Below are 144,179 nucleotides of genomic sequence, written 5' to 3' on the forward strand. Positions count from 1 at the left end.
AGTATTTGCCTTTTATATTACCTATCTGATCCCCATGTTTCTATATGAAGGGGCTGCCATATTTGTGCTGCAGGAGGCCGTTAGTATTAGAAGCTATATAACTGACAGGCAGGTTGGCAAAACAGTGAGGTTTATGAATTATAAGTAACAGTTTTTTAGAAAAACAGCCCTAACAGCGAAAACAATCAATGTGACCTATAGGTAGCTTATAATGTACATTAATATTTTGAAGAGTAGTTTTTTAGTGTCAGTATCACTTTAAAGCCTGGTGAGTGACCTGTTTCCCCTTCATAAGAGAAACACATATTAAATATATTTATCTAAGGTCAATAATTGCATTTATGTATTTATTATGCTTTAAGGTGGCCTTACATATTAGTTTTTTCTCTCCCTAATGACTAATTTCAGTGTGATCCAACAAATCTGTCAAATTATTGGGCATCAAAGATTGCACATAAAGTGATTCTTCATCTGACATCGGTCAGAAAATTGATCAGGCAGTTTGAGCATTTTTGTCATTAGCAATAAAATTTGCCCATTGTCCAGTGTTTGCAGGACCAAGCAGATAGCTTTCCTAGCTTCAGCTAGACCAGTGCTGTCCAACTTCTGTGGTACCGAGGGCCGGAATTTTTCCAACCTACGTGGTGGAGGGCTGATAATGGAAGCCAGTTTTGACCACTCCCCTTTTTGAAACTGCACCCACTTGAAACCACACCCCTGTTATCACATGACCATACCCATATTAATGGTTGTAGTACAGCAAAACCTTCCATACTCTGCCTGCCCTACCCTGCCTGTGTGGGCCATACTCTGCCTGCCCTGCCTGTTTGTGCCATTCTCTGCCTGCCCTATTCTGCCTGTGTGTGCCATACTCTGCCTTCCCTACCCTGCCTGTGTGTGCCATACTCTGCCTGCCCTGCCTGTTTGTGCCATACTCTGCCTGCCCTATTCTGCCTGTGTGTGCCATACTCTGCCTGCCCTACCCTGCCTGTGTGTGCCATACTCTGCCTGCCCTATGCTGCCTGTAGCCTGCTCCTACAGTCTGTACAATAACTATATATTAAAAAACTTTTTAATTGCAGTACTACCTCAGTATATGTTCTTTTTGCAGTGTGCAGGGATTATTTGTGGGTTTCTACTGCTCTGAGGTGTGAACAGGGGAACAATGTGGGTGATTACAGCCTGAGCCTGAGGTGTGAACACTGCAGGGGGTGAACAATGCAGAGATTAAAAGGTGTGAACAACACAGGGGATTACATATTTAAACAATACAGTCTGATTACAGCCTGAATCTGAGGTGAGAACCATGCAGGGGGGGCAGTTAATCACAGTACTGATACAATTTAAAGCTTACACAAGAGTAAGCCATCAAAGCAGCCAGACAGGTGGGGGGCCACACAGAGGGGGGTCGCGGGCCGCCAGTTGGACAGCACTGAGCTAGACTATACTTGAAATGGTCATTTTTGTTGATGGACAAATCATACTTTTAAACAATTGTTTCAGGATAAGCTTGGTCCTATGATAACGAAAATATCTTTTAAAAATCTGAATGTGTATGGCCAGCTTTATTTAGATAGCAAATTGTTCACCATTCATGTCAATCCCAGCCCTGGTGAAGTTACAATCTAAGTTTAGGCTTCATCGCTATCCAATCAGCTGATTTTGGAGTGTGGGGAGTGCCTGCATGAAGCCCCCACACACACTGGGACAACATACCAACTGTACTTACAATAGGTCAAACTCAAGATCCCAGCACTGCAAGATATCATTGTTAGCAATTGAGCCACCATGCTGTGCTGATAATATATTGTATTAGAATAATATGTATTATAATATATTACACATTATAAAAATATATTTTTATTGATACATTAATAGGAATCTAACAAACTAATTGAGTTACCGTTATGTGTTAGGACACTTTCAATTTTCATCTGTATTCTGTTGTGTCTAAATGTTGACTTTTATGACATTAGTATGTTGTTGTTGATGCCTATAACAGTAACTTGGCCTAACAGTCAGGTACTGTTTATTCCAAATGCATATTCTGGATCAAGCACTTAAACTGGGGTTGTGCTCCAAAATGTAGTCAATGCTGTAGACATGTAGCTACAGGCAGAGGTATTCTTGAGAGTATCCCTGAAACTCAGTTCTTCGACTGGCTGTCTATTCAGTCTATTCATTTTTCTCCTCTCATATTGTTATAGGTCAACTTTACTACAAATGTATCAGCTACAGCTATTTGTTAGCTAAATGACCAAATACAATATATACAATGACCAAATGACAAATATACAGTAGGTGCTAACTTGTTTAAGGACAGTTGCCAAAACGCTTGCCGAGAATACGCGCCATATGCTCCTACCTGTGCCTGCACCCAAATGGATTACACTCAGGTGCAGGCACATGTAACCGATATCCACATAAAAATGTGAAAAAATGCAGTCTGACGTTTTTACGTGGATTTAGGCTACATGTGCTGCACCCGAGTGTATTCCATTCATTCGGGTGCAGGCACAAGTAGGAGCATATGGCGCATATTCTCGGCATCGCGAGCATTTTTCAACTTGCCGAAAATATACGTCATATACAACGTGTGGCATGAGCCTTAAAGCTGCTGGGAGCAACTGGCCTGTAGCAAGCTGCGGTGAGATGCTGTAGGCAAGGCATGCTTGCTGTTAAGTACACGGGCAGTGGAATCTGTAGCATTATTTGATACATTGTAGAACAAGATTGCTTTGCCAAGGTATTTTCCTTGCTGACTCTTTACCAGTATAAAGCTATTGACTTTTTATATAATATATAATGTTCTCAGCACTGTTGGCTGAAACTCTTTTATTTGTCTCAATCACATCTAACCTGTAGTCAGGGAATACAAGTTTCGGATAGCATTTCTGTTGCCTCGCTTGCAGGAAGGTTTTTAATGAAACATCAGTTTGCAGGCAAATCACAGTGTGCTTACAAATTCATTACACCTGTTTCAAGCACTTACAAAGTTGATCCCACTGTGATACTGCCTTTCTTTCATGACGAGAGCTCTTTACCCCTCTAGCAAAAGTCATTTTGCAGGGGATATACATCTGTCACAGTACTGTGTTTTTTTTTCATCTTTGACTTGTTCCTTATAAAAGCACTACTCTTCCACATGGTTTGAAATCCTGCACTGAACGGTAAGGTAAACAAGTCTACATCACACTTGGTCTTTTTATCTCCCTGAGGCTCATTTACTAACACTGGACAAATTTGCTCCTGGGCAGTAACCCATGACAACCACATTTTAACTTTCATTACTTTTCCTGCAGCAGGTTGAGCAAATCTAATCACTAGCTGCTATGGGTTACTGCACACGTGCAAATATGTCCATTGTCAGTAAATAAGCCTGGGGCTCTGTGTTTCGATAACAGGTAAGATTCTTTTAGTTTTAATTTTCCAATATACAGATGTATGTAAAATGTATGATATTCATCTTTGTTGGTTTTGTCCAGGGACAGTAATAATCCTGACTTTTACAGTTCATCATACATTTCACATACTGACTCCAGAGACTAATTCAGATATACTGAATGCACTTCCAATTAACTTTATTTAGTGTGTCTAAACAAGTTCTTCAGTTTCATTTTGCTTTGATGAACTGGCTCATCAAATCTGGCACATTTTCATGCTATGCACTTTAATAAAGATCTACAGAGTTTATATATTAAAGAGCAAACTGGCAATTTATCTTTTAAGCTTATTTATTAAGCTGTAAAGAAATAATTTTGGCAAAGAAATGCTGGTGTCTTCTATTTATTTAAAAGAAAGTTTTGCAGTGGGGAATAATGCTCTTAGGAGACCCACCCTGTATTGAGGGGTGGGGGGAAAGATACTGGAAGGGCAAAGTACACCCTCACACCCTTCAACCTTACCATGTGCAGGTAGTACCATGCGGGGTAGTAAATAGAGTAAATAGAGTCTGGGGTTTATATGTAACCCCGAGATATTCTTAGGAGTCCTGTATAGTGTATTGCTGCTAGACATTCCTTTTGGCATCCACACTCTACTCTTCCCAGTTTCCACCATCACCATATAATACCTACACAGCAAATTATTAAGCAGGAATTAACTGCCTAATACAGAAATGCTTAATCTATAGGTCAGGAACTAATAATTGGTCTTCATTCTCTTGCCGATGAATATTTTGTTACTAGATATTCCACAACTAATTTGTTTTTCCAGACACTGATATGGAAATAAAAATGTATGTATGTATATATGTTGATATGGTGCCAAATTGTCTCTTTTTCTGTTGTTTTTTTAGTAGGTAACTGAGAAAAAGCCAACCTTTGCTGTTTAATTAGTGTTAAATAGATTTGTATAAAGCAGGGTTTCAAGTTACATTTATTGTCACAACAATCACAATCCACAGAAACCTTTCACAACAAATTCATTACACAGCACAACACAAAAAAAAACCTTTACATTTGCACCTTTGTTAGGTCATACAAAAACATGGACTTGGAGGCATGGTTTATGCTAGCTTTAGTTCATCCAGTGACAGCCTCATTTTTAGAGCTTGATGAGACTATCCATAATGAATCATTTAATGAGTACAGATGTTCATGTTTAGTATTTGCTGTCAACAAATTAGTTTGATTTGCGTCTCTTTTAATAATGTGAGAGAAATTAATCATGTTCATGTTTTAGATTACAAACAATATTCTGCATGGCAGGCACTGGCATTGTGCTTGTCCATTTAATTAGAAATAGTTTTGAAACTTATACACTGCATATCATGTTTTGCTTATCTGCCGAAATACTATTCTCTTTTACACATCAAACATATTTTATGGCAAATACAGATGCCCAAATAAGAATCAGTTAACTCAGTTAAATAATACAGTTTATACAAATTAACAAAATTATACAGTATGGCAGTGCTTCTTAAATTAAAACAACCCCCACTTGTTGTTCAGCTTTAAGCCCCATCAGTGACAGCCAATCCCCATGTATGTCTTACTTGCTGTTCTGCTGGAATTGATAGTTTAAAGAGACACTGACACCAGAAATTAAACCTGTTTTTACATCTATCATAACATTATCTTTGCATGCTATTTTTAATTTTGCCTTAAAAGTATTTGTCTGATGCTTTTACATTACCTAAATTTGCAGCAGGAGGCCGTTAGCATTAGAAGCTATAACTGACTGAGAAGGGACAGTCAGGTTGGCAAACCAGTTAGGTTTGGGAACTTCAAGTAACAATTACTTACAAATAGCGATGAGCCAATTTTTTTTGCCAGGCAGGGATTTGCAGTGAATTTCTGCATTTCACCATTGGCAAATTGTTTTGCAAAACTTCAGTGAAAATCCGGCACAAAAAAATCATCAAAAAAGTCATGGTAAAGCATTCTATTTTCTTCATTTCTTATCTTTTTGAAGGACAAACTGTCGAAGTGACTATTGTTGTACAACCTATATTTAAATAATTTGTCTTTATTCATCCTACATGTTTAAAAAAAAAAAAAAGTCATGGTCACGTTAAAATGGGTGTGATCACAACAAAAAAAACATGACAAATGCATTTTGCAGATTTTCCGAGCATTTCTCAAATTTTTCAGCAAAGTGAAGCAGTACAGATTCACTCATCACTACTTACAAAAGCAGCCCGATCAGCAAAATCAACATGACCTATAGGTAATGTACTTTAATATTTTGACGAGTTGTTTTTTAGTGTCAGTATCACTTTAAGATCTGATATCCATATGTGGGACATATGTGGGTAATATGATGGTTTTTTTTTTACTTTCATTTGTATCTTGAAGGATCTTGTAATGAAATGCATTTTAACTCTGAGGGACTCATTTAGCAGCCATTCTCAAAAGGCTGATCACCATCAGTTAAGCATACTTCTGCTCTTTCTGTTTCTCAGGTTAATTAACCTTTTCCCCTTTGCTGAAATATTACAAGACACAAGGCTATTAATTCACAATAAAATGTACTAGAACAGGTCAGGACACATGAAATTGTCTTGAAAGTCTCATAATAAAAATAGCAAGACATCCTACTATTTCAAGATCATTTATATATAATTCAGCACTCTATAAGAAGACTGATGGTCTTTTATGAGATTATCAGAAGTTTTTGAGATATTACAGATTGTAGAGCATTACCGTGACATCAGCCTTATGGTTAAGGTGCATGACTGCAGAAATAATTTATAATAATGATTTCAACATTGCCATTAAAACAGTGTTCTAATATGCGTAGTAGATACTATCCATCTTGTTCTTAACAAAACTAAGGGACTAAAAGCCTTCTTAGTACAAAATTGTGGACAGGTAATATAATTTAGATACTATGTACATCTCCTTGGCAACGTAACATGAATATTATAAGTTAGAATAAACATCCTCAGTACATTTTATTTCTTGTAATCAGAAAATATGCTTAATGGAGACAAATCTATAGGGGAAGCTATAAATCTGTATGTTGGTGTGTCCTCTTCTTGCTTCTTGCCTGTAAAAGATGACAATTGAAATTCAAATTAGTATTAGATTTGCTCTTTTTTTTTTTGTAAATGCATTAGTAAAAGTGTCACTATAAATACTGTAATGATAATATGATGTGGTGTAGCAATGACTGTATAAAAAAGCTGAAAACTGGATTGGCCTGAAAATTTTCTTTTTACAGTTCTTTAAAATAAAATGTTAAAAAGAAATTGTAAGTTAGTTAAATAGATACTACATTTTAATGGCCTTTGAAATACAGTAAATCATGGGCGTGTAGCTGGCTATTCAAGCTACACTTCCCATCATGGTCAGTTAGCATTCTGTGTAATTGCAACTTTAGGGTAATTAATTTGACATCACCAAAACAGACTATTGTATATTGTTCTTAGTGCATGTTTATGCTTATGATCAGTGTCTGACTGGGGTGTCTGGCGGCCACCCACCCCAGTCACAAGTGCCTCCACACCCATCAGCATTTTACCCATGGCTTCCCCCCCCCCGCCATGCATGCTGATTTCTGTTCTTTTTACTTGCACCCACAATAGGGGGTGGGGCACCCAAGTTCCTGGCATTTTCATTTTGCAGAGATAAGCTGAGGAGTTGTACAATTGCAGATGGACAGCAATCGGTGTATTATTAGTGCTTTATTGAATATCGTCCACCTATATTGTGTTCTGTTATGGTATGAAGGTGTGTATAGTGACTGTATCTTTCCTTTATAGAAGGAAACCTTTGTTCTGATTTGGAAGGGTTTTAATATAGGCGGTTTTATTTAGCATTAAAGCAAGAGAAATGAGTGATCTGATTTTCAAAATCAAAAAGATTCCATATCCTGGCATCTGAAATAAAAGCAGCTGAATTGTATCATAAAAACACAAAAGTTCTTTTTCTCAAGAGCTGAACAAAAGTAAAAGCCACTTGTCGTTTTGAAAATACATTCTAGCTTTTATACAGCACAAAAGACCAAATATAATACAAACAGAGAATGGCATCAAAATCCACTGTAGATATTTAGACATACAGTATATCCTGAGCAGAGGACTTTCTGCTGCTAAAAAATGTCCACATACCTACAGATATGGCTCCTCCGGTGTTCATCATTTATATTTCTCTTTGTAACATCAGATTATGATTAATCACAGTGTCAGAATAATCTTGAATTGCATATGAGAGCATGCACTGTACCTTTAGATGTTACCTGCCAATGACAGCAGGAGCAATTTCTCTCTTTCCAGGTTCACTTTTGCTAGCAGCCCTATTCTGCCTTTTTACTGACTATATTTTACATACCATAGAATAAATAAACCTTTTTATTGAAATTCAGAGTTCTAGTGAATCACAGTAAATTTTATTAAGTACAGGTATGGGATCCGTTATCCGGAAACCCATTATCCAGAAAGCTCCGAATTACGGAAAGCCCGTCTCCCATAGACTCCATTTTTATCAAATAATTCAGATTTTTAAAATGGATTTCCTTTTTCTCTGTAATAATAAAACAGTATCTTGTATTTGATCCCAACTAAGATATAATGAATCCTTATTGGATGCAAAATAATCCTTCTGGGTTTAATTAATGTTTTATTGTTTTTTTAGTAGACCACTTACGCCATAGGCCAGGAGAAGTAAAATAGGAGGAATGTGTTCCCATCTTTAAAGTGAGTATGGGTACAATTAAAGGTGAATTCTTATTTGGTTTGAAGGAATTGTAGCCATAGCCTATCCAAGCGTTGGGACATAAAAAGGCATCTTGAACCCAGTAAACCACTGCCTGGCTGTTGTCTGTTCTGCAATGCTATTGGTTGCTTATTGTGCCATAAAACTTGCATTGCACACCAAGACTTGTGAAACTAACATTTTGACCACTAATATGACTGTACGATAGTTTAATTAGATTTATTGGATTTCTGTTTAATTATATGGATTTCTGTTTAATTTGGCAAAAAGCAATTATTAAGAATAAGGAATTAAATGTAATTACATTTAATTCCTTATTCTTAATAATTGCTTTTTGACAAAAAAAAAGTGTGCAGTATTTTAATTTTGATGCAACATAATTTTGAAATTTTGCCTATTAGGTATCAAAATGTTAGAAAACCCCTTTGTGTTCATATTACAATTTTTTCTACAGCATCTAAGTACAAGCTCGAAGCAATGTTCCATTTAGTTTGGAGGTGACAGACATGCTTGCTTATTTGTATTCATCTGAATTTGTACTGTCCACAAATAGTATATATGGATTTATGGGGTTGGCTTACTTATGGACATTCAGACATGAAACTTTGTATGCACTGCTTTTATTTTAAGGTCTCTAAATGCAGCATATTGTTAATCCTATGTGTACTCGCACCAGACCTTTGACATTTACATTTATATTGGTTTATCTGTGTGGCTAAGGACATGCAAGAGATGAGATGCCATAAAATGTAAGCTTTGAGGAGATTTTCAGACATTATAGGCCCCCATACACGGGCCGATAGAAGCTGCCGATATCGGTCCCTTGGACCGATTCGGCAGCTAATTTGCCCGTGTATGGGCAGAAACGAGCGGCCTGGCCGACCGATATCTGGCCTGAAATTGGCCAGATATCGATCGGTCAGGTTAGAAGTCGGCTCGTTGATGCGGTCCCCGAACCGACTGGCCCATAGCCGCAAATGTAATCCGATCGTTTGGCCCCAGGGCCAAACGATCGGATTATTTTTTTTAAAGCCACTTGCTACCCAATATTGCCCACCCGTAGGTGGGGATATCGGGTAAAGATCCGCTCGCTTGGTGACATCGCCAAGCGAGCGGATCTTATAGTGTATGGGGACCTTTACAGTTCAGAAGTTTGGAATGTAAAGTCACATTTACTCATTATAATATATGGTTTTCTGGGGTCAAAATGTTTTGTGGGACTTTTCATCACACATAAAGAGCATAGTCACTGTTCTTATTTTACACTTTCTTCACGTCACAGACTTGGCACAGGTAATCCAGTGTAAAACTGCCAATCATATTAGGGATGTCTTATTTTAGTACTTTAGGGATGGGTGGGAAATAAGATGCTGTAATATGCAAGGTATGAGAACTTTCATAAAAAGCAATACATTTTAATAAACTTTTGAGTTTGGTATTTTGGAGTAGAACAACATATTTATCCATTTAGGAATCATAAGAAAGTTTATTGGGGTCAACTCACTCTTGCAGCGGCCTAAATGTCAGCTGCAAAAATGATTGTTTTCCTATGTGAATTTAAATTCCCCAAGAAATGTCCCTTAAGGGAGAAAGCACAAAATATTTTACAAAAGGCTGAACCCAAATGCAAATTAAATGCCTCTTCTCCAGAGTAAAGAGTCCCTTCTCTAGCAGCTTATTTATAACTGAGATTCATGACCTTTACTAGATTTGTCATTCATTTATAGGATTTCTGTCTGAACAAATGGCTCATTTGAGAACTAGAAACCAACAGTGCACTGAAATTCATAAACTTTTTTTTAATTTTAGAATGACATCAGTTTTTCTTCAGTACAAAATTCTATACCAAATTAGATGATCTCAGTATACTACATATTTTGTTTACCTGGAGGTTCTTAAAGGGATACTGTCATGATTTTTATAGTGTACAGGTATAGGACCAGAATGCTCAGGAGCAATGGCATTCTGGATAAGGAGTCTTTCCGTAATTTGGATCTCCATACCGCTTAAGTCAACTAAAAAATCAATAAAACATTAGAGCTGGGCGGTATGACCAAAAATTTATATCACAGTATTTTTCAAAATTATATCGGTATCACGGTATTTGACGGTATATAAAAAATAAATAAATAATAAATATTGGTGGCCTGGATAACAGGTTTCCAGATAATGGATCCCATTCATGTACTTTTTATTTCTTAATTACACTATTTATATAGCAAATAATTCACTGTATTCTACTCACTCTACTCTTGAACCAACAAATGTATTTTAGCTGTAATAATGGTGTGTAGTGCATTGTGCCTGAGCCTGTGCTTTCAGAAAGAGCCAGTGCAACACATTAGAAATGCTTTCGGATAACCTATTATTTCTCCTACTTTCATCTATCTGGAGGAGTCCCAAGCCAGACTCTTTCTTACTATTGAGCCCTATTGTCATATCTACCACTTTTAGCAATACAGGTGTCAGGGAGCTGGTATCTTGCTCCCTTCCCATTGCTCTGCTTATCGGCTGCTGGCAGGGAAGGGAGGTGGGTGACATCACTTCAACTTGCAGCGCAGCAGTAAAGTGTGACTCAGGTCACATGGCTGTGGCACTCTGGGAAAGGAAGAATATTGCTAGCCCCATGTGAAATTTCAACATTAAATATAGTTCAATCCTCTTTTTGGTGAACTTACTGTATTCTGGAAAAAAATAGCACTGCACTTGCATTGTACTCATTCACCAAATAGCATCTCACCATTCTATTCAGTTGTAAAGATATTTTTCTGCTAGAATGGTCTTTTGGCCTTTTCATGCACAGGCCCAAATCAGGTCATCCTACTGTTTGTTTTCCTTTCTTTTTTGTGCTGCAAATATATTCATTTTTCAAGTCTTATGTGCTGTATTTAGGAATCATGATGCATTTTATTGTTCTATTTCAGTGATTGAAATAGTGATTGAACTCTTTAGTGGGTTTTTTCAGGCAGTGTTAGATATAATAATATGAAATATTTCGGTCCATTTCACACATACAGTTTGAGAGACATTATTTGAAGCAATCATCTCTCAGCCTATTCTCACTTCTGGAAGCATTGTCACATTTACACACAGCATTACATTGTAGGAGGTATGTTATAAAATCACTCTGATTCCCATTTTTATCTCCTGACACCTGTTATGACAGGTGTGACTGATTATCGGTGGCAGTACACTCCATTTTACTACTTATTTATTACTATATTAGTATACACATGGACTACATTTCTGAGCAATATCATAAGCATAAAGGAAATGTTGAAACACTTCCACGCAGCATTATATCTATAGAACCAGGGACAGTCATTGGTTAACACTAAAACACTGTTCATGGTGGGAACAAGCCAGACACAATATGGGGCAATTATTTATAAGGTGCAAAGGGCAATTTTTGGATGCAAATTGCCACAATGCAGCATGCTTTCTCAGCATTCCAGTGTTTTTTGGCTGCACCTACCACTATTGCACACAGAACTTAAAAACTAACACCATTTGTGTGCATAATAGTTATCTAAAGTGTCATAACAAAGGTTCCTATGCTGATAAATATAAGGTAAATAGATGGCTAAAGCTGCCCTTTTTAATTGAAGGCAAATGTAAGCAAAGGCAGTTATCAAATTATCTTTAAAAGGAAACTCCACCCAAAATATATTTTTGCATGATGACAGAAAATTTATTCTAAGCAACTTTCCAACATGCATTACTTTGTAAATTCATATTACATTAATTGTAAATGTAATTGCTAATAAAAATGGGATCTATTATCCAGAAGGCTTGGAACCTGGGGATATCTGAATAAGGGAGCTCTCTGCAATTTGGATCATCATACCTTAAGTCTGCTAAAAACCATTTAGGGGTCAGGCACACAGGGAGATTAGTCGCTTGCGACAAATCTCCCTTTTTGTAGGCGACTAATCTCCCCCAATTGCCATCCCACCGGCGAGAATGTAAATCGCTGGTGGGATGGCATACGCGGCACCGCGATTTCAACGAAAAGTTGCCTTGAGAGGAAATTTCTGAGATTTCGTTGAAATTGTGGTGCCACGTATGCCATCCCACCGGCGATTTACAATCTCCCCGTGTGCCAGAGCCCTTAAACATTAAATAAGCCCAATTGGACTGTTTTGCCACTGATATGGATTCATGCAGTTTAGTTACTATCAAGTACAAGGTACTGCGTTATTATTACAAAGAAAATGGTAAAAAGGGAAAAAATGCAAACTTATTTGCTTAAAATGGATTCTATGGTAGAGGTAATTCCCATAATTTACAGCTCTCTGGGTATCAGATTTCCAGATAAGGAATCCCATACCTGCATTTTTCTGTTCCTTTTTATTTTCTTGAAATAACTTTGGTAACAGTATTATATTTTCTTAAATTATGCAAAAAACAGAGATATATTCAGTTCTTTTTCACAGATTATATTTATATAAATATAGAATATCTGAGAAATTGTTTATTTGCCTATTTTCTTAGCCCACTATTTTGCCCACTACAAAAACCCCAGACATGATGTCAATAGTGCCTTGCAGATTGCTGACTCGTGCTGATATCAGCCAATCAGAACAGGTGAAATCTGTCAGAAATACACAACATGACTGTGTTGCAATGGGAGAAAATGTTGAGGATTGTATGTCTTTAAATGTTTAAACAGCTGTAAGAAAAAAATAAAGTCATTTTTTAAACATAAACTGTAGTGGATTTGGGCCCCCTTTGAATACACCCATGAAGCCACCCATGTTTTCATTCACAAAAAAATAAACCTATATTTGGTAATATGCAGTATAATACACATTTCATTCAAGGTTGGTCGGGTACTTTCAAAAATTGGACACTGTCTGTTTTAGATATTCACGTTAACATAGCAAAGTGCCGCCTGCCAAGTAATATGTTATTAATCTTTTGATTTAAAATCTGAACTTTTAGCTCTAAACTGCTGGCTCAGGCCCAGTAAATAATATGTTCACAGTTTGAGACTTTCATGCTAACTGTAGAAAGTGTAAATGGAGTTGTCTGGCCAGAGCTGAGAAAATTGACAAGGACCAACTTTGCATAGATGATATCTGCAGGGAATACACAGCCCAGTTTCCATGAATGGTTTCGAAAGGGGGCTTACCTTAGAGCCTTTTACAGACAGCAGACATGTATAATGTTATTGTTGTATCCAGGCAGATCTTGCTCTTTGCACCTTGTGCCAGATTTTAAGTTGCAGATCATAGTGCCTGTAGAGGTCACATTTGCAGCCTGTGCCTACCAGTGCTCCCTGGATGGGACCTAAATGCCACCCCTGTCTACCTCTTATTTATACAGTATTGCTTAATGCAGAGATAGCATATTCATTGGGGTACCACAAGCTGTTGCACTCCATTTTAAAGCTCGAGGACCTGTACTTTTGTGCATTCAATAATGAAACTGTGTGCAAAGTGTGAAAAACATGCTTCTTTTTGTATTTTATTGCACTTTGCACCCTGCTTTAAGCACAATAAATGATCTCTTGTATCCCTTGCACAGAACCTTTAGAGTAACAGCCAAAGTCTCCAAATGCTCCAGCTTCAAAACTTAACATATGATTTCAACATTGTAACAACATGGATACAAATATTATGTTATTAGTCATCATTAACAGCCATTCTTCCTATTTCCCATGAAAATCCCTTCTTCTATTATACTTTGCCTTACCCCATTGCATTTTCTACAAAAGCAGTGCAAAGAAAATCTTCTTAAACCTTTAATTTAGAATTCTATTCAAACCATAAGACACAAAATCATTTTCAGGAAGCCTTGTGTGACCTTAAATTTCCCATTAGGTCGAATCCATTATTCTTTTGTCTCCATACCAGGTAGCTGATGCATATGTCATCCCTCGAGTTACCCCAGGTGGCAAAAAACTGCTCCTCGTAACTTCAAGAGCAAAAATTTTCATTTTTAAATCATAATTTCAGCTCTTCTAGTGCAAAGAGCACCATGCAGCCCCTCCTCAACCCCCTCTGATGCTAAAAAACCAAAGGAATGGGAAAAAACCAGGAAATCTAACAAAACCAAAAGGAATGGGAGGAGGCGCGGCACCCCCTAGGTTTTGGCAGTTGGTGCCAAAACATCCCTGGTCAACACAGATGCAGAAGACACTGATAGAATGATTGGAACAATTATAGCACTATAGAAAGTTTAAATAAGAACATAATGTAAAGCTAAAAATTTAGAGGTACAATGATAACAGATAGTGATGGGCGAAATAATGTGGCCGTCATGGTGGTGAATTTCTGCGTTTCGCTGTTGGCAGATTGTTTCGTGAAATGGGTGGATTGTTTCACAGCAGAAAAATTTGTAACACGACAAACAATTTTCACCTGGGTAAAAAAAATTGGCTCACGTAAAAAAAATGGCACATGTAAAAAAATTGTCACGCGCGCTTGTTTTTTTATGCGCATGTCAAAAAAATGACACACGGAACAATTTTTTTTGACACGTAACATTTTTGCCACTTCGCAAACCTGTTTGCAAGATTCGCAAATTCTGAGGCCAAGCAACACGGGGTTGATTTGACCATCACTAGTAATAGACAAAGAATCCATATCTCAAATTATCCAGTTTCTTTTCAAGCTAAAAGGACATTGATCCACTTTAGGATTTTTGGAACAGTGACTTTAGTGTCATAATTAGAGCACCAGTGCACAGATAAACCCCCTCATAATGGACTTCTGTTTATCTGTGCACTGGAAAGCTAATCTAGAGATATCTACCTTTCGAGAACCACACATGGAGCAGCTTTAGTATCCCTGTTTAGCTAAAGAAATAGCAACCATAGATTTTTTTTTTTGTGTGATTCAAGCAATAGGCAAAAGTATGTTCAGCACAGGCCTTATTCCTTACACTTATGTTAAACAAAGCTGCCCCTTTAAACTTAACAAGGGTATTGGTAATAGGAACTAAACTAAAATTATTAGTATACTTAAAATGTATATGTGAACCTTAAATTGTAGCAGATTAAAAGTTGTTTTATTAAACAGTTTTATTATTTATTGTTTATTGATATTAATACTTAGTTAATACGGACTGACCATCATAAATGCATTTTTTCATTCTATGTTTTATAGTCATACGGTTGTATTCCACAAATCCATACAACAGGCTAATTTTACTCTGATCACTGCAGTTAAAGAGATAGTATACACTCATTTTTAACAATGAATAGGGCTTGTGCTGAACATGCATTTTGCCTGTTCTTTAAACTAAGAAATATAAATGATTCTGCGTTATGGCACTAAACATAAATATGAAGCCAGTTTCACTTTCTGTCACTTCCTGTCCCACAGAACCTCAGATGAGCTAATAGAGATAATTCCAGTCCACTGAGAAGCCCCTGATAATGTGCTGCTCAAAGGCTGCTGCTTAGAAAAGGAGTGGTTTGTATGTTAGATAGGTTAGATAGGGAGTGCTGAACAAATTGCCCTGTTTATAAAAGAAGATGGGTAATGTTTAATGAAAGTAGACCAACTTTCAAATTAGTGCTTTATAATGGAAAAAAATAGGAAAATATGGATTTTTAAGATTAATACTATAGGCAGAATGTAATCTATTGTGCTTATTTTTGCAAATGTGTTTTAGGTGTACATGAAATAGAGGAACGTCATACATCATCTGAGGCAAATGTCCAGTTAAATTAAGTCTATCTGTATGAGTGATGAATTTGTATCACATTTTGTTTAAAACACATAAGGCCTGACATGGTTGATGGTTTTGGTTATTCAAGCTATGATTGTTATCCTGTGGATCTCACAAGGTTTTATAAACACTCTTTGTTTGTGGTGTGCAATTTCAAGAAGGCCACAGACCCGCTCTAAGTCAATAACTTACAGTATGTATACACCCAAAGCCCAAGGGTTTGGAGAAAATGGTTTACTTTCATAACTTCAACAATACAAACCCACATGAGATGACAGATTCTGCCGGAAGCAAGAAAGTCCTTTTACTTGTATGAAAGTGTTATTAAATTGTTTATGTAGGCAAGCTAGCTTTCAATTGCCTACGCTTTAAACTTTTTAATCTATGAAAATGTTTCGATCCAACAAGTGAAAATGTCAGAAAAGACAGTAATTAAGAGATGTTCAATGCAGACATCAACAGATTTAGACATTATCTAATTGAATCCTATATTTATACATAGATGTTGAAAGTATTTCTGTTTTTACCAACTACAAGCAGTTTGTCAATTGATTATGTCTGTGCTTAATGAACACAGAGAAAAAATTTACATCAACTAAATATTTGATTTGGTATTCATACAGGCTGTAATCAGCGTCTTTATTTTCTGACATTCTAAGAACAAAAATAGTATATGTGTAACAAAAATATTTCTGCAGGATTAGTGAAAAAAACAAATTCCTTGTACAAAAAAAGCTACAAACACCCTTGCACTTCCTACAATGAAGGATACCTTATACCTAAACTATTTACACCACCTAAATTAAGCCGACCTATGCCCTCCAACTATAGCTCCAAAATGAATATACCCTAGTAAGGCCCCTCAGTTAGCATTGGGGAGGATTTTGCAACCTATAGCCCTAATATGAAATATTGCAATCATGGATTTTTTTTTCTGTGGGAAGTTAATAAAAGATTCCTTGGTGTTTTATAAAGTGCTAGGTGCAAGTGCTGCTGCGCTAATGGGCACAAGTTTTGGATATCGGTTTACCATAAACACTGCACCTGCTCATACCCCTGATTTAGCTGTCTGCTGTCTTTTACAAGTGCTTCCTCTAGAATTCTTGAGTGCCATTCACTGTCATGCACCATACTGTATACTGAAGGACAAATATATGGATATATGGAGAGAAATGCATATGATTTTGGCTTCTCACACTTTTACCTCCTTTTTAGCAAATAAGCCCAGAAGATTACTATTACTACTGTTACCCTAATGGAAACCATCAAAGCTATACATTTACAAGTTTAATACAAAAGGGGATTCAAAGTTATATCCATGTAAAGGAGTCCATGTATAGAAATAAAAAGGTGATGGAGGACAGAAGATCCGTTGGCACATTTTTATTAACTACTGATGACGATAAAAAAATCCAAAAATTAATAAAACACACACAGGAAGATTTATCAGCTATCATTAACTCTTTACCTTAAAAGAATTTATAATAGATTATGTTTTCACAATTATTAAACTGATTTGCATCAGAGATGAATTGTTTGTAGCTATGGCACCTATAGGAAATGCAGGTGTTTACAGCAGTTTGGATGAACTGGTTTTAATATGTGTGTCAACGTGTTTAACAGTTTCCTAATAGTCAATAAATTGTCCCTGACAGTCTGGAAAGGCTTGATAAATCCTAAAACAAATCAAACTGCTGGTAATCCTCTTGAATCTTTAATAAATCAGCCCCACAGCTCATATAGATATTCCTTAGATATTAAGACTGACGACTTGTCAACAAGTTACTGCTTCTTTATAATTACAGATTGCACATATTATAGTGCCCTTCTTAGTCCTAGCTCCATAGCGTAACTCTATTCTTTCACTGATCTGAATCAGATAATATAGTTTTGAAGCATTGTACATTCAGGATTCATTTTTCATAATGATTGTATTTGAGCGAATGATTGGCAGTTTAATTAAATTGCTCCAAATATATTTCAACTTGATGAACATTTGGAAATGGAATCTTTTTAATTTATGTGCATTTTTTTACCTTTTATTTAGGGAAAGCTTTTGTACAGGGTATTATCTTAGCGAAAGAAAATATGCACAAAATTACATTGACTGGTTGATGATTAATATTTAAAACCATCACACTCTTTTTTCGCTGTCAGTGCTGCTATTATATTGCTTTCCATTAATTTAAGAATATTTTTTATTCCATTTGAGTTCAGACAGCTGTACAATCTCACGCGGTTCAGTAGAAAAACTGATGCTATTCTTAAACTTCATGTTGTTTCCTTTAATGTCAAATGCACTCTTGCTTTTTATTTGTGATAGCAGTTGCTCCTGCTGTTTGCATAAAAAACAGGATGTGAGTGCTTGAAGCACCTTCTTGCATTTAAATTGTGCATTCATTCTCTGGTACTAAGTAGCACTCTATTAATGCATGTCAATTCCCCAGACATCAGCCCTCTATCTGCCCCCTCCCATCCCTGATGAAAGGTCTTTGGCCATTTACTTATCATGAAACATAAGGGTAGCCCCCTTACTCTCTCTCACCTTCAGCAACAAGGCTTCTGTGGTGAGCTGGGGGAAATTATTTCAAAAGCCTTTTTGTTTTTCTGTATAGGCACCTGAGGGCCCACCATGTCAAGTTGCACAAGCCTATGTTGTCTTTTTAGAATATACAGCCATGGGATGGGTAAGTTGCAAATAACTCACTCAGTTGCTTCTTTTGTTTTGTTTTTTTGTAATACATGAATATTTAAAAAAGATTGTAGGGCTTCTGAGTCCAGAATAAGAAGATAAAGATTACACATGTTGCCATACTAGTACTGGATAATATCCTGGAGGGCCACAGTCCTGGTGTTTGCACAAGGTATTGAAGGGCTTATTCACTATCACAAGTGCAGTGTGCAAAGTGCAATTTACCATGTTTTTTACCAATAATGTAGCACTTTTTCCCCAATCCCAGGTTCACTATGTTCTCAAGCAGCACTAATTTCTCCCAAATGCCCTGATGCACCAAAACTAACACAACTGTATGCTTTTTTTATTGATTGGACTCAATGGTTGCATTCAAAGTTTGTCAGACAAAAATATATGTTTTGGTTCTTTACCCTGTGTGCTTATATGGATAAAGTCCATTGCTTAAAGAGCACTTATGTCATAATTTTGTTTCCCCCACTGGAGGTGCAGGTTACCAGAGGCCTCATTCCAGATGGGGAACACAGTGGGGCAGATTCACTAAGATACAAATCCGATTCTCGAAATCCCATAATTTCTGATGATCGCAAATGTCACGAAAATTATTTCCGTTTGAATAAGAAAATTTCGTATTTACAATCCTAAATTTTCATATTGAAACGATTGTTTGCGATCGTATCCGAACGATCGTAAACAGCGGGAAAACCTTTCTGACTTTGAACCTTCTGTGCATGATATTGGAAGCCTTCCATAGGACTCAATGGCACTGTGCAGCTCCAACCTGGCCAAAGGAAAGTCATGATACCGAAGCTTGATACTCGTTGCGACAAATACGATTTTGTTGCACAAATTGACGCAAAGTACAAAAAAGTTGCAAAAAACTGATATGATTTTTTTGTTTCAGTGGGACCAAAACTAAAAATAGTCATGTACTGGAAGGGACTATATTCCCTCCTATGTTTGTGCCATGTCCCTTGTCAATTACATTCCACTAGTTTTTTAGCAACACATTTGGTTGATAACAAGATTTCCATTTGCATATTCATTACACTAGGGTTTTGAGTGATGATGATGTCATTATGATGTAATATTGGCGCCAAAATTTAAATGTTACACTGGGTATTTAGGATCAGGTGTATTGGGTGTATTTCATCTTGATAAAGGTCTAAGAACAGACCGAAACCAAATCAAATACATTTTGGATACTTTTTGGAAAAACCTGTGAGTGCTGGATATTTTTTAGTTGTTGTTGAACAATTAAAGGTACTAATATTTTTGGAGAGTTCCCTTTTTGACTTTTGACTTATATACTTTTGACTATATATATACTGTATATACACAAAGGATGGCACACCGCTACATAACATACCTCGGGTGCTCGGTAAAGGGTTCCAATAGTATAAAAAAGACCAGCAACTCCGGGATTTCTTGTGAAAAATCAAAACATATATTCAAAGTAGCATAAACAGCCGACGTAACGTTTCGGTCCCCATCGGGACCTTTCTCAGGGCATCCATGCCTTCCTGATGGGGACCGAAATGTTACGTCGGCTGTTTATGCTACTTTGAATATATGTTTTGATTTTTCACAAGAAATCCCAGAGTTGCTGGTCTTTTTTATACTATATATATATATATATATATAGCAAACCCAGGGTGGCACTCTGCTTCAGCTCTTAGCTCGGGTGCAAGGTAAATTATTTAAATATCCAAAAAGACCAGCAACACCGAGTTATATTCCAAAAACAAGCAATTGTGTATTAAAAACGCATGAACAGCCAACGTTACGTTTCGGTCCCCATCCTTAGAAAGCACTCACGCCATAAACATCTCGGAATTGAGTTCTTTATTCAAACATACACATACCACAAGAACTCCTAATTAAAGTAATAATTATACATAAAAATACACACCAGTGTATTTATACAGAGTAGTAAAGAATAACCACTGTGTGGTTAATAATACTTTAAAACATCATGTTATATTACCAACGTAACTTAGATATTGATCATTAAAAGGTCAAGTACAAATGATAACTCCCGGTGGGCATGGGGGCACTAAAATCCACCCTTCACATGAACAGTACTCATATATACTGTATATATACTATATGTATGTAACTTCGGGAAAATTCAGCGCAAAAAAAATTGGGGTGTGCCAAAATAGGTGCTGTCACATCAAATTAGGTGTGGTCACGACAAAAAAGTTGTGTGACAAGTGTGTTTCGCGAATTTTTCGCCATTTCCGGAATTTTACTGTCGTTTTGATAATTTTTGGCCGAAATGGGACAGATTCACTCATCACTACAATTCAATTGATTTAATTTCAAATCAAAATTATCCATAAGCATTCAGGTATTCAATATCACAAATATCGATGTCACATTGAGTAGAAGGCAATGGGGGAAAATAATTTGTTGCGGTTTTTTTTCTTATATTGACCAGTACTGATCAAGATGACATGTGAATGCACCTTCCTAGGAAATCAATTTCATTAGATTAGTTTGTTGTGAACCTATTTAAGTCAATTAGATGCATTAAATAGTTTGATAATTCAAAAATCAATAAGGAATGATCGTAATTAAATCAGTCCTTTTGACTGCTAAAGAATCTGATTAATAATTTCAATCTTCATTAGAGACCTGTTGGACATCATTATTATACATAATTGATGTTCTACAGTTTTATTATGTGAAAAATTGGGTTTTCTTTATGGAATATAACTTTGCCATTGCTCTTTATGGCTAAACTCCATGGGAGATTTTGTACGATGGTGATGGATCAACTAGTCGGATGTAGATTTGTTATCCAACATGACACGTCTAGAGGAAGGCAACGCTGCATGCTGCACCTGCATCCAACAAGATAAACTCTGATGGTGACTGACAGACTTTTTTCTCATTGAAATACATTTACTGTAGGAAAAAAAACACTCCATCCAAAACACTGATCCAACTTAACATTACAGTCTATGTAGATCCGATTTAGTAGCATTCTACACAATCTTGTGCTGTTGCGTGGTGTTGCAATGGTGCTGCATGGTGTTGCTTGACCATACAGGTACTCGAAGGCCTGTGCCATGGGTGCAACCCTTGGATGCTTTAATGGTATATAAACTTTCCAAAAAAAAACCCATCCCCTGCTGACAGATATTTTCCTATAAAATCCAGCAGCAGAGGTGGGGGTAGGCGGTTCCTTCATGACTCTTGACCAGAAGTGACATCATGCGCATTGAACAGTGACGTCACTTCCAGTGATGTCATTGCCTGCTCGCCAATGGATGCTTACTGGTCCTATGCCCAGGGCACCATAGGACCAGAATACGCTCCTGCATGAAAAGATCAGAAATTATCAGATTAAATCTGATGCACAAAGTCTGATGAAAATCCCCTGAGGGGTTAATCTCTTAGACTACTTTTCTTTTCTGTTATAAATAATGTTGATACAAATAACTAAAGTTATTTAGAATCTCTGAGAGAATAAAAAAAAGTTTTTCACATTGTATAATATCAAAATCAATTACCTTGCTCAAAAGGTGTAAAAGGAAACCTTGTTTGCAAGAGCCTTAATTGGACTTTGAAAAAAGCAAAACATCAAAGCAATTATAGGTAGTGATAAAAAAATCTATGCAATCTTATCATTTGCATTCTTGTTTACTCTAGCTATTTTAATGTTTTTGTTACAATAGTTGTAAAAGCAGTGGGATGGAAAGAAAGGGATGCTAAATTCTGAATGTTTCAGAAAGGCAGCTCTCCAAATCTGTGTCCAAAATCCACAGCAAACAGAATACACATGCAATGATAACACAACAGTTCCACCTATAAATTAAAGAGCTGGAATCTCAGATACTCCTGTCACATGGTGGAATCTCTTTCTTAGTATCGTATCAAAGGGGCAGGTTTATCAAAATGTGAAATTAGAGCTCACCTCAGTAAAAACCCCCCCACTCATTCCTATGGGATTTTTAAAGGCATATTTATCAAATGGTGACGAATACAACTCTAAAAACCCCATAGAAAAGAAAAGAGAGTGGGAATTTTACCAGGTTGAGCTCTAATTTTGCACTTTAATTAATTTGTTTCAAAACGTCAAGGTGTGCTTCAGACATATATGTTGTTGCTGTTATTATTAAAAATGACAAATGACAGCTACAGACTGGACTGTCAGCATCATAGGGGATTAATATTCATAAAAGACATTGACTTTTTTGTTATCAATGATCAAAATATGTCACTTTGTCATATCTATTCATTCATTTTTTAAATTAAATAGCTAGATCTGTTAACCCAGGGAGACTTGCTTGTGTCATATTTCTAGTAAATAGAATATGCGTGTATTTTATATATACATTGTAACTTGTGTATTTAAGGATGTTGAGTAATTTACATATTAGATACAATCAGGTTACAATAGATGCCAGCTTCAAACACATCCTATCTAGCACACAGTCACTTAGTCTCCTCCCCTATGACCAAGGGTTGTTGGAAATTCAATCCCCTTTGTCTCCAACTGCATTTTCCCAACTTCCATTGTCCAACCTGCCTATGGCCAACTCCCTCAGTTAACTTAATGGTCATTGACCAATCAGAACTTGCCACATCAACTATGACCGATCTCTAGGTTAATAGCATGGGTTAAGTTTTAGTAGTGTGTTCCTGGAGTTTCTGGAGTGAGGACATAGATGCCTGACTCAATGGAAGGATGAGTATAAGGGAGGCAATGGGATTCTACGTAACATATCCACCTTTATAATTATCTACAGTATATAAGTAGCATTTCAATACTGTGTTTAGATTTAGTGTTGTTTTGTATTTTGTATGTTTGTTATTTCTGTAGATATGTGCCAAGAACTTTTGTTAATAAATGTATATTTTTGATTGAACCATCTCTTTTATTAAAGAACCTTTATAACCAGTAATATTCATGTACATGTGTATATAAGAATAAATATACATATTTACATAAATATATCCTTGGGCAACAAGTTCTTTTCCCTGCAGATTAAACAAGAAAGACCACTGTTCCTTTTTCTACTGGGGACGTCTGTCTATTAAACAGATCAGCAATTGACTTGGTTAAATGGCTTGATTTGCTTTCAACTAACATATTCAACATACGTTTTTATGACTGTAAAACATGACTGGGTTATTATTGTAATTAGCTGCATTAGATCTCTATGCTAGAGCACAACATTCAAAATAAAGTGAAAGAATCTTTCAAGCACTGCCCATTTTAACTGTTTTACAAATTAGCCCTCAATCTCAAATTGTAGATTTATTGAATGGCTGACTAGAATAAAATGCACAAGCAAAAGTTGTAGAAATAAAGTATATTTTGTAATGCCTTTGTTCGGGTCTTTATTTGGTTTGTGTTCATGTTACAATCACATTGATGGCGTGTGTATGACCATCTTTACTCAATAACCTTGAACTACTTTTAGCTTTCAGAACATATTTATAGTTTTGATAAATAAAGTTATCACCTAAAGAACTTATTTAATAGAGCATGAAAACAGCTTTTAGCACCATAGTTAATCACCTCTTCTGCCACTGTCTGAAGATCTATCATTTCTCATGCAATGCATCACAAACTGACCTAAGTGCATATATTTATACTTTAATTGTTTTGTTGGCCTTATTTCTAATGTCAAATTCCATGGTACTAATGGAATACAATTACTTGGATCAGCTTTGTTTTAAATAAATCATTCCTGTGATGTACAACTGACACCAAAATTAATGAATGCAAAAAGAAGAAATAATATTTTATCTGTGTATTTAAATACATGGTCCCTTTAGATTACTTAAGGGGAAAGAAAAAACACTGCTTGAGTCATCTAGGTTGTTGAGGTTTAATTAATCCAAGAACCTCTAGATGCTAATTTGATTGATACTTATTACCTTGTGCAAAGTGCTTGTAAATGTATTTCAGCATTGTTCATACTTGTCATATAATGTGCAGATCTCCATGTAAACAGCTGCAAAGATCAGATTATGGCAGGACAAGCCTGATATTGTCTATATGAGTGCCTAGGTGTAAAAAGTATAAAAAGGTTGTGGATAACCACAGCCAGGGCCAGTTTAAGGTACTGGTGGGCCCAGGTCAAAGATCTCACTGATGGGCGAAATGCCCACAAGCTGGTAGACTTGAATATAACAATGGAAGTAAAAAGGAAATCTTCTCATTGCTGCCAACCTTCAGGGCTCTGGCACACGGGGGAGATAAGTCGCCCGCGATTAACTCCCTGTTCGCGGGCGACTTATCTCCCCCGTGTGCCAGAGCCCTCAATGTGAGTTAACATTTGGTGCAGACAGCATATTGATCACTATGAGCAATTTAGGGGCAATATAGTATTGTTTTGCCCAACAGGAGTGTGGACCTTCAGGGAGATAATGATTTTCCCCTTGAGGATTTCATCCATCTCTCACCCTAATTAGTCTTTAGGCTGTGCTTTCTAATTGACAGGTTTGGGATGTAATCTTTAACACAGCAAGCAAGTTTTATTGTATTCTATTGTTTTATTGTGCAAATGAAAACACGATTTAAATAAATGAAAACAAGAAAAAGTATTAAATGAATAAGCTGAATACTAAAGCAAAGTCATATTTTACTATAAAAGCCAATAGATGAATTCTAAGTAAAGAAAGCAACAAGTTTGTGCTCTTTCATCTGATATGATATATTAAAACAGAACTTAACTTTCTTGTTTTTACTTCCATATCTAAGGAAATGCAAATTCCAGTTGATGAATTTCTAAAATTACAACATAATTGCAGAAATGTACAGATGGTTCAATATTGAGCAACTGAGCTTTGGGAAAGATTCATGGATTGTGGTTACAGTAACTCCACAGAACAGAGCACAACACACACAATTTTACAATAAGGAATAAGAAATGAAATTCAACAAGACTTCTCATTTGATATAATGGCATTTACAGAATAGAAGCCAGAGGAAAAATAGTATAGCTATTTAGCAGCAACCCTTTGTTCTAAGGTAGAGCAAGATAAGTGAAAAAGAAACAGTGCTGTTTACTCAATATAAGAAATTATAAGAGATTATTTTAAACAAAAGGGACAAATAGCAATTAATGCAATGAAAGTATTTTTAAAACAGAAGACATTCATATTCTTCATTCTACACATAGAATTCCGTCACTGCATTTTAGGGACAGAAATTACTTTGGAATTCCTTGACCTCTGTGAAATTGCTTTAGGGGTCTTTAAGAAAAGAAAGTGCAATTTTAGGCGCAATTCTGTCAGTTGGTGCACTTGCGTGTGATTCAGCAGAAGAGACAGGATGGACACCATGACCCATGGCACAACTATACAGAACTGCAACGTAAGAGTATGCTTTGAGGTAAGCACTTTTAATGGATACAGTAAATACAACAATTTCATTAATCTCTGTATGGAATGTTTATGTGGTACCAGAACTCTATTTTATTTTGAATACCTTTACAATGTTACTGAAGGAGATACTTTCCAGCATAACATATACCTTCAGCAAAGTACAGCAATACTGACCGTTAATTAGAATAGGGTACTAAACTAAAAAGACAATTCCCCCTTGATATAAGACATAATGATATGATTATTTACATTTCCAAACACAGATTGTTTTATAATAATGTTTATATAATATGCTATATGTTTTTGAAATGTCATGCAACTTATTGGCCCATGTATCAGGCCCATTAACAGGTCTTCCCAAATGATATTTGGATGACAATCAGGTGGGCAGGTTGAAAAATTCCACTGAATGAGAAGCGCATTGGTGCATTGATGTGGTCCATGTCCAACAGGTCTCTGTAGGCCCACTAGATAATTCTATCCTTGGCCCTAAGGCCAAAGATCAGATCAGACAAATTTGGCTTAGCATGCGGGTGCCCAAATCTGGCCCAGATCCACTTATTTGGTGACTTTGACAAATACTGACAATACTGAACTCATCTCTAACATTTGTGTGGGTGAGCATTTGGGGAACGGTGATCTCCTTTGAGATAATGCTGCAGAGACAGCTCTATAAGGGAGTAACTAAAATACTTGATTTTAGACATGCAGACTTTGCCAGTATAAGGGCATCTCTGCAATGTGTCAACTGGGAAAGGCTTTTCATGGGGTTAGACACAGAATGAAAGTGGAACATCTTTAAAACATTGCTTTGCAGGTATACACAACAGTATATTCCCCTTGTAAGCAAGGAGAGGCATCGCAAAGCAAAACCTTTATGGCTGAATAAAAGTGTTAGTGTCGAGGTTGGTAAGAAAAAACGTGCTTTTAAAGCATTCAAGTTAGCTGGGACAGCAGACACTTTCATCAGGTACAAGGAAGCAAATAAAGCATGCAAAAAAGCTATCAGGCAAGCTAAAATAGAGATGGAAAGGGATATTGCAGCTAGGAGTAAAAAGAATCCAAAATTATTTTTTAATTATGTGAATAGTAAAAAAATGAAGCAAGAAGGGGTGGGAACCTTATTATCATGGGGGGGTAAGTTGGTTGATGTGAACGGGGAAAAAGCTGAAATTTTGAACTCTTATTTTGTATCTGTCTATACATCTGAGGAGCCAGCTAATGAAGGCTTCCCTTGTAATATGCCCAGTTCTAGTAATTTAGCTACTGACGCGTGGGTCACTCAGGAGGAAATTCAAAAGAGACTTGAACATGTAAAGGTAAACAAAGGTCCAGGACCGGATGGGATTCATCCCAGGGTATTAAATGAGCTGAGCGCTGTGATTGCCAAGCCTCTTCACATAATTTTTCCAGGATTCGTTAAGGTCTGGCATGGTGACGAGCGACTGGCGAATTGCTAATGTGGTGCCGTTATTTAAAAAGGGATCCCGCTCTCAGCCTGAAAACTATAGGCCTGTTAGTCTGACATCAGTAGTAGGAAAACTTTTGGAAGGGGTAATAAGGGATAGGATACTTGAATACATTGCAGTTCACAATACTATAAGTTTGTGCCAGCATGGTTTTATGCGTAACAGATCTTGCCAGACTAATTTAGTCGCCTTTTATGAGGAGGTGAGCAGGAACCTCGATGCTGGAATGGCAGTTGATGTCATCTACTTGGACTTTGCTAAAGCGTTTGATACAGTACCTCACAGAAGGTTAATGATCAAACTGAGCAATATTGGCCTAGAACATAATATTTGTAATAGGATAGAGAACTGGCTGAAGGATAGAGTACAAAGAGTGGTGGTAAATGGAACATTTTCTAATTGGACCAGTGTGGTTAGTGGAGTGCCGCAGGGGTCAGTCCTTGGTCCTTTGCTTTTTAACTTGTTTATTAATCACCTGGAGGTGGGCATAGACAGTACTGTTTCTATATTTGCTGATGACACAAAATTGTGCAAAACTATAAGTTCTATGCAGGATGCTGCCGCTTTGCAGAGCGATTTTAAAAAATTGGAAAACTGGGCAGCAAACTGGAAAATGAGGTTCAATGTTGATAAGTGCAAAGTTATGCACTTTGGTAGAAATAATATAAACGCAAACTATCTACTGAATGGTAGTGTGTTGGGGGTATCCTTAATGGAGAAGGATCTAGGGGTTTTTGTAGATAAAAATTTGTCTAATTCCAGGCAGTGTCATTCTGTGGCTACTAAAGCAAATAAAGTGCTGTCTTGTATAAAAAAAGGGCATTGACCATGGGATGAGAACATAATTTTGCCTCTTTTTTATGCCTCTTCCTTGGTAAGGCCTCACCTTAAGTATGGAATGCAGTTTTGGGCTCCAGTTCTTAAGAAGGATATTAATTTGCTGGAGAGAGTGCAGGGAGGTTAGACTGTCGAGGTTGGGGTTGTTTTCTCTGGAAAAGAGGCGCTTGCGAGGGGACATGATTACTCTGTACAAGTACATTAGAGGGGATTATAGGCAGATGGGGGATGTTCTTTTTTCCTATAAAAACAATCAACGCACCAGAGGTCACCCCTTTAGATTAGAGGAACGGAGATTCCATTTGAAGCAGCGTAGGTGTTTTTTCACGGTGAGGGCAGTGAGGTTGTGGAATGCCCTTCCTAGAGATGTGGTAATGGCAGATTCTGTTAATGCCTTTAAGAGGGGACTGGATAAGTTCTTCAACAATCAGAATAAACAAGGCTATTGTGATACTAATATCTACAGTTAGTATTAGTGGTTGTATGTATAGTTTATGTATGTGAGTGTATAGATTGGTAGGTGTGGGCTGTGTGTGCTGGGTTTGCTTGGATGGGTTGAACTTGATGGACTCTGGTCTTTTTTCAACCCTATGTAACTATGAGTGTATCTGGCTGTGTATGACCACCTTTACAGCAAACTCCATAAATCTGAATAGTAAGTTTTACATTATCACGTATCTACATATATAGACAGATAGGATAATGTATATATATATATATATATATATATATATATATATATATATATATATATATATATATATATATATATATATATATATAAAATCTGAAAAGACAGACAATGATACAAACTCTATTTCTGTCCCAGCCTTGCAAAATTCAGCACTGTGAGCATCTGGCTTATGAGTATCTTGCAATGTATGTGTCAGTTTTATCACAGATACGAAGAGAACATTTGGATTTTCATAGTGCATTATGGGTCTGGTTTAAAACTATAGTTACTTCATCAGAAATGCTAACAGAAGTCGGAGACAGTAGAAGACAGTAGAAGACATGCAATAACAGAAAAGGAAAGTTGCTGGAAATATATAATTCCCATTAGTTCAGAGTGATGGCCGTACAGTCCAAAAATAGGGTTTATTCCCTATATACTGTATATGTATAGAGAGAGACTATATAATGCACTTGCAGTGGTTTATTGTGCAGTCCATACATTTGAGGGTAGGTTGCAAAAACTTGTTTTCACTTTCAGTCACAAAATATCTCCCAGACTCATGGGCAGTTTGCTGACAATGCCAGGAAGTACTGTAGCAATCCTATTCCCCACACAGAGCAGCCAGGGGTAGAATTACAGTATTACCATAGACCAAAACTGCCTAGATTAACATCTAGAACACAGTAGTTAGTTGAACAGCAAACAACTACAAAGCTTTATAAACTTACTTCAAAACAGTTTTCTGATCTCTTCAATTGAAATGCACTAGACTTTGCCTGTGGCTGTTGTCAGAACCTCTGCTTTCTTAAATTAGTCAAGATTTTGTAGCATTTCACTGACTTACTTTATTCTATTTTTGTTTCGAAGCTAGATACTGCTAAACCCAGATTTGTCAGTAACACTCCAAATGAGGCTTCTTAATAGAGTGTAATTGTATTACTGAAAGAAATGACAATCTATTAGTGCTTTCAGAACAAAATGCAATAGTGTGCCCAGATGGCAAATTATAATGGCTATACAATGCTCTTACCTTAGTTTCCCTTTTCCACTATTAGACCTTTTTATTCTGTTTATATCAGCTACAGAACGCATTGTTTAGGAAGCAAAACAGATTAGATAACGTTTTAGCTTTTTTTAGCCTTACATCATTTTAAATGTGGTATTTTTTGCTTTTTCCTGTGTACTGTAGTACTGAGAATATAATCACAATAATGGCAAGAAACTGACAAAGTGGATTTATCAACTGCATGCAATATGGACTAACTAACCTTAACTCCTTCTGCCCATCAATTAAAACATTTATTCTAAAACCATAAATGAAATAAACCATAAAAACTAGTTGGATAGAAATAAGTTTACAATACTACAGTTAACACATTTCTGACTAGCCATAATATTAACAAGCAACAATTCTATGCAGCGAATGGCAGTGCATAATCTGACGTAAGAGTACCCATTAGTGATGAATGAATCTGTCCCATTTTGCTTTGCCAAAAAATTTGCGAAAAGATTCATGAAATGCCGATGCTCTCAACAATTCTTTTGCCATGGACACCAGTTTTTGGACGCGCATATGAATTTTTCCACTGCCAATTTTGCAAATGTTACAAAAACATGTTAATAATATTACACCCATTAGTCAATAGCTGGCAGCGATCAGTGCTGTTCTAGGTGCAGCATCCTTCCAAAGACACCACAATTGCTAAAGCAAAAAAAGCTGGCTTTAAACCAAAGACAGCAAAAAGAAGAAAAAGGGTGCAAATGAGAATCTGTTCCCCAAGCCCACATAGGGGCAAACAGAATATTAATACAAATCAATCAATTACTCAATGCACACCTACTAACCACAAAAAGGCAGCAAATGGTATGTTTAACATATAATGCTCTTTATATGGCAAGTATTCACAGAACAGTAAATACAATTACAATTAGAATCCCCTTGACAAAGGACTGTGTTCCAAAACGTTGGGGTTTTCTCAATCCACACGTGTCTGCTTTTTTTGTGTATTGCATTTTGTCCAACTGGTGGTATGTATATTATGCATTGTAATTGTATTTACTGTTCTGTGAATATTTGCCATATAAAGAGCATTAAATTAAACATACCATTCCTGATTGCTGAAAGGTTTGTTAGTAGCTGAGTTCCCAAAATACCGTATATACTCGAGTATAAGCCGATCCGAATATAAGCCGAGGTACCTAATTTTACCTAAGAAAACTGGAAAAACTTATTGACTCAAGTATAAGCCTAGGGTGGGAAATGCAGCAGCTACTGCTAAGTTTCAATAATCAAAATATATATTTAAAAAAATATATATTTAAAAACATATACCCCACTGATGCCTCAATTAATGTAATTTAATTTTTTAAATATATATTTCAAAGAAAAACAGTAAACTAGCTCTGTAAGTGGAGAAGAGGGTAAACAAAAACAATATGAGTACTACCCCATGCTCATTGTGTATTGGCAAACAGGCAGCAGACCCAGTTCTGGAGGATATGTAAGGGGAAATAAGTATGGGAGCGGGCCAGGGCACTGGAGGGTCTGGTTGTGGGTGGCGTAATTTGCACACAAAGGACAAAGGGTGCTAGCCTGGAGGGACCCATGGCACCCGACTTGAGTATAAGCCGAGAGTGACTTTTTCAGCACATTTTGGGTGCTGAAAAACTAGGCTTATACTCGAGTATATACAGTACTTTAGTCTGGTGTCTTCTTCATTGTATTTCCCATTTTGTGACTTTCCATGGTTATAAAATATAGCCAAAAGACGGTGACTTTCCTATGGCTGCAATAAAGCCAAGGATGTTCAGATGTAACCTCAAAAACAGCTCATTATTAAGTTCCTTGAAGTTTTCTAAATGTCAATAAAATGATTAAGAAATGCTTTGATACTTTTCATCCTACTGAGAAAGAATGCTTAAAGACAGATCCAGTTAACTACTATTACAATGATTTAATTGATTTAGAGTCTTATAAATGCTTAATGAGCCATGTTATCTCATTTACTAGATGTCTAACCCTAGTTGGCTGGAGACTCCTCCTAATATCATGCTGCACCACATTAATTGCATTTTCCTTTAATCTCGCTAGCTCTTACCTACAGGAAACCGCAGTCCCTCTAGCTTTGCTACATTTAATTAATTGGTTAAACACTCTGCTCCCTCCAAACGCTTTACATTTGTAGATGAATTCCTGTTAAGACATTTTAGTTATCGTTAAAAAGGTTTCATGCTAATGAATATAAATGGGACACCTATGTTCTATTGATTTGCTATTTTTTGTTCTATATGTTTTACTTATAAATATGGTATATTAACTGTATACTATATCTGCTTGGTATGATATAAAAGGAGGAATGATTTGTTTTATAATCAAGTATTACAAAGGGGAAGATCCTCTAAAAAAATAAGCTTTTAGTTTTATAAAGACAGCTTGTATATGATCTTCATTTTTTGTTTATTCGGTCATATTCAGCAGTTCATCAGTTTGGCATCAAACTGTCCAATCAAAAAATCCAACCTAAAAAGTAGCAGTTTAGTAAATGATCCCTTTACTGAATGTGTGATTTATTATGTGACAAAACTGCCAAATCCAAAAATATGCCATCTAAAATCAGAATCATGTCATGGTAGGTCTTTCTTTGATTCGTGGTTTTGTGGTCATGGTTATTGCTTTACAAGTCAAAAAGTGGCTTTTTTTTGTTCATGCTTTTTCAGTTCAGATCTTATGATAAATAAACGCTATTCATGGAAATTAATTTTTTATGGTTTCAAACAAGTATAAAAAAAAATTGTTTTAGTAAATTCCCCCCTAGAGGTTCAAAACAAGAATTTATCTGTTTGTTAAATGTATTCATTTAAGAATCCTATATGTTGCTTAACATGTAAATTGGGATTTGCCACACATTTAAAATAAGCTTATTGCTATTAAATTATTCATGATCACGCTAGCACCGGCTTTCACAAATTATACTAATTATGATAAAAAAATGACCGTAAATAATAATCTTAAATAAATAAATGTAATTTAACATCATCCAGTGCCAAGAGAAGTAATAATATGCAGTTCAAATTAGCGAATTCAAACAAACTTTTTCTGCTTTGAAGGAAATATTTTGTTTTAAAAAGTTATTATAGAGGTACCAGACCATAAAACTCAGTTGTTGCCAAAATTACTACAATAATGTGATAATATTTCCAAATACTGCAATTGCCAGATGCATTGTTTAAAAAAATAATGTATCAATGACTTACATCATCAAAATCTGTTCTCGAGGAAGTGAAATGTGAGAATGGGTTAGAGCTACAATCATCATCTTTCTTCTCAGTATAAGTCACTTTTGATGCAAGAGGTCTGATCACCCCAGGCTTGGTCTGGACAAGTACAGGAAAACAAAAGCACCCATTAAAATGTATTTGGCCATCATTGCTGAAGCATAATAAGGAAGCAGTCAGTTATTAATGGAATTTACCTTCTCAAAGAAACAATGTACAGAAGGAAAATCTCAAATCTGAAGCAGTGTAAGCGATGTTGAAATCTACCCATAAGGACAAAAGACCTTTGATGGTTAGGGTACAGGTGGTATGGGTGATAATAAAATAATGAACTTTATTTTTAAAATAAATGACACTTGCGATCCTTATCCCCAGTGGTTTTTGTTTGTTTGTTTTTTTTTTTAATTTGCCATAATTATCTGCATTGTCATGTCATTTATAAACAGGAATAGGAAGTCAAGTTAAATAATTGTATACTGTTTTATAAAACATTCCCTGCTACAAACATCTTGATATTAAGATGTTCATACCACTGAAACATCCTAATAAAGATAGGTTTATAGCACTGGAACAACCAAACATCTTGGACTGAACATTCTTTTGGATAACTCTAGTATCATCCTTCCATTTACAACAACAGCACTAGATTCTATGGTATTTGCAGTGTAACACAACTTAACATTTGCAGGTGCCATTGGCAGGAGGTATATTTGGTTAGTGACTGATCTCAACCTGCAGTGCAGACTGAGACAGGTATTCTTATATGTCGAAGATTTTAGGGACAAAGTGAAATATCTAGCACAGTCGATATTTATGAAAGTCCAGTTGGCATCATTAACAGCATTGTATGAGGGAATGACTTGTGCACCCTATTTTTTCTGTGATTGGCGATCAATGCTGGTTTCTGTGGGAGTCCTGTAGCTACTGCTTGTTTGAGAGGTGAGCTCCATGGTTCCAGCTGCACTCCATTTGGAACCGAAGGCAGAAAGGCCCAAGTGACACAAAGCACAACTATACAGAAGTGCAAGTAGCACCTTTTGACACATGTACTTTAAATAAATGTAATTTGTGTGCTACTGTAAGAAAATCTGTGTGACCACAACTGCTCTAGTAGTCATAAATAACCTGTATTCTGTCAAGTAGCTATCTTTAGAGGGAGGGTTCAAAAGGTAGGTGGCCACATTGGCATATTGATCCATTCTGACATGAAAATGAGCAGATAAACTGGGTAAATTAGCCTGTAAATACCTAAATTGCATTATGTCTACCTTTTGGATTTTAGACTACGGCGAATTATTGGCAAGCCTCTATATTAGATAATAGTGGGAACGATGACTTACATCTGTAAGGCAGAATGTCCAGACTACTAGAGAGAGAGCAATGGAGGTTTGTTTTGGAAGATTTAGCTGTCCTTTAAATTTGCAATTATTATTTTAGCCATCAAATGACATTTTCATTCTTGCTTATTATTGAGATGCTAACACTGCTTACAGACTTTTCTACCAAATAAAACAGTATTTACCTTTCAAATTGGCTGTATGTTGTTTAACTGCACTAAATAACTAAACAGTATCAGTAAAGCAAATGTAGGCTCATAGGAAGAAAGAATTATACACTTACTTCTTGACAGTCAATCACTGCATTCTTACGTGACTGAAGGAAAGCCTGTATAAAGAAAAGGAACAGCATGAGCACGTAAAGGCATGCCATTTCTATTTTTGCTCTTGTTTATGTAGTTGTTTATTTCGAATGTACAAATGACAGTCTGTGGCATGACATTCCATCTTGCTAGTGAAATCTTGTCCTAGATATCAATATAGAATCAATATAGAAGAAGGCAACTTCAATAATAAATAATCTATAAATGGTTCTATAAATATTTTTCTTTTGGAGTTTGATAGCCTCTGCCTGATAAACATCCCATTCAGAGTAATAATGCCAACTTTTGCTATCTGTAATAGCATGAACCCATAGAACATCTGATTCTACACATTATCTGTTTGGAATATAAAAAGGAAAAGGCACTTTGACATTTTCTATAACGCTGGGTGCTAACATAAGGGTATTTGAAATACTACACTATAAGAGTTGATTTCTCAGTTGCCATAGGCGCTGATCTATTTTAGTATTCTGTGATATTGTGTGCAGCTGGAAGACTGTGAGAAATTCGGCAAGAGAAAACAATCCTGAAAGACTAACACTCTCAAAAATACTTGCTGTGTCACAAAATGTTGTAAACTGGGGAGATCAAGATGGTTTTGCTTTAGAAAGCTTGCACTTAATAACAAAGAAAGACCAAACAATCTGCCACTTATATGCATGTAAGTGTATTTTATAAAAGCAAAATAGATTTTCCATTGTTGGGTGTCGGGTCATACTTTATACCCTCAAATATTGATTGAACAGCAGTAAATAATGCACATAATAAATATCTGTTGGTAGTTGGGGTTGTGTGTAGGAGGTCCACACAATGGGCATCCTCCCACAATGTTGTTGAAGAGAAAAATGATATAAAAGAGAGGCAGCCCACTGCTTGAACCTTCGCAATTATCCCTTTTTCTGGAACATCTGCAATTTTTGGCACACTGATACACAGGAAAGGAATTAAACTAATTATTTTTGTCAGTCAAACTGTAGATGTTAAAAAAAACTACAGGTAAACAACATATTTTGCTATAAAAATAATTTTCACAGTAAGCAAATCTTCCTGTTCACTGGTCTCAGAAGGAAGAGAGAAATTAGGCAAGATAGAAATTAGCATTTATTCTAAACAAGTATATGACAGAAAAATGACTTTAATTTTCTTGTACATTTTGAATTCCTTCCCTCTCTCAGAATTCATAATCTACTCTTCCCTCCTTTGTTGCCTATATTTTTTACTGTCTTCCCACGTAAGCCTTTCTGCATCCTAACAAACTCCTTCAATAAATGTTTTATTGTGTATTACTACTTGTATAGACTTGCGTAGATGCTGTACACTCGAACAATACATTAATAGAACTGGCAGGGAAAAGTGTAATAATAGAACATAAATACCAAAATACAATATATACACTTATTCAACACAAAGTGTTAGGAGACACACAAAGAATGAGGGCCCTGGATCTCAGAGATTACAATCTAAGTATATAGGGGTTGTAATTTCTGTGGTAGATGCATTCATAAGTGCCAAGAGTCAGATGTTATGTTATTGCATGAAGAGGTATATTAGAGCATAGTATTGCAGAAATGTAAGAAAACAAAAGGGGAAAAAATGTAGTGAGGTGCAGAGCTATGAAGAGCTTTGCGGGGGAGTATGTAATGTATACGTTGCTTAAAGGTTGGATGGGGCCTGTTCTTCCTTAGGTGTGAGGGGAGTTAGGGAGGTCAGTTAAAGCAGGTTGCAGTAGTCTACATAGGGCAGGATAAGGGAATTTACAATGCTAGTCAATGCTTGCAATAGAAAGGAACAACTGTTTGCAACAATTAGTGACAGATTTTGACAGATGCTGATGGTTTTGACCTTTCACTTTTCTGTCTATCAGTTTCTCACTTCTCAATTTACAGACCATTTCCCCCCACCCAGGATGACTTACGTCTGTAAGGCATAATGGTCCAGACTACTAGAGAGAGCAATGGAGTTGGTTTTTTTTTTTTTTTTTTGGAAGATTTAGCTTTCCTTTAAATTTGCAATTATTATTTTAGCCATCAAATGAGATTCTTGCTAATTATTGAGATGCTAACACTCTGCTTACAGACTTTTCTACCAAATAATACACAATTTACCTTTTATATTGGCTGTTGTTTAACTGCACTAAATAACTAAACAGTATCAGTAAAGCAAATGTAGGCTCATAGGAAGAATTATACATTTACTTCTTGATAGTCAATCCCTGCATAGGTAGGACATTAAAATACACTGACAACACAAGTGATGCAACATAGACAATATTATGTGAGGTGCAGGTTCGTTTTAATTAAGTGGGTGTAACTACATGTCTAGGACCCAAGAAGACAATTTTTTTACCCAAATAAAAGTTTTTAAGGTCTAAGCAACTTGGAAACCTTTATTTTATTTGTTATGACTGCACAGAGGAGTCCGATCAGAACTGGTTCTATTATTGTATATCTTAAGCGACCCGATGTCACAATGTCTGTGCCAAATATATGATGTGATATAAATCAACAGCAGACTTAGAAGTGTTTACGGGGGTGGGATCCAGATTTATAGTTTGCTATGGAAAGCACTGCAGCTAAAAGTTGCCAAAATTTCTTGCCAGGATTCTTATAGCTACTAAGATACTTATTAGAGATGAATGAATCCATTTATATTAACATTGCTTTTGTCCTTGAAAACCAAACTGAAAGATATTTTTTTTTACTAATCAAATCTGATTTTCACCTTATATCTGAAATCAATTGTATCAATGAATTTGATCATAAAAATGAATGCCAATACTTTGCATATAACAATGACCCCACTGCATTCTGTTTACAAAGCAAAGCATTGATTATAAGGCTCAGTGCTGGCTGTCTCCACGTGCTCTGTTCCACCTCCTGAATTTACAATGTTTTTTTTAATTCCTTGAATTTGTTGGTGGGGTTTTCAAGATAACTTTAAGAGACCAGGAAGTTGGGTTTTAATATGCAGCATTGCCGCAAACACTCCCATATAATCCTCCACTCCTTTAAATTGTCACATATCAGGTATGGATACCAGACAATTACTCTTGCATCATCTCCTCCAACTCATCATATGTTAATAACTTGAAAAAGGATAGTACTATATTTTCTTTTTATTATGAGTTCAGTATATATCAAAGTGTATCCTGTAGTTACGGAAAGAGTACAGTATGCCTTTGGGCTCATATACTAAGGTAAAAGGTACATTTTACATGCAAAAAAAGTGAAACTGGGAGTCATTTACTTAGGGGCTGATTTACTAATCCACGAATCTGAATCCGAATGGGAAGAATTCGGATTAGAAACAAACATTTTGCGACTTTTTCATATTTTTTGCGATTTTTTCGTCGCTGTTACGACTTTTTCGTAAATTGTCGCAACTTTTTCGTAGCCGTTACGACTTGTGTGAATTGGCGCAACTTTTTTCTAGCCGTTACGATTTGCTTGTATATTGTCGCAACTTTTTCATATTGAGCGCTCGTAAACGGCGTGCAAAACTTTCAGACTTTGCATGATTTTGGAAGCCTCCCATAGGACTCAATGGCACTCTGCAGCTCCAACCTGGCCCAAGGAAAGTCTCCCATAGGGCTCAATGGCACTCTGCAGCTCCAACCTGGCCCAAGGAAAGTCACGATACTGAAGCTTGAATTAATCCGAAACTTTCGTACTCGGCGCCAACGCTACGAAAAAGTTGCGTCAATTTACGAAAAAATTGCAAAATACCAATCATTACGAAAAAACGCATTCGGACGATTTTCAGACGTTTGTGGATTAGTACATGTGCCCCTTAGTGTATGAAGTGTGCAAAGTGCAATAACAAGGTAAAATTTACCATGTTTTCTGCACTTTGCACCCTGCAAAGTTCCCAAAACATTAAGGAGCAGATTTATTTAAATTCGAGTTTGTGAAAAAAAAATGGTGATGTGAAATAAAATAACTGAGGCAAAACTCATGCAACTTTTATTCTCAAATGCAACAGAATATTCCCTCGTGTGTTTTGTCTCTGAAAAAAAGGTGCACGCGGGCGAGAATCACATTGCTCCATTCATGTTCAATGAGGCTAAAAAATTCAAATGTTTTAATAACTGGGCAAATACATAAATCAAGTTGTTAGAGACATTTCTGATTGACTTCTATTGATTGTCACTTGCTCTTAGGGTTTTTTTTCTCTAATAAACAGAGATTTGTGGTTTTTAAGAATATTCACACTTTTTTCATGGAATTCTTTCTCGACTTGTGAAAAAAACATTTTGGATAAATCTGCCCCCTTAGTGTTTTTTTGTGCCAATGCTAGGTGCATAGGGCAGCCAGGGCAGCAGCGCCCTACAAGTTACCATGCGTGGCAAAATGCCTGGTAACTTTAAGAGTTAAATTTCTAGTTATTAAACAGCAAACTCTGCTCTTCCACTGCAGAAAGCACAGTGGTACTAATTAGTATTTGTTGTCCTAAAAGTTTGTACAATTGCTGAATAGGAAAACAAAAATAATACCTTATACATATAGCACACTGGGGAACATTAACAGAATACTACTTGTTTTTTGTTTTTGTATTATACTTATAGAACCGTATCATTCAGTAAAGTTACAATTTCTAATTACCTCAGCTTACGAAGGGATTGCAAATGATTCTTTCAAAGGTATATTTATAATTCATCACTGTTTACTGGTATCATCCATTATTCAGAATATTTGTGTTATTTGTCCAGCCATATCCTTACACAGCAAATATTTTCCTATAGCAATATCACAATCTGTGTAACTGTTTGATATATAAAGACAAACTAGTACTGCATCTGCTCATTTAAAATTCCCCTTTTTGTTGCTTTACTAAAATTGGACCATTTGGCTATTTCAAATGACCTTGGTCATCAGCAATCACAGTTGCATTGGTCATTGTCTAATCAAACGTTTTGGGGTTTCATGTCTTCCCTCTCATTTACTCCCCATATCCATGTGCTCACAAACAGTGATTATAACTGTTGTAAAATTGTCCTTTTATTACTGAAACTTTTAAACTAAAATGAAAGCATTTGGTTATTGGCATAAATAAAGTTACTTTTTAAAGTTCATCACAGATAATAACAAAAAGTGCTTTCTGTTTTTCACTGGGTCACGGGATGTATTATCCTTTGTTGCAAAGGGTAAATTTTAATACATAAGAGGTAGAAACATGCAAGTCACGGCTGAGCACAGAATACAATCTGCAACAGACAAAGGTCCAACCTCTTAACATGCCACAGATGGCAATTTATATTCTGTACAGAAAAAATGGTCTATGGTGAGCTAACGATACATACAACAACAAAATTAAATTTTCTTTAAAAAGGGATAGCTTACAAAACATGAATGTCTCCTAAAAAAGCTGACCTTATCCATACTGAAAAAGCTTACATTTTATTCTACTTGTACATATGTTTCCAATGATTGTTTCCAATGGCATATGTATATGTATATTAATTCATCCATAGAATTTTCATCTCTCAAAATACTGGGGATTTTTTGCTTTTAAAGTTAGAAGAAGCTAACTATTTAAAAAAATGATAAATTGAAAAAACAGTGTAACCAAAATAAAGGAATTCAATATATTGTACAAATATAATTTACAACAGAGTTTAATAAAACCTACGTATTTAGTCTCTCTTCCAGCGGATCCTGATGAAGACTTTGGCATCTAGAACACAAAAGTTAAAAAAAAAACCTTGTAAATACTGTGTGTTAACAAGTTCCTGACAGAGATATTTCTCACTCAGAATGTGAGTTTATTGTCTGCCAAGTGTAGAAAACTGTACAAACTGAAACAGATAATAATTCTTGCGTGCTTCTAGTTCACTGTATACTTCTTGCACGTTACTGACTCCCACATTAAATACGATTCATAATGTGTCATTTTCTTTACCCTTCGTGTTATCAGCCCAGACATAGGCACACTGTGCTCCTGGATTTAAAATGCAGCTGTGCAGTGCAAAATCAGGGGGCCAGCCCTGTCCTTCTGCCAGAAAGGTAGGGAGCAGGAGGGGGACATCTATGTATCTTCCCCTTCCTACTTTCAATATCTCTTATTTTCTTAATGATTTCCCTTTTAGCTGTAATAAGAGATCTATTTAATCCTAACTAAGATGCATTAATCCATATTACTGGCAAAACAACCCTACTGGGTTTATTTAATGTTTTCATTTTATGTATGCATTTTTGCAAGTTTGATTCATAACATGTAGTTACCTTTTACCTTAGAACAAAGACATAAAAGGAAAAAAAACTTTAGAAGAGAGAGAGAGAGAGAGAGAGAGAGACAGCAAAGAAGAGAGAATGCAGTGGCTTAGATACAGTCATGAGTATGCCCTAAAACGTTTTAGTTAGTTTCTGTTGTAGTTGTGTTGGGATCAGCTGGCCAAAGGCCCATTACTTTGTCAAAGTTATCCTAGCAGCCTCTGTCTAAGCCAGTGAACGAGTGCAGGGAGAGAAAATAATTTAGCAGCCTTTTCTAGTTTGCCAAAGTACAGAAGGTAGCTAATCTTCAACTCAGTGCTATTGCATTCCTAGTATGAAATAATAATAGTTTAAAGAAGGTGAATTAGTACCTCTTCAGGACTCGGTTCTTAAGACCTCTTGAGATTTTACATTTGGTATGAATAGGCCCTGCTCTATAAAGTTTACCACTTCCACTTAATATGTGGCATTTAAAACACAGATTGCCCGGGCAAAAGCCCATAGAGTGAATGTGTTGGGGGTTAGGTATATTCTATGATCCTGAAAGGGCAGGTGCTGATAGAATGTGCTGCAGGATCGGTTTAAGGTGACCATACACGGGCAGATCCGCTCGCTTGGTGACATCTTCGATCAGATCCGCTCGCTTGGCGATCTTCACCCGATATCCCCACCTACGGGTGGCGATATCGGGGAGGAATGTCGGTGAATTCGATCGTTTGGCCCTGGGGCCAAACGATCGAATTCTGCAAGCGGCAATGGGGCAGTCGGTTTGGGGACCGCATCAACGAGCCGATGCGGTCCCCGATCCGATGGGATTTTCTAACCTGGCCGACCAATATCTGGCCAATTTCAGGCCAGATATCGGTTGGCCAGTCCGATCGTTTCTGCCCCTACACGGACCGATAAGCTGCCGAGTCGGTCCAAGGGACCGATATCGGCAGCTTCTATCGGCCCGTGTATGGGGACCTTTACACTAGAGGAGTTTCAGAGAAAAGGTGTCTTGAAAAGAGGTGTTAAGTAGATTTAAGGTATTGTAAATAGTGAAAAAAACCTTAACTGGAAAACACCAGGTTCCTAGCATTTCAGATAATAGATGCCTTATATGTACTTAAAAAATTCTAAATGATTATTAATAAATTGTTTTAAGTAGGTATTCTGTGTTTCCCATAAGTCTTCAATTCATATATTCCAAAGCAAGCCATCTCCTATGCTGTATATGTATGAAGGATCTGAAACCATCTTACGTTCTGTACAGACACAGTAGGGATCATTTACTTAACCCTTGGATGTAAAGTGCTAGAGCACTAAAGGTGGCAAGAGCAGTAAGGACAAGGCCCTGTTGTGGCCAGTGCCCTCTGCTGCTCCTTACATGTGCATATAAATGACTAGCAAGTTACGAGACTGGAGGGTACACCAGTACACAACTGACTAAAGCAGTCTGCATTATGTTTGTGGGGGAAGCAGCAGGTCTCCGCAGGCCATAAAGTACAAAGACCTGCGTCAATTCTAAAAGAGTGCAAAGTAAAGAAATTACTGATTGTGGCCTTTTTTACACTTGGCATACTGAATTCTATTACATAAATGACCCCACAGTATTTATTACATTTTTGTCAATAATAACATCACACAATATATTTTCCTAACCTGAGAACTTTCGTTGAAACGCTTAGAATCCCATCTTGCTTTGGTAGACCTTGATGAGTCACAGTGCTAACAAAATATAACAAGACAAAGAAAATCTATTAGACACACAGACAAGGACAAGATTGACAATTCTAAGCTGCCTTAAAGGGATAGGATTGTCTTTTGACATTTTGGACAATGAGTGACTCATTGGGTAATGAGTGAAAAGGAGTTGCTTTTTGAATGAAATGACAAGCAAGTCAAAAGAACACTAAAATATATTTTCTTACAATACCCTTAAGCGGTTAAATGCAATTACCAAGGGAAGAGGATCATGTAATACTTCATCAATCACAGCACAAACTTCTTCTGTCTGTTGCCTAAGCAGAGCCGGAGAATAGACCTGAAGGGAGAAATATCTGAATATGTTGCTCTGTGAATATTTCAGGAGAAGAAAAGAAACAACTGCATTGTTACCTCAGAACGTGTTTCTGTTGTTTCGTCAAACTGAGGATTTTCTTCATTCGTTTCAGGTTCATCAAGCGCCTAAGTAAAACATTTTGATAAACTTCATCTTTCCTGTTTGATCATTTGCAATATTTACAACTCATGGATGAGCAAGTACATCTGAATAAACTGTAATTTATTTATGAACTGCAACTCTCAAGATCAAATCAGCATCACATATTTGACTTTTCAGAATACATCCAGCACATGTTCAAGTCTTTGTTTGAAAGATTAATAATCAATCCCTACAGAATGGCTATTCCAATAGGATGAAGTTGGTCAATGCATTACATCGAACTATGAATTTGCTTTCTGAGGTGTACAGTTTGTGTTTGCCAGCTTTATACATTGACAGATACGTTTGGTCCACAGCCAGAGTTAATCAAGAGATATTGTTCTAGTTTGCTACCCTCAATCAAGCATATTGTGCCAATTCCTGCTGCTCATGATTACATAGGACTCACTTGAAATGCCCTTTCTTGAAATGCGAGAAATGCAATTTTCTTGAAACAGGTTTATCGAAATGATATACGGTAGATATATTTAGTCTTAGTAACAGAATCATCCAAAAGTTTTGTTTCCTTGCTATTCTAGACAATTAGTAACCTAAGGCATATGAAACATTGTCTTTCTTTCTTTCTCTCTCTCCCTCTGTTTCTTTCTTTCTTTCTCTTTCTATCTTCCTTTCTTCCTTTCTTTCTTTCTTTCTTTCTTTCTTTCTTTCTTTCTTTCTTTCTTTCTCTTTCTTTCTTTCTTTCTTTCTTTCTTTCCTCTATTTCTTCTTTTTATTTCTTATTCTTTATATAGCACTGACATTTCTACATACAATAGCTACAGCTCACATTACATCAGTCTATGACCAAATAAAGCTTCCTATCTAAGGTTTTCGTCACATTCACACAACCCACAGTAGGGACAATTAGGAGGCAATAAACCTGCCTATATGTGTTTTAAAAAGTCTTAGGGCATACAGCTGCTATGACAATCACACTGGTTTTCTCTAGCAAATGTGTGTAAACAAATCTGAAAGCTGAGTTTAGAGTTTTGTGAATGTAATGTCTGATAATTTTCTGGCATAAACAAACATTTTACTCCGTGTCAGTTACAATTGTGGGTCTAGTTCATTTTTTTAATTATCTCCCAAATCTATAAACTGTATAGGTTAGATGTAGATTTAGTTAGACACATCTTTTCTGTTTTCTTTAGCCTTTAGCCTTTAGCCTAACCCCCTCTTCTGTTGAAAGTCCCCTGTGTAGAATAATTTGTGTAGGGATGTATTCCTATTTGGAATACATGTGAGAGTGAGAGTGAGAGTGGCAGCTAGAATGAGCAGCTAGAATGCGCAGCCCTATGCTTGACCAAGGAGTAATACCCCAGATGACACCTGCCAATGTAGGGACACCAGTAAAATGAAACAAAAAAAAATGTCAAAAAATAACATGCACTGTAACTGTAACATGTGCTGATGAGTACATTATATAATAAGCTAGTGGTATGCCTGTTTATCTATTCAAACCATGCTAGTTTAGTAAGTGAAGCACCTTCTTATCCTTCATTTTGTTCTGCAATAAACTAGTATTTTGTATCTAAAAATAACTGGCACCTAAGATTTTTTATGAAAGTGTGTATGAGTGTGGCAGTGCTGATTGATACGCTTTACCTCCATTGTTGTCTAAGTTCCCAATCAAGAAAGGGAGTACATGTAACAGTGCTCTGCCTTTAGAGGGGCAGGATTACATTTGCTGTCTCCCCATCCACAATGCTACACTACCATATGAACATGTAATTTAAAAGCAAAGGGAACATCTTACCTTTTGATCCAGAAGCAATTTATTTGTAGGAATTGCAGCAAAAACTTTATAATTTGGCTTGATCCTATATAACTGAAATATAAAAAAATATGTAATAGGAGACAAAAGTGTATCTTTACTGATGCGCTATTTATTAGTTATTTATAAGTGTAAGATGCAGGATAGGACTGCAAAATTTTCCCTGTAGCATGCATTAGGGGTTTTGTATTAAAGATCACATTACAACTTCATCCTTATGATCAGAATCAAGTGAAATCCCATTCTGTGTTGCTCATTGGTAATCAACAAAAAAAATAATGCTGCTAAATGCATTTGTATCTTAAATGCATACTTCATACTGGAAATATCTTTCCCATCCTGAGTGCTATTCATTCTGCATTGGTGTAGCATTTCTCTGTTCTATCTTGTTTCTGTGCTGGGAATTGGAGGGGTGCCGACCCCTGTCAGCTGTGCCTTTGAAAAGTCACTCCTATCTTGCAGACTGCACATCTCCAAATTGTCCCATTTTTGATGGACAGTCCTGCTTCACAGACCAAAAAGTGGTGGAGTTTTATGGGAAAGTAAGTAGAGTTTGGCAGATTATAGGAGTGTTCAGGTGTTGCTGGGCAGAGTGACACATTGTCTAATTTGCCCCCCATTTGATAATTCAAATGATGGGAGGTATAATAAAATGGGAGGTATGTAAATATTGTAAACCCCTAGCCTTTTCCACGAGTTGTTATTGTGGTTCAAAAAAGTTTCAAGATAGGTGTTTCAGCATAATCATTCCTGATGTGGATGGAGGCACACCAATTTATTGTTATACCTGGTCTCACTTATAGCAAAGAAACAGGACTCCTGTGGTGCAAAAAAACAAAAATAGTGCAGGATGTCCATAAAAGCTATAGGGTGCTAATGTGCCAAGCTGATGTATCCAAATGACTTCATATTTTCTAGAAGTAATTTTGTACTCCACCCTTTTTTAAACAGCTCCAAAACCACAAATTCAGTCTTGGCATGTCCATACTCTTCTGGGCACAGGACAAGCAGGGATATATACTGTATTGTCGTTCTAAAAAAGTAGATGAAGATTTAACCTAGGTTTTCACATACTAACTGCTTGATTAATATATGACCTTTCTGATATGAAACCAAGGGAATATAAAGTCATCTAAGTCAGGATAAGCTGATATTATGATCACCCAGTCTTTCCAGTTTAGCCACCACTTCATTGGTCTCTAAGCTTTGGACAAAAGGGTATACAAGACATTTTTGTTTTATTCCCATGCCCAAGACCAGAAAGGTTCCAAGACTGGGTTCTTAAAGACCCCAAAAGCATACCCACCTGCCACTAACTAAAAAGGCATAGATTTAATTTGTTTCTGTTGTACAGAAGGCTCATTCATCAGGCTATCCTGATAACAATTACTATATTATATTATAGTATTATTATCATTATGATCAATGCATAGTTATGGTTGTATTGCAAATGAGCTCTCTGTTATGTATGGGAAAATAGAGGTTCACCCAAATATTGGGTTTATTTAATTACTGCACCCCAGCTTTGGGCCCACAAATTTCCCCATACATAAAAATGTTACACAAAAATTCCATCCATTGAAGGTACTTGCTTCAATATTCATTCCTTGCATATCCATATGCTCCTGCCTCCTGTTCTGAATCAAGCACTGTTGCACCATATTGACAGGAGGAGATAGATACTAATATCCCCTTAGATGAACACAGGAAAGCAGATGAAATGTGCACGCATTCCAGCTTTTCATTTATTGTTATACACATATCTTTTTCATTTTTTGTTCTATTTCTCCATTTTCATTAAAGACTATAAACTTTTCTTAAGGACTGTCTTGGGCTTGATGCAAGATATGGAATAAATATGTGCAACACAAGTGCAGAAGGAAGAACCATTCTCATCCCATTAAAACTGCCAATAACAGTTTTCCCTTTAGATTCATACTGTCTAATGCAATCTGCAACATTAATCTAAATTAACTGCTGCTATCTGCTTAAACATGTAGTATGTGGAATTAATATGTTCTAGCTTGCTAATGGTTTCATTATGTTCTATAGGCAATGCTACATAAATGTCAAGCTCTAGTGCAGGCTTTTCACATAAAATTTTAACTATTTAATGTATTTCAGGACCAGAACTAGGAGCAGGCAGCAGATGCATACGCCTAGGGTGCCACAGTGCGTGTGGGTGCGTGTAGGCATGCACCAATGCTACCTTTGCTAACTCCAGCCCTGTATATTGTTTTAAGCAACAAACGATCAAGTAAACTACTGGGGGTTGGGTTGGTGGCAAGCAGATGGGTCAAGTGACTGGCAAGGGTTTTCTTTGGGCACCTCTGGCTTTTGGTCGGCTCTAATCTATTTTTAGGCTTTAACCAGCTTATTTATTTTAAGTTATCAAAAGTAAACAATCACTAATCATTTCTGAGACATTTCTGAGTGGTATTTTAGTTATACAAGATTAGCTAGAGTATACATAGAATACATTTGTTTTAAATGTTGACAAATCAACATACAGTGCTTGTATACAAGTGATTATTCCCCTTTAAGCTCATGTAAATATTTCTCTTCAAACCTCATGTTATGTTAATCTCAGGGAAGAAAGATCGAGATACTCACATATATGTATGTATAGTACCAGGAAAATGTAATTGTTTTACTAAACTAGAAATGTTTGGCATATGTCTTCCCACAGCTCCTAAAATGAGAATGAAATGCCTGTGTATTTATTAATTAAATGCATGTAAGCCGCTTCAGCTTTATGAAGGCTTTTCCTCTACAGGCTTGTTGGCTCATTACAGCTCATCTAAACACAGGCCCTAGGGCACACAAGGTGTTTGAGCTCCACTACAAGTTCATACCAGCACATCTTTAAAAGATAATAAAAGCCCCAGGTCTACTAGAAGCACTTTCTTTTGATGACAAAAGGAAGCAATTAGTTGTGATCTTTTGCCTTGTGTACCATATGTTTACTGTTTGCTACTGTAGCCAATTTGTAAATAAAAAATTAGAACTTTCTGCTCTCCAGTACTGTTAGTTATGTGCTTTTACTTTATTCCACTTGTACACGTGCTATAAAATTCTTAACATATTGCCACACATTAAACTTATTTCCACTTTACTCATGATCTATGCTAATTTAATTGAATTATAGCCCATTGTCATAATTTCAGAATGTGTATATATACACCACACAACCTCAGTGTGCAGGTTCTCCACTAAAAACTAAAGTAGTGCTGTGACAGCAGGTATGGGGGTGAATTTTGTACAAACTGGAAATAAGAAATGTATAGCAGCCTTATAGCTTTACGGTTTTCTTTACAGTAATCTGTAAAACAGTAATCAATTTAAAAATGAGTGCTATAAAATATGCAAAATGATCCAGATAAATATATTCACAAAATGTTCTGTTTTATTTTGAGTACTATTTATGCCTGAAATCTTACTGTAATATTGAGTAGTTTTTCTTTTTTTTAAAGCAAAATCTGCAGACCAATGTGCTGTCCCATGAAACATACAATATATATATATATATATATATTACACAAAAGCCATGAATATCTTGTACATTATATACTTATAAACAGAGCTTAGTGATGTCAGAGCTTAGTGGTGCTTAGTAATGTCATTTCTGTCACATGACTCAATGAATCTTGTGTATTGTATTAAATAATGTACCCCCTGTTGTGAAATATTAGGATATTAGAAGTCCCCTTAATATTAGATACACTTTTCTATGGTCATGGAACTCCTCGGTAACTTATAATACCCCTATATTTTACGACAGGGGGTACACTATTTACTATATCTACATCAACAATTTTCTTTATTATACAGACAATCTAACATCAACAAAATAAGGGTGATTTTTTAACATAACAGTAAAATTCCATTTCAACAGAAAATCATGAATGAAACAAATACATTCCATATCAGTGAATAGTGAGGAAACGGAGCAATAAACAATTCTCAAGAATGATTATGGCAATTTGCAGTCCATTAATAACCTTACCCAATAAGCAGATTTAGCATGCAAAGAAAGCAGAGTAATATGAAGAGGAATCTATTAAACTGCATGAATATTAGCAAGCATGGGATTCAGGGTCATAGGAATGCAATTGTTAAGTCTACATTTACCACAAATATCTGGGCATTTTTATTTCCTGAAAGATGTCATTTCTTTTTTTTATTTGATTACAGTTCAGAAAATAATGTATATGCAGTCAATAACCTTTGAGCAGTAATGTGTTGCATAGAAACAAAGTACCAAAGACAGTTGGGTGTACATGCCAAAGATTAAAAAGAAAGCCCTGCAGGAGTCCTAACCATTAAATAATTGTATGGTTTTTCATTTAATTCAGTCAGAATAACAATTTAACACTGTCCAAGCCTTTCAAGAAATTAATACCTCAGAGCCCCAAATCTATGGATGTCTATGGGCAATGTTACTTTTTTATTGTTAAAGTGTCTTTTCCAGTGGGTTTGATTAGCTTTGATAAAATATAGATACTGCTTGAATTTGCTGTTCAGTAAGATTGGTTATGTATTGTTAAATGTGATCTGTCTAATTCATTATAGATTGATCCTTGCAGTAGTAAATCCTACTGATTATTATGGATTGATTGGTAAAGATTAACAGCAAATCTGTCAGAATGTTTTAATTCAATGCTGAAAAATTCCTACTTTTTACTCTGTAGGGGGACTTACTAACATTCTGATTTGATAGCTCTTCGGAGCACTCAGAAACTCCAATTAACTGTCTTTATATTGAAAGTAAATGTAAACATTGCAAATGCTTTCCACTTAATTTTTTGGCTTAATCATATGAGAATACTTTCATGTTATATTCCATGGTCCTTTCCCTGTATTCACTACCATGCAATGGGTTGTGCTGAGGGGAAGAAGTAAATATTGAAATCTTAGACCTTGTACTCTAGAACAACTTTTGTCATTCGTAGACAAAATGTTTTGCAAAATGTTGATAATATATTTTAAAGGAATTTTATAAAATGGTTTTATTAACACCAAACAACAATTAAAGTGTGTCCAAAGTTACTGTTAATTAAACTTATTGCAGCTTGTTGCATAATATCTATCATGCAGTGCAAAGCAATATTAATATATGCTCTGACACCCAGTAATTGAAAAGTATTAGCACATCTCTAAAAGAGAACTGCGTTTAATATGAATCCAGCAAATCAAACATTTCAGGGTCTGTCTGCTATATCCTAACAGTTCTCTACAAAATATAGATTAAATTAATTCATGCATTAGTCATTTTCCATTAAACTGGAATTGTGCTATTCTGACATATCTGCATGCAGACAGAAGAGATACCTTTTTGTTTTCATGGTCAGAACACTGTGATAATGATAGCAATTCACTTGATCTCGACAATGATGACCTTGGAGATGACAGGCTTCTGTCGAGGGATGTAGTTATTGGCTCATATTCTCTTGATAATTCTCCAAGGCCAAATGTGTTGGGCTGAGGCTTCTCATTTGGATGCAGTGATAAAGAAATGGTTGGGACTATATATTTGTTTTCATTTGGGGATATCTGAATACTTCTGGCATTCAGTTGAGAAATGTTCTGTAATTCTGTGTTTGAAGAGAAAGGCACAGAATGTTGTGGATAGTGTCTATCTGAGGACTTTACACTTGAAAATTTGCTTTGTGTATAGTGTGCTGGTCTATCGTCACCAGCTGAATGCTGTAAATGTGGAGACGTTGCTCGTTTCTGACTGGCAAGATGGGGGCTAGAATGAGACAAATTTAAAGGTAAACTAGATGGGATTGATGCAATTTTTCTATATTTTGCAGGAAGAGGATACTTTTTAAAGGGTTTATTTAAAGGGGGTTTCACGTTAGTTGGTGGAATATTTTCTTTGAAGTAGTAAGGTGGAATTGGGGATGTTTGTGTTCTGGAAGAGTTAAGAACATTTGCATAATATTCAGAATCAGGCGAAAGAGTCCTAATGGACGTTTGATGAAAAGAAGATTCAGGTTTTAACATATTTGATTCTGAAACAGAGGGTATTGCTTTAGTTTGTCCATGAATGTCTTTCTTTTTGGGTTCTTGTTGGCTACCAAGAGAGAAACAGGAAACTGACTTTCTAGTAATTGTTGTGGGCACCACAGGCTTCTGAGAAGTTAGATTCAGTTGGCTCAAATTAAGAGAATGGGGTCTTCCATAGCTTGTGTTTTTGGATCTCAGTACAGATGTTAAAAAAGAAAGACGTGATGAAACTGGAGAAATTGCTTCACAACTGGAAGCAGGAGAGATGGGATTGCCAGATTCACCCATACTACATATTGTTGAAGATGAGCCATGAAATGGTGAATGAAGCGGACTAGGGCTAGCACAAAGAGGATATCTAATGACATTTAGCTGGAAAGGGGAGGGAGTGTGCCTCATTTCACAAGAAGTAGTAGAAGAATTTATAACAGCTGTATCTTGCATTTCTAGTTCATTTGGAAATTGTGAAACTTTCACTGAGGTTTTATCTGTCTCATGTATTAATGTATGCTGTATATTTACTGGAGTAGTACTTAATTTAGATAAATCAGATGAAACAGGTTTATTAGAAGTAGGTTTCTGCTCATCACAAATACTGTATGGAGCAGAGCTAAACCGAAACTCTTGGTTTTCACAAATACAGTGTATGTGTGGCTTTTTATGATATAATCTTTGATTAGTTGAATATAAGTTTGCAAGCTGAGGTTTATATGCAACAGAGCCAGCAGAAGGTACAGTAGAGTAATGCTAAAGGAAGAAGAAAGATACAATTAAAATTTGATTACAGAAACAGAAAATTACAATGAGGTTTAATTTATCTCATGAATATGAATTCAAAAAATTCAGTGATCATTTGTAGACTAAAAACAAATAATATTTAGGTTAAACAAATCATTAAGTAATTAAATAGTCTTTAAACACATGAAAACACAATAAAAACTTGTTTTATGTATTGGGTTTATGTGGACAAGTAGAAACATAGGTTAACAGATATGCATATTGGGTTTTTTAAAGCCTCTTTACACTTTTTAAAACAGAGATCTGATATAAGGCAGACAGCTTACTATTAATTCAAGCTGCACAATGTGGTGTCCTTTAGTATGAATTCATATACACTGAGGAAATTCTAATATCTTGATATTTAGTAAAAGAGAAAATTGGCCTATAACATACTATGGTCTATAGAAAGTTTATTTGGCAATTGACAAATCTCTTGTGCTTTAGCTTTAACTTATATTTTAATTATATAAAGGTCAACCTATATATTTGCTCTTGTCTGTATTTTTAATTGCAATAATAAAAAATAGCTCTGAGATATGAGGTAAAAACATGTGATCACATTTTCTTCTTATCACTCCATTATTATTATGAATATATGAGTTATTCATTTGTCTTTAATTGGTAAAATGCATTTAAGTAGTTGTAGTAGTAATGTCCAATTAGATAGACCATCAGACAGCCTAATTTATTGAATACATATAGAGAAACACCTTCAGCATCAGTAGTCTAACTTGCTCATCTGTTACGATTTATGAATACATCCTTTTACCTACATTATTTTTACACATACTTAATTATTTGTGGTTAAGGATGAATTCATAAGTACCTTTTACCTTTAACATCTCGTCAATGTCTTTTTTGGGCCGTCTACTGCCTAAGGTATTTGTAACATTTGTAACACACCAGAGGTCACCCCTTTAGATTAGAGGAAAGGAGCTTCCATTTGAAGCAGCGCAGGTGGTTTTTCACAGTGAGGTCAGTAAGGTTGTGGAATGCCCTTCCTAGTGATGTGGTAATGGCAGATTCTGTTAATGCCTTTAAAAGGGGCCTAGATGAGTTCTTGAACAATCAGAATATCCAAGGCTATTGTGATACTAATATCTACAGTTAGTATTAGTGGTTGTATATATAGTTTATGTATGTGAGTGTATAGATTGGTAGGTGTGGGTTGTGTGTGCTGGGTTTACTTGGATTAGTTGAACTTGGTGGACTCTGGTCTTTTTTCAACCCTATGTAACTATGTAACTATGTAACATGAGTGGCAATGAGTAAAAGAGATCAAGCTTCTTGATTTGAGTTGACAGTGTGTCTTTCGCCTTCTTATTATACATTTAGTTCAATTAACTTTATTGGTTAACTTTACCAGAAACACTAATGCATGTAATGTCATTAAATGTAGGTGAGAAGTAAATGATTTCCTAAAAATTGAAGAATATTTGCCACTGGCAAGTCAGCACCTGTATGATAAAGTTGTTGTTTATATAAACAAAGGCGTCTGTAGTAAAGTATAAAGCAGTTGTATAATTGTTTAAGAAGGTTAAAGACGGTTTGATAAAATCAGTTCAGGCAACTGTACAGTGCCATTTACCCCTAATTTATCAGTTCATCTTCTCATGACATATCAATCACATGGCATGTATATTACAGTATATATACAGTATATTAGAGCACTGCTCTAATATTAAATAATATACTGTATATATATATATATATATATATATATATATATATATATATATATATATATATAAAATATGTGCTTTTATATCAGCCCTCCTGTGGCATACAAATAACAGGAATATGGAAAGAAACTCCTTATGACTTCTCTACAATGTACCAGCCAAAAGTTGAAACCATGCAATTTTTACTGAAAATTGTAAGATCAATTAATTGATATGGGAATTCAAGACTTGCAAAGTTAAAGTTTCACCTTCAGGGTAAAATATGTCAAGTGTTGCAAAACCACTTTCTGAATCCTAAAAAGGTACTGCACAATGTACTATATGTTTTGCAGAAAAACATCTACATTTTTTCCTCAGTTGGTCAGACAGTACTATTTTTAAATGGGCAATTAATATATGAATTGCAGAAACCTATTAATGAATTTTCATAAGCCATCATACAGTTTGTAAATCCATTATTCTGTTGTTGTTTCACAATAGAACCCCTTGCCGAACCCCTGTTTTACATTTTGCAAGCGAGATGATCCTATAACTTGCTATATTAACCTTTAGGGCTCCTACTCATGGGCATTTTGCCTTGCATTTCCCTGTATTCCACTGTAAACCAAGCAGACAAAGAAATATTATTCTAAGTGAGCAATGCAGTTTAAATTAAGAGTAGGGAATTTATTGATTTATACAAGAGTGCCTACTTTCCATTGGAACTTACCAAAATACAAAATAGGGAAGCCATGCTTGGCACTCTACAAAACTTTAAAAATGTTTCCATTTTTCTCTCAGTGTCCAAAGTTATACCCATATACCAAGGATTAACCCCCCCCCCCCCCCATTAGATCTATGTATGTCATTTTTTCTAAATCTTAAATGAAAAAGTGTAAGCACAGTAGGTATTACACCACTTTTACTTTGTGTCATTTGTTCCAGCCTTTATTTTGTCGCTCTACCCTTGTAAATTATTTTTCATACTGGTAGGCTGGCAGGCAAATCCCCTGTCACTCACTAAGGTATACAGGCAAATGTCACACAGTTATCATTTGTACTCTGAGAGCATGTGAAAATCCCTGCATCTTTAAACAATTTGAACTACTAATATAAGTGGCATTCACCCTGTAGTTACAAAATCTGTTTTTAGAATACATTATATATTCTATGCGAATTGTTGGGTTTTTCTTTTACAGAAGGTTGTCCTATATCTACAGTATATGGTATTATGCTCAGACTTAAACAAAAGTAGAGCCTGACACTACAAGTAGTATTGTACAGAGTGGAATAGTTTGAATGTATGCATCAATATTTTAATTCCTCAAACATTTGTGCAGCACAATGGAATATTTAGATCTAATGGGGTCTTTCCCTGCTTCTATTTTAGCATACACAGTGAAACATATGCATCATTCTTTCTTACAGCACCATCAGGGAACAAAATTTAAGCAAAGTGCAATAGTTTCACCTTTGTTCAGAACTTGGCACAATTAAGGCACAGCATTTTGGCCAAGAGCAATGGTTCCACCTGGTTAGGGTACTAGCACTGGTTTAAAGGTTTTCATAGCAATCCCAAGTTAATGTAATAAAAGGCATATGCACAATCTCATGTTTTCACTGCTTCTGAAATGCTGCCAGGCGATTGCTATAAATTGTTGACTTTCTTAGTAGCTAATTCCAGTGTGCCAGAAACCATGTGCACTTCTCCCATGGCCTTGTAAAATTAGAGTTGAAAGATGACCTTTCCAACAAAAGGTAAGGCACTTGAACTTATTGTGACAGCCATTTGCAGTGATAATACCCGTTGGTGTTGGGGGTGGGTTGATAAAGGATTGAAAACAGATCTAGGCACTGGTGTTATTGAGCATTCTGAAGATGCAATAATATCAAGGCATCTCATTATTCCACAGTATTTCAAGAGGCATTATTGACTTTGAAGGCAGAAGGTCAATGTCTAAAGCTGCTTTAGTAATTCACAGTCATTCACAGCCTTCTATCTTCCCATTCAGCTATATAAATGAATCCCTTGGTTCCTCCTCAAAGCACTTAGTCAACAGTTCATTATTTTCACTACTATCCAGAACAAGAGTAATGGTGATAAAACCAATGATCACTGAATCAGTGAACCATCCATCGAGACACTGAAAAACACTATATATGAGAAGACAAATGTCCATGTTACTAAAACACAGTTGTATAGACATAGTAGTTTATGCATTTTTAGTATTGTTTGCAAGTTAGTTCTGTACAATCAGATTATTTATCTGCATATTTGTATTTAAAACATGTGAACAAAAAAAAACCATTAAATAACCCAAAAACCACAAATAATCCAAAATGAATATCAATGGCAAATTCTCTCATCATAGCTCTTTCTGCAACATACTAAAAGTTAACTCAAAGGTATATAAAACAAAATGGACAGATAGATGCAAGTTATGTCAAAAACATATCCTATCCCTCTGCTATTAAGAAAAATTATGGTTTGTTGATACCATACCTCCAGATCTTTTTCTTCGCAGTTTACATCTTGTGATAACTCATTTGGTTGTGCTTCAGGGATGCATATCTCATTAACAGTTACTTCAGACAGAGATGCTATAGGCTTTTCTACAACTTGCAGTTGTGCTCCACTAGTTTTATAACTTTCTTCTTCAAAAATCAAGGCTTTATTGGTTTTATTCATTACTTCGTCTTCACCTTCATCAGAGTCCATAACAAGGACAAATTCTGCTATGAATAGATCATTTCGCTGCAGATCTTGTGTATGACTTGCGGATACCTCTTGTCCTGGAAAAAGTTCTTCAGCACTGGATCTGTCATAAGAAGCTGGGATAATGCAGCTGGTTGTATTTTTGTTTTTCTCTGTTACAGAAGCTCCTTCAGGCTGCCAAGGAAGTGGTCAAGTGGTCAATTAATAAACAATGGAGGTTATTGTGCACTTCCATATTTATTTATATATATAGCAGGGGTGGCCAGACTTTTTTCGTCCGCAATCGACCAATGAAGCCGGTGATGCGGAAGTGTGGCGTAAATGCGTACATATTTGATGCAGCGTGGGTACACATTCACGCAGAACTTCTGCATCTCCGGCTTCATCGCAGTCCACCAGAAATCCACGGGGGATCAACTGGTGGACCGCGATCGCCGTATTGGCCACCCCTGATATATAGTATGTATTTCACAACAGTGATTACAAATAAAAATGAAAGCATTTGCAGCCTCACCGTATATCAACTAAGATAAAAACAGTGTCCAATTTCACAATAGCAATGTTATTTAAAGCATTTACCCTCTGCATTACTGTATTAAATTGGTTTTAAAGTTGCATTGCAAAAGTATAAATGGTAACAATCACAGACCATCTAATATTTAAATCAGAACTATTGCCATGCAGATGTTTAAGCATTAATGTCACATTAAGTGGTTTGATCACTGAAGTATTTTTGGGAGAACCACTATGAATAAAATCATAAAGGGGGCATTTACAACTGCCAATACAACAAACGTGAGTCACGTGTGCACCCTATGACTGCATGTGCAACTGTGCTGCACCCATTAATGGTGAACCCTGAAGCTACTGCCTGATCCGAAGGTGGCAGTGCTACAGTTGATATGCTGAACATGAATAAAAATCTCTAGATATTGGTTTGGGGTGGAAATCATATATGTTTAATGCTTGCTATAGAGAAAAAATATATGACACAGTCCAACTGGTTTCAGTGCTGGCAAAATTATTAATCTTTACTTACTGTATACAGCAGTGACATGCTACACATCACCTTTAAGAAATTTCAGTTTAAGAAGAGCATAGAGCACAATAGGAGTGTTGGAGAAAAAGCAAAGTAAAAGGGAGGAAAAACCTTGCAGACACAAGGAGAAACATACAGACTCCTTGCACATAATTCCCTGGTCAAAAATAAAAATCAGGAGCCCTTTAAATCAAAGCTGCAGTGTTAAGCACTGTCACTTTAAACAGGCTCTATGATGCACTGCAGGCAGGTATGGGGATCAAAGGGTCCATTTATACCTCACCATGTTTTGTTTTACTAAAGCTTACACCTCCATACTGACCATGTTGGCTAATGGCCTTGCCTACTATGACTTGTGCATTATAAAGTGGAATTGAAAATGTTTTATTGCCTTTATTACTCTACTTGAAAAACGGGTGTGCCCAGTACTAGTGGTTCATACAGATTGTGTCCCTAATATGAGTTTGATGCAAGGCACAATACAGAGCTGCTTTACAGTGTCCATTGACTTTCTAAGTATGTTATTTTCCTGCGATCACTTTATCACATTATTCCATTACACAGCTAGGAGGTTACCAATATCATTTCTTTTTGATGGAATGATTTATATACTGAAAACTGAATCCTGCAATCTAGTCTGTATATTACTTTGTATCTGATATCAGAGAAAAATGCAAATCATCTTAGTAAATCAGTTCTAGGTAAACTTATAAACTATTTTTAAAACTACTATATTGTACAGTTTTAGTATAAATGCCAGAGATACTCATTAAGAGGACCTTGCTTTTCCATTTCCTCAATATTTTGAAAAATATTTTATATGAAGGTGTTACATAATTTAAGTATATGCCATGAATCAATTTCTGCTTGCTGTTAAAAAAGGAATGTTTCTTATTTTAGTCAAGCTGTACAGTACACTGTATTTATAGTATTAGTACATAGCATTAAATTGACTGTAATGACACTAACAGCATAAAAGGCTAAGCAGTAAATGCTAATTTCTTTCATTTTTTTTTTTTTTTATTCCATTTCAATATAGTGAAACTATGCTGACATTTTTGGTATGAATCTGTTATCTTTAGGTTACCTTTGCTGACATTTCCTCTTTTCTACAGCTGACAACTTTTGTCTTGTAATTATGGTCCTTTCCAACGAGTACTTGGGAGGGAAGTGTTCCAAGGGTTGGAATAAAGGTAAAATTCAGAGGCTGTGTTCCAGGTGCAATTGATGAAATCTTGAAGAGAAAAGGAATAGGGAGTTGTGTTCTTTTGTCAGCTTTATAAAGGTTATTCATTTTGCCAATCTTGAGATGCAGGAAAGCCTTACTGTCAGCACATCATTTCACAAAAATATAGCACATCTGTTAACTGGTGGGTTGGGCAAAAAGCTATGAGAATTGTACAACATGACCTCTATTATATAGGGAGCTCACTTACACAAGTTGAGTGTGACCATTTGTTCCTAATGCAATTTCAGAGTTAGTCTGCAGTATGTCAAAACATGCACCACTTAAAATGGTGTTACCTGATTACATTAAGGCACACAGCAGCATAAATACCATACAGCAGACCCTGCGGCAGGGGGGGAATGGGGGACAGAGGGGCTTAGGATGAAGGAGAAAAGTTTGCGGAGGGTGGGTTGAGGTGTGCAGCGGCTGATGGTGCATGCTAAGCAGGGAGGGGGCCCAGTCAATCCTAGTTACACCACTGGGCACAGGGTTGGTTTCTCTGCTAGCATATAAACTCCGGCAGAAAAATGATTGTGTGATGATCTGCTGACTTTTTCTCTGTGAAGCTATGTGGGTTCTCTGTGTGGATGCTGACAGGCATGGGATCAGCCCATATGCATCCACATAGATCGATTTCTGTGTAAAAAATGCATACTTTAGTGTTTATGCGCCAAAATCTGATGTGTGTGCTGATCCCATGCTTGTCCGTACACACAGGTGATGAGCGAACAATGGCGCACATCAAAAAAAATTACATGTGCAATTTTTTTGTGATGTGCGTCATTTTTTTGGTGCGCAGCGAAATTTCACTACTCACAATTTTCCATAAGCCTAATACACCAAAGTTCTACTAAGTACGCCTGAACTCTAAATACTTTTCACACCCTGGAATCTCCATTCACTGAAGAAATAATTTCAATTATTCAGTTCCACTTTCCAACCCAGTGCTTCTGTTCTGTTCAGTGAGCTCCACAATCCTCCTACTTAACCACCTGTGTTGAAAGCACTGAAGCTTAATATTCAAAGGAATTAATTGCAAAATACAAAATCTCTGCAACATTCATGAGCATAAAGTATAAGTTAAAGCAAAGGGACACCGTGACAAAAAGTGGAATGTCCCATTGTTGTTATGTAGATATATGGCAGACATATCTACAGATAGAAATCGCACAAATGAAGCTACTGTACTGTATTTGCACAGATAATCCGTTTTTCTTCTTTACGGAACTGCCCACTCATGTGATGGTGCCTATGGTTTTAGTGAGCAATGGTTGTATCCATTTTATCCCATTTAGTACATCAGAACTGAAAATTTGCCTGATCAGGAGCTAATGATGCCTTCAAGAGGTGACTGGTAGAACTAAAAGTGGCTGGAGTCATTATTATCCATAAAAAACTTTATAGTTTTGCTGTTCATTATGTTACCCATTCAGTCATTTACTCCACTTTTTCTTTTTTCTTAACATAAAAGGGGTTGACACTATAATGGCGTAATTACAGCACTTTCTATGTAAAGAAATTCAGCACTCAGCTAGTGAATATAGGAACAGAACCAGCACATACTCTGGTACCTAAAACTTCACACAACTTTCCATCTTACATGCAAAGTAGAGTAATGATCTGTACTGAAAGGGAATTGGGGTTTTTTTTGGGTTTTTGTATTCTGTCATTCTTTCTTTCAATAGATGTTTCAGCGCCAGTGGGAAACACGGTAAACAAGAAAGCAATATGCCACTTTTTATTCTATTGTGTCAAATCTACCTCTCTTCTCTTTGCTGACTAATGCTCAGTTAATTGCCTACAAATGTCACACAACATATATAGTAATATGGATAGCCTTTTAGCATTTTGTTTTCTCTGTTGACAATAGGATTGAGTAAACATCTAATTATAACATGCTAGCATTTCAGTGCAGGTGTTCTATTGGTAACCTCTAATCCATGTGAGAATGTAGAAGAGGAATAAATTGCAAAAGGGGAAAAGGACTTTCTAATCATCAAATTTACTGGTGTTAGCTTTAACATCTGCGGGTGGTTATTACAGATGGCCAGCACTAACAATCACACATAGTAGTTTTGTTTTTCTCACCTTTTGCTGTCATTTATGATTTTCCTTCTTGTTAAATCAGAGAAAAAAAATGCAGAAGAACAAGTCAAACAGGGTTTTAGTTATTCTTTTATTCTATTATGATAACTGCAGTTACTGACAGGCATTATTACAGATAACACCTACACAGATTTTAAAAGACGTACTGTATAAAGCATACGCTGATTATGTGATTCTTTTTCTTGTCCTATTTTAATTATTAGAAGGACTCAGGGATGTCAGCAGTTAAAGACCATCTGAGGCACCATCTTGTTTACTATACTGTTTTATTAAAGGTGTAGATCACCTTTAAATGAACTTGAATGGACTTTTATTATGATATAGACAGCAGTACACTGAACAAGTTTTAGTTTGTTGCTATTTAAATGTTTCATTCTACAACTCCCTGGCTTGCAAGTTCAACTGCTCTCTGCTTGCTAGGGTTTACCCTGTTGTATTTTAAACAATATCCTTCTTGCAGAGACCCCCCACTCCAATCATATTGGTGCATGCAGTTAAAGGTCCTTTGGCCCACCCTACAAGCAAAGTAGTGCAGTGGGGTCAGGAGCTGCTACCATGACCATGAAGAGATGACAGATGAAAATCAGTGGTTGATACACAAAATGAATCAGTGGAGTGCATAAGTAATTGCACTGGTTGCTACTGGTAACTGCATTGGTGAAATGCTGCACTTTAGGGGTGCTGCTACAATGAGGCAAGCTGAGAAACTTGCTTCAGGAGGCAACGCCCCGACAGTTGCCAGGTGCAGCAAACTGAAGCTCCTAATAACTTTACGAGCAAAACTGTGATTATTAAACTGAAATTTCAGCTCCTTGAGTGCCTTAAGCGCGATTGAACTCTTTGCACTAGCAATGCAGCCCCCCTCGGCCCCCTCCAAAGCTGAATTTCTGAGCACGCCGTAGTGAGGGGGGCAGCATCGGGAAGGCCACCTAGGGGTAGCCTGGGGTCCTAAATTGCCCCTTAGAGTTACAGTCTCTTAGTTTATTGAACATGAAACACTATGGATATTAGACAGTCTGTCCATCAAACTGGTTTAAACATTTAAATAGCCAGTCATGTTGGCCAGTGCATGGTTTTTAAGCAGACAAAGAAGTGAAGGGAAGATGGGCCTCAGCTAAAAAGAAAAAAAAAAAAAATATATATATATGTATATATATATGTGTACAAAAATAAAAGAAAATGTAGTCAAAATTTGAAAGGAATTCATATGCTTACTAAAGTTTGAATGAAGGTTTTATTTATGACAGGTCCCCAGTATATCAAAGTACAGCGCAGATTTGAGACAAAAGATGTTTTTAAGGGACATGGATGACATAGGTTGTGAGTAGTAATGAGCGAATCTGTCCCGTTTTGCTTCACTGAAAAATTAGCGAATCTTTAAAAAGATTTGCAAAATAGCGAAAATGTTGTGCGTCAAAAAAATTGTTGTGCGTATAATATTTTTGACACGAACAACATTTTTTTTATGTGAACCACAAAAAAACGACATGTGCAACTTTTTTTTTTGACACGTCATTTTCACCATTTTGCTAATTTTTTGCGGGCGCCAATTCACGTTTCACAAAAAAACTGCCAATGGCACAAATCCATGCCTGACCAATTATTTCAACCATAACTAGTTATGACATTCATCCATTCAAAAAAATGAGGAACAGTAGAAATGATCTGTTATTTTCTTGTTGTGTTAATGCCTTGTATTTTCTCATTGACACATCTCTGGCGTAGATGTTCACAGGTAAAATTAGTTACTACATTAATTGAGTTAAACTGGGGGGGGGGGGGGGGTAACTTTAGTCCATGACTTTAGCCTTTCCTTTAGCAGGAGATTTCTGATTATTGTTGCTTCCTAAGTGTCTGCTGGTGTGTGCAGCAGCTTGCATGATGTGTAGTTGGTTAGGAGATAAATTACATTTAATTTATATTTAGACCTACTTTTCCACAAACATTTTCTAGAGTTAGTGTCTCTTTATTATTGGGCTTTAGTGGCACAGGGGGATTGTTCACTTTATAGAAGGGGTTTGGTCTATAGCAATTAAACAGAAGAAGCATGAGAAATTTTCCATAGCTAGAATTCATGTAGGTGAATGTCAAAAAGGTAATTTAATGAAATATTATCCAATTAAATTATTTTGAGATAATATCTGAAGAAGAAGTTGTAGTAGCAGAAATAAAGCTCAATGGCTGAGTGGTCTGAATGACCTATGTATAATTGGCAGATATCTATTAGGTAGGTTTTTAAAATCCAATTGATAGAGGACCATATTGGTGTGTTGATGTTGTCCTCTAGAGATGGATCTCTATAGGTCCCATATGATGTAATTATTGGCCTACAGCCAAACAACTGGGTCATCCATATTTGGTCCACTCTGTGATTGGCAAAATCTGTGGCAACTATCTGTTAATGAATAGCCATCTTAATGAATGGATTAATGAATCAATGGATGCACAATTTTGCAATGTATTAAAATGTGCTTACAGTACCAATTTAGTGAAGCTCTTGCTTGTTTGTTATAATTACAAAATGCCTAAAAAAAAAATATATATATATATATACATACATACACATTTCTACAATTTTTATTAGCACTTAGTGGTTAAAGTGCTCCCTTTGAATAGTGCACTTGAATATTACTAGGTAAAAAACCAACACATTCCGAACACATAAGGATGATAAAAATAATTATTAAGAAAGGTAGCAAAAAATGCCTTTGGGAACAGTTGGAGAAGAATGGCTTCCTAGAAGCCCCCATAAAATCCTTCCCCCAATACAATGGGCTGGATGAAAAGGGTTCTATTTGATCCTTTGATAATTAATAGGCTATTTCATACTTCCAAAGGCAAAAGAAATGATTGATAATATCCAATATACATGTAGACTTTGAGTAACTTAAGGTGCCAAAGCCACTTCTAGAGCAGATATGTAATGTTATGCAGCTTATTCAGGGTCAATGAGCCAGCAACAAGTTAATTGCCTTTACAGTAGAGAAGTTGATTTTTACATTGCCAAGTAACATGAAATTATGAGCTGGTCTAATGCAGCAAGGGACATAATTTCCTCTTACTTTCTGGAGTTGGTTGTTCAAATAATTACTAATGTACGCTGGTACAATATTACTAAGAAGGGCAATGCACTGGAAAGTCTCTTCTAAATTAACAGTTTTAACATTTATTTCATATCTGAATATGCATTTTATGAAGGAAATGGCCAATGCATGTCATTAGATTTTATTATTGATATGATTACACAAAAGTAAAAGGTTTCTACTACAATAAAAAGGTCAAAAACACCGGCATATTGTAGGGGAAATGTGTGTGAACAACAGATGAAATGTGGAGCAAACATTAAGAGAGAATTCTGCTATAAGAGTTTCCTCAAGATTCTCATTCTGAGAAGGACTGCCAGCAGGGGGTGGCATTTTGATGTTAGTGGATTTTCTCTAGGAAGATCACAGCAATCAGAGCATAAAAGTATACTTGTCATGTGAGTATTGAGACAAGGTATGGGGTTGGAAGAGTCTCCATGAAAGACTGCAGTCTAGAAGGTGTGGAGTAAATAATGCAAATAAATACAAAGAAACATCCAATCAGGTTATGGTGCTTGCTTTTCAACCTGACACTCTCTTCATTTAACTTAACATCTTTGCAAAGTACAACTTCTCACAACACAGATCAAACCTCTACATCACAAAGACCAGACAAATATTAGCCCCAGGCATTTTCAGATGTCCCTGAAAATGCAGGGCAAACGAAGTGTTAAAAAATTTTAAAATTAGGATAAAGCAATGAGAATACCAGAGGCTTGGTTTTAGTGCACTGCTAGGTACAGAGTGAAAAAAGGGGTTCAAACTGCACTTCACTCAATGGGTGCAGGTAGGGTTGCCACTTTTTCTGGAAAAAAATAACAGCCTTGTGTTTATCCCTATTAATAACATTGGCATCTAGCAACATTTTTACCAACCAGGAGGCAACTAGTGATGAGCGAAACACATTGTGTTGCAAAACACATTGATGTCAATAGGCAACTTTTTTAAAGTGCAACAAATTTTACACGGGCAACATTTTTATGCCCAACTTTTTTTCTTACTCCAAATGCATTAAAGTCAATGGGCGTTTTTTGCGGTGATTTTTTTTGTCTCTGCGATTTTTGTCTTGGTGTCTTTTTTGCCTCACGGCATTTTTGACATTTTTGAGGCAACTTTTTTTTGTGGTGAATTTTTGCAAAAAAGGGGGTGGACTGGGGAGGCCTCCCCCTAACCCCCACACACAACTTGCATTTTATTTAGATTGGTACATTAGGGAGCAACAGTGGGTGCCGGGTGCTAAGGAGCCCTGTCTGCCTTGCACCTACCAGTTCTGTGCTTTCCAAATCATGCTGGATATGAATGTTATTTAGAATCTTTATAAAAACAAAAGAAAGCTCTACAACAGGAAAACCATTTTACATTTATTTCTTAGCAATTAAATAAAAATAAGTGAAAATGGAAAGTATTTTCTGTGCTTGTAATACAAAAATCATCAATAACAGGTGCTATGAATGTATTAGGGCTATGCATGCATAACTGGAAACTTCACTTATTAGTCTAAAGCTGCAAGTGACAAATAAAGTCTTATTGAACATTTTACCATTTTTTTTGTCTATGCTCGAATTCCTACTGTAGCTGCAACCTTTATTTATTAAATCTTCAAAGCATAGCATCTTCAAAGAGATTTACTATAACAAAAACCTAAGAGTCACTTTGATATGTTACATTTTTGAAATCATTTTCTCTAGGTACAAAACACATAAGGGTCCCACTTCAGCAAATGAAGAATGGAGGTTAGATCTGGTTATTGATTATACCCCAAGCACACTGAGTTTTGTGCTCACATAAAAAAAAGATTTTAAAATGAATATTAAAATGTTGAAAGAAAGTCAGTGGGATAGAGCGGAGCCCTGATGTCCCACACAAAATATATGAATATATTACATTTTTGCTTTTACTGGATTATCTGTAGATATACTGTATTAAAATGTAATTAATGGACACTACCAGTAGGTACACTAAAGCTCCATTAATCTGTAAGATTACAAAGAGTACAGAGGCGACCTTAATCAGACTATAAAATGCAGATGTTGTTAAATGATAGGCTAAGGACTTTGTTTATTGAAAGATATAACAAAAAACACAAAGGGTTTGTGTAAGAAGTATCTTTGTACTAAGAAATAATTGTTAAAAAGGGGATGAATTGTAAAACCAATGAATCATACTGTCCTATATAGGATAAACACTGCATTGATTGTATCGCTCTTTTGTATACTGAGTCTGTACAGGTATAGGACCCCTTATCCATAATGCTCGGGACCAAGGGTATTCTGGATAAGGGGTCTTTCTGTTATTTGGATCTCTATACCTTAAGTTTACTAAAAAAAAACAATAAAACAGTAATTAAACCCAATAGGATTGTTTTGCCTCTAATAAGGTTCAATTAAACCTTAGTTGGTATCAAATACAAGGTACTGTTTTATTATTACAGAGAAAAAGGAAATGGAGTCTATGGGAGACAGGCTCTCCATAATTCAGAGCTTTCTGGATAACAAGTTTCCGGATAACAGATCCCATACCTTTACTATATGACTTCAAATGCAATAGTTATTGTTATTATATGTTATAATAACATTTAAAATTGAGTTAACTTTTAGTACGTTATAGAATGGCCTACAGTATTCTTAGGCCATTCTATAATGTTGGTCTTCATTTTTTAAATGTTATTATTTTTAATTATTTTCTATTTTCTGATACTTTTCAGCTTTGGGGTCACTGACTCCTGCAACCAAAAGCCTATTGCTCTGTGAGTCTACAATGTTATTGTTTTTGTTACTTTTTATAATTTATCTTTCCATTTAGGGTCTGCTCTTATTATAGCTCTGTCTCTTTTTCAAACCAGTGCCTAGTTAAAATGTTAAATTGGACCCTAGCAACCAGATATCCACTGAAATTCCAAACTCAAGACCTGCTGAACAAAAAGCTAAATAATTAAAAAAAACCTTCAAATAATAAAAAAAGAAGGCCAATTGCAAATTGTCTAAAAATAGCCCATTGTACATCATCCTAAAAATGAGTTTCAAGGTGAACAACCCCTTTTAAGTGCCAATACAAAAGAGCATTTTACTTTACTTTACTTTATTAAAATGTGGACAGAAAAAACATAGTAACTAGGGACTGCCTTAATAAAACCAATGCTAGACACACTGACCTTAAGGAATAACCACGTATAAAAATCTTACCAACGGATATACATAAAAATCCAAAGATTATGAATAGCACTCACCTGTTTCCTTTGAATTGTTAGTGAGTCGGCATGTTTGCTTCCATCAGCCCAAACTTCTCTCTTCTCAGAACTTTTGTTGAGTACCTGGAAAAGCAAACATGAAACATGAAGCATTTCTTGGAATCCGAATGCCTATTTGGCCCTCTCCTCAGTGAGTAGGTTTGTGTGGGCTTTAGGAAATGTATGGAATGTTGCTTGGAATCATTGTTTGATGTGATCTTTGTTAACAGCAAAGTTTAAATGAAACTAAGATGAAATCTTCGAACCAATACCCTTATTAAATCTTTGTATTAAACATATATAACTGGTAACCTGCCTGGTATTGCTTGATTGGATATTTTTGCATCCACCTAGTGGTGGCTGATTTACTAAACTTCTAATTTTTCTCACTTTTATTTTTCTTCGAATAAACTCATTTCAACAAATGTCCGACATTTATCAAAAAATCAAAATTGAAAAAAACATATGCGGGAAAAAGCAGCAGAAAAATTGTGCAAACTGTGACTTTTTCAACTTGTCACACAAAACACATGACTTTTTCATTTTGTCGCACAAAAGCCAGCTTTAAAAATGTGAAACCTCTGATTTGATTTGAAAATTTGATGCAAAGAAAGAAGGGACATCTGCAATTCTACATGACCATCACAGGTTCTAGATGGAGTAATTTCGGATTAAAAATTATCACAGTTTTGGTGCATAAATCTTGGAAAAGTTGTAACTTTTTTTTCCACATTTTTTTCGAGCTTTAGTGCAAAAAAATCTGAATTGTATAAAAAAAGGTTAGTAAATGTCCCTCTGAATGTGCTTGTTTATCCTTCTAACAGTACATATTTTTGGATTATGGGATATACTGCTAATTACAGATGACTATAGTCAGAAAGACATAATGGCTAAATGTGCAGTTCTTTTCAGCTACTTCAATTACAAGCATCTGGGCAGTGTGCACACTGAAGTGAGCTTTTATTTGCATTTTGCACCCTGCATTCTGCTATTGCACAATTGGCACAGATATCTGCATTCCATTTAGAGCACAGAGACCTCTGGCTTACCCCTTAAATAGAGCAATAACTGCTTTCAGCAGTGTTCCATTCAAGAGGAGCACTAAAGGTGCACTTATACACTTCTGCCTGGAGGAATAGTAAATGACCCCTGCAGACTAGAATTAAAGCCTAAAAAATAACATAGCTATAAATGCTGTATTTTATATATACAGTGTATTGTGAGTAAGGCAGGTAACTGACTAGAGGCCAGAGTAAAAGCTGTAAATCAGCATGAAAGGATATAAAGAGAGGCTTTTGCAGATGTACCCTGGACTAGTACAGAAACCCAAAACATAACATGTAGCATTTCTAGCCTACCTCTTTATTAAACATTAGTTCATACCTCCCAACATTTGAAAAATGAAAAGAGGGACAAAGGGCAATTTTTTGACCACGCCCACTTTTGTGGCCACGCCCCAATTACCACACCCCATCCATTTTTTTTTCAAAAAATTCTCCTTTTATATAGTAGAAATGGCGGGATCAGACGCAAATGTGCTATACCCTCATACTGTACTACCTAAGGAAAACAATATAGCAACTCCTACATATAAAATACAAATATAGAGAGAAGATAGTCAGTTATAAGTGAGTTATAACTATGTACCAGTTTGCCCCCATACACAGTAGCCCCAATAGCCTAAAAGACAGTACTACCCATACACAGTGCCCCCATACACAATGCCCCCCATAGAAAGTGCCCCCAATTGCCCCCATACACAGTGCCCCCAATTGAGACAGTGCCCCCCATACACAGTGCCCCCAATTGAGACAGTCCCCCCCATACACAGTGCCCCCAATTGAGACAGTCCCCCCCCATTCACAGTGCCCCCAATTGAGACAGTCCCCCCCATACACAGTGCCCCCAATAGAGACAGTCCCCCCCATACACAGTGCCCCCAATAGAGACAGTCCCCCCCATACACAGTGCCCCCAATAGAGACAGTCCCCCCATACACAATGGCCCCAATAGAGACAGTCCCCCCATACACAGTGCCCCCAATAGAGACAGTCCCCCCATACACAGTGCCCCCAATAGAGACAGTCCCCCCCATACACAGTGCCCCCAATAGAGACAGTCCCCCCATACACAGTGCCCCCAATTGAGACAGTCCCCCCAAAAACTGTGTCCCCAATTGAGACAGTCCCCCCATTCACAGTGCCCCCAATTGAGACAGTCCCCCCATACACAGTGCCCCCAATTGAGACAGTCCCCCCCATACACAGTCCCCCCAATAGAGACAGCCCCCCCATACACAGTGCCCCCAATAGAGACAGTCCCCCCCATAAACAGTGCCCCCAATAGAGACAGCCCCCCCATACACAGTGCCCCCAATAGACAGTCCCCCCATACACAGTGCCCCCAATAGAGACAGCCCCCCCATACACAGTGCCCCCAACAGAGACAGTCCCCCCAATAGAGACAGTCCCCCCCATACACAGTGCCCCAAATAGAGACAGCCCCCCCATACACAGTGCCCCCAATAGAGACAGTCCCGCCCCATACACAGTGCTCCCTTCTTCTTCTTTGTCCCCAGCGGCTCCTCAGTGTATGCGGCTCCTTCTCCGGCGGACCCTGGCCCTTTTATAAGGTTGCGCCCGTGCGTAATGACGTCACGCGTACATAGTCGCAACCTTATAAAAGGGCCAGGGTCCGCCGGAAAAGGAGCCGCATACACTGAGGAGCGGCTGGGGAAGAAGGAGCGCCAACGCATCGCGCTGTCCCGGATAAGGCAATGAATGTTCCGCATTTCCGTAATTTATTACGGAAATGCGGGACATTCATGGCACTATCCGGGACAGCGGGATGCGCTCTAAAAACCGGTTTGATTTTTACACTGAACTGTTCCTTTAAGGTCAGCCGATCTGAATAATACATCCCATAATACATCCCATACCTTTTACTAGGGTGTTGCTTATATAAGTTTGGTTTATGAAGAACTGATTCTGATGCAGCTGTTGTAAACAAAGATACAGGAAGTGTGGATTTTCCAGAAGGAAGTCACACAGACCTTTCAAAGCTTTTCCATAGACAAAATCTACTGAAAAACTATGAAATATCAATTGGATCAAGGCCTGGTAGAAAAACCAGTAAGCTGATAGCATGTACTGGTCTCCTATTTAAACACAAAGAATAATTCTCCCTTCCAGTGGGGATTTATTTTGCTACTTCTTTGGGGGAGGTTGTAGTGGATGAACATAACCTTTTAAAGAACATTCATTTAAAGTAAATTATTTGGAAATAGAGAAAGGATTTATATTGTTCTAATTGTGTTTGGGAAGGCATCTACAATGACAGAGTCTGGCATTTAATAAATGTGTTGATATTATCAGTAGCATTTACCATCATACAGCTGTGGAATGTGGAATAAATTGCCTCTTTGTAAAAGAAAGAGAATTCTGTGCAGAACTGCAAGCAATGAATAAAGGCAGTGTAACTATGTACGGTACGTAGCACAGATCTGATTGTCTGAAAGTGCTGTAATTATGTATAATTCTTGAATACATTAACTAGTTACCCACATCAACCATTCTCCATTTCTTAAACTAGAATTCCCTTTTGAAATGCTTTGTGTATTTACCAAACTATTCAATAACATTTTCAGCAGGATATAGAAATTTTTTCTTCCGCTAAAGAATTTTTTTTAGGATAATGCAAACATTAAAAAACACACATATATATATATATATATATATATATATATATATATATATATATATATGCATATAAATGCATATATATATTAACACAGAATATTAACACAAAAGCACTACATTATTTCTATGCCTTTCTTGCAGATTTGTTGCTACATTTTCCCCACAGGAAAAATCTGGAGACAAAACACCATTTATAAAATGATAAAAAATATGCAAAACTTTCATTCCAAGGTAACTGGCTAATAGTCCTTTTGATATAGTTTTTTGCAGTATTCTGTGTAAGATGTCCCCCAGAAGGGAGACTTTTCCAACAAGCATCTGGACAGGGGTGGGGCAGTTAGCTTCAGGGAAAAAGCTGATGATGTACTCTGGGGACTGGACACTTGGTAGTAAGTACTACTGCTGGCTGTTACTCATGCCCTGCTTTCGGGAAAAAAATTATCCCTCTTATGTTGTGAAGTGGTGTCCTAATGCCTTACTGTGTCCTTGGACCATGTCTAGCCTGGAGGTCCACCTTCACTAGCATGTTACCAGTAATGAATCAATGTCCCATCCTCCTGGGATACCAAAAAGCATGAAGAGGAACGCAGGAATACAGCAAGTTGCAGGAGATTCAAAAACTTCCCACGTAACATCATCATTTGCCAGTCTAGCAGGCTCTCCATTTATTAGAGAATAAAGCTGAAATGTCATGTAATGCACAAAAATTGATATATGAACACCATAATATATAACTTCTATTTTTTTTAAGACTACTCTTTAATTGCTGCCTAGGGATGTAGCGAACCTCACAAAAAAAGTTCGCGAACCCGTTTGCGAACTTCTGCCAAAAAGTGCGAACTTTTGCGAACTTTGCGAACCCCATAGACTTCAATGAGAAGGCGAACTTTGAAACCTAGAAAAGCCATTTATGGCCAGAAAACTGATTTTAAAGTTGTTTAAAGGGTGCCACGACCTGGACAGTGGCATGCAGGAGGGGGATCAAGGGCAAAAATTTCTCTGAAAAATACGTTGTTGTAATCAGTAATCAGAAAATAAAAGCAGTCCTTACAAGGACTATTGGGTTACAGCAGATGAGATCAGAAGGACAGCTGTCCCCAGTAGCTACATACAGAGCAGTAGAAAGTAGATTACTAGTCAGCAAAGCTACCTAAACTGTCCCTCAAACCCCTGCACAGCTCTCTCCCTATGCTAACTCATCAAGCACACACAGGCAGAATGTAAAATGGCTGCTGGGCTTCGGTTTATATATGGAAGGGAGTGGTCCGGGGGTGGTCAAGGAGGGAGAGCTGCCTGATTGGCTGCCATGTATTTGCTGGCTCTGGGGTGAGAGGTCAAAATTTGGCTCCAGCTAAGGCGAACCCAAAATTGCGAACATCGCTAAAAGTTCGCGAACTTGCGAACTTGCGAACACCCGATTTTCGTGCGAATTAGTTCTCCGGCGAACAGTTCGCTACATCTCTATTGCTGCCTCATTACCAGGTCCCCAAATAACTATTGTTCGGTTATATGTAGGCTCTGTGAAGCATTCACCGTCCTTAGAGCAAAAATAACACATAACACACAATTCCACAATATATAAAGCCAAGCGCAGTATATCAAGTAATGCTACATAATTATATAAATAATTGTTCCTTGTTCATTTCATTCAAGGAACTCTACCAAAGATAATGCACCAGCACTTTATAAGAGAATATGAATAGTGCTGTTGTACTGTATGTGCTCTCTGATTCTGGTTTTCATTTGAAAGTAAGTGTGGGTTATAATGTAAGTGTTTACAATTTCTACATCTGTCTCTTAAGGATTCAGGTGTTGGTAAGTTTAGCGGCAATATCATTAGAGTGCTTTGTGTTTCTGCAGCTGAGCCACATCTTCTTGAAACCAAACTTCTTGTTACAGGCAATTGTATAGAGGGGTTATTCAGTCAGAAGCTGGTAATACATTTTTTTGTTGCCTGTATCCATGTTGGACATCTTTGATGTACTTTAACTGCTTTTGATCACATCTTTCAGTCAACCTTTTGATGAATTGTTAGCTGCCTTGAACATAATTATGAGCTTTCTTTAAGGCTACAAGATACCTTGACTTCTCAAGTTCAATCTATAGATGTGTAGCAAAGAATAACTGCAGATTATTTCATTTTAGGCAATGCTCTGGCAAACTATTCGTAATAACCTCTAACTTCAAATCATTTCACATGTTTTATTCGTGCTTCTATATAATGGTGAAAATCTAACAGATAAAGTATATTTCTCAGGTTTGAAGCAGCAGGCTATATTTACTGGTCTCTTTTTAGAAAACAAATATATGATTATTGTGACTCATTTCCTGTTTTAGAAACATATGTACAAATCATAAAATCACACACAAAGCTGTGCACATTTAAAGGGAAAGTATACCTTTTTGACACTGTCCGAACTTCCAGATATAACTATAAATGTAATTTTTTTTTATATAGACACACCTGATCACACAGAAAGAAAACCGTGATGGCTTGCCTGTACTGCAGGGGCTGTTTTCCACTCCTGAGGCTTTCAACCTCCTTCCTTACCTTGTTCCACTGTGAAGTGATGGATATTGGGACTTGAAGCCCCTATGCTTTACAGAGAATCTGTAAAACATCCAATATGGCAAGTAGAGGCCCTTCAAGTCCAAGAATTCAGCACTTTTTAATAAAACAAGGTAAGTAGGTGGTAGGTAGGTGTCTGTCCAAATGGGCGCATTGTAAATACATGCATTCACACAACATTGACTAATAAAAAAAGCTTTAAGCATCTTGTGTGCAATTTACCAACAAGGAAAACTAAGGGCCCACATTGATATCATTGTGGGATAAAAACAGACAATATGTATTTAAGTATATCCAATTTAAATATATGTTCCACAAGTTGAACTAACACTTCAAAGGATGCTTCTATCAATGAACTTTGATGTGAAAAGCTCTCCTAATACAGTTGCAGATTTTGCCTTAGATGCAATTTAATGAGAAAAAAATATCTGTTTTTATGTCTATGAGAAAAAAATTAATAGTGGATTGGGAGAAGTTTTCTCTCCTCAAACTGAATTTCACCTATATGTTTTCACGTGATAAACCTTAAAACATGTTTTCTCAGGGGACTGAATTAGGCCCATTGTCTGAATCCTGTTACCTTTCATGGCTTTGGATAAGTGATCATTAGTGATGAGAGAAATGTTTCGCTAGGTATAGATCTGCTGCAAAATTCTACATTTCGCCACTGGCAAATGTTTTGTAAAAAAAGTTGTAATTTCATCAAAAAAAGTCTCTGTCCTGTCAAACAAGTCATGGTTACACGTAGTCACGTTAAAAAAAGTCACTTGGTACCCGCATTTCACAAAATTTTCAAAGTTTCACAAAATCTGCAGCAGTTTCAGAAAATTTCTGGCTAAGGGAAAGGGGGCAGATTCGCTCATCACCACTAGAGATCATTGCTGCTGCTGCTGCTGTTGAGTAAAATGGCTTTACCGTAAAATGGCATACAGCTGCTCCAGTCAATTGAACACATTCTGCTGAACTGAGACAGGCATCAGAAAAAAATTTCTGACTGTTAGGAAAGTTTTGATAAATCTTGAAATAGATTGCACCTCTGAGAATCCCTCTGTATTCCCCAGTTTAATCTACAATAAATCAGCCCCCTAAAATCCAGCTTGGAACATCTTCGGTCACTTATCAGAAAGACGAATGTTGTATGACACAATATGGCTGCAAAAAGGCTAGAGAAGATGCGCAATTGCAGAAATTTATGAAATACACAATGATAAAAAAAGAATAGTAATGCAAAATAAATTAGTATTTGCATAGCCTTAAAAAGAGTTATTTCGGCAATTTATACAACACAGCAAATGTCAGGTCTACAGAGATAGCTAACATTATAATAAAGACTAATTACCTTTATAGCATGTACAGTAATTATGAACTAAATCCTTCACCTGGGTACATTTTGCACAGTGTTTTGTTTTCACTATATAACAGTAAATACAGATGCGATAGCAAACCAACCACAGTACAGCAAAATACATACATTAGTCTGGAGCCAGGAAAAGATGAGCAGGCAGCTCTATAATCATAAACCACTTAAAGTAGCAATGGATGCACAGGAAAGTGATAAACACATATCATTCAATGTACAAGGAACAAACAATCAAAGCCTATTACAGATATACCAAAACACAGAAAAAAATAACCTGTAAATGTCAAACACTGTGATATTTACTACGCTTTTACACAAAATAGGGTTTCAAAGGCTAAACACAATATACTTGCAATATAATACCTTATTTAAATAGCAATTTTACTTGTGAATATCTGAATACCCCAATGAAGATGGAATGCTGTATGTTGAGTGTGTTCAGTGGAATGCAAATACATGCTCTGCCTCAGATCAGAAGTGATTCCCAGCAGAAATTACTAAAAAAAAAATATACAGCATAACTTTCAGAATACCCCATACCCATATTTGGACATTTATGAAAAAAGTAAATGTAACCTCTATTTTTAAATATGGATTTTAAGGGTATTTTCCCTTAACTATCATTGAACTTTCACTTGTCAGGCACCAGGTCTTTCCTGCAGAATGTAACGGCTGTTACTGTGTTTGAGGCAGCATTCCTCTGTTTGAGTAAATTACCTACAATGGGGAAAAATAAAATGCGTTGGCAAAGTCTAATGGAATTGCTTTCACTGTGTTTCTTTTGTCCAAGTTGCTATTGCTAGGAACGTATTAGATTAGCACCACATATGTCCTTCACAAAATCATGCTGAATTGTTGTTTGTGTGTATATTAGCTGTATAGGAAATAATATACAGTACAGGATAATGCACCCCCTCCTATACATCCTAGTCATAATAGGACCCACAGAAAGGCACAAGGTCTCAGCTGTATGTCTTTATGCAGGCTGAGGAACAAGTACCCTTTATTATTGATTTAAATCAATGGCATGAATTTATCTAATCTAAAGTTAAGAGTAGTTTAACTGGAAAATATATAGATAACTTTTAGAAGCTGTTTTTGTTTTTTTCTAATCTGCCAAATTTTTCTGAGGTGTATGGCAAATAGGGCATTTCTTTTTTTTGTACTAGTTTTATTTTTTGGGGGGAGGTGCAAAATTTCTCCTGGGGCAATGGCTGCATTATGCAACTTGTCTTTGAATGACACAAAAGCTATGGAGCATTCCTGGGGTCGATGCTGCTATGAGGCAAGTTGAGAATCTTGCATTAGGTGCCGTTGCTTAGCGGGTTGCTGAGGGGCCAAAAAAAAACAGTACTGGTAACTTTAAGAACAGAAAGCCATATTTTTACACCAAAAGCAATTGCACTTTCTCCACTAGTAAAACAGGCGATCAGCATCGGAAAAGCTGCCTCAAGGTAGCACACAGTCCTGGATTGTCCCTGGGCATTCCCGGAAATGGCCATTTCCCCTCGCCACCTACTGTACCTCATCTGAATACAACTCATCAAAAAGGGGGCACCCATGTGTTCAAACAAGGAACAGCTCTTTGCATTCCATTCTAAAAGCTCAAAAAGATGTGCATTAAAGCAGGGGTCCCCAACCACCGGGCCAGGGACCAGTGCCGTGGGCTGTGCTGAACTGGGCCACCTCTGGTCCCAGTGACCTGTGATCCCAACTCCATGACGCTATTCGAAGCCCAGGAAGCTTTTCTACTGATAGCAAAAAGGACCAAAGTACTTAACGCTCCATATTAAGTGTCAGGGGCAGCGCTGGATTTCAAATCCGTGCACCCTGAGGCTGCCCCACATTCACGCGCATGCGTGAACAAACATCTCTCCCCCACCCCCGCCACAAGCATTTAAACTCCCATACAGAGCAGTGGGGAGAAGTCAACATTGCTCCGTATGGGAGCAAAATGTCAAAATTTGGCTGCAGCTGGGCGGCATGCTACCCCTAAATTTATGCTGCCCTAGGCCCGGGCCATTGTGGCCTCACCCCAATTATACCCACCGCCCCTGGTCCTCGGAAAAATTGTCTTGCTTAAAACCGGTCCGTGGTGCAAAAAAGGTTGGAGACCACTGCATTAAAGTACTAATCAAAGGACATGGTACAAAGATGCAAGGTGCAAAAACAGATTGCTTTGTGCCCATTTTTTTCTTTTACTTTGCAACCTTTTCCTTGTTTAGTAAATAATCTCTATGGTGTCCAAATGCTTGAAATTGCCCAAGCATTCTTCCATTGTGTTCATTGGCAACAGAACTAATTCTTTTTGGGAGACATTACATACTGAAAGAATGAATACTTTGAACCGAATGTCACTGCAGCGAAAGGTGGCCGAATTTGGGCACTTTTTATATGCAGTTTTAGGCTCTGAATTCTGTGACATCCTCAACACCTTAGAATCTCTTTCTGTGCCATATGCTTAATAGTCATTTTAAGTAATGGGATTTCTCTTCATAAATGTATTATGTTTATCTACCTCCTATTTTCTTATCTACATTAATTCTGCATACTGACTATTCAGCGACTTGCCTGAGTTGAATGCTAAGTTTATTAAAAGGAAGCTTGATGTTTGCTTTAATAAAGGAAAGAGCGACATCTTAATACATAGTAACATATTAAGTTAGGTTGAAAAAAGCCACACATCCATCAAGTTCAACCTTAATGCCTATATATAACCTGCCTAACTGCTAGTTGATTAAGGTCTCCTACACGATGAGTAAAAAGATCAAAGGTACAGAAAACGCGGACTGTATCTATTGTATGTATCCATTAACATTCAAGTGGTGTCATCATTTAAATATATTCATTGTTCCTCAAGAGATAGCACCTTGTTCAATTTATATGATTCCCATGACAAAACAGCTTCCTGCCTTTATTAAATATAATACTTTTCTTTTTGTGTGCTTAACTTTCTAGTAGTATTTTTGTATCCGTTCAAACCAGGGAATATAAAATATTGTTTTTACAGTGATATAATATTTTACATAGGATTTAGCTACCACTGGCAGTTTGCATCATTATTTCAGCTAGCTCAGAGACAAAATTGAGGTACTGGGAATACGTAGTGCTTGATGGACATATGCTTCTTTCCAAACTCATGACTCCAATAATCATCTTGATATAGCTTTGTGTCATACTGATGTATAACATTTTGCATCACTAGCAAACAAATCTTTACACATAAAAATTATCAGCATTTGCATCCTATGCACAGACACATTCACTTTTTGTGTTCATTTTAGGAAAATCAAGAAGTTCAGCTGAGGTCAAGTACAAGGTACTGTTTTATTATTACAAAGAAAAAGGAAATTCATTTTAAAAAGTTGAATTATTTGATTAAAATTGAGTCTATGGGAAATGGCCTTTTTCATAACATGGAGCTTTCTGGATAACAGGTTTCCAGAATGTGCAATTAGCTAGTTTCACTTGAAGTAAATTTTATGTCTCCTGCTGTATTAATATTAAACTGCAAATGATATTTTATCTCTCCCAAGCAGCTCACAACACCACCAGAGAATATTGCTCTTTCCCTAAAGCACACCTTGCTGATGATACTGATGAAAAAATGTTTCTTCGGCTGGCATGTGTACTAATGAGATAATGTGTTCTTTCTCTGCATGCTTGGTACAAAGTAGCATTTGTCAGATTAATGAACTCCCAAGTGTTTCAGTCAAGAAATTAGAAATACCTTTGTTGTAGTGCTACCTTGGTCTCAGGTGTGCAGTAGGAAGTTGAGTGTTTATGATTCCTATGCAAGTAATGGTAGATATAATTGCATTTGTTACAGATTTCAGTGACATTAAATTGGCAATGCCATATTCTGTTTGTATGACTGAAATTCAATTACCCCCATCTAATTTTAATTGCATATGTGAACAGGACTCAGTCCTACACTTATATTTTATTGCATTTATATGGAATGTGCATAGGTACTGTTGGTCAAGCCTGCAAGAAATACATATTTAAAAAAAATAAACTGTGTTTTCCTTCTTTACTGTGCATCTATATTGTTATCTGCTATGTATGGACTAGCTAGCTCTTCTAAAGATCTGTTATTACGCTGACAAGGCCATGGGTTTTCTCCAACACCAACAAAGCTGTATTTCAGTACATCTCAGATTTGGAACAACACAGTATATACAGCAAAAAAGATATTCATAGTTTTAACATGTTACTTGAGATAAAAATGGGTTCTGACCATGGTCTGACCCATACCCCAGGGGTCACTTTATCCTACATGACTCTTAACCACTTCCACTGCATTAGTGCATCTCCTTTTACTTCCTTAGACCATACATTATTGATATTTTTTATAATATATCCCCAAAGGAAATTCTTATTTTCTTCCACACCCAGTCTGATATTTGGCTGCATATTTTGTATATGGATTACTTCATTCTCCTCACTCAAATTGGTTGAAAGTATTTATATCCCCTTCCAAAACTTTATCACTATCAACCTAACTTAAATCATCTCTCCTTTTCTGAGTTTATTTATTCCTTTTCCCTGAGGTTATGAAAAGCACATTTTAATGGTCATGCTGCAGAGCCATCTGATAACTACAGTTGGAATGCCAAAAAATAAATGAAAGGGTTTCTATATTAAAAAAAGTTCATACAGTATATATTACAGTTACAGCTATTCCTTTCATGAGACCCTATATATAACCAAGAGCAAAAATAAATCTGTTTGTTTGCAACAAACTATTGTCTTATTTAATTCCCCCTTAGTAAGAGGCTTTTTGGCTCCTCTTCAGCTTGTATGTAAATCTGCAGCTAATTACTGACAAGGTTCTCCAAGGTGATTGACTGACATTTATATAGGCATGAAGCCAGTAACAGGAGTAATGGCTGCCACCATTTTTTATTGACATGTGCATTCAGTAATTCTCCTTGAGTTGCAGTTAAGTGCTTAATAAGAGAGGTAATGGCAGGTGAATTTTTTGGTGCCAGTTGTATATTTTTACTTCAGGTTGAAGCAGGCCCAAAAGTGCTCATATATGCAGAGCAGCATCTCATTGGAGAAGCCACTTGCATTATTAATTATTACAGTGGCCACCAGCACAGCAATCCATCTGGAGAGCTACTGCTCAAATTTTTTGATATGGAGAGGAGGTTTTTACTTTTGTAGCTACAAAATAAGGGAAGTATGTAGAGATCCCTGATTAGTCTCTGAGGTGGAAGAAATATTCATAAGAGAAGAGGCAAGCTGCACCATACTGTATGCAGCAGGGAACAGGAATGAAGGTGGAAGAAATGCATTCAGGCAAATAGGGTGAGGAGAAATGCACTCATGGTGCAAAGGTTAATAAGTTGTGGTGATATCGGAGACCAATATTCTCTTAAGAAAAAACAACAGTGACTGCAAATCTGACACACATAGTAAGATTCCAAGTGCTTTTAAGGACGTATGATAATTTACACTTTCAACTACTGCCTTGAATATAATTTATTGTGACCAATTGTCTACAAATCATATCTTGGGACTTCTTTATATTATGCTTGTGCTAGAAGAGAATCTCAAGGACATGGGGAATGTCATTACATTACATTAAATGTAAATATAATTTGCTTAGATGTTTCCTTCATAATGAATAAAGTATCAGATAACAAGAGCTCATTTGCTTTATTTAGCTAATGCTGTCTTAGGCCTGTATTTGTCCTACAGATTCTTTCTAGAGACTGCTCCTAAACATCTTTCATTCTTTTCAAGTGTAGCCTTTGATAGGCACAGCTGCATTGGTAATTCCATTTAAAAAAATCTTTTCAAAATTTTTCTACTGTCTGACAATATGGTGAATGCCCTAGTGCGTTCACTATTGTGTAAATTATAGCCAAACAAAACCCACAAACATAGCCCACACATCTAAATATAAGGAGAAATATTTTGTCACTTTAGAAATGCCATAGATCCCTCAACACAGTGGAGAAAGGTCGTGAGCAGCCACAACATATGAAATCCTGTCTTTCAACTTCTTATTTTATGTAATTTAAGGAGCAAAGTTTGCAACATTTCCTTTCACCTATAGCAACCAATCAGCAGGTAGCATTTACTGGTCACCTGTTTAAACATGCAATTGGTTGCTATGGGTTTAGTGCACTTGAACAGACATTATGCTTTTATTATATATACAGTATGTTATTTTGAAATATTATATTTGGCTACATAGTATATTAATTTTTCTCATGAAATCTCCTTAAGTTGCTAAAATGTACTTCATCTGACTCAGTCCTGTATGCTTGAGCGCATTAGAACTGTTAAAATGAATAATAATAATCAGGTGCCAAAGTTTGCTTCATATAAAATTTCTGCAAATAATTTTGTTCGCTTGACGTACAGAGCTTTGAGCTGTCTAAAATGAATTCAGATGACTGCAGTTTATAAGTAGGAAGGGCTTGCAATTGTCACAGGCAGATTTTCCTAAACCTAATGTAGCCCAAATATGTTCATGTTAATTGGTTATTTGCAGCAGCTACAATTCCATTCTAAAGAACACACAGAGTGGATTTTAAACTGTTTCAAAACCTTTAAAGTATAAAGGTTGTTTGGCCCCTTACAAAAAAAATAAAACATTTTTTGTGTCAATATAATATCTTCTGGCATACTCAAAAGAGATCATACCACAAGTCCTTTTCCACAGTAAACAGTAAAGATTCTACAGTAAACAAGAGAAATGGTTCTGATTAGCCTTAATTATACATTAGTTCATATTGTATGGTTCATTTTACCTGACAAAAGCATAATTAGTTCATAACCCACAGTGAACCAGCATTTTTTATTACATGTAATCAGGTTGTGTGACCTTTCATTAACCAATCTTTATACTAATTAAGGCATTTCATTGAAACTAATCATGCTTTTGTCGGGTCAAACGTTTTATTATCACTGACCCTCTATGTCTTGCTAATAATGGTGGTTTCTAGTGCTCTGGTCTGGTCCTTGTATTTAAGCTTTCTTTATTAACATGAATTTAGCAATAGTTAACTACATATGAAATTACTAAGTTATTGTTATGTTTACAATGTCTTTTACTTCCACACTTTTTCCTGGTACAGGTATGGGACCTGTTATCTAGAATGCTCAGGAAGTGAGGTTTTCCAGGAAAAGGGTCTTTCCATACATCAATTCTGTTTAAAAAATAATTTGAACTTGAATTATAGCGAATAGGATTGTTTTGCCTCCATAATTAATTATATCTTAGTTGGGATAAGCTACTGTTTTATTTTTACAGAGAAAAAGGAAATCATTTTTAAAATGTGAATTATCTGATTAAAATGACGTCAATAGGAGATGGCTGGCTTTCGGAATAATGGGTTTCAGGATAACAGTACAGGTATAGGACCCATTAAATGCAAAAAGAAAGAGAGAAAAGATAAACAAAAAAGCAAAGAAAAGGAAGAAGCACTGAAATTCTATAGGGAAAGGCACAGCTTCACCCAGGAATCAGCAGATCCACAGTGCTGGAAGCTTTGGCAGATTGGAGGGAGAACGGGATCCACCAGCAGCTCTGCGGAACTGATGGCACAGACTTTCTGGCAAAGATTCATTCATGTGTAACGTGCACCTTTTTAAAGTATTTATGTAAGTGCAATGGCTTGCCGAAAGATTAAAAGTGTTTTAATATACTGCCTATTATTTCTTTAATACATATACCCAAGAGAGGAACCGGAGACATATGGAAGATATTTGAAGTGATATGCGCTGCACTTCGCTGTACTTGATATGTGCTGCAATCACTTCAAGTTTGTGAGTAGAATGAGAGCCTGGATGCACTTTTTAACTTTATTTTCAATTTGCACTGATAAAGCACTGTGTGTCTTTTATATTAGATAATTATATGCTTTTACTGGCACTTGAGCTCTTTTGAAATAATTCCTATAAATTGTTGGTGTATAAGTATAACTTGTAACAATTAGAAATCTGCACCTTGTGTATTGGAAGTTGTAAAATGTCTAGATGACATTATTTTATTTTTATTGGCACTCTGTGCACTTTGAAATCGTTTTGCAAATTGCTGGTGTACAACTATAACTTTCAGAAACTGCCCACTAGTTTTTTGTTAGCTATTAGCACTAATCATTGTGATTACTATATTTGTAACAAGAATTACTACACTATATTGTTATTATTTATTCTTTTTCTTTCTCTTTTCTCTCTTTTCTCTTGCATGTAAGGGCTGTTTTTTTGTAATATTAGTGTTCTTGGGTTTTCTGTTGGTTTTGCCTGTGGTTGTTGGACATTTTAAAAGTTTGACATTACTTCAGTAGTTTTCCTGCCAAATGCTGTTTTTAAGAATTTGAGTCTTGTACTTTTTTCACTTTTTTCAAGTCTGGCTATACCCAGGCAAGCTTTCATCAGTATATGTGGGTGTCTACATATATTAACTAAATAAAAATAACATTATATTGGCTTCTCAGCGCTTCTGAATATCTATTTGGTTTATTAACCCAGTACCACTAGCAATAGAACCCCTGCTTTAGCACAGTAATATTCTTTAAATCATCCCAGCCCCCTTACTTCAGCTTAATTATTTGTTTTTAATTATATTTATTAAATTCCTTCTGGTTTTGTTTGACTGTAAAATACTGCCTATTCTAGGGCCCTATAAGTATACATAAGTGTAAAACCTTTCCTTGCAATATCGTAAAATCCCAGGGTACTTATATTTTGATCTTAATTTAAGCCATCACACCCAGAAATAACGGGCCAGCTAGATTTACTGGATACATAAAAGCAATTTGTATTTTAAGATTAAAGTTGTTCATACTACTAAATTTTATTGCTGCAATTTCACTAAAGTAAAGTAGCTGCAGATAATTTTACCTTAAAACCATACACATTCTAATTGAGATTTTGCTATATGTAGGAAGTAGTGCCAACTGCTAGGCACATTTGTGAGTAATGATTGCAATTTCAACAAATTTTTTATACTATAGTTGTTGTAACCTGGCTAGAGGAATAGTTTTCAAAGACTTAAGGATAGACTAAAGGATTCAGATAGTGGGGGACAAGGGTAAGTGAGCAAGTAAGGGGACACAGGCCAAGGCAGGGGGCAAAGGAGCCCTGTATTTACAGCTTACTCTTTGGCTGAAAATATAGGCAGGGCTGCCTTGCCTTGTGCTTTGCACCTCATGTCAGATTCAGAATCTGATACAGAAAGATTGAGTACTTCTCTCTCTACCTGCCTAGCTTCAGAAAAAAGTGCTCTCTCTAAGGCAGGGGGTCCCCAGCCTTTTTTACCTTTGAGCTGCTTTTAACTGTAAAAAGATTTGGGGAGCAACACAAGATTTTTGGGGGGGGGGTCCAAATAAGGGCTGTGGCTTTTTGGTGGTAGGCGTTTTGTGCTTTGCAGTACACCTGGTATTTATGCAACCAAAATGTTCCTCCAAGCCAGAAATTCAAAAATAGGCACCTGCTTTGAGGCCACTGGGAGCAACAGCCAAGGGGATGAGGAGCAACATGTTGCTCACGAGCCACTGGTTGGGGATCATTGGTTTTTAGGCTAACCATTCCCCTGCACAAAATTTAACATAGAAGCTCTAAAAAACTAATTTAAAAACTCATTTATCCGTGGTCCATAGCAGTATTATAAACCTACTAACATGTTACTTGTCCATATAACACATATGCATGCAGTGAGATTATTTGATGATGAATTGTTAGCATTTAATTTAATATTAGTATGAGGGCAAATTCTAAAAAAGAAAAATGAATAATCATAGATAATACTTTTGTTTAGTCATGGGGTAAGATGAATTTTTAAAAAGCAACTCAGTCCCAGGCATCCTTATATCGCTGCTTTTGAAACAATAGTCTGAAAACAGGCAATGCAGCTTCTACCCCACTGTTATTTAGAAGTTAAAAAGGAAGCCTTTAAGGAGTGAAGGAGTCTATTATATAGACATAATATTGTCTATATTTTTCATTGTATCAGAAATCAGGGTCTTAAAATCTTGTTTAAATATGCCAAACGTTTCTGATGGGTATAAATGACTATTGTGTTATCATTAAATGGTGCAAATCATAAAAACAAACTAAAAATGCTCATTTAGCAGTTACATGAATATTATGCACTGTTAATTATGCTTTGTGCAGCAGAAGTGTTGCTTGCCAGCAATCTGTCAGTGTGAATTATATTACTGTACAGATCTTTACATTCCATTCTTGCAAGAGCAGGTTTGTTCAAGCATTAGGAAAATCTGCAGTCTAAAGAAAGCAACTTGTACTTGTGTTTAGAAAGAAACATCTAAAGTGTGTTTTTATGCTTGCTAGTGTAAATGGCCAAATTACAGAAGATACATGAAACTGATTAGCGTGATGGAAATGGTCAGTTTAACAGCTGCAGTCTGAAGAGCAGAGGTTTCTCAAACTTTATACTCTTAGCAAGCAACTACTCACTACTACAGTTACAGTCCAGGTTTTTATCACAATGTATAACTAGAACAACTGAATTTTCTATTTTGTTTTACCCTAAAAACAAAATAGAAAATGTTTTGAGACAATGTGCCATATATGTTAAATGTTCATGAGCAATGTGAGGAACAAAGATTGCAGGAAAATGGCCACATAGCTTGAGAAACACTTTTTTGGGATCTTATAATCAAATACTTAAATAATGGAGAATATCAGGAATGATGGAAATTGTATGTTTTGTTACATACAGTATATTAATAGACTCACCAAACACAACAATGAATGTTTAGGAAGAATTGCTATAATGGGGATACAAGAAACATATATAGATAGGTTACTGTACCTTTCACCTCTTCCAATGCAATTATATACTGAAGTGCAGCCAGAAGGTAATCTAAACAAGAAAAAGGGGAATGCTCACAATATTAGAGTAATAAGGACTGCCATTATATCTACACTATCTATATACTAGGAGGTAGGGTGAGAAACTGAAGAGTAAAGTGAAGTCAGACCATGAATACAATTTTTATTAAACACATATAAAAATAGACGGGCCAAACATTTAAGATAAAACAAATCATCAGACAAAAAGGAGCAATGTAACTGGCTATTCACCCCGCCCAATGAGTATGAAGGGCTATCATGTACTGGAAAAGATGGGAGAAAGGCATACTAGATATTACCTCTGCTAGTGTTCAGATGGGCTACAGTTGAGAGCAACACACAGAATTATAACACTGCCTGTGTCCAGATATCTGCCATCAGATTACGCTTATATTTATTTTATTTCCTAATATTTATAGTAGATTCACTTTATGCCCCCTTACAACATATTAGTGAGAAATTAATTGCCACAAAACTAATATATAGAAACAAGTATGTATGTAGGCTTCTGTAGAAATTTCTTTGATAGGGACCAGGACTGACCTGAACACACAAAGCTTTAGGGATTCCAGGGCATGCAAAGGTTTAGCAATTCAAGAAGTGCAAACATATGCCATCTCATGAGGATGACTTCATTGTATCATACCCTCCACCTATACGGTTTTTCTGTGTTAGAAGACAGTGGTATTAAAGAAAACCAGATAATGACCTAAAGGTGTCCTTCATTTAACACTGAGTATATAGAAATGTATTATGTGCTGCAGAGTATCAGGGCTGAACAATAACTATCAAATGGTCCACCAGCTATGAGACAGCTGCCACCTCTGCTTGTTAGTTTGCTACATCTGGCCCCCATGAGCTTCTGATTCCTTAACATAACTTGATTTGATGGGCACTCTGAAAAGAGATATATACCAGGTGCCCTGGGTTAAAAAGCATTGGTGGTACTGTGGTCTATTAGGCAGTTGTTTTTGCCCACGGGCAGCATTTCAGATAGTTGTCAGATATGTGCAAATAGGATTTTTTTTGGGGGGGGTTGTTAGAAACACCCGAATAAACTGAAAAGGCCCCAATGATGGCAAGTGGAGTTGTGTAAAAAAGCCAGTGCTATTGCAATTTTTTTTCTGAATGATGTTTTATTTATGCTTATTTATATTTGTGGGGTAATCATTTCATTTTATACCCTTTATATAAAAAAAACTTTGTGAAAAAAACATTGTTAAAAGAGCAGTTTAGGTTGTCTGTAAAAGATACAAAAGACAGGAAAGTGGATGTCAAGGTCGTAAATAACCTTAATAAAGTCATGTGACTGATGATTAAATCATAGATGATTTTAAAGATGATCTTGACAAACTGTCAATCTGGGAAGCTAAGTGGCAGATGAGATTTCAAGTGGATAAATGTAAGGTCATGCACCTGGGATGTAAAAATATGCAGCCCCGTATACCCTTAATGGGACTGCACTAGGCAAATCCATAATGGAGAAGGACCTTGGAGTCCTTGTAGATAATAAACTTGGCTGTGGCAAGCAATGCCAGGCAGCAGCAACAAAGGCAACAAGGTTTTGAGCTGTATTAATACGGGTATAGATTCACGGGAGGAGGGGGTTTATACTTTATTGAACACTGGTAAAGCCCCATCTAAAATGTGCTGTAAAGTTTTGGTCTCCAGTACTTAAACGGGATATTATTGAATTAGAGATAGTTTAGGGAAGGGCAACTAAGCTGGTATGGAAGGATATGAAAAGTCTCAATTATGAAAACTGGCCAAGATGGGGTTGTTGTTTATGCTTAAGGGGGGATATGGTAATTATGTTTAAATGTGTAATGGGACTGTAATGGGACCATACAGAATAATAATATCTTTAATGCTTTCTTTACTAGTAGATAAATAAACAAGCACAAGGGCATCCATTCTGATTAAAAGAAAGGGGGTTTGATCTAAATATTCAGAAATTTTTTTTTACAGTGAGAGCTGTGAAGATGAGGAATTCTCTCCCCAAAACAGTTGAACTGGCAGATACTGTATATTAGATAGCTTAAAAAGGGATTGGATGGCTTTTTTTAGCAAGTGAAAATACAGTGTTATTAAAAACAGCTCATAGTATAAGTTGATGTTACTATCATTACTGATATCACATGTATGCTATGGTGGGGTGGAAGTATGGCTAATTTAAGTTGTATGGGACATTAATGGTCAATGTCCTTTTTTGTAAATTTACACAGAACCTTAACTGTGTTTTTAATGTAGTTTTTTTACTGAATATTACATAAACCTGGGGAACAAAAGAAGGAGTCTCTCGGGTCCCCCTCAAAGTAAAAGTTGGGTTTTATGTTTTGCACCAATGGTGTTCCAGTGAATGAGCTTACATTTATAGATGAAGCATCCTTTAAAGATCTATTATGTCAAAATTTTGCAGCAGACACATTGATAGATAGATACATAGATAGATAGATACATACATAGATAGATTGATTTTTGTTTTGTTCTTCTGTTGAAAGAACAACCCTCAACATATTTGCTTAAACTCTGACATTTTGGGGAAGTCATCTAAAAAAAAACAGGATCATAAGGAATCTGGCATATTGAACTAACTAGTAGGAAACACTCAACGCTGGACAATAGTGATGGCCGAAATAGTTCAGCAGGCATGGATTCACAGGGAATTTCCGAGTTTCGCCATTGGTGGATTATTTAGAAAAATGGGCAAAAACTTTTTTTTTTACCCACATCATTTCCGCTGTTTCACAGATTTTTTGTTGTTTCACAAATCTTTTCAAAGATTCACAAATTTTTCAGCGAAGTGAAAAGAGACAGATTCACTTATCACCACTGGACAACAAAAATAAGATAGGTGCATTTATTATTATCTGTTACCTATATAAAGCCCATTTAACCTGCCTGTATATTTACTGGTGTACACACAGGAAACCCATATAGACATTGAAAGAACATGCAAACATTTTTCCCTGACTGGAATTTAGCTCAGTACTGCAAGTCAGCAGTGCTACCCCCCGAGCACTGTTTCATCATTTTTATTTACGGAAAACGTGAGCTAACTAAACATGCTATATATGCTTCATAAAGGGGAAAAGGGTTTTTTGTCATTTGGGTCACCATACCTTAAGTCTACTAAAAAGCATTTAAATATTACATAAACCCAGTAGGATAGTTTTCCACTGACATGGACTCATGCAGCTAAGTTACCATCAAGTAATAAGTACTGCTTTATTATTATTATAGAGCAAAAGAAAAAACTATTTTAAAATATTAGATAATTGGCTCTATGGGATCCTGTAATTTGAAGTTTTAGGAATATTAGGTTTCTAGATAAAAGATACATGTGCAGTATAATGATTTACAGACCCTCCAGTGCAATGACAAGGGGACTCCTCAATTGCCCTTCGCTTTCAGCCATCCCTCTGAACCCAATTGTTACATACCTTAATAAAACACCAGGAGCCAGAAATGGTTAAAAGGAGGCCACAGCATTTATTCACATTTTATCAAATAAATAGGACCTTGCCAGCCTCACCCCAAGGCAATATTCAAAGCCAGAATTCCATAAGAGATTGCTACTATGCTCTGCTGTTCCTTACTGAAGACTTGAGATCAGCACTATGTCATTATATCCTCCACTGAGTATTAGGCTGCCTCTACCTACAGAGAGGATGGTCCCAAACTCTGCTACCAGCAGGAGCTGCATCTCCCACCATGAGAGAAGTTCAGCAGTCCTGCTGCTTGTCCTAAATCTGCAGTGCCTCAATGATAGGAAATCCAAGCAGGCTGTCACCTAGCACAAGCAGTAGTAGCGTCTGTATCAATCACCCCACCGTGCAGTCAAAGGAGAGAAGCTCCTTTCTCCCTCTTCTAAAATTTCCTGTGCAGTACTCTGGCAAGGTCCTACCGCTGCTGTGACAGATATAACTTAAAATACATTACCATATATCCACTGTTTTGATTTAGAGGAAGGCAAAAAACAGCCTGAAGCCTGTGCCAATTATGCCTCAAGAGGAAAAAAATTCCTTCCTGACCCCCCCTGGCGATCAGAAAATTCCCTGGATCAAGGATTTGACTTTCATTTAACATAAATGATACCATGCAGACTCTCACATTCATACTGCATAATGTTACCGAAGCCACAATATAACATTTATATATATATATATATATATATAGTTATATGAAAAAAATCACATTCTGTTATTAATAGATAATATGAGAGCATAAAGAAGAGAATATCCTGGCATTTTAAATAATATGCAAAAAAGAGGGGAGGGTAGGTGGGATGTTTCTACCTGTTCAGAACATAGGAAGTGAACTGCTTCTCTTGTGACATCACATCCCTATCCTTCTCCACCCCCAGCCCAGCTTTCCCCCTCCTTAACTTATTGCTTCTCACCAAATCACAGCTGCATCTGATTTTTCCAATCTTTAAACATAAACCAGTGTAATCTGGCTGCTGGTCATTCGGATCCCTTGTCATGTAGCCCCTGTGTTTATAGCTTCAGGGCTTCCTTTACCAATAGAAACAAACAAGATATTTGCTTTCAGTTTCTAGTTTGTAGTTGTCTGTTCAAAGCTGAGTGCTGATTGGATTGCCAACTGCAATTGTCGAATTTATCAAAATGAGTAAATGAGCCCTAAATACTGTTATATTTGCATTACAACTAGAAGGAATATAGGAATAATACCAGGTATATAACATTTAACAGAACAGTCAAACTGTGTCATTCCTAAAATCATGTCCTATTTATATGAGCATATTTAATTTTATGTGTGACTGGAATAAAGTATAAGCCCATGCCTTCATGCTACGCTGCATGTACACAGTGATCCAAATATAAGGAACAAATTTGTATTCATTATTATCACCATTTTCACTAGTTCTTGCATTAAATCTTTCATGCAAATCTTTTTTTTTATTGTGCTGTGTATCAGCAAATGAAGCTGTAACAGTGGTGCAAGAAGTTTTCTTTTTTCTTTTGAAATAAAAAAAAAAGTGAATTATTGATGATTGTCTTCTATTCATGCAAGCGGGAGTTAAAGTTATATGCAGCATCTTTCTACTTGACTTGTATATGACAAATTATTTATGCTTTTTGATATACTGCTTTATTATTTAAATACCTTCTTGCTCCTTCCGTCCTTTTCAGGAAAGGCGGGCTGCATTCCTTGTCAGTTTACTTATTTGGCCCATTTTCCCAGGCACTATTCTTAATTTAATTAGATAGTGTCTGCTGAGAGCTGGAATATATAATATATCCACAGAAAAAAAAGTTCATTTTTTGCAGTTCCATATACTATCAATACAAAATACAAGCCAAGAGCTTATACACTGTATCAGTGATCCCCAACCAGTGGTTTGTGAGCTACATGTTGCTCACAAACACCTTGGACTTTTAAATTCCTGGATTGGAGGTGTTGGTGGTAGAAAAAACATTTGTACTGCGAAACAGAGCCTCCTGAAGGCTGCCAGTCCACATAGGAGCTACCAAATACCAATCACAGCCCTTATTTGGCACCCTCATGAACCTTTTTATGCTTGCGTTGCTCCCCAACTCTTTTTACATTTGAGTGTGGCTCACAAGTATAAACGGATGGGGATCCCTGCACTTTATTCTGAACTTGATCTGTGCCTAACCTTTGGGTTGTGGCTCTATTATTGTCAGTTGTCCCATGTTTAGCACTACCATCCACTGCTCCATCTACCAGTTAGCTTTCACATTTATGCATTCAAACTAGATGCTTTTAAGAGATGTAAAACAGATACCAGGTAACATTCTAGATATGAGCAAATTAAGACATCAAAGCATTCAAAAAGATTACAGCACAGCAGATTCCTTTGTTCTAGGTAATTTTCCTTCTTTCCACCTGGCTGAAGAATATCTTGACACTTCTAAAGTAACTGTTTTTTTACATTACCTCTTTAAGGGCTGTGACAGACTAATCTCCCCGATATGCCATCCCACTGGCTAGAATGTAAATTTCCAGTGGTATGGTGTACGCCGCGAATCGATTTGCCAAAATCGCCAAATTTGCCTTGAGAGGAAACTTTGCCGATTTCGGCGCCACATATGCCATCCCAGCGATTTACATTCTAGCCGGTTGGATGGCATATCGGGGAAATTAGTCGCGCACAACAAATCTCCCCATCTGTCACAGCCCTAAATAGATGTGTACATGCATTTTTTTTAAAAGAGCCCCTTTGTCTGTCATAGTCACTCATGTTTTTCAGACCTCCTTCCAGCAATTATAGTGATGAATATGGTTGAAATACATTGATAAAATTCAGCAAGATTGCTAGAACATATAAAATGAAAGGCTAAACTATGTTTAATTCTTGCAAACTAAGTTCTGTATGCACAGTGTTCTATTTTCTCATTGTGCTATTTACAAAGGATTAACAAACAAAAGGCCATAACAGTTGACAAACTTTCCACTGACAACCGTTTTCATCTAATGTTAAAGAAATCCTTGTCCTTTATGTCCCCAATTCATTGTAGAGATGTATTTTTACTTTTTATCAAGTGGCTGAATTAAAGCAAACTTTCATATATTTTCAAGTGATAGAAGACTCTTTTTGTATTATCTCCTGAAAGCACAATCACATGCAATGGCTGTCTGGAGTAGAGTGCAAATTATGAGTTGTGGCCAAAAAATGGGTGACCAGTGTAACCTCTATTTCAGCTCAATAGCTGCCTTCCCGGACTAGTACCAGTAGAACATGGGTTACACTGTACTCTCTTACCCAGAATGGGCCTTCGCTAAGTGGAAGAGGAAGGTGAGGGTGTTGTGCAACTACACCTCTCTTGCTGCTATGCAGAAAAATGAAAACAGAGGGCGCCAGAGGTTCTTGCAAATAACAAAGTAATAAGTATTTATTGAACATCCACAGGGTTTACTCACAATACAGCTTCAGAGGCCAGTGGTACATGCAACACATACTGAGTGTATATTCAGACTAACACTCTCCTGCGGGCAGACTGGCAGGAATCTCCCTTCACCTCTGCAATACACCCTGTAGTGGATCCCTCAGGGAATTCTCTATCCTCATTCCCTATTCACTTGGATCCCTACACTACAGGCAATATGGCCTGGGAGAGATATCTCCAGAAAAACTGCAAATCCTATGCAGGAGCTCATGCTGCTCATTCTAGCTCAACCCTAACTGCCTTACACTTGTAAGCTTATAGTGAATTAGCCCTTTAATTACCACAAGCTACACCGTATTTTACCCAGGATGAGACTGTATCCTTCAGGGGTGAGCCCTCGCTTTGTATGGAGGCCAGGTGGATATGTGTTGTATTCCTCAATAAATGGGCGCCAGTGGTTCTTAACATTGAAACCATGAACTGTTTATTTACACAGCCACTTAGGAGTAATTACAGAATAGGCAGGCAGTAGCATTTCACAGCATAGGCAGTACTTACAAGAATATGTCACACTGACCCTTTAGCTGTAGGGCACAAGGGGTTAACTCCCAGCTTTCAGGTATATGCTTCCAGTGGAACCTGGGGGATCACTATCTAGCCCTAGGTCTGTACACTGTTACCCTACTCTGGGCAGTATTACACCCGGCTTATAATGCCTCTACAATCCTGGTTGGAGCAAATGCGGCTCACTAAATAGCCCTGCCTGTCTATCACACCTAGTGTGATCTATAACAGGAACTGCCTATTCTTTCCAAAGCTACCTATTCAGAGTAGAGCTCTCCTCTTGTGGAGAGAGCTCCACAAAATGGCTTTTTGCCTCATGGCTGCTCAGCCTTTTATACCCACAGTGACACCTTATGGCCAAAGTGTGGAAATGCACAAGGGGTCATGCTATGACCCAGGAACAAGGGACTTACTTCCCATTACATTAAGGACCCTTATAGCTGTCTAGAGAACTAGGGGACCACAGAGTGGGAAAAGGCATAATTTACCAGTTCCCTACATTCTCCCCCTGGTGAAATTCTTACGTCCCGGCAAGAACATATAAGCACATATCAAAAACACAGTACATCCGCTTCAGTAACCTCTCCATAGGGTTACCAGGGTACAATGGTTTCTGAAATATAAAAACAAATTTGAACAAGAATCAATAATACAGAGGCATCATGTTAACAAGCCTGGCATGGGCATCAATTAAACTCGCCAAAGCATACGGTGGATTGGGATGACAGGGCACAGCATAACATGGTCTTCCCAAAGTGTCATAAGTAAACACTGGTGGAGGTCGCCTGATACGATCACCCCTTCTCACTTCTTCTGCCACTGGCTGACACAGCCCCGGGCCAGAATCAACGGGTGTGCTTGAGCTATTAGCCACCTCAGAAGCAGAAGCTATGTCTCCAATATCACTGGGCTGATATGAAGGGGAATTAACATTTAAACCACCCCTCTGTGGTAAACCTCCACCAGATGCCTGGACCGGCAACTGTCCAGAATCATCAGCCGGAACCGTGAACCAATCCTCATCAGTCACTTGTTCTCCTCTACCATTCGTAGGTACCTCTTCTCCACTAGATGCAGCACCCTCTTCATCCACGGAGGGAACTTGAGGTACCGGAAGCAAATGGTTGCGATGCCATGCCTTAACCTTGCCGTCCGGACCACGAACTTGATACACCGGAATATTTGGTAATTTACCTACCACTTCGTACAAGTCCTTCCTCCAACGGTCTGCTAGCTTGTGTTTGGCAGTTTGACCCAAGTTGCGAAGGAGCACTTTATCACCCGGTAGCAATTCTCTGTACCGTACTCTAGAATCAAAGCGTCTCTTGTTCCCAGCATTTATTTTGGCTGTGTTCCCCTCAGCCAGACGATAGGCCTCTTTCAAACTTTCTCTAAGACGGGCCACATACTGATAATGCTCTTGTTGTCCTACTCCATCAGTGGATACACCCAGATGTAAGTCAATTGGCAGTCGGGCCTCCCTTCCGAACATAAGGAAATATGGGGAAAACCCAGTAGAATCATGACGGGTACAATTATATGCATGTACCATCGCCCCTACATGCCGACTCCAAGACTGCTTGGCAGTAACAGATAGTGTACCCAACATATCCAGCAGAGTTCGATTAAAACGTTCAGGTAGAGCATCCCCCTCTGGGTGATAAGGCGTGGTACGACTCTTATCAATATTCAGCAGACTTAACAACTCCTTTATTAATCTGCTCTCAAAGTCACGCCCCTGATCGGAATGGATCCGATTGGGGAGCCCATAATGGACAAGGAATTTCTCCCAAAGTACCTTAGCTACTGTCACAGCCTTCTGGTCTTTAGTGGGATAGGCTTGTGCATAACGGGTATAATGGTCAGTTACTACCAGGACATTGCCTACACCACTGGAGTCACTGTCAATGCACAAAAAATCCATACATACCAGATCCAAAGGCCCAGTACTCTTCAAGTGTTCCATGGGGGCGGCCCGGGTAGGCAAAGTCTTTCTCTGCAAGCAAGGCACACACCTCCTGCAGTAGTCAGCAACTTCCTCCCGCATCCTAGGCCAAAAGAACCGGTCCTGCACAAGTCCATAGGTTTTCTCCACCCCCAAGTGTCCATGTTGGTCATGCAAACTCCGCAAAACGGCCCTCCGATAGGCTTGGGGAAGTACCAATTGCCTTCTTCCTGGGTGATCATGAAAGAGATGAACTCTATAAAGGATCCCATTTAAAATCTCCAATTTGTTCCACTCTTTTAGGAAGAAGGTACTGTCTTTTGGTATGGCACCCCTCATATATTTAGAATCCCCTCGGGAAACAGCCTCCCGCACATGACGAATCACCGGATCTCTTTTCTGTAGCCGGATCATGTCTCGGGCCCTCACTTGAGAGTTCTCCGGCACTCCCAAAACAGTAGGGTAATAGTACATAGCAGGAACAGAGTCTGCTCCACCGCCTAGTGAATCTACTGCTCGCAGCTCAGAGAAGGCTATACATTCCCCTTGTACAGCAGCTGTAGCACAGTGAGCGGATACAGCAGGGCCAGGAAACTCTTCCCACTCTTCCTCCTCCAGCTGAGGAGGGAGACCTGGGCGCCTAGAAAGGGCATCGGCCCCTACATTCCTCGGGCCAGGTTTGTATTTTAAAGAAAACTGGTAATTAGACAATGCAGCCAACCAGCGATGACCAGTCGCATCCAATTTGGCAGTAGTCAAAATATAAGTCAATGGATTATTATCAGTCCGTACCTCGAACTGAACCCCATAGAGGTAGTCATGTAGCCTCTCAGTAATAGCCCACTTTAAGGCCAAAAATTCCAGCTTGTGTACAGGATAGTTCCTTTCACTGGAACTAAGACTCCTACTAACATAAGCAACCGGCTTCAACCCGGCAGGATACTCCTGATGGAGAATACCTCCTAGCCCTTCATAGCTGGCGTCTACATGTAGGACATACGGCCGCTTCGGATCAGCATAAGCAAGCACTGGCGCCTCAGTGAGCTTTTTCTTTAGTGTTTGAAAGGCGTCTTCACATGCTGGGGTCCACTTGTCATGGAAAGGAATAGTCGTAGCATGACAGTCTTTAGAGTCACTCCCCTTTAACAGCTCATTCAAGGGATATGCGATCTTGGAGTAGCCCTCTACAAACCTCCGATAATAGCCACAAAACCCTAAGAATGATCTCAGTTCTGGTAAATTAGTGGGGTTAGGCCAAGTCAGTACAGCAGCCACTTTCTCTGGGTCCGTAGCAATCCCTTCTGCGGACACAACATGCCCTACAAAGCGCACAGATTTTCGTGTGAATTTGCACTTGTCAAGGGAAAGTTTGAGCCCTTCCTCTCTAAGGCGCTCAAGTACATTGAACAAGCGACTATCATGTTCTTCCACAGTAGAGCCAAAAACGATAATATCGTCTAGATACACTATACATTGCCGTGGCGTTAAATCACCCAGCACTTTTTCCATAAGGCGCTGAAATGTTGCCGGTGCCCCACTTATGCCCTGGGGCATGCGGGTGAACTGATAGAATCCCAAAGGGCAGATAAAAGCAGTCTTTTCTTGATCCTCCACACTCATAGGTATTTGATAGTACCCAGACCGCAGGTCCATTACCGAAAACCAAGCACTACCATGAAGGGCATCAAGAGCCTCATCGATACGGGGCAAGGTGTACTGGTCAGGGATGGTGCGTCTGTTCAGGGTTCTGTAATCCACACATAGCCTAACACTGCCGTTTTTCTTCCGGACAATGACTATGGGGGAGGCATAGGGACTTCTTGACTCCACGATAATGTTTTGTTCCTTCATTTTCTTTAAGTAGTCCCGCACATCATCAAGGTCTCTTGGGGGTATGCGCCGAGACCGCTCCCTAAATGGAGTGTGATCTTTCAACCGAATATTGTGCTCAGCATGTTTGGCACACCCCACATCCATGTCGTCAACTGAAAATACATCACTGTATTTAGCCAATTTCTTTTCCAACATTTGCTGGTGTTCTGGGGAGTCATCAGAGTCCTTCAGGTTAAACTTTAATTGAGTATCAGGTTTCCCCAACTGAGCAGGGAAAGAGTCTAGACACTCCACAGGATAACAGTGGGCTACAGTGTGCCATGCAGGAATTACCACTGAATGGGAGGTGATATTCCTCACCGTTACCACATCAGTCCGGGGGCATTTATAACGGTAGTCCTTTCGTTCTGGAATTACCTCCCAGCCTTGTCGGATAGCTTCCTGAGGATCAGTCTCTAGCAGGAAGAAGCTACCACTGGTCGCTGGCACAATTTCCACATAAACTTGAAGACTTTGCTCTCCCCCTGGTGGAATCTCCACCGGGCGCCAAGGATTTCCTACACAGCCTCCCGGCGATTCAGGGGCAAATGTCTGACATATTTCCTGCAGCTCCGGAGTTATCGGCAATGCAGTCAAAGGAGTCCCTTCTCTTGGCTGGAGAAATTTAATGAAGGCTTCTTCCACTGCTTTCACATTGGAGCCAACAATCACAGGAGCTGAATTCTTGCCGGCGGTGAGAGGGCTCACATAAGCAATAACTTTAAGTGGGGGCTCACTGTCTCCCACCAGGCCAGGGATATGCAACTGCACTTCCAAACATCCGTCCATGTAGACAGGATTTTCTCCCACTCCATAAACAGGCACAAGACCCACAGGCTGTAAAGGGACATGGCTGAGGTACTGCTGATAGAAGGGCCGGTATATAATAGTCAATTGAGAGCCAGTGTCAAATAAAGCAGTGGCTGGAACACCATTTACTAGGAGGCTAAAGATGCACCTACGCCCTATACCAGGTAGACTCCTGGGCCAGGAATTCTTTACAAGTCTCCTCCTTTTCTTGGGGAGCTGTCCCACATTACTATGAATATCTGGCTGATTAGCTGGAAGAGGGCACTGATGAACCCGATGCCCGGTCTGTCCACAACAGTAACACTCTGATCGTGCTGAGGGGCCAACATAATTATGCGCTTTATACTTGGGAGACTTGGGGGAGAAGCCCTCTTTCTTTCCCAGCTGTCCCATAGATTCTCCTTTTATTGACTTCCTGGGAGAGGAGGTAGAGCCTTCCTCAGCTTTGGCTGAATGGGAGAGGTATCTGAGTTCAGCCTCCTGTTCCTTCACCTTACTCATAAGCTCACTTAAGGCAGGGGGTGACCCATGGCGATACATTATACGCAGTTCAGTGGCCACCGGATGTCCTCCTAACATCCCATACATGAGCTGATTTCTCCTTTTTTCATTTACCTCAGCAATAGTAATTATATTCTTAGATACCAACTTCCACAAGGCATCTTCCAATCTTTTAATAAAGGCTGAAATATCCTCTCCCTCTCTCTGCTTCAAACTTTGGAACATATGAAGCCAGGTGTGAGGATTGTCACAGGTACCATATACATCCTCTAGTGCCCTTAAACTTACTGAAGCGTCAGGGTGGGCTTTGCAAAACATCTTTACCACTCGGCTAGCAGGGGGAAGCAGATTTTCAGTTAGCCTAATCTTTTTCTCCCTCTCTGAGCAGGGGCATTCTTCTATCATTTGGATAGCAGCTTCTTGCCATTCCTCAAACTCCTGCTCTCCCTCAGGGACAGGGGCCATCCCTGAGAAAACCTTCAGCTTTGGGTATTTAGTCTTTGCTACCACAACAGTCTGAGGACTATAGTTTGTGAGAGGGCCAGACTCTCTTATTTTCATACGCTCCACACCCTCTGATACTGCCATGGGTGTCGGTGCTTCCACTTTCACACCACCCTTCTCTGTCTCAGACCTGCATCGCTTGGAGTATACAACCGGGCAGCCATCAGGAAAGGCACCCTCTGGGAAAATAGTATAGGGCCCTGTGTTATCAAACACATCCCTTGGAGCCCTATATAATAATGTTAAACACCCCTTTTTTCGTGATGTCTTGTCAGCAAGCCGATAAGAGCCGGACAACTTGTCATAACTTTCCACATTTTTATCGACAAGGTCCAAGGGTTTGTCCCTGTGTACTTGGTCCACAGCAAATGCTTGCCGTGGATTTATTTTCTCATACACTGCCCATTCATATACTTCACGGTGCTCTATCATGGTCATGTCATCCATTTCACTTCCTATCTCAGGGTTTTTCTGCTCTGCCTCCATTGTACCTTAATTATTAGTAGACGTGGCGTGCAGAAACTAAGAACCACAGAAGTTTCCTGCCAGCGTCTTTCTCACAACACAACACCTGGTACAGGCCCCACTTTGGCCGCGCCAAATGTAAGCTTATAGTGAATTAGCCCTTTAATTACCACAAGCTACACCGTATTTTACCCAGGATGAGACTGTATCCTTCAGGGGTGAGCCCTCGCTTTGTATGGAGGCCAGGTGGATATGTGTTGTATTCCTCAATAAATGGGCGCCAGTGGTTCTTAACATTGAAACCATGAACTGTTTATTTACACAGCCACTTAGGAGTAATTACAGAATAGGCAGGCAGTAGCATTTCACAGCATAGGCAGTACTTACAAGAATATGTCACACTGACCCTTTAGCTGTAGGGCACAATGGGTTAACTCCCAGCTTTCAGGTATATGCTTCCAGTGGAACCTGGGGGATCACTATCTAGCCCTAGGTCTGTACACTGTTACCCTACTCTGGGCAGTATTACACCCGGCTTATAATGCCTCTACAATCCTGGTTGGAGCAAATGCGGCTCACTAAATAGCCCTGCCTGTCTATCACACCTAGTGTGATCTATAACAGGAACTGCCTATTCTTTCCAAAGCTACCTATTCAGAGTAGAGCTCTCCTCTTGTGGAGAGAGCTCCACAAAATGGCTTTTTGCCTCATGGCTGCTCAGCCTTTTATACCCACAGTGACACCTTATGGCCAAAGTGTGGAAATGCACAAGGGGTCATGCTATGACCCAGGAACAAGGGACTTACTTCCCATTACATTAAGGGCCCTTATAGCTGTCTAGAGAACTAGGGGACCACAGAGTGGGAAAAGGCATAATTTACCAGTTCCCTACACACTCCTAGAATGTACTATAAAGGGAGCTACACCTGCCACTATCTAATGCCTCATTCACGGGGCCCTGTTCCCCGACTTCACTGGGCCTGGGCTCTCAGCACACATCCACCTTGTCCCTAAGGTGGAAGCAAACAAAACAGGAAGGTGCCACTCCTCTCCCAACACTATACCAAAGTCAGGCAGGATGTGGTCACCATACCTTCTAACCAATAGCACACATATGTTCATGAACTCACTTAGATACATTCCCTTCTGCCCAGCAACTAAGGGAACTGAACCTGTAGGGATTTAAAGCCATAGGGACCATTTAACCCTATGGGTCCCTACACCAGATCATTTGAAAATTCAAGGACATGTCTAATAAATGCACTGATTGCATTTAAAACAATAATAAATCGGTTCAGCCCTGCTAGCTGGATTTTTAAACTTGACCCTGCATTTTCAATTGATCTGGTCACCCATTTTTTTGGCAACAAGTCATATCTTACATAGTAAAAACATGACTATTCTCTATAAAGTGCTTAACGTAAAACACAGACAACCCCCATAAGTTATTTCTAAACAGATTCCAGGTAGAAACAAAGCACATTTTGTACCCTTTTTAGTACTTTGGTCAGTAATTGGAAGATTGGAATTGGGACAAAGACAAATCTTTATCATGTTCTGCGTTTATTTTAGGGAAGTACACATGGGACTGTTTGTGTTGGCTTTCCAAAGTCACTTTATTTATGATAATGTTGTGAAAACCTTTTGGTTACTATAGTGTCTCTTTAATGTATTTATAGTAGTTCTTTTACATAAAGCAATCCCAGACCCCAGGCCATGGAGCAACCTCTGCTTATGTGGACATGTCATTTAAGGGCATTACTACTGTTTTGCCATTTGTCTCATTGTGATTCATTATCCTGCCCCTGTTTCCACTTCCTGGGTGCTATAGCCGAGAGTTAGCACAGAGCAGGTCAGTCTTACCTGCCATGTTATAATCAATGGACCGAAGGTTATTGTGCTTGTCTGTCTGCTTCACCAGTAGTAATACAGCAAATAATTTAACCCACTGCTATCCAAGCAGTTTATCACAGGCCTGGCCCTTAGCTATTCGGGTGTTACCAGGTCTTACTGCATGGAAATCCAGAGACTCGCACTGAAGTGAGCAAGGGAACCAAAAGTAGAACTCTGGGAACCAGTAAGGGCAGTGTCAGGAATTAATAGGATTGGACTGGACTGTGAGCTAAAGTGCCATTGCACTTACCAACTGAGCCACTGGAGGCTTTTAGTGCTGGTGCTGATCTGCTAATTTAATGTACCTGTTGTATTCCTGCTGTCTGCTCCTTTTCCTCCGCCTACCTCATAATCCCCTAGTGTAGTCCATTAATCAATTTAGATCCTTTATAAGCCTGCCCCTGACCTTTGCTTAATACTTGGTCATTAAGCTCCCTGGCTGTGATCTTGCCTTCTTGTGTTATGATGTGTACCTTAATCCTCGGCAGGATTTTTCAGACTGCTACCTGTAATATTTTTTCTTCTTGCCCTGCAATTCATTGAAGCTACTTTGGGTATCCATACCCTCTGGCACATTGATCTGTAGGCACCCTTAACCATTATATCAAAATGCCGTTTTGTCTGAGCCCATTCCTTACATGACCTGCTCACTCCTTCTTGTATATGTATGTAATGTTTTTGTTAGCTATTCCAAATTAATACTTCATGCATTACTAGTGCAAACTTTGAAAACAATAATTTCTTCCACATTTTGCTTTTATCAAATATGGTACATCATTTGAAGTTTTATGTAGCAAGCACTTATCACACAATGAAAGCCTAGGGCTAAAGAACTAGTCACAGGGGACTCATGGGCATTTTCTGCATTATGTGTCGCTTAACCTTTATATGCCACATTAAAGTTTGCCCTGCCAACAAAAGTAAATAATTGAGAGTGCATATAGCTTAAAGGGTGACTGTAAAGTCAGCTTCCTTAGTTCATGTTTTTTGCTGAATAAACACAAAGTGCACAGCATTTAGCAGCAGAAAATTAGATTGCTTAATTTCAATCTCTCTCAGTTGCTGTTCCCTAACCAGCTGGTTTGAATAAGAAAATTAATAAATTTGTTTCCATGTCAATTTCATTGCTTTTATCTGTTGCTACTTCATAGAGTAAAAACATGTGTATATGTACCAACATACAGTATATATATGTACACATGCACCAAGTCTGTATGGTAGGGCACATCAAACATTTAAACATCAGGTCAACAATTAAATATTTTTTCCCAGGCATTGACAATATCCTGACTGTCAGAAAAAATTTTGGCTTAAATTTTATAGGTATTATGCACAGCAAAAATGAATATAGGAGTCATTTAAAACTGCAAATAAAGTATATAATATTAAAAATATTAAAATTAAAGCAAAATTAAAGTTTTTTTGCACATAATGCAGCATTTTCCACATAATTCCTGCATAAGTGCGCTCCAAGCTGTGTTGGCCGCAATTGTAACCAGTGTGTCAAAACAGCACAACTTCTCAAATTGGATACAAGCTGTTTCTAGAATTTTGTCAGGGAGGGGCGGATATGAATTCTCTCATTCATTTATGTAAGTTTGCATTCAGTTTACTGGGCAGCAGTCTGGTGAGCCTGTTGGCACAACCCACTTGCGGGAACCCTGGTGCTACCATCCGTTTCAGAGTGGAGGTAGCTTAAGGATTCCCCATAAACAGGTGCAATTGTGCATTATTCATCAGAAGGGGCAGGATGAATTGATAATCATGTGTACGAATAGGAGCACGGATGGATGCAAGTATCTAAATGAACTGCATCAAAGTGCTCTCTCTTGCCTCCACTTTACAGCACCCTCTTTAGGCTAATGCCACATGTAGCATATTCTCAGCAAGCCGGAAACGCTTGCCGAGAATACACCCCGCTACTGCAGGCCCAGGTAGCGGATATCGGCTACATGTATGTGCTCCAAGTGACATTAACCTTACAGGTTTGTTCATAACTAACCACTTTACATTTGCAAACAAACTTTTACGTGCACTTCACAGTTGCTACTAAACCGAAGCACTTGCATCTTTGCAAGGAGCATAGATCTTGGCAGCTTCTTTTCTTGTAGCAGGAAAATCTCCATTTTGTAACTATGCAAGTTAAGCACCATTTACAGTTTTGTAACTTTTCTAAGTTTATTTTGGTGTAATTATATATATATATATATATATATATTTATATTTATATATAAACTGATACCAGGATCTCTTAAAAAACAATATTATATATATATATATATATATAGAATCCAAATATCGGCACTCACCAAAATAGTAGCCACTGTCCGGGTGCTAACCCTATGTTCATGCACCTTCTCCAAGAAAGCACTCACGGACCAATATAAAAATAAAATAATTTATTAAACAAAAAAGTCTACGCGTTTCAATCCATATAGGATCGACGATCCTATATGGATTGAAACGCGTAGACTTTTTTGTTTAATAAATTATTTTATTTTTATATTGGTCCGTGAGTGCTTTCTTGGAGAAGGTATATATATATATATATATATATATATATATATATATATATACTGTATATATAATGAAATATTATTTTATTACATAGTAATTGTAAGAGAACCTTTCAACTACATTGGAGGTTGCAGTTTTGTGCTGACATGTATATTGTCAGATACAAATGTCGTCTTTTTTGTTAATAAACACTTTTGGTACAAGATTACATTTATACTTTGGCATCTACAATATATAAAATGTCACCTGTTATTTGAAATGTGTTTGGCATTTGATAATGCTGTGGTTTAAATACCACTGTTTTGACGGGGAGATAGATATTAGAATTTCACTTCTACCTTAAGCAAAAAAATCTTTGTGGATTGTTCTGTTATGACAAATTGATTTACCAAGCTCAACGTTCTTTTTTGACACTTTGCTAAATCAGCACAATGGAAATAGAATATATCTAAAAAATATTTTTATGCCTTGATATAGAATTACACACTTTAAAAAATATGCAAAAACGTTTATTGTGCTTTCCCCGTCCATTAATCTTTTGACACAATAATATTTCACAAAGTCCAGGAACCTTTTTTTTTTTTTTGGAAATGTCTAAACTTATTTCCCACTTCATACTTTAACAGTGTTGTCAACAAATTGTATATAAAAAGGGATATTTCAGGTAAGGCTGCAACTTTGTCTGTTTTTGGCGCAGTAAAATCACTGAGTTGGATCTACTACATTAATATTCATTTTAGAAACTTTTTTTTTTTGATGCAGAAAGTCACAAATGGTTATAAAGTAAAATGATTAACAGAAATAGACTCATGTCAAAATGAAAAGAGATCTCTGCAAAGTGATTTAAATAAATCTGTGTGTATTCAAGGGTTTTCAAGTCATTGTAGTATAGATACCCATGTATCTGTAAGGTACAGCTTCTGGTGGGCCAGCATTGCCAGAACTGTCATATAACCTACACCAGTGTTCCCCAACCAGTGGCTCAGGAGCAACATGTCGCTCTCCAGCCCCTTGGATGTTGCTCCCAGGGGCCTCAATGTAGGTCATTTTTGATCATCTGGTAAGAAGGCAAGTTTTGGTTGCATAAAAACCACATATAACCACAAACAGAGCCTCCTGTAGGCTGCCAGTCCACATAGGGGCTATTAAGTAACCAATTATAGCTTTAATTGGCACACACAGGAACCTTTTTCATGCTTGTGTTGCTCCCTAACACTTTTTCCATTTAAATGTCGCTCACAGGTATAAAAGGTTTGGGATCCCTGACCTACACCACGGAGACAAAATAACCAGCAACTATTAAAAAAGGGATTGGATACAGGAAAATGTCCAAGTCAATGAATTTGCCTTGGAGTACTGTTAAATCAGTGAATAAGGCATTGAAAGATTATGGCACAGCTGAAAATCTGCCAAGAACACACTGTGCAAGAAGAAGGTTAGTGAAAGAGGCCACCAAGAGACCTATGACAACTCTGAATTAGTTACAGGCCACAGTAGCTCAGATTGAAAGGGAGTATGCATGTAAGCAGTAATTAACCTTTAATCACGTCACCTACACCAGGAAACACGAAGGGTGCTGGGAGTTATAACAATCAACACTTTATTTCTTTCTTCACCAAGTGCACACCAATAGAGCCCTTGTTCTTCAACCACAGGCACACAGATCATAATACAACAGGATACAGTTTACAGTTACCCATGCCAGATTAGTGTAACAGGTTGCAAAATCTTTCCCCCAGGCAAGTTCACTTTCTGGTCCCTCCAGTGTTCCCTTCCACTATCACCACCAGCCTCCAGTGCCTTCATAGGGGTCCAGTCAACACTCCCCCTTTTACAGGGCCTAGCCCAAAACACCAGCCTTGCCAGGTGCTCTGCAGTGGAAGTCCAACACTGTTCACCACTATTTGCCGAATCCCAGAAGGCCTTCCTACATCCTCACTATCCACTTCAACCCTGACTGGTGGGGTACCCGCTGGGAAGCTACTCCCACTCACTCCTTGGTGGGGCTTTTTAGCTGCCCATTCTCACTAACCTGGGCTTCCTCACACCATTACAGTGTGCTATAACACAAGCTAGGCCCTCACTAGCTAGTTTGCCTACCTCTTCCTGTTTTAGTCCCTTCTGCCGATCAGATGACTTCCTGCATGTGCCTGTTTCCCATGACGCATTCTCCTTGCTCTGCCACTCCCCTCCTTTTATACCCTTTTCAACTCCTCCTTCTGGGACTTTCCCAACACTCACTAACTCCCTCTAGCTCCCTCTAGAGGCCCCTATATTGTAATTACAACTAGAACCTTTTTACATGACCCACTAGCTCCACCTTGTGGCCACAGCTAGAAATTACCCTATAATTATACTAACACTCTTTTCCACCCCCTTACATGCATGCAACTGTTACTTTAACACTTCACCACAGGCATCTGTGGATTCTAGCAAAAGCCAGAGGGGCTGCTGTAAGATGCTATAGAGAGTCACTATTTATTGGCCTGGTGGGGGTTTTTTGCACCTCTATGTACTTGGAATGCCAGGGTCTATTTTGACTCCCATCCTGGGCTTTACCAGTTGCAGATTTATGATAAAATGGTGAAAGGAAAGCTACTTTCCTTTAGTTAGATTACTTTCAAAAAACGTATCCACCTTACATATTAACCCCTCTAACCCCTAATATAAGACTAATTAGCACATTTTGCTAACACTGACTAATTTTTTTAGCCCCTAAATTTACATAGCTTATATAACTTAGGCAAAAATGTATGTACAGTAACTTCCATATCAAGCAATGACAGGGCAGATCAGGAAGGAGTGAAGGATTTAATCTTAGGGCGAACTTCACTGGCTCCCAATTATATACAGTATATGACCTGCTTATTACAACATCAACTGTTTATATTGCACACACAAGGGGCATCATCAAAATTTTAGTACTGCGGTCTTGTGTTTATGAGGGGGGAATATAAATAAATTTTACATGGCCCCAATTTTTCTTATAGTGGCCCTGCTTGTAAGAAGGAGGGTTGAAAGTTTGCAGCAAAATATAATGAAATCCTGGAGGGAAACCTGGTGCATTGGGAGAAGATTTGTCAATGACCCCAAGAATAAGCCAAAATTATACAGGACTGGCCTTAAAACAACTACCAAGAATACAGGTCTAGCAAAAAAATGTTAATCAAAATTCCTGAGCAACCTGACAGAGCCTAAGCAGGTTTACAAAGATCAATAGAGAGAAATGGCAGTGCCCAGATGAGCCGGCTAAGGCCTATCGGCACAAATTAAAGGCTGGAGTTGCTGCCAGAAGTGCAGCTACTAAATGCTGACTGGAAAGCGGTATATACTGCAATCAGTTATTTTGTGTTTTTGATTTTCATTGTAATTCATTTATATCACTTTGCAGTGATGTGTTTTACTTTAACATGAGAGTGTCCCTGTTGATCAGTGTAAAAAAAACTAAATTCAAAGTGATTTCATGTTTTATGACAATAAAATATAAAACTATCCAAGGGGGTAAATACTTTTTAAATTCAGTATATTTTATACTTTATTATGATCCTTCTAACATTCAGGTGCAAACATTTAGAATATGTGAATTATGTAAAAACATTCCCCACACCACTTTATGCTGTATTGTGCATAGCTAAATACCTCAGCTACACTTTGCTATAGTTACACCGATTGCGTGCATACCAGCCATGCACTATATTCTCACACACTCAAACAATGAATATCTTATGCCATCCAGCTCGTGTAACAGTCATAACAAGCAACAAAATAGTTTACATGACAAGCATAATTCTCCGCTGCCTTTTCCACCATCTAGAACTCCATGATCCCTTTGATCTAGGTCAGTGCTATCTAACTTCAGTGTTACAGAGGGCCACAATTTTTCTTGGAAGGCCGATAATGGAAGCCAGGGTTGACCACTCCCTCTTTTATACCACACCAACTTCAAATTACACCAATGTTATCACAAGAACTTTTAAGACCATACCCATATTAACATTGCCACCACACCAAAAAAACAAAGGATTGCTCACTGCAGGGATATCACCTATCATAAGTACCCAAGTTACTTATAAGTTACTTATACCATAAGTAACCGATAATGACCCTATCATCACTCTAAGATGAATAGTACGTACTATGCTACATAAATTGACACTATTCCGGCGCTGTTACCAAAGTCAGAGGTGTGAGCCGGTGAACAATATGGGCGCTTATTGCCCACGGGGTGATTAGTGGCCTGTGATAAATCTTCGCTACAACAGGTTTGTTGAATCAAACTCGCCACAGTAATGCAATCTGAATAGTATGGGAGATTTATCTTGAGAATTTTATCATTTAACAATTCTAAATTGTACAGTTTGCTATGGTGAGTGGGCCAAAACAGAGACAGAATGGCATAGACTGAATGTCAATTAGAGTAACATTTGGTGAAAATGTCCATATGTTTAAATGCAAGGTAAGGAGAAATTGAGGGGGGCAACTAATTTGTTGTCCTTTGTAGTTTTTATGGTTAAATGTCTGATATAATGTCTAATATGCCCTGTTTATTTCATTTCGTACATTGCATATAAACTAATAAAATAGTTACACAGTGCAGTGCATACTGAAAATGCATAGATAAAGTACAAAAAGGAAGTAAACCTGTATGATTTTGTAACATATATAGATATGAGTGAATGTTGTATGCAGTTAGTGAGAAAAGTTATGCCTTTGGGCTAATCAGGATAGCTTTATTAATCAGGAATGTTTTTCCTTTTTGATAATTATCTTGTTGATGCACCAGGATTTCATTAGCCAAAGCGCAATAAGAGGTCCCAACAGATTTATCATACGCTTCCTTTGTTAATCACTAAATTCTATGAAACAATCGGTGCATTTGTCACAAACCTCAGAAACAAAGTGATTAGGAGGTAGAAAACAATTACGGTAAGAAGGGAAATGATTAAGGAAGGAGTAGACTTTGGAAAGGAAGTTATGAATAGATAATCAGGTAAGAGGCAAAAACAGATGGTGAAGGCAAGTTAGAGACACAAGTAAGGTTTTAAAATCTCTTGTATATTGTCACCAACACTGCTAGCCTGCCTGTCTAACTGTGGCTTCTAAAGATCTCATGGCTGTCCCCCCAGTCAGCCTTTGGGGTCCTGGACACCAGAGACCTCGAGGTTAGTGACGGCAGTCCACATTGTCAGATGGTACAAGAATTACTTTTGAAGGCAAAGTGACACCAATAGTTCATTGCTAGTACTTAGTTAAAGCTTCTGGTAGGCCTTCCTGCTATTTGTGACTATGGGGCGATTCATTGAAGGCCGAAAAAACGAGTGATATTTATAGCATGCGTTAAAAATATTATCACTTCTTATATTTTGAGAATTAACGATCGATTCACTAAAAGGACACTAGTCTGAATTAAAAAGCAATGTTATTGTCGTTATTTATCTGGTGATGACATATTTTTAAGCGTTTTTTAAACCATGCAATATATTTATCTGTTATTTCATAGCACACAATATTAGCGCACGCTATTACGCACGTAACCGTTACTTTCTGAAAACTACTGTTCTGAAAATTACCATTTCCCTGAAAACTGGAGGATGCATCACTCTAGGGTGAACGCATACTTGAAAAAATCCGAACTCCATCTTGTCACCACAGATAATCACCAGCTGCAATTTTGTATAGTAATGCCTACTCCTGGGAGGCGTTAAGTTTCACAGTAATTATCGCCGCATTTTATACTTTTAACACTTCAAATATGTTTGTGAATTATGAGTTAGTATTATTTCTATTTGATAATTACCTCAATGTGATGGAAATAACTCTTCGCGATAATCAGGATTTTTGCGCATGCGATATGAGTAGTACCGCATGCGAAATGACTTTGATGAATCTGTACTTAATTATCAAACACTTTTTAAGGCATAAGACTATGCATTAAGCGTTAACAACCTTTAGTGAATCAGCCCCTACTGTATGTGACTATATTATTTTACCCTGGTTTTGGTCTGTCCTGCCTATATACTTCCTGTCCTGACAACTGCATGGACATTGGACTTTATAACTTATTAACCTTCTGTGTGCTGTGGACCCTAGTCATCACACATATAGATGGAGAATAATACAAAATGGTGGGATAGAAAGGGTAAAGGAGGAAGGGAAAATAAAGGGTGGAGAAAACTACCAATTAAGGAGAAACCCATAAGAGGATAAGGAGAGAGCATAGAATTATGAGAACCGTAAGGATTGAGATTTCCAAGTTTATTGTTGGGTGGTGACATGGGAAACAGGTAGCTAAATGCAGTGGGTTTGAAATGACATTTTGCAACCAAACAAGAAGGCAAAGATTTAAGAAGAAAAGGTGGATCTCAGAGAGGGGATTGAGAGGACTCCCAAACCACATTACTATACATGTATACTATAGATCCATTATTCAGAATGCTCTGATTTATAAGGCCATTTTTCATAGACTCCATTTTAATAAAATAATTGAGCAAAGATCCCTTATCTAGAAAACTATGAGAAAGGTGAAAAAGTCCAAAGGTTATGACTTGTTTTACTGGTCCTTTTTTTTTCCATCAAGTTCTAGTCATCTCTCCATTATGGTCATGTTTCCAGTCCCTTTGTTAATAACATCACCGCAACCTTCATTTGTGTGTGTTTACACAAATATAAATCAAGAAGCTAATCAAGAACAGGTAACCAAATAAATTGTATAACTTAAAGCACTGTTCATTTCACTTGTTCACCCAATGTGTTATTCTGCAGAATATATCTCAGGTACTAGCCTGCTTCCTCAGTAAAACTCGGCAGTTACAAACAATTCTCATATAATGATTGCTACACAGCCGGTTCCTTGTAACAGGATTCTGACTTTGAATTAATTAGCTTTGTCAACTAGAATGACAAAAACACAGTATTGATTATTTCATGGACAGAAGCTTTTATCTTTCTGTAAACAAGGGTGTACTCATTAATGGATAAGTCAGAGAGTCACTGAAGTATTCTTAAAGAGGCATTTTTTTTGTCTTGAGTTGCTGACCTTAAGATAACTAGGATTTTGTTTTATAAACTTTTATTCGCTGAATCTCCTTCCACAGGAGCACTGGAGACATGTTCATTAAATTAAACAGATTTTTTTTTTTTTTTGTCTTCTAACCTGAAAATGTTCTGGAAAGTAGCAGGGTTATTTAATTATGGTGGTGTTATGAATGCAAATGCACACAGCTATTTATTTGTGCCTTTCTCTATTTGAGATATTGTGTCAGAAGTAGTTAACAGAAAAGAGTCCTTGTATTGTTTGCAAATCTAACAAAAGCCAAACGTTTTAGTATTTTTTTTATTAAAACCCCTATTTGCATTTGTGAAGTATAAGGGCATATTCTAAGTATTCAGAATTATGTTGCATTTAGAGAATTCTCTATTATTTAGAACAGGGACAACCAACAATCATATTTTGTCATCATATTTTGGCTCCCACTAAGCGTGTGTGTTCAGCATGAAATGTGTTGTGTGTGTGCCATTGACTTTAGAAACAATGAATTGTGTTACCTACATTCAAATATTATATGTGCACTATATATATTTCATATACAGTATTTATGGATTTTCAGAAATGTACTTTGCACTTTTGCCATCTCAGTGCATTGTGCCTGAGTCTGAGCTTTCAGAAAGAGCCAGCCCTACACATTAGAATTGCTTTCAGATAACCTTTTGTTTCTTCTACTCCCATGTAACTGGAGGAGTCCCAAGTCGGACTTGCATTTCTTACTATTGAGTGCTATTTTCATATTCACTGGGAGCTGCTATCTTCCTACCTTCCCATTATTCTGCTGATCAGTTTTAAATATATTATGTTCTCAAAATATATATAAAAGATTAAAATATATTCAGTTCATTCAGTTTCTAAAATCCCTTATGCATTGTCAGTAATGACAAGAATTGTAAATAAGTCAGCCTCATTTTCCATTTATATGCTCTTTTTTCCCTAGAACTGGCTTTATTATAAAGTAAAAATACATCCCGGGAGCCATTTGTGTCATATCATGTCTTGGGAAACAAGCAAATGGCTTAAGGCAGCAATGGCAGACAATAGTAGCATGAGAATGAACATTTCATGATCTGTGTGAGCTTTTTGTTTGATCTTAAACAACTCACATATCCCATATCACCTTGTTTATTCTTTGGGGAAAACACCCTGAAAGCATCATGAAATATAGATAATGAACAGTTGTTGGTATGTTATGTACAGTGAGGTGCATGTTATGTACAGTGAGGAGCTTGTTAAAGATGTGTTTCTGAAAGTTTTACAAATTCCCAGAGGGGCCTTAGTAGAGACAACTAAGCAAAATTGTGTTTGTGGTTGTGCCATAAGCTATAATAATAATAATAATAATTGTGTAATGGTACACAATTCTTGAATTTTGGTTTATTGAATTGTATTTGTCATTTTAAAGGAGAAGGAAAGGCTAATAAAGAGTTAATCTCAAGCTGCAGGCATACCTTCAGTTCTCTCAATAGTGCCCTTAAGTCCCCCCACATTTCTCCTGTTCAGATGATCAGAAGCCTCATAGGAAAAAAAGATGCTGAGCTGTGTAAAAAAAAGTTCCCATAATGCCTCATTCATGCACCAAGACCCAGACCAAGTGTACATGCTCAGTTAGTTAGACTATGAGGAAGCTTTCTGCTGATTGGTTCAGATCCATATTCCTAAGGGGGGGTGAGTTCTTAGCATTCTTGAGGGTGGGGGGGAGCAGGAGAGGGGAGAGAGGAGAGAGCTGTGTGTCTCTGGCACAGGAAAACAAAGACAACAAATCTTTTGACAGAGGACTCAGTGCAGTGTTTCTGTGAGTGCTTATGGCTGTATTTACTTAGACCTTTCTGATAAAGCTTACTTAGTTTTTACCTTTCCTTCTCCTTTAACAGAAATGCACCCAAAGTGCTAAATTAAAAATACAGATTTCTGTTTGTTTATGAGTATGCTCACGATATGCTCACATTCATACTTCCTCTATACTCAGTTTTCAGCTTTATAACTATGGATGCCCACTGCCTCTCTATGATGATTCTTCTAGTTACGAGGAATTATAAACTTCAGTCACTAAGGAAACGTTTCTACTAAATTCTGCATACAATCTTTTCCCAGACACCCACTGTGGCCTGATGCGTGTTTCTCATTTCCTCTCTCCTCCTGCACTGTAATTAGCAGGCCCCTTACCCCTTCTCTATTGGTCTGTATTTATAGGTATTGTACATTCCATCTATCTGCATTTTAAAAAATACTAAACTATTAATATCGTACATGTCTAGAAACTAGCAATGTAATAAATGTTTGAAATGATTTGGTTTAAAAGTTCCAAAATATATTAGCATTTTCATCCTTGCTTGAGCTATTTTTCTGCTAGAAGGATTTGCAACACACGAAGAAACATCGGAGACAGAAAGGAGTTTAAAGTAAAAAGATGAATGCCATTGTCAACTGATAGAACATAAGTTTTCAATGACAGCTTATTTTAGCACAGCGATTTAACATGCCCTTTATGTATCCTCTGCTTTCCTGTTTTTTCTTCCCAGCAAAGAAACACTTAAAAATGGCATTGAACTGCATAATTAAAGCTTTGCTAAAATGGTTATCAGTGCTGTCAGTGTTAAAATATGTCATTTCAAATAACGTTTACTTGCATGTTATTTCTCTTTACATAATCATATTTTTTCAGAGCAATATATGTCATAACTAATGGAACAGCAAACCCTGTTAGCAATACCTACCAGTGTAATTTCAATAAAAAAATGGAGTGGAATGTGCAAATTTCCGTACCTTCAAAGCTTTTGATGCAGTATACAAAAATATGCCCTGTCCTCTAACTTGTCATATTTATAACTGTATAACTTAAAACTGTATGGCATGCTGGTCTTTGTTGTACCGACACCACCCATACAAAGAAGCAGATGGAGTATGTAACCTTGAACATACCAATATAACACTAATTTAGCCACCCCTGGCATACACCAGTAGAGTTTCACAGGACTTTTGAATTCAGCTGAGAATTATTACTTTAGCTAGAATACTAATGAAAACTGAAGAGTTATTTTTAATATAAATGTGTGCAGTTTCATATTGGAACGGAAAAGTACTGTATTAGCAAATTTGCTTTTATAATGGCACAATGGGAAAAATTTACTAAAATCACTGCAACATCACATGGTTAAGTTCTAAGACCCACATAAAAGCACTTAGCATGATGAGAGGATCAAGGGCTTTGGTTAACAACTCAAATGAAAAGGTGTAGGGTGTCAGACAAGGATTTCTGCTTCCAGAAGCTACAGTAAATGCAGGGGAGGCACGTGGTTTAACTACTAAAGATAAGCCTAATTTCATGTAGTTACTCTTTGTATTTTATTTAATTATAATTTAAATCCAAGTCAAAATTCTGGTAGAACTTGATTGTACCCCAGCCAGAGATTCCATTACAAAAAGGCAAAAGCAACAGTTATGAAACTACAAACACAGTGACAAAACCACTGTAAATTGAATGCTATATATGCAACAATGTATAATTACAGAGCCCCTGTATAGGGTGTCGTGAGTTAGAATGACGTTTGCAAGATGCACTTTACTTTTGTCTGTTTTTGTTTACAATTGCTATTTCCACTTTTCAGGAATACAAAGTGACACGTGTACCAATGCCAGTAAGAACTTATTACATATGTCTGTAATTTAAAATAGAACTAAAGTTTAACTAAGAAGTAGGCTAGAAATGCTGCTCATTGCCCAAGAGCCCAAGACAACCAAAGCCTTTAGCAGGGAGGATCTGTGCCTCCAAAGATGCCCCAGTAGCTCCCCATCTTCTTTTCTGCTCATTCACTGCACATGCTCTGTGCTGCTGTCAGTTAATGAGCTTAGGGGCCAACTTACATTATTCTGTATATACAGAATATAAATGTTACAATATAAGGCTGATTAATAAATAATGCAGATTATTAGTACAGAATTCGGTTTATTTTGCAACTGTAGCATTAGCATATATCACATGTGAACCTAATTTTTGCTTGATGATTTGTTACTACCCCTAAGCTTAGCTTCTCAACAGCTGCTCAGAGCACACTGAGCATGTGCAGTGTCACTGACACTTCTAACAAAATCCAAGATGGGGGCTCCTCTGACAACTATGAGGGCATTGGATCCTTACAATTATAGAGATGCTGGACCTGTAGGCTGATGCAATGAGTTCAGTATATAAAATACAGAATTTTAACCTATATTTGTTTTTACCCTTAAGTTTTTTTTATTTAAATTAAAAACACTTCTAACCTATGTGTTTTTGCAGGTTAATTGCATAAAGTACCATGAGTATTTTGCTTAGCTCTAATGAAAGCTCTAGACAGTAGTCATTTTCTCTCAGCTTTCTGCAAATTAATTGCTGGTTGAATAGCAACTATACATTTTCATAAAAGAAATGTAACAACTTAACCTGTTTCGTTATTTTAAAATCATACAAATATTTAATAAAACATTGACAATAATTGTATTTATATTTAAAAATGTATGTTGTACATAAGGGTGCATTTTGCTATTTAGTCTAGTGCTTTGTTTTCCAAATCATGTTTCATATTAAAAAAAAATGCAAACTGTAATGATTTAGAAATGACTTCCAAATCATTTTTCAATACATGTTGCATGGATAATAAATCATAGATCCTTTTAGCACAGTTATTTTCTCTATACACAATACACAGAATAATACTCATTCCTCCAGTTCTGAGTTTTTTTAAATGGGTATCAGTTTGCGGTCTGGTAATCTGACCCTGGAGGATTTGTAGCTAATTACAGACATAGCTAAGTAAATGTAGTTACATCGCCACTTCAGTTCCGAGTGACACAGCATGATTTCTAAGAGAGATGGACAGAGAAAAAATGGGCTGAAATTGCACATGACTGAAATCAATACAATGATTCCACTGATCAATAAGTAATGCACAAGAACAAATGCAGCTGAGAGCTATATAATCCACTGAGCGTGAAACAAAATGAGCTGGTGTAGGAATAGGCAAAAGGAGAATATGCAACATCTTTCTAATACCTACTAACATGGTAGTAAGGGAAAAATATATATATATAATTTTTTTTTTTAAATAAGCTCATTCAGCTGGGCTTATGTAGAAAAGGTACATAAACACTAAACTTTCAGAAAGGTTGAAAGGTAAAGTCATGTTACTTGCAAGAACCATTTCCCATCTGCTCTTAGACTCACAGTGTAATGCAACCCCCCTTCCCTCACCTTGTTTTTCAATTGTGGGATTTTGGGACCTCTGCTTTGCAGAGATTCTCTTCAAGTCCGGGAATCCATAACATCACAATGAAGGTGAGAAAAGCGGTTGCATTACACTGGGAGCCTACAGGGGGCAGGAAACTGGTCCCTGCAGCACAGACTATCATGGTTTCATTTAAGTCTTTGGAATCAGGTATTGTATGTCTTTGTTAAGTGTATATTTATTTTAGATTGTTCAGATAGTGTTTAGTTACATTTTCTGCATAATAACCTGACTGAATTAGGTATATTTTCACTTTAATTAAAAAATCAAACCAATTGAAACAACTTAAGGTCCCCATACACGGCCGATTATAGCTGCCGATATCGGACCCTTGGACTGATTCGGCAGCTTATCGGCCCGTGTAGGGGCAGAACCGAGGGGCCTGGCCGACTGATATCTGGCCTGAAATTGGCCGTGTAGAATTCGATTGTTTGGTCCCAAGGCCAAATGATCGAATTCTCCTACATCCCTCTCCGATATCGCCCACCTGTGGGTGGGGATATCGGGTGAAGATCAGCTCGCTTGGCGACATCGCCAAGCGAGCGGATCTGCCCGTGTATGGCCAGCTTAAGGTCCCCCCAAAGGCCTCCCTCCCACTTCTCATACAAAATCACAGTACACAATACTGCCGTATACGTTTAGAAAATATGGATTAAAACATCTGGGTTGTCAGCCACCATCTTGGGCCACTTGAGGGCAATTTTTAAAATCTCCCTGGCAGAACATGCGCAGAGGAGGCCAGTCTGGTCCCGGCTTCAACTGCACTAGCTCCTTTAAGGTAATAAATATTTTATATATGCATTGATATGAAGCAACAAACACTGATGATACCAAGTATCCAAATTTAGGGGTAATTTAAAAACTTTTGTAGTGTCCAGACCTTTGATGTGTACCATGGAAATTATTCAATATCAAATGAAAATATAAATGAACCTTTTTTATAAACAGAAAAGCAAAGTAACTGATACAGTTAAAACATTCCCAAGATGTATATTAAGTAGAAGATTGCCTCCAGCGACTGATACTGATGTGTGACTTGACAAAACTTGGTCCGATGCCAATGTTATGACCTTGCTCAAGTCACTTTATATCACTGTGTCCAGACATTATAAGTCAGGTTTTAAGGTCTAAGGTCCAAACATAAATACTCACTGATGTTGCAACATTCAGTCATAAATTTAGTTATATTTCATAAGAAGCGAGAAAAAGAATTAGCAAAAAAAGTAAAACAGATAAATATCATATTTTCTGTAGAAGAAACTGAAATTCCGGTCCCGTCTCCCTAAGGAATGCCTGGGAAATGAGGCTGCTGGGCACTTCCACAGGGAAAAGCAATGATTTGGGCCTAGAATTTTAAGTAGCAGTCCTCCCAAACAAGCTGAAATCATGTTGGTGTTTATCAGTTTATGTCTTACATTTGTGGTAAACATTTTACTTAAAAGGGCGGTTTACCTTTTTTTTTTTTTTAATTCAGGTAGTTTTTATTGAGTATACATTGAACATTACAGTAGTTGAGATATACAACTGTCAAACATGGAATGCATAGCCTGTTAACATTATCAATAAAAGTTTTCTACCCAGTAAGTAGCTGTAATACACATTCTGGATATAATTTCTTATATATGGGTTAAACCCTGTAACTGTATATATTTTATTGGTCATTAACTATAGTAGGGAGGGGGTGTTTATTCAGCCATTGGTCCCAGATTTTATGGAATTTGTTTGGGCTACCTCTTTTGAGGTATATTAATTGTTCCAACTTACATGTCTCTGCCATTAATTTTTCCCAGTTGTAGATGTCTGGGGGGACTGTACTTTTCCAGTATTGTGTTATAAGTTTACCTTTAAATGAAGTTTTAGCATGATCTAGCAAGCGTATTCTAAGACTATACACAATTGGTTTTCGTTTATTATTTTTTTGTGGTTTTTTAATTAATTAGCTTTTGTTTAGCAACTCTCCAGAGAGGAATTTCAGCAGTGAACTGGTTGCTAGGGTCCAGTTTACCCTAGCAACTAGGACGTGGTTTAAATGCGGGACTGGAATATCAAAAGGAGAGGGCCTCAATAATAATAAGTAACAATAACAATAAAATTGTAGCTTTACAAAGCAATAGGTTTTTGGCTTCAGAGGTCTGTGACCCTCATTTAAAGGAGGAAAGAGGTAGAAGAAGAAGACAAATAATTAAAAAAGGGGAAAAAAAGTATCTAAGAATAGGACCTTCTATAAAATACCAAAAGTTAACTTAAAGATAAACAATCCCTTACATATTGAAAGTTTATTTACATTCCCAGTGATCTTTAAAAATACCAGTATACCTTTATAGAATAACAGTGTCAAATATATAAAGCCTGTAATGTCATCTTATCAAGTATGAAGGCAAGAAAACTTCCTGTCATTTTAAAAATGCTTTATTTGGGTTTCCACTTTGCCTTATAACTGATGTCAATTTAATCCCATTTTATTTACATTTTTTCTTTACTTTATAAAAGCAGTAAAATGCCAAACACAAGTCTAATCCATCAATTCCATCATAGGAGTATATTGACAGCAATGCCAGTAAGTAAGTAGCATCTAATATACATAGTTTAATCGCATGACTCTCGCATACAATCTACAATATGCCAGTACAAATATGCAGGTTTAGTCACACTGCTCAAACTCACTTCGTTTGTAAGTGTAGAAAGCCAAGGTCACTGACACAAAACAGAAACTTATTTTATGAAGCAAAACAGCTGTTCAGTGTGACTCTATACTTGTATCTAAATAATAATGTCATGTAAAATGATGTCTATCTTACCATAATCTTCTTTCTTTAAGTCTTGTTTAAGGGGATTTCTGTTTTATGTCTTTCTAAATCCATATACCAGAGACAGATCCTTGGTAAAATAATACCATCTTCTGACTAGCTGGGAATCACAGTTCTTTCTAGCTCCAGCAATACACTCCCAGTCTGCCCTACAGATAACTTCTTGTTAACTCAACTTTCCATTTATAGGTCTACTAAACTCACAAATAGTCTTCCCTGGAGAAAGCAAGCAGCTGGCTTCAGATAACAATTCCTGTGGCTCAAAGCTGGCTAGTAATGCTGTATTTCCATTTGCAGAGAAGGAATACGTTATTGAATACTGTGTATACAATAACCTAAGCTAGCCTCCCATACTGTCTTTATTTCCAGTGATAAAAATTATATTTCTAAATAGGATGCATTTTTATTTTGACATCTTATACAGTCTATAACAGAAATGTATTTTAACCCTATAGCTACAATCCAAACGTATACATAGTAATTCTCAGCCAGAAGATCTTTGCATGTCTCAGATTTTAAAGTAAGGTAAGGGACTACAGGTATGGGATCCCTTATCCGGAAACCCGTTATCCAGAAAGTTCTGAATTACAGAAAGGCCATCTCCCATAGACTCCATTATAAGCTATTTTAATTTTATAAAATGATTTCCTTTTTCTCTGTAATAATAAAACAGTACCTTGTACTTGATCCCAACCAAGATATAATTAATCCTTATTGGAGGCAAAACAATCCTATTGAGTTTATTCAATATTTAAGTGATTTTTGGCAGACTTTAGGTATGGAGATCCAAATTACGGAAAGATCCCTTAACCGGAAAACCCCAGGTCCCGAGCATTCTGGATAACAGCTCCCATACCTGTATTAACACAATGGCTCAAAACTGGCATAGATGATAGAAAATGATTTTATAAAAAGCAAATAATTGGAATCTACAATTAATTATTATTATATTTTAATGTTTATGTGTTTTGTTATTTTTAAAAAAAGAATATATCTGGTTTTGTATAATAGAGAGCTAATTGGAAGCAACTGTCCTTTCTTATAGTCCTTGGGGCCTATTTATACAATTGCCTATGAATACAAAAAAATCGGTTTTTTTTCTAAGTTTTCATACCTTGCATATTTTCGCAGTTTTTTTGTTACTTTTTGCTACTTTTTCATACTGTGGGTCAAAAATTATGCAACAAAATTGTATTGACGCAACGAGTATGAAAGTTTCGGATTCATTCAAGCTTCAGTATCGTGACTTTCCTTGGGCCAGGTAGGAGCTGCACAGTGCCATTGAGTCCTATGGGAGGCTTCCAAAATCATGCACAGAAGGATCAAAGTCAGAAAGGTTTTTTCTGCTTTTATGATTGTTCGGTTACGAAAATTTTCGCATAGCCAATACGATATTATTGTGACGTGACTAATACGATTTTTCCGGAAACATTTTCGTGACATTTGCGATCATCAGAAATTATTGTATCTAATACGAATTTTACCCATTTCGGGATTCGAACTCGTACTTTGATGAATCAGCCCCCATGTCTTATTCAAATTACACTTCAATGTGAGAAATATAATTTAAAAAATATAAAGAAATAAAGTTCTTAATACAAAAATAATATAACCTAATGTAGATATATTTTAGCTGCATCTGTTTTATTATTGATTTTATAGTGCCTGAAAAGTATGCGGAATAATTGCATTAAATACTGCAGTTTTGAAGAAAAAAAATGTTTTTACTTTATTGCTGGAATTATTTGCATCTTTATGCTTGCATGACAGGAATCCATTTCCTGGTGATTATATGAACCACAATTTAATGTTTTTTAGATGATCAGAAAAAAATGATGTAAGTTCCTAAAAGTTTAAAATCAGGGAAACTGTGTTAAAGCAAATAAACTTGGAATATGGAAAAGAAAATTAGATGTTTTTTTCAGATCAGTAATACATCAGATGCACAGCCTGCTGAAATGTTCTTTCAGAATAGCCACACGTTGTGCAAACCAACCTCACTTTTCTATTTCCAGAAAACCACAATCCAAGATATCCAACTCCTTGAAAATAATGTTTATGGGCTTATTTATCAATTTTTGAGTTTGTCAATTTGAGAATTTTTTCGAATTCGAATAAACTCGCATTTTAAAAAAGACTCAAATGCTTGCTTATTAAGTAATATGGTAAACTCGTTCGAATAAAAAACTCGAATAAAATGCAAGCTTTTAGCTGCTGAATTTCTACATTCAAGTTTTTGGCGTTTTCCCCTTAACAAATAACATTTGTGTTTTTTGAACCATAACTCGAATTTTAGTACAAAGATCCAATAGTGGTGAGTGAACTTGTCATGTATTGCTTTGTGTAAAAGTCCATGAAACTGCAGGAAAATGTAGCAAACCTACAAATTTTTGCAGAAATACACTGAAGTCAGTGGGAAGGTGAGGATAATAATGATGCATGTGGCATTTTTTCCAGCACAACAGGCCAGACTCGTGAAAATAAGTCCCCGCAAGCAAAACTGTGAATTTCACAGAGAAACTGTACTGAATGAAAAAGTTTGTTCATCTGTAAAAAAAACAATATAACATTTGTATAACAATGCAGGAAAACAAGATATGGGGAAAAGCAATAAAATTCATAAAACATAATGTTGGAGTTTGACATTTGTATATTGATTTCCTTTCTGGCAAGTTACAGAAACCCTATCCTGCTCAGTTGCAGGAATTCTAGATCTAAACAGCTAATTTGGAATACTGTTAAAGCTTGTGTAAAAAATTAAATGGTATTATTTTAAAAATGTTTGATTATATGCAAGTTTATCGTTACATATAATAGAATGGTAGTACTATCCTGGGGATTCTTTAAAGATAAATTATTTTTATAACATCATGCCAAACAATCAAACTTTTGGTTCTTGCCTAGAGCTTTCTTTAAAAAGACGCCCCAGGAGTGCTACCATTCTATCATATGTATGTGATATCCTTGAAGCAGCAACCAGGCAATACAAGACTTTCTAAGTGGAAAAAGGAGTGCAAAGGAGTGTGGATCTGCCTTGTTTAAGTTTATCTTTCTATATGACTATTTCTGTATGCAGCATCTTACACTTTTACTATAAATTGTAAAGTACAGACAAGGGGAACAAACATTACAGTAGATAAATACCAATATACACAGTTATACAAAGATTATAAAAAGGAGGGCAGTAAGTGCTGCTATTTATAACAGCTGGTGCATTGGCTCATAAGTGTCAAGACTGAATGAAATGCAGTGTTATTGCTCCAAGTGGAAGGATTTTAGTTTTGCTTTGAAGTGACTGGGATAGGATTCCTTAAGGAACAATATGAAAAAAATGTGATTTCAGAGAATGATATTAAAGATTTTAACAGAGGAGGGTAATAAAGATTTTAACAGGGGGAGGGCTCTAGTAACCAAGTTTATGATAAACTGAAGAGGGAGAGGTGGGGGCCTGGGAAACTAGACAATACTCAGATGCAGCAGTGTACACACAATAGGATAAGGGCATGGACAAGTGCTTTAGAGCTGCTCAAAAGAAAATGGACAGATGTTAAACATCAAGCAAGGAACAAGCAACAGGATCCCTTTCTAGGCAGTGTTAATGAAAATGCTATCATTGTTAGGTTCATTTTGATATGGTGTTGATTCACCCAGGAATACAGTATATAACTAGTAGAAAGTTAATGAATTGTGCCCAGGGCCATATTTATATATTGGAACCTGAGGGCCTGTGTCTAGGTTGGAAGCTGTAGGGGAATGGGCATTTGGTGCCTTTATAATATATTAAAAAAAAAGCCTCCCCATCTGCCCCCAGAAACTTGCCTTGTAAATCCGGTGGTGCAAGTAACATCATGTACTGCTGGAAGAGACCAGCAGAGGGCTCAGTACAGAACCTTGAGACCTTGAGGCACCCCCACACTAAGATTAACGTAGGTAATGCAAAGTCATGCCAGTGTTAATGGATTTGTTCTTTAAAGAGCATTTGGTAAAATGTCAAGGAAATATTATTTCAGGAAAGATAACCTATATGATCACTGTTGTGCTTTGGTGTTGAACCACTGGGGTTAACATATCCTAAAATCTGCCATAGGAAGCACTGACAAGGGATTTCAAGCATTTGACGATTGTGATTCTCCTGTAGACCACAATGTGGATCAAAAAGCCCCTCTGGCCAGGATTTAAGATTTCACTCCTGTTTTTTTAAAGAAAACATTAAAATATTAAAAATGGAATTTCATTTACAAAGTTACTTCAGCTGGTGTTTAAAACAGTGGTTATTCCTTTCTGGTTCTGATTCTTAAAGGAAAACTATACCCCAAACAATGTAGGTCTGTATAAAAATATATTGCATAAACAAGCTCATATGTAAAACCCTGCTTCATCTAAATAAACCATATACATATACAACCATATATATTATACACTACTTCCTGTTACAGTTAAAGCTGCATTATTTCTGGTCATATGGTATCTGAGGGAGCACACAGCCTAAATGAAAGGATGTGAAAGGGCAATATTTACTGATATATATATTCCAGTTTGGCATGATTCTTTAATAGGCCACTTAACATAATATATACTATCTGTTGGTTAAGTATTCATTCTGGGGGTATAGCAGGTCAGTTGTTCTCAAGGTTTGATCAGCTACCTTGTGCTACATTGTTTCAGGAGTCAGCACTGGAAGTCCATAGAATATACAGGTCCTTTTCAAAAAATTAGCATATTGTGATAAAGTTCATTATTTTCTGTAATGTACTGATAAACATTAGACTTTCATATATTTTAGATTCATTACACACAACTGAAGTAGTTCAAGCCTTTTCTTGTTTTAATATTGATGATTGTGGCATACAGCTCATGAAAACCCAAAATTCCTATCTCAAAAAATTAGCATATTTCATCCGCCCAATAAAAGAAAAGTGTTTTTAATACAAAAAAAGTCAACCTTCAAATAATTATGTTCAGTTATGCACTCAATACTTGGTCGGGAATCCTTTTGCAGAAATGACTGCTTCAATGCGGCGTGGCATGGAGGCAATCAGCCTGTGGCACTGCTGAGGTGTTATGGAGGCCCAGGATGCTTCAATAGCGGCCTTAAGCTCATCCAGAGTGTTGGGTCTTGTGTCTCTCAACTTTCTCTTCACAATATCCCACAGATTCTCTATGGGGTTCAGGTCAGGAGAGTTGGCAGGCCAATTGAGCACAGTAATACCATGGTCAGTAAACCATTTACCAGTGGTTTTGGCACTGTGAGCAGGTGCCAGGTCGTGCTGAAAAATGAAATCTTCATCTCCATAAAGCTTTTCAGCAGATGGAAGCATGAAGTGCTCCAAAATCTCCTGATAGCTAGCTGCATTGACCCTGCCCTTGATAAAACACAGTGGACCAACACCAGCAGCTGACATGGCACCCCAGACCATCACTGACTGTGGGTACTTGACACTGGACTTCAGGCATTTTGGCATTTCCCTCTCCCCAGTCTTCCTCCAGACTCTGGCACCTTGATTTCCGAATGACATACTTTGGACCACTGAGCAACAGTCCAGTGCTGCTTCTCTGTAGCCCAGGTCAGGCGCTTCTGCCGCTGTTTCTGGTTCAAAAGTGGCTTGACCTGGGGAATGCAGCACCTGTAGCCCATTTCCTGCACGCGCCTGTACACGGTGGCTCTGGATGTTTCTACTCCAGACTCAGTCCACTGCTTCCGCAGGTCCCCCAAGGTCAGGAATCGGTCCTTCTCCACAATCTTCCTCAGGGCCCAGTCACCTCTTCTCGTTGTGCAGCGTTTTCTGCCACACTTTTTCCTTCCCACAGACTTCCCACTGAGGTGCCTTGATACAGCACTCTGGGAACAGCCTATTTGTTCAGAAATTTCTTTTTGTGTCTTACCCTCTTGCTTGAGGGTGTCAATGATGGCCTTCTGGACAGCAGTCAGGTCGGCAGTCTTACCCATGATTGCGGTTTTGAGTAATGAACCAGGCTGGGAGTTTTTAAAAGCCTCAGGAATCTTTTGCAGGTTTTTAGAGTTAATTTGTTGATTCAGATGATTAGGTTAATAGCTCGTTTAGAGAACCTTTTCATGATATGCTAATTTTTTGAGATAGGAATTTTGGGTTTTCATGAGCTGTATGCCACAATCATCAATATTAAAACAAGAAAAGGCTTGAACTACTTCAGTTGTGTGTAATGAATCTAAAATATATGAAAGTCTAATGTTTATCAGTACATTACAGAAAATAATGAACTTTATCACAATATGCTAATTTTTTGAAAAGGACCTGTAAACAGCCAGACAGATACTAAAACCACTGGAAATTATTACTGTATATTAATATATATTGAAAAGAATTAAGTCTAAAAAAGTTTCTTAGAATTCAATTTTGTTTTATTATTGAAAAAACAGTGTTTGGATGGTGATGCCCTCTAAACGTATTTCTCCGATCTTCTCTTTGCCTTCTCTATTTATCTTTATATTTTACTTAGCAGAGATAAGGTAATAGTTTGTAGTGATAACATGCAACTTTGTTACGCAATTACAGGTCTCAGATCTGTGGAATGTTGAGACTTTACTGTTTTCAGCAAGATAAACCAATTCATTTCCCAACTGCCTGTAAACCCCTTTATATCCCCTAAAAATACTTTGTATTTGCAAAATATCTTTTAAAAGTAGGGTGCCTTGCTGCCCCAAATCATGATATCATGCTCATCAGCTTTGCCTGAAATTTTTCCAGCCAAAGCTTACCATTGGCCAATACTTTCAATCCCATACCGCCTTGTACCACTAAAGGTGGCCATACACGTGGCGATCCGACGATGTTTCGTATGACCATCGGTCGCACGAAACATCGTAAGATCCGCCACACACCATTCAGGGCTGAATCGGCAGGTAAGGAGGTAGAAACAATAGGATTTCTACCTCCTTCTGCCGATTCAGCTCTGAAGGGAGAATTTTGGTCAGGCGCCTTCTATGGCGCCCGATCAAAATTTTCAAACTTGTCCGATCGGCGAGTCGTCCGATATCGGCAGCTTCCTGCGATATCGGTCGACTCGCCGACATGCCATACACGCACCGATTATCGTACGAAACGAGGTTTCGTACGATAATATCGGTGCGTGTATGGCCACCTTTAGTCTTAATTTTATAGGACCCTTGGCTTTCTAGTCAATTATTCAGGGGGATTATCTGAGTTCTGGTAATCTAATTATGTACCTTGCAGTGACCAAACATAGAATACTGTAAATGTGTACTGTTTAGCTCAAGAAACAAAAAAACAGAAAAAAACATGCATTTTTGGTCACTAGTGTGTTACTACCTGAAGTTACATGTTACTGTTGCTTATTACTGTATAATGTATATATTGGACTTATACTTTAGTTTGTTTTGGGAGGTTTGCATTGCATCTACACATAAGATATAGAGGAATAAGAAAAAAGTGTATACATAGCTGATGTTTTGGAAATTGATGGTGGATTTGTCAGCCAGTTATTAAATCCTAAAAGCCTGAAGGAATAGCCTTGAAAATGAGAAAATATTATTTTTACAGAGGAGTTTTTAGTAAAAAGAAATGTACTCAGAAGTCATATCCATAATTCATATCTACTCTGATTAAAACCCCCTATGCAAGTTGCAGTAATCTTTAGCGGTGTTTAAGCTTTGCTATAATTATGCTGAAACAATCCTCCAAGAGACCACCTGCCAGTTGAACCACTTGCTTAGATTATTTACTGTACATCTGCCTCAAACTAAAGTGAACTTAATTCAACTTTCTGAAGTTTCCATTTTATATTTCTCATGTTTCAGTCTAACGTAACTGGTTAGGATCTTGTCCATTATTTATGTACAACCCAGGCATTGAGCCATAACTGTAATAATAGGCTAATCATCTTGATCACCGCTGTCATCAGTGATGAAAACATTCAGGTAGAAAACATTTGTTGGTTAAACCCTTTCCAACTGATTCTCACATTAATGCATGAAACATGCTGTGCCTGAAGCAACAGTAGCAGCGCCATGTAGACCAAGGCTCCAAAACACATCCTTGACAATTTCTGAGAGGAGGTCTGCCTGTTACTATGGTAAACAGGGACAGGTGGAAAGAGCCAAGTCATCTGTGACATTAAACTAAAGGTGGCATTTATTAACGCTCAATTTCTCTTGTTTCCATATATTTTGGCACCAAAATATGTTTTTGACACAGAATTTTTTTTTCACAATTTATTATGCGACAAAACTGCAACAAATCCAGAAGCAAAAATACGCCATCTAAAACCTGTCAATGGCTGATTCCCTTTTTACAACTAGAAGATCTTTCATTGCTTCGTGGTTTTAGGGGTTTTCGGGGTCTTTTCACATTGTCATTTGTAGGACAATACAAAAAAGTCACTGTTTTTGGGTTTTTTTCTGGAAATGAGTCTAGTTGAGGTTTCAATAAAATATACAGTAAAACTACTAAAATCTGAATGTTGATAAATGCCCCCTTAAGTCTCTCAGCTCACACTGGATAAGTTTAAGCAGATCAAGGGGATAATTTATTAATGATTGATTTCAATTCTTTTTATTTTTTGCTAAAACTCATAAATTTGAATTATGGTTTCAAAAACTTGAATGTTAAATATTTATTAAGAGCAAAAAATCAGAAACTTGTGAGTTTGTGCTGAAGTCAATGGGAGTTTTTTTTATTTTTTTTAGTTTGTAGACCCGTTGAAAATACAGAGTGGAATACAAATATAATGCATTCAAGGTTTTTTTATGGTTTAATTCGATTGAGATTTTTTTACTCAGCTTTTTAAATTAATAAGTAAACATTTAAGTAAAAGGTTCAAGTTTATTTAAAATATATTTGTATATTGCCACCTGTGTGGGTTAGTAAATGTCAATACTGTTTGTACTTGTAACTGCATTTGTAACATTTGTTGCTGTCTTGTAACCAAGAACAAAAAAAGAACTTTTATACACTTTTATACAACCTAAAACCTCTTTTCAACTTTAACATTTGGTACACTCTTTTTCTAACTGTTATCTTTATACCTAAAGCAGCATGCTCTGAAAATATATGTAAAAGCATCATACTTTGTTTTTACAATTATGTTTAAAAAGGTTAATGAGAGTTAAATAGCATTAGAAATTCTGTAATGCTTGATCGTTATTACAAGGGACTTTTTAATACATTAATTGCTAAAGCTCAATACAAAATTAAGTCCAACTTGTCATTTGCAGTGATGTGTTTAAAAGCTAAGTCCATTATTTATGGGGTTTTTTGTTTCCCTATACTGCCTAGACCAGGGATCCCCAACCTTTTATACACATGAGCCACATTCAAATGGAAACCGTGTTGGGGAGCAACACAAGCATGAAAATAAGTTTGGGGGTGCCAAATAAGAGCTATGGGTGGATATTTGGCAGCCCTGTGGACTGGCAGCCTATAGGAGGTTCTGTTTGACAGTACAGCTAGTTTTATGAAACCAAAACTTGTCTCTAAGTGAAAAATCTGAGAATAAATACCAGCTTTAAAGTCCACCAGGAGCAAAATTAAAAGGTTTTGTGAGCAACTGGTAAGCCTTGCCCACCAACACTTTCTGGTTTCACTCACTTTGAAGCAAAGTCATTTTGCTTTAGCAAAGTCATTTCTATCTACTGAACAGTTTGATGCTCAATATTAATTGATTTACCAAAGTATGTGGCCGTTAGGGATCTAAAAGGAAAATAGTTCATATGAATTTTCGGCTTCTGTCAACTAAGCCCCTGCTTAGTTCCGTCAGGATTATTCATCAGTGTCCTATAACATTCATTTATTTGTGTCCTTAGTAAGGTACAATGTTGTTTTGTCTTAGCACTGTCTGCAATCTTCACATGATGCATTTTAAAGCAGCTTGTCAACCAATGTTTCTCTACGCTGTCATGATGAATCTGTACTGCTGGTCCTTTAAAGTTGGAAGATGAGGCAACTTTGAAAGTTTGAAACTTCTGTCTCCTACTGAATTTTTTAGCAAGGACTGATTGCATCAATGATTCTGTCATTTTTTAAAGTTTTTTAAAGTTTTAATTTTGCACCTTGCCCTGTGAATCAAAAATTACTCCTTAGATGTGTGTTCACCCCAGAGAAGGGATATAAATGTTTATTGGCCTGTTGCTTTTGCTGTTGTGTCATTGACAGCACATCTTATTGTATTTTGAACTTAAATATCTGTGTCATCCACACAAAGATAAGTTACAAGTAAAAAAAAGTAAAGCAAAAGTATTAAAAGGCAAAGGGCAAAGTAAAAAAGTAAAAGGCAAAGTAAAACTTCAGAAAGACAAATAAGTGGTTGCCCCAATCCTGTACAGTGTGCATGGCTCTGTAGTCTAGAATTAGATGCTCAGACATAATATATTTTCAACAGATGTTATCAGAATGGTGAGAAGCTGTGAGTGCCAATGCATAGACATTGCAGCATGTTTGCAAGAAGGTTGTACCAATTACATGAGCCTAATCACAGTTCATGTAACATACACACGTTTTACGTTAGAAAGATTATTCAGCTCACAGAGCAAAGTCTCTAGAGCAATAGCTTTACTTGCTGTAAATTCCTAAGACAATAAAAAAGTACTTCTCTTGCCATAATTTTAAACTATTAGATACTAAAATGTTCACCCTTCAAATGAACTTTTTGTAACCTAAGCTTTCATTTTGTACAATTATTTTAAGTAGAATTCCCCAGCAGCATATTGCTTTCACAGTATTAAATCCAACTTTCTTTGCTGTCAGCATAGCCAATACCATAAGATGAGGTTATGTGACAATAATGGGATGAAATCCATAACTTTGTATTTTTTCCATTAAAGATAGTTTACATTTTTCTGTTAAAGTTGGGGGTTATTTAATAAAAGGTGTTAAGTTTGCCCAGGAGCTAGTGCTAGAGCACTAAGGTTCACAAAAGCCTTCCCTCCAGTAGAGAGGGGCAAACATTTGAGCTTTGTAAAGTGATGCATAATATGATGGTGCTATATTAATAAGGTCTGATAATGATATCTTAAGTAATAATCCTCTGAGGCTAAAAGGCATTAATAAGAGATAAGTCCAACCTGCTCACAGGAACATGTCACAGCTGAACTCACAGATGTGGCACCACTCAAACACTGATGGAAATTTATATATATAAGTCAAATCAATTGCTATCTCCATGTTTCTGAATTTCCCAACTTCACCCCAGAATAATTAATGTACTTATCAGTTTGTACGTAATAAAAAAACAGGTGATGTTAGGAGTAGAAATTCAACTACAGCTTATGCAAATTTTATTTATTTGTATAGCAGGGGATTAGAGTGATTATGTATTAATTCTCCTTTTTATGGTAGGAAACAGTCAATTTCAAGAAATATACAAGATAATGATTCGAGAAATGATTTTGTGTGTGCCCTAATCAGCTGGCAGTATGGGATGAGATGTGTTCTCTACAGGGCAATATTTGCTTGCAATACTATTACAAGTTAATTGAACCACATAACAAACTGAGGCAACATATTCATCTAGAAAGTGTATTTATTTACTTATTTATGAAAGGAAATCTATCGCACTGATTGTGTGCATTGTTTTTATTAAATCAATGTTTTATCCAATTAAACACATTTAAATAATAATACAGACTCCATTTAGCATCCTCTTAAATTGAGTTAAGTCTGTTAATTACAGATGGCTGTATTCATAACACCTAGAGGTACCTGAACAGTTAAAACATTGCAAAATAGGATCATTAATCTTCATTTAATTGAATCATTACCACAAATACCTGTACTTGTGCCAGACTTAATTAACATGTATAAAATAAATACACACAGATGCTAAACTGAGAAATGATGTTATCGAAGCACATGCTATTAAATACGGACATAAACAGTGTTTATATAACAATAAATATATATATATTTCATTGCAATACATACGGGCACTCACCACTCTCCACATGAGTTCCAGATGCTTCCCAAATGAATCGGATAAATGCAAGAACTGGAGGCACTCATTGCAGTAGAAAAAACAGGTTTATTGAAACTTCATATTATCCTTGTGATATGGGGGATCATGTGAAGTATTCCTTTTACTGCTTCCAGATCGTTTATTTATATATAGATAGAACTATAGATAGATGAATAGGTAGATTGATCGATAGCATGATTCTACAGAGTCATCTTCAGAAATTACCCAAGTAAACCCCTGTACAGCCCAAGATTTTATTAAATACAGATATGGGACCCATTATCCAGAATACTCAGGACCTGGGGTTTTCTGGATAAGGAGTCTTTCCATAATTCAGATCTCCTACCTAAAGTCTGCTCAAAAGATTATTTAAACAGTAATTAAACCCAATAGGATTGTTTTGCCTTCAATAACGATTAATTATATCTTAGTTGGGATCAAGTACAAGGTACTGTTTTATTATTACAGAGAAAAAGAAAATCATTTTTAAATGTGAATTATTTGATTAAAATGAAGTCTATTGGAGATGGCCTTATCGTAATTCAGAACTTTATGGATAATGGGTTTCCGGAAAAGGGGTCTAATACCTGTACCACTTTTATTTTCCCAACAGAGGAAATTAATGTTTTGTGGAACTTTTATTAGTGAGCATTGGTGTATTTGAATATATGATGACAAAGCACTCATAAAGGATTAGGATTAATGCAAATATATAGTCCCCTACAGACCCAGTATTTGCTTATGTAAGGAGAATGGATTTAAAGAAGCTTGGTTAAAAAGGTTATGGAATTAGAAAACATTAATCTGAAGGGCCTGTTTAAGAAAAGTACAGCGATAGCACAGAGATTCTTATTTAAAATGCAAATTCAAATGAGCCAACCTTGGTATACAGCTGTTCCCAGTTACATGTAAAAGGTGATATTTTGTTAGTTCTAGATTCAATATAGAATAATGGTATAAGTCAGAATGTAATACTGCCCACAAACCATCTCTTCCAGTGTAAAGAAAAGGATATTTAAAGTGTTGGGAATTGGACACAGTCCATACTGAACCTGAAGGAATTGTTACGATGAGAAGAAGATTAGGAAATAATTCATTCTTTTGTACCTCAAATAAAATAGGTGTGATTTCTCTAACCGAATGTTGTATTTCCATGAATATGCAAGCATTTTTGACCTTCAGCATCAATCAACTTGAAGCAAAATGTATTCATCCTCATAGAATGCTTTAGGCAGGAGTGCTGGATTTATCTGCACGAAAAGCCTGTGTTCTTGGTAGGGAAAGGATTTACAGTCCCAAATATATATTCCATCCACTTTACAAAGGAACTAAAGATATTGTAACATTAAGATCTTTTTGTGGAAGAAGTAATCTTTCTTTCTTTATTGCAGGGTAAAGCTGGGATTTCTGACAGAATCAGCAGCTTGTGATGCATAGCTAATGCTCAGCATAAAAGCTATCAGATGAACCTAAAGTGTATAGTTCCATGTTTCACTATTTCCAATATCGCCACTAGGGAAATAATCCTTGAATAATATGGGAAGTAAACTGGATTTGTGCAATCACAATACACTATGAAACCCACGCCAGGCAAAACAAATATTTTACACAGTTAAATAAACTGGAAATATTTATAAATAAAAAGTAACATTTCTTTGTAGTTAGAGACCAGCAACTATACATTTCATAACTACATGAAAAAAATTCCTTCAATATAGTTCTAGATTACTGGTGGCAAGCAGAACATAGTCAGCTTTCAGGTATAAAATATTTCGTTTTAGATTTGAGCAATTAATAAATCCCTCACATTCCCTATGCTAGCTTATTGGTGCATGTACAACACAGTTTACATGCATGCAAATATTCAGTAGGAGAGGGTTATCAGATTATTAAAAGGGGGAACTTTTTTATATAGTAAACTGTAGGCTGTCACCATAGGCACAGGGCCTTGGATACATATATAGAAAATACAGCCCTGGTGAGATGCTGTGTAGGCCAACTAGACTACCACTCTCCAGGATTACATATTGGTTTTATTTTGGTTCTAAACAAAGCTGAGATCCCATCACTACTGTAATAACAGGTGCTATGTTTGTGTCACAACTATAAACCCATAGCAACCACCAGGAGGTTATGATTTTCTGATCACCTGTACGGAATCAATTGTCTAATTCAGTGATCCCCAACCAGTGGCTCGTGATCAACATGTTGCTCCCCAACCCCTTGGATGTTGCTTTCAGTGCCCCCAAACCAGGTAGTTATTTTTGAATTCCTAACTTGGTGGCACGTTTTGGTTGAATAAAAACAAGATTTACTACCAAATAAAGCCCCTGTGTGCATAGAGGCTACCTAATAGCCAATCTTAGCCCTTATTTGGCACCTCCATGAACTTTTATAGTGCTTGTGTTGCTCTCCAAGTCTTTTTACATTTCTCTGTGGCTCACAAGAAAGAAAGGTTGGGGACCCCTGGTCTAATTGGATGCTATAGATGTCTATGCTGTATTCTTGCAGAAATCTTGCACCTTTTATTATGATTACCCTATAAGTGTCAGGTATTCAGTATATCTTTGCTATAGCCTGGAAAGGGATACCCTCAAAATTATACTAGTTTTAAAAATATATCATAAATTAACTAAATTGTTGGTAAAAACTTTTTTAAAAGTGTAAAAAGAAAAATAAGATGTTTAATTAAATAAATAAAAAATAAACAAAATCAGCAGAATTTTAGGAACAAATAAATATTACTTTGATTATATCCTTAAATTAAAAAGAACACGTTTTATGCCTAACCAGAAAAGCAATTGTTTACTAACCTTATGGCCGTTCATAATTCTACAAGTAGTCTTAAATAAGGGGTCTTCTGTTATTAAAACATGACCTAAATAGATCACCAATATACATATACAGTACAGAAATGGAATCCATAATCTGGAAATCTGTTATCCAGAGAGCTCCGAATTTCCCATTTCAACATTTCAAATTTTTTTTTTTTTTATCTGTAATAATAAAACAGTACATTGTGCTTGAACCTAACTAGGATACACTGGTAAAACAATCCTATTGGGTTTAATTAATGTAGGTATATAAATGAGGTGGTGTTTGGTACAGCGTTGGTAGCAGTTGTAGCTGTTATGGACTCACTACTAAAGGTACGATCATTGGGGGTGCCAAAATGTTAACCCCCCCCCCCCCCAGTAATTAAAGCACTTACTTGATACCCCAGGCCAGTCCTCATTTCATGATTTTCTTCTTTTTCTCTAGTGCCAGACAGGTGCATGCACAGGAGATGGAAAAAGCTGGCTTTTTGTGTCTTTGTTTGGCTTTTACTGTAATCATGCGGTGACTGGATCCAATGATAAAGAAGATGGACAATGCCAAAGAGGATAGTGACAATGGACTCCTACAAAAATACTTAGGACAGTGGAGTTTTTATTCAACAGGAGAACCAGGTAAGTGATTATAATCACTGGGAGGTGCCTAACATTTTGTCATTACCCAGTAATTATAAAATTAAATAGCAGATGGTACATTAAAGTCATTAAGTCAATTACACAAAGTGACAATGAACTCTGCTCTTAACCATGCCAACCTAATGTGGATATTTTGGCACACAGAAAAAAAATCATCTAGTATATCATGCTACACCGATTATGATTTGTTATGATCATGTTTCTACTATGCTTTAGTACATATTAGATTAAATATGCTCCACTTAAGAGCATGCTTTTAAAAATGAAATTTCTCTGTTTCTTTCAAATCTTTCTAGTCAAGGATCATTCCTTTAATATTACTGCTGAGCTTTGTACTAAGCCACTGAACACTATAAGCATACTGTAACATCTTGTGACAAGTGTGTATCTGCCAACTTATTATACTGAAGTGCCAAATAAATCCATGAAAGCGCAAAGTATGCAATAAATTGTAACTTCTAATACCATACTTATTGTTCATAGTACAATCTTTTATTACAGTATAAATACTCCCTGAAGGCAAGTGTATAAAGGATAAATTGTCAGTATTTCTTTTAAATATTTGTTACAATAAAGTCAATTTATAAAAATCTTGAGCTTTGTAGTAAGTCATGGATACATTAGACACAGAAGTCTGGTTAGCAGTATTCTTTTATATATAAATATCTGTAGTAGAAATAATGGGTTGCATATTATGTTAGTATGACAGTATGTTGCTTTAAACACTGTGTGTGCATTGATAACATCAAGAAAAGAAGCACATGTGACAGTTCCACCGACTGGCTTCCTAACTGCCTTGCTCTAAGGTCGTATGTTGCCACCATATGCCTCTTACAATCATAAACAATATTTATTTGTTTAGTCACCATCTAACTGTCTGTAACAAACAATACATCTGTAGAGGACAGAAGGTTTAGTTACCCTTTATTTGGGCAATTCCCTAAGGTCTTGGCCAGCCAAGTGTCTAATTTACAGCTGGGAGGGGAAGCTGTTTCCCTGTTCTGAGTTAGAGATAGGATCAGGTTAGCTAGGGTGCAGCCTGAAGCTCCACCAAAACACTTAGAAGGGTTAGAGTCCTGGTTGACCACCTATAGAGTAAGGATTTAACTGTACAGACTTTGGAATCACTGTAGCTCACCTAGGTTCTAAATGGAGGGCCTGAATTTTGAGTTGACTAAATCCTCTTTGATTATTAACCTCCATGGGGAAAGCCCTGGCTGTGTTCTTTGTACAGATGCTATATACTATTATACAGGAGGTTTTGCTACAATTCTGTGACTAAACAGTGATCAATTGTTCTTAAGAACCACTGGCTTCAAATTTATTTGATGAACCTAAGGGTTGTAGTTCTAATGTTACCCTTTTGCAACAATACACAAGGGCCCATACCCAAAGATAAAGAGTCACGTGATTTATTGATTTCTATGTTAAACAGGTCGTTTTATGGATCAAAGTACCTCTACTTAACTATCACCTTATATATCTATGCGGTAAAATAAAACAAAACTATTGCTTCTTACGGTTACATGATACATCATATTGCATGCAGGCTTTACTATTTTTATATTATCTTCAGGCATCACACATCTGCAAAAGAGACAAACAGCCACATCAGGCATGAAACAAGCTTTCCATGTGAGCGCATGTACTGTTGAAAGCTTAATTGTTTTTTATTAAAAATTGCCCCTTTGCCCTGGGATACCAGGAAGTACTGGCTATACTCACATTTAGATTCCATGGTATCAATTGTAGTAAACCATAGAAGGGTAACAGGATTTATTAACAGGGTCAGATTTGGAATAAAATCCCTAAGCATTTTGTAAGAAAGAACAGTGCATGCCAAACTCCCAACCACAGTATAAGAAATAAAGCTCATTAATCCACAGCAGCCATAGTCTGGAAGAGATTCCATAAATTATTAAATCCCATCCACAGTAAAAGAGGTCAACTACGTGCAGTGCAAATCCTCCCAGACACAGAACAAGAATCCCTTTAAACTCCATTCTGATCTTACATTGTGAGATGCAAAATAATTCCCAATTTCTTTCACATGGACTTTTATTATCACCAATTTATTCCGCAGTCAGTTTCAAGCTCAGACATTTCTATGGTTAACATTCTAAATTAAAAATTAAAAAGAAAAGAGAAAGTTATTTTTACTGCTTCCAAGAGAGCAGACTTTAATTTCACCTATTCCTACTTATTTTAGACCACGTGTGGTGGCAGATGGAAATACACTGGCCAGAATTCAGAGAGATGGTGAATATTTAACTGAATGAAACGCAACTATTTCACATGTCAGTGTCAAAAGATAAACATTCATATAAATGTTTAAAACACATTTATTGAAACCTTTTGCTGCATCTTCTACCCAAGACCTCATGAAGTGTTGTTGTTTATCACAATTAGTTTATAGTTACATACAAGGTGTTAACATATTGTAACATATTTATTCTTGGATAACAGGGTTATGTGTATTTTACGAAAGAGTAAGGTCGCATTTGAACAGAAACCTGCTATTCTAAATCCAGTTAGAAATATACAGATGGTGAAAAATGTGACTAAGCTTTCCAACAAACAATATATTAAAATCATATTAATTAGTTTCACAGTTTTATTTGGAAATGTATTTGCTATTGCCATCAGTATCTGCTTGTAGCACTGAAACAAATTGGCCTTCAATTTCAGCCCTTATATGTGATCCCCGGCATCACTGAGCCATATTAACAAAGAAACAATGAATTTTTCTTCTATCTTTAATTACATACACAAAAATGACACTCATTTAAGGATGTGAAATATGTTCTTAAGTGTAAATCGTTTAGCTATATTAAGTGTTTCCAGCAGGTGGCACCAACCCTTAAGGTTGGCCTGTAGGGGGATTCTTCTTCAGGAGCCTATACAAGGAAATACAGGAGCTAGGCATGTCCTTTTTGGCCTAAAAAACATCACCAAACAGATGTCTGCCAAGCCAGAGACTGTACCTTGGTGGTAGACTGGTGGGAGGTAGTACCTTGTCATGGCTAGAAAGTGAGTTAGGCGGGTTATGTCAGCTCACTTTAGGAGTGAGAGATAGTCAGGTTAACTAGCAATGACAGTCTGTCATCCCAACAAGGAGTGAGTATTTGGGGAAAAGCCCCTAGGCAATTTGTTTGCCAGTAAGGGAATGGTGTGTTCAGGATCAGGTTAATGGGGACCTGGTCAAGCTGTGGTAAGACAGCTTAAGGAGAAGCTGATATACTGTATGCTGTACACCACAGAGATATAGCGGAAGGGGTAATAAACAATATTCTGCCACTTCTTTTTTTTTTTCAACATGAGAGGGGCATTGGGGAGAAAAAGAGTCTGTCATTGCTACACCTGTGCAGTGACGTGGGCCATGACTACTTCTTACAGCAAAGGCCTATCCAACACCTTTTCCTATAATGGGGGTCTACCTGTCACAGGTAGCCCAATTACACATATACACATGCAAACTTACAAAAACACAAGCTTAAATAAACTTCACTTATATACACTAAACTAACTTTAGCCCTGAACCATCCGATAGCCTTGAATATTTTGCCCCTTCAAGAAACCATTGATTTCTTATAGGCATTATGAATTTGTTTTGCTGTCTTGTACTGGAACTGATGTGAAGTGTGAAATATTTTCTGCAGTTTATTATGTCAGTGTTGTGTGTACACCTGCATAAGGATAACAAAAAGCTGACGCATGAACGAGTGTGGAATGAAAGGTGAGACCATATGAAGAATATCTGCATTATGATTTTGACTTTATTCTGTTTTTAGCACCTTATACCAAAGAATCAACACTTGCACTAATGTCCAAGAATGGACCTCGTTCAGTTTAGTCACATGTAGGGACCTATAGGGTTATATGGGTATCTGCCCAGTAACAGTGAAACAGAAAGTGTAGGGTTTAAAGCTATAGAGCTTTAAACCCTACACTTTCTGATTTCACTGTTACTGGGCAGATGCCCATGTATCTATTTTGCTATTAGCGATTAGCTTTACCTCTGAAGTGTCAGGGAGCAGGGTCCCTCTGAACAAGGATTAGTTAGTGCAGGATTGATATATGTTATAGCACTTTCTAGGAAAGTGATTCAGATTATAAATTGCTATCAAGAGTAGCCTCTTTGCTCCAACCAGTAGAGATAGCTGAGAGTATTCTCCTTTTATAGGCTCTGCTGCCTTAAAGGACATCTCAACCCCCCAACCAAAAATTTTAGCAGAGATAAGCCTCACAGCACTGTTTAAATACCTGCACTCCTGTCCCTCAGAAGCATACACTGAAGCTGCAGCGATCCCTTGGAGTTTCTCTCACTGCAGAGCTGTGTAACTCCCTCTCCCCCCTCCCTTCGGAATCTCCTTGTCTGCCTGGCGTGGTGCACATGCGCAGTCCCGAAACGATATAGTGACTTACTATAAGGAAATAGTGCAGGGCAATCGATGTCTATTTGGCGTGTTAACAAAGCTTGTTTAAAAAAAAAATCCTTGAAGGGGTCAGGCAGGGGGGGCAATGCGCATATGAGCATTTGTAACATACACGCGCGCTCTCGATGACGTCACCCGTCAAAATAGCCGCCGGGTGAAACACTGAACGGAGAAAGGAATAATGCGACAGTGCGGGTTGCAGGAGGAAGTGGGGGGATCGGTATGTATGCGGTTAGGGTGGGGGTAAGGTGCCCTTGGTGTTAGACTTTATTTAAAACTTAGCCCTGACATCTCCTTTAACTGCTGCAGTATGACAAGGGTATCAGGCTCAGATTTGTTCTTCCTGACCCAGGCCTGCTGTATGGGATCCAGTCCACTAGAGGTAGAAACCCTAAGGACTTTGTTACTACCCCTGCTACTTTCCACAGTGGTGCATCTTTAATTTGCTTGCTTTGCATTTAACCTACCAATCCACTGTTCTACATCTGCATTGTTAGTATACTGTGCTTATCCCTGAGTTTGCCACAAAATCCTTCTGGCATCCTTTATTTTTTTATTTTAGCACACAGCATAAGTGAATTGTAGTTGTACTCCCTTCCCCTTCCAAAATTGGTGTTGGTATATGTTAACAATTCAGCTATATGTGTAGGCATGACAATCAATGGAGGACTCTGAAACTCCTCACGGTGTTCTTTCCAGGAATCCCTTGCAGCGATCTCTTGCACCAATGCATTGCTCCTTGCTTCATAAAAGGAGGCAGAACTGGTGCAGACTGACACTAGGCACAAGTTGCAAGGAACATCTATAGACACTACTACCTTCGCACAATTTTGACCAGGAATTTTTCTTTGCTCGTTGAGCTTGCATTTGTTAATAAGCCCTTTTAAATGCTTAAAACCATACTGTAAAAATATCTATAATACATTCCTACTGGAAATTTATTTTTGCATTAATTACAGTGCAGTTATTGATTTGGCTCTGGATTACAATATGTTGCTTTGTTATTCTGTTTCTATGTTCGTTTCAAGAGTTGTTATGAAAACTGCAACAGATTTAGAAATGGAATAGAATTTCTTTGTGGTATAGATTTAGGCTGACAACACAGTCACATGAACTTGATATACTCTCTCACTACTAATTTCACCACCAAAGTAATACTAAAAATACTCACTGCTTAACTGACACCAAAGCTAAGAGAGGGAGAGAGAGGCTTTTTTGTGTGTTCCCGGTTTTCATTTATCAGTGCAGCTGTTTCTGTCGCTCACCGTTCCAAACTCTGTGCTCTAAATACTGTGTTACAAGGACACATACCTCTTCTTGCTATGCCGTCAATGTTTGATATGCACTGGCCAGCAGGGCCAAAACAGTTCCGTTGTCATGCTGCAATGTTTGAAAGAGCACAGTAATGTTATTTAGACATCTACGTGATACAAGATTATCATGCAAAGCGAGAAAGCAGAGAAAAGAGCTGCATATGAAGAACTGAGTGAGACGCAGTGAGGACATCATATATTTTACACCAACCTTTATTTTTTATTTTTTGGGGCATAAAATATTTTACAGACTATTGCAAATACACCCCTTAAGCAAAAGCAACTTCCTCTTTAAGGAGAAGAATATAGTGACCTTGGCAGATCATAGCCATAATCATAAAGCTATGATTTTGTAGCGTGTGAATGGCAATATTTCAAAAATAGAAAAGAATAAAGAAAAAATGCATCTGCAAGACTGAGAGAGGATGCTAAAAGCACTAAACAGAAGTGTTTCGTTTCTTTACCCATTTGTGTAAAATAAAACCTCTCTACAAAAAAACAGCATGCCTACACATGAAAAAATTATATATTTTTTTCAATGCAATACACTCAGAAGCACTTTACTGAAGGACAAGTAGCACAAAGAAATGCATTTAGAAAATCATATAGCTAACTATACATGATTAAAAAGCTACAGCTAGAAGCATGGCACAGTGGAGGCGGGCACAAGGCAACCCTGTCCTTCCCCCCCAGCCCCAGGGTGAAGCAAATTATTATATTGAGTTTATATGGAGGACAAGTTTTGTGTTGGTTGGATTAGGGCACGGCTTGCTATCTGGGAAATTAATCTCACCATTAGATATTGGTTGATGTAGCTTTTGATTGACTGGCCGCTGTTTCAAGGCTAATGTTGATAGGAAAGAAAGTTAAAAACTTAGGAAGGCCAGTCATTTTTGCAGAAAAAGTTGGCAACCCTAGATTAATCTGGTTTATAGAATAGTCTGAGGTTTTACCAACTCAGGCCTAATTACTAGTGGCTTAGAATGGAGGGGAGGAGTTTTTGTAACGTGAATGTTATTATAGGCAAAGGTTTTAAGTAGGGATGCACCGAACCCTCGTTTTTGGGTTCGGCCAAACCCCTGAATCACCCTGACGATTCCGGCTGATTACTAAACCGAATCTGAATCCTAATTAGCGTATGCTAATTAGGTTCGGAAAGAGTTAATCCCCCCCTAATATTTAACCCATCTGAATGCTAATTAGCATTTGCTAATTTATGCTAATTAGGATTTGGATTCGGTTTAGTTTGTGCCCAAATAAATACTATAGCATCACAAACTATTCTGTATATTCAAACATACAGTACATTATGTCCCTCAAATGGACAAAATACATGTAACAGAGCCAGTCATGTGTAATGAATAACAATGTAAAAAAAATGCGCAGATGAAATATTGAATGGTAAAAATGACAACAAACATATGACAAGTGACAAAATAAATATCAAATGTTATTTACTAGATTTAAATTGCAAAAAAGATGCTTATGACAAAGAGGAAGATTCTATAGTTACATAGTTACATAGTTACATAGTTACATAGGGTTGAAAAAAGACCATTGTCCATCAAGTTCAACCCATCCGAGTAAACCCAGCACACAACCTATACTAACCAATCTATACACTCACATACATAAACTATATATATACAACCAGTAATACTAACTGTAGATATTAGTATCACAGAATACATTCTGTTAACAAAAGTAACACAATTAACAATTGGTTCTTGGTTTCATTTCAACAATAGTAATTCTGTGGAACAATTCTGTTAGACAAATTACTAAAACAATAAAAAGCAAGCATACATGTTTACCAATAACAAGCAGTCTTTAATTGCTTTCCATTTATTGGTCTTTCTTCTTGGGTCTTAACTGAAAGTTCTTACAAATGGATGATATATATAATGCTTTACTGACAGAATGATTCTATTGCCACAAAATTGATATAATGATGTTTCTAGAGATTTTGTAGCTGATAATTCATTATGAAGTGTGGAAACCAGAAATATGATAACTTGAGGCAATACATCTATTCCCATTATATTTCATTCTACATCATCATTACAAAAGGCCCAATATCCCCTCATTAATATCTAACAAACCCTCAAGTCAATTAATCACAAGATCTTTATTGCATCATAGTAAAATCACCCTGACATTAAAAGCATAAATACTCATGGGTGAGGGGCCCCTTCATATAGTAAAATATACCAAACAGATATTTATAGTAGCAATGTGAGGCACTCATAAATTCACAAGTGAGTTCAGTACATAACGATTGACTGTGAGCTGTTCTCTCCAACTATAATGTCTGTTTAACATCTTTAAATTATGGAGAAACAGCTGTCAAGTGAGGGGATCAGGAGGGACTGAGGATGTGGCTATGGAATTGCTACATCGATAGTAGTTAAACAACAGCTAACTATATCAGTAAGAGACTGATCACATCGTATTATGCAGACTGTCTGTATAAGCAATCAGTCCCAAGCCTCCGGAGTGGCTGAATTACATAGCCACATTTTTTATCTAGTAGTTAATTTATAGCTAACCCCATTTCATTAGTCTGTTATAAGCTGTCTGGTGCAATATGAGAGCCAGGAGGAAAAGGAACACTGAAGCCTAACAATCATCTACAAAGCTTATTAGGGTCACTACTACAGTGGTGAGAAGTTGTCTAACTTCATATTGCAGTGTAAAGATGTTTATCAGCCAGTATACTTGGAGGGAGGTGCTTATGTTATATTGTTATGTACTGTACTCAATGCTGTATTTATAAATGTCTCACAAGTACCGAGTTATAATTGGCACTATATATATATATCTGCTTGCCATATTGTACTATACCATGAGTAGTTATGCGTTTAATGTTTGGGTGATTTTAATATGATGCAATAAAGACTGATGTAAGAGTTTGTCAGATGAGGGAATAGGCCTGTTGTAATGATAGGATAGGTTGGAAGATAATGGGAATAGCCATATCACCTTAAGTTATCAAATTTATTATCATTTGAATGCTTTTCCTTATAATTATTTTAGAGCTACAAAATCCCTAGAAACACCCTGACTGATAATTGTATGTATGTATGTATAACTTTGTCACCTTCCCCATAACCTAGTGCCCCCACCATCTCTTCCCTTACTTCACCTCCACAAAACTCCTGGCAGTACTCCAGCAATAACTGACTGGACTCCGGTTCCTTTATTAGGATGAAAAGGCCACAGCATAATTTACTAACATAAACAGTTAACCATAAATGCACAGATGAACACATATTAGTATCTACACGATTTCTATAACATTGAACCACCCAAACCGTGTGGCAGCTGCCGCAATTGGTCCCAATGTAGATGCAGCTTGAGTAATGCTTTATAAAGGGTTCTCCATGGGCTTACCAGACCTCTAACTTATCCCCAGTACTAACTCCACCCCCCAAACATGTAGGGTGGAAGGGAAGGAGCTGCAAAACCAAATCTTTTCCATAATGGTCTAAGTTAGTTTGCCCTTAGATGCTTGCGGTTGGCCAATATCCTGCCACCTAACAATTTTCCAAATTGGCAAATTCCTTGCCCTGTCAAGGTCCTTATTCTGCTCCACAGTTGCACTGCCTTCACCATTGGGTTTCTGTATATTATTTTTATGCCAACAGAATTATTATATTTTTCATCAGTTTGTAGGAACTTCATTTTTAAATAAACAGAATGGAGTTTGTGTTGTTAAAATATCATTTTGTGCACAAACTTGATTTTGTTCTCATTCTTCACTAGATATACCTGTATGTCTATATTCTTTCCCAGTTTCCCATGTTTCTCTCTCTCTCTACCCTTTTTTTCTTTTTCTGTTCTCTTCTTTCCTTTCTATACTTTATCTGCCCTTTCTCTCCCCTTTTCCTTTCTAAAGTTTTTGGGCTTTGACCCCGACATCTCCAATATAAGGACAGAGTAAACCCTAAAATAACCGATGATCCCATTAAGAAAGAGAACTGTGGTCCCCTATACCAGCAAAGTATTTTAATTTGTGTGCATATTTGTGTACTTTGTATTTTGCTAAATGCATACGTGCTGAACAGGTAAACTGAGAAATCAGACAAAACTGTGTAGAAAATGGCAAGTTTAACATATGTGTCTTTCACTGACAGTGTTACAGTAGCCAGTCCTAATAATATAATAACATAATGACAGACACATTTACTTGTAGATTCTTCCAGTGGCACACAAAAAAAAGCATTTTAATAGAATGTCACCTTACTTTATTTCAAGGACATGCAGAATGGCATAACAGAGAATGAAGAAACACATATTCCAGGGTCTAATCAGGCACAGAACCATAACAATTCTTGTTGCTGTAAATAAAACTGACCTACTATCAATAATACTTTCTCTGTGTTGCAAAGTACATTTCAACAAATGCCCCTGATTTATGGATTTTATAGTCTGCTTATAAATAGAATATATTTTCCTATAAAACCCATATATGTAAGGAACGCTTATAAATATGTAGCTTGGAAGTTTTGATGGATGTTCTCAGTAAATATATAAAGACTTTTTGTAGTGTTTTTGATCCACACTAAATGAAAGTTTAATGCATTTCACTGAACTGAGATGAGGATATGCAGTTTGCTTCATGCTCTGTTGGCTTCCGAAGGAGGCATTCTTTCTTTAGAAAACATCCACT

The 144,179-nt window shown here is 37.1% G+C and overlaps 1 protein-coding gene across 2 annotated transcripts; it reads right to left on the reverse strand.

The window, feature by feature from the left end:
- Nucleotides 1-6,368: 6,368 nt before the first annotated feature.
- Nucleotides 6,369-118,484, reverse strand: mlip (muscular LMNA-interacting protein). 2 transcript variants are annotated; one of them, XM_018094430.2, is made up of 13 exons: nt 118,334-118,484; nt 66,818-66,901; nt 58,262-58,408; nt 55,923-56,309; nt 50,298-51,725; nt 44,949-45,020; nt 43,108-43,176; nt 42,950-43,033; nt 42,652-42,717; nt 40,427-40,471; nt 34,759-34,803; nt 33,118-33,237; nt 6,369-6,492 (listed from the first exon to the last, which is right to left on the reverse strand). In XM_018094430.2, the coding sequence occupies exons 1-13, from the start codon at nt 118,334-118,336 to the stop codon at nt 6,451-6,453; spliced, it is 2,592 nt and encodes an 863-aa protein (XP_017949919.2). In that variant the 5' UTR covers nt 118,337-118,484; the 3' UTR covers nt 6,369-6,450. The 2 variants fall into 2 exon arrangements, with proteins under 2 accessions (XP_017949919.2, XP_017949920.2); XM_018094431.2 differs by lacking the exon at nt 50,298-51,725.
- Nucleotides 118,485-144,179: the final 25,695 nt, after the last annotated feature.

Source organism: Xenopus tropicalis, chromosome 5 (assembly GCF_000004195.4).
Source record: "Xenopus tropicalis strain Nigerian chromosome 5, UCB_Xtro_10.0, whole genome shotgun sequence".
In the NCBI taxonomy this organism is placed as follows: Eukaryota; Metazoa; Chordata; class Amphibia; order Anura; family Pipidae; genus Xenopus; species Xenopus tropicalis.

Coding starts and splice junctions, on each gene's coding strand:
- mlip (XM_018094430.2), bottom strand. Junction 58,409..66,817: donor TAACAATTCAAAGGAAACAG/GTGAGTGCTATT, acceptor TTTCTCTTCAAG/ATTTCATCAATTGCACCTGG. Junction 56,310..58,261: donor AAGAGGAAATGTCAGCAAAG/GTAACCTAAAGA, acceptor CTTCCTTGGCAG/CCTGAAGGAGCTTCTGTAAC.